A 122,500-nucleotide genomic window follows, 5' to 3' on the forward strand; every position below is an offset into this window, starting at 1 on the left:
ATTATGGGCTTTAAATGTCTTTTGCATTTATGACAAACCCTAATTATCTTGTTCCCTAGTAAGGCTGCAATAGTTCCAAATGAGCAAGAAGAATACAGAAGCTCCTCTGTAGTATCTCACGCGTGATCCTGATCTGATGGACAGGGTGTTTCTCTAAGTGGTCAGTTTGAGGTGGTGAGGGCACACATGAGGAACATAATAGGAAACATTGAAGAGACATACAGAAACTCAGCATCCATCTTGACTGCGTGAATAACTCTCTAACCTCAAGCACCTCAACTCCCCCAAAGCCTATCTTTTTACCTTCGGCACCACATTAATAAAGCACCTTGTTCACACACGTTTTGTAAAAGGGTTTCAAAGCATATAAATAAACCCTGGGGATTGAGGACAGAGGCAATCCATAACAGCAGGATGACAGATATAGGTGGTGGGGGTGGATGGACAGACAAGAGGAGACGGTGTGAAGGAAAACAGAGATGTTCATTTTAACCAGCCATCAATAAAAGGATCTGATAGACCACTACATCTGCCTCTACTACGGCTATTCTTTCTCCTTCCCCATGAAAGGTGGTAAGTCATTACTACAACTTACAATATATCTCAAAACCATGACTTCCCTCACAGTTATCAAACTTTCAGCTTGAGCATCTGCTCATGAGAGAGATATTTTGTAAAATATAGCCACAAGCTATGAAACAGGCTGACGAAAACTAGCTGGGAGACATGATGGATGCAGCCTTAAAAAATTCTAACGTGTTCTGATGATGAAAAATCTCAACAATCCCATTACTAGAACTGAGGGTGAGTTTATCCCTATCGTTGCTCGGTGCTAACAGCAAACACCATGCAAAATTTACCACTTTGCAAAAACAGCGTGTTTTACTCAAATCTAAAAGACACCAGAGTGCTGCCAGGTTTTTTTTTTTTTACTTGCAGGGAAAGCAGATACACCTCTTTGTTTAGTTTTGCTCCAGACCTGACCTCTGGTCAAAGCCAAACATGTTCTTTCTCAGACTGAACAACCATGCTAACCTGCTTGTACACATGGTGACATATATGTGTTTTACATACACATACTGTTAGTTCACAAGGCAGCAGGCGTAAGTGCAACACACACTGGCCTCTACTTCCACACTTTGGCACATTGCATCCTCTTAGCACCTGCAGGGCAGGCGTCATGTTCACTTTCAGCCATGTGGACAAGTTACAAATGCACAAAGTCCTTCTCTGCAGAGAATTAGAGAGAGTTACATTAAAACAAGAAAAAAAAGCACATCTTTCTCTCTTTGAACAGCATTTATCGGCAGAAAATAATGGGATAATCCCATTTTGGTGCACCTATGTGTATGTCCCTGTTTGTCTGTGAGTGTATCAGTTTGCTACTGTATCCTGCTATGACACTTTAATCACTTTTAATTTGGTGTGTTAATCTGTGTTCTTTCTCATCCATTGATCTATCATTTCCATATCAGCCTCTTTTTCAGTCTATCTAGATACCTGTGTGCCTGCTTGTCTTTCTGACAGACACCAGGGATACAACAATTGAGTTGCATGTCTGTCTGTGGCCTGCTGCGCTCCTCTTCCATTCAAATGTCTGTCTAAAGAGCAATGGCCAAAAAACAAGTTGATTTCAAGTGCAGATTGTTGTATGAACAAAATGTTTTTAGGAGAAGACAGAAAAAGAGTCCCTTCTCCGTCTCCACATATGACAAAAAACAATGGCTGCCGAAGGTCTGCCAGCTGCAACCTCAGCCCACTGCATCCACAGTTTGTTTCCCCATGAGTCATCATTAAACAGTGCTCAGATGCACCTCTGGCAAACAGAAATACACCCCGTTACCTTCCTCATGTCCTCCTGATTTTCTTGATGCTGCTCTTTATTTGCCTTTTCTTTCACATCGCCATTTAACTTGATGATATTTAAAAAAACAATTATTTTTGCCTTTCTTTTTCTATCTTGTCTTCATCTCCGGTACGCAGAATAGTACTGATCTTGCATGAACAGACCTTTCTGTTTGACAGGGAGGTCTGGTCATCATAGGTGATTTGGATAATGATACTTCTGAAAATCCTTAGACAGTTCTTTTTGGACAGGGTATGAGTTGAGAAATGCCTGTGCTCAGAAACAACACTACTTAATGTTTATTTTTAGATAGAAACAAGTTCTCTGCAATAAACAGTGTCATTATGGGCAAAAAACTGAGTTCTGTTTAACTGCGGTGGTCTAAATGTTCAGGTTGTTATATCTTGCTGTTGCACTTTGCAGGATCAAAAATGGTCTGGCGTGTTGCAAGAAGGCTCCTTTCTACACGTGGTTTGAACAAACATGACTAATGCTTGTTTAAATGGAAGGCAACCAAAAACATCTCTCATAGTCCCGCTGTAGGTGTAGCTCAGACCAGTGTGTTTTCCAAGTGCTGACAAAGCCGACATAGTGTAATACACTTATATACACCAGGGCCAGCATAGGGTCAACTCAAGCACTGCAGCGTTAAGGCCTAAGTTGTCTCCAGCAGTGTGACAGACAGCTGTACCGCCAGCTGAGTCGTCCAAAGATAGCACTTCTCTTAGAGATGAGAATATAACAGCTTGAATCAGAAGTGTAGCATCAGGCATCATTCCAGCAGATCATGAGTGACGGAGCCTGAGTTAAACGAGGGTGTACAGTCTGTGACCTCAGATGTAGTCTTCCTTTCAAGAAAACATACAAATCCTACTTTTTAGCTAAATTTCTTCAGCTCTGGAACATGTGTGCAAAACAAGAGGCTGTGTTTATGCATGTCTTTTCATCTAGATATACAGTTGATTAAATCCAATATGTACTCTTGCTGTCTTTCTGTCCTTTCCTCTCCCTTAAAAATAGTTTTTTAAACAAGTGGTTCTCTCACACGGCCAACATCAACATCTAATAAAGCCCAAAGATAAACATGGACCTTGGTCTATGGCAGAGTTGATTTCATCCCCAGAGAGCATCGGCCAACTCCCGTCCATCTGCCCAAACACAAACCTGCTGTTTTTCGCGGAGAAAAAAGAGAACATCAAAACAATGCTGTCAGATCAGCATTACTCGGGCTCCTTGAGAATATGATTATGTAGCAGTCTGTGAATATCAACTATCACTGCTTGTCCTCAGTATTATTACCCCCGTTCTGAATAGTCATCACGTCTGGCTTCTTGTCATGATATGTTTTACTGCAGGCCAAAAGAGGAGAAAGGAGAGAGCGTGGCATAGAAATATGAAAATAAAAAGATTTGCATTTGCTAAATGTCCTCACTGTCTTTTGGTACCCTTGACTTTGCAACGGTGAGAAAAAGAAAAATCGTTATGTTGGACTGGAGTTCAGCACAGAGCATAAACAGCAGGTGTTCCGTATCATCCTGAACAGTGGAAAATGGTTTCAGTCGTAGATATACAGCGTGCTTAGAAGAAAAGCAAGGTTTGAAAAGGAAAACATGAGGGGGAGAGGCTTAATAACATATTTAGTCCAGATAACTGCTGCCAACTGGAACAGTATCACAGCTAAAACAATCACATCTGTGTCCTGGAAATTAGGTGATAACCTTTTTTCTGCTTTCGTGGTCCTTCTAACCTAATTTTGCTTTCACATCTTGAGGTTCTAGTTTCAAGGACATAGTGGCTTTGTAACAGGATTTGTTGTACTTGGCTTTGTTGTTTTCTTTCTGCCTGGTGATCTGAAGGTGAGCCATGAGTAGATTTAAGGTGTGCATGACACTCCAGCTGTTAAACCTCTCTAGGGCCGTGTTGAAAGTTGACGTTTTGAGCACCTGCTAAATACATATCGGAGTGTTTCTGGGTGTGATTATGTGTCTGATGTATGCAAGTGTGCACCAGTTTGTACCCGTGAAAATGTGTGTGTGTTAAACATTTGTCTGTTTTCTGTGCACTTTCTCCAGCAGACCTGTCACTGCTCAGTGCCAGCGCACAGATGTTTGGCCACTATCCTTTTGGCAAGAGTTTGTCTGGAATCTGCAAAGATAAACAGAGAGAACAGTTCACACAGAACATCAAGTCTGTGATGTCTGATGGCAGAAAACTGACACTGTTCTATTGCAGGGACTCCAGGAACCACTAAAAACGTACCAAACAAAGGGAAATCATCCTCATGGTTATATATCCTATTTAAAATATGGAGCAGTTATACGATGTAACAAATCAAAGGTTATGTATTAAAAGCAGGTGGAGACGGTTTATGTCATCACCCCGCAATTACATGAGAGGAGATGCGTCTGATTCAGCTCAGCAGGTGATTGATTGATCTCTAAGTCTTCTTTTGAGCAATTAATGAGCATGTCACAATATTTAGAAAAATACATTTAAATGTTTCACAGGTTGGGAAGAGGAGAGGCAAACATCTCACTGTCAGAAGTGAGTTAATCTGTGGGTGGACATGTGTTTTACCTGTTTTACCATTAGAGTCTGCAGCATGTTGGAGATTGTTTAAGTTGAGAGTGACTGTTACAGTATACTGTATGTATTCATGTCTTTGTTCCTAATAGGTGCCATAAAGCTTTTAGAGCTTCATTTTTGAGGACATTTTTAGCTGTTACTTCAGGGTAGGTCTTTTCCCAGCACAAGAGGAATTATAGTGAGGTAAGTATAGAGTGATTGGTTCACTAGTTTACCTTGCCCTTAGGTAGCCCTTTCCCAGAGGGGGACTGAATCCATTTTATCACACTCTTCAAAGACTACCTTGATGAAACATGTCATGTTATCTGGCAACACACAGGAGTTTTGTTGGTCTTTGTTCAGATCTCAACGTGTTAAAACACTGCGAAAGTCACACAATAACACAAACTAACAAACTGATTGAGGCAGCGGTAGACGAGTAACCCCCCTGTTCTGAGGTCAAATTACTGGTTTTATCAAGGGAGTCTGGTGTCTTGGAAAAGTGCGATAAAATTGATTTGGTGGTTTTGAAGAGAGCGATGAAGAGAGCGGAAAGGGCTGTCTGACGGCTTGGTAACGGGGTGAAAATATTTTTAATTAGCATACATGATTGATTATTTTAGGTAGGCCTTTTTAATGTGGCTAAAATATGATTTCTGTGTTGGCACACTTCAAACAATCAAAATTATTAATTTACAGTTATCCTTAAAAATTCAGCAAAACATAGACAAATGGACCGTTGGATCAGTGAGGTTGATCGTTCAGCCTACATGCCTGAAACCACATGTGCTGCCTAATACTTTCAAGAAATAATTAATTGGAACAATGAGGAGTATCAAACATCTCACTTTATCTGCATCTCCTTCGTGTGACAATATATTGTATGTAGGACAACAATCATGAGTAAAACAGAAAGAACGATCATGTTTATCAAGAATCACCAACAAAGATATCAAAACATCATCCACCTGCCATTTGAAAAAACAATAATCTTAATGACTATCTGGGACAGCCGGTGCTCTAATCAAAGCCAGATGAATTGTGCTGTTGATAATAGGCTTAAAAATGCAGCAGCTGGAGCTACATGATGGCAGGACTCTTTTCGCTTAGTCACAAGAGCCACAAACACTTGTTATGCTCATTTTCTTGTGACTCTCATGCCTCATCAAAGGGAAACACTTTATTTTCTTTATTGAATACTTTTATTTGGATATTTTGACATGACTGCGGTGGTGCTAGTATGCTAGACAATAAGGAGGAAGTTTTGAACAACCAGTATTCATTCTTCAAAATACAATGAACTGATTTTAGGTTTTATTAAATCAATGGCCAAGAACCTACTATGTTGTAGACCCTGTATATTTTTAAGGTAAATAAATTGGTGAAGATGAAGGGATAGTCGTTTACTGCAGAGCTCATTGCTTTTGTTTGTTTGTTGGACTTTTGATCACAGGAGTGTTACAGCATGAGCAACAGATTGAACTTGTAGAATGGAGCTTTTGTTGACCCCTTCTGGCTGTAGGAATAATTACAAAAACATTTAACAGCTCATAGCCTACTCCAAACATTTTACAAATACCAACCTGTCCAAAAGCAGTTTCATACATCTGTGTCTACTCTTAGTAGTAAAGCTACACCAATGACTATTAGTGCTTGTACTGGCAATCGATCGCAATCTTTTATTTTTTACCTTTATCCTCTATCTCAACACAGTTTTTTTTAATTTATTTTTTTTATCCGAAGCGTCAACTACAAACACTTTTCTTTGATGGTTGTAAGATTTTTTGGCCCTTTAGTCTTAGCTGCCGGATTTGACTCCAAAACAACCTTTGCTAGGTGACATAAAACATAAAATGGTCGCTAAATGTCTCACTGGACACTCCAGATTTATAAACTTTGTATATGGGGACATAAAGAGAGATTAACCTGTTGGTGACAGGCTTATTCAGCCTTTTGTAAACTCATTTGGATGGCCTTGTATGTAGCGAATGTTCATAAAGTGTTGAAGTCCAGCTTTAAAAATGATTTAAATTCAGCCAGTGAATAATGAGGAAAAAGAGACAAATTTCATATCATTACTAGACATTTCTTGAACTACACTGTATTTTGAAGTAGGAAGCCAGAGCTGGCTCATGCCATTCAGTATGAACACAGCTTCCTACTTCCTACAACCTACAGGACACATAATAACACCAAATGTCCGACAGACATGTCAGTTTCCAATTTAGGCTTTCCAAAGCTGCCAAAGATCATCTATTGCTGGTTTTTACTTGGTTGCAGGAGAAGGACTGCTATATTCTTCTGTTTGCTAACATACACTATTAAGATATAAACATACAAAGTGAAAATATGGCAGGATCCCACAAAGCAGTAATTAAAACAAGGATAGTCACAAAGTTTTTTTTTTTAACACATTAATCATCAGTGAGCTGCAAATGTGCATTCAATGTGCATGTAAAACACAAAAAATCAGGGAAAACAACCTGAAACAATATTGGAAATGTATCTGAAAAATGAAAAGACAGCTTGAAGCCCTTTTAAAATGCTTTTAGACTTTGGAACTGTAACAGGACAATTCATTTCACACTAAAACGCACACACAATTGTCGCTGCACAATCTATCCTTTAATTATTATTTAATATACCAACAACAAAACAAATAGATCTCTACATAATCACTACAATAGGTTGGTTAAAACTGCTTTCTACATTATATTCAGTTATGTCATACTTTACTGTTTTGTGGACAAGCTACCAATAAATTGAGTGTCTACAGTTTCCTTCATTTTTTACAATCTGGATTAATTATTTCCCTTTCCTCTTCATTTTTATTTTGAACATTGAATTATCTTAAGGTATTTCATTCGTGACCAAACCTAAATAAAAATCATTGCCTAATTGCCATAAACCGAATAACTAACTCAACTTTGGAAATGACAAATGCACTGTTTTAAAAGCATAATGTTATCACCAAAAGCTTGTGAAACATTTTACACTGATTCCTGTAAATATGACCTGTGCAGTGTAGGAATGCATTGTTCACATTATTCATACACATCTAGTCTGCATTTTCTTTACATTTTTGAAAGTTTTTTGGGTCTCAGGCTCAGTGGCATGAGTAGGTGTGGCACCAGAATCATATAGACTGGGAGCACAATGGTCACACACACCCTTAGTGACTACCAGGGTAGAGTTAAGTATGTCATCTCCATTCTTCATTCTCATTCCCCCTTCTTTTCCAATTTCTCATTGCCCCTCTCAGTGTGAACTGCATTGTTGCACTGAGCACACGCAGTGCTGAGGACCAACCAGCCCTCCTTGTAAAACCCCCATGTCCAATTTCAATTCTCCAGCTCCTTCCACCATTCGCCTTATCTAATTAAATCTGCACTCAGTGGGTCCCGGGCACTGGAAACTACATTGTGGGGTCCCTGGACAAGCAAAACAAATGGAGACCCCAGCATGTGGAGATTAGAAGCAGACCCTCCATGTGGCTTTTGTATGTATGGGGAAAAAGGTAGTGGGAGGGTGAAACTGGGAGGAGTGGGGGATATAGGAGGTTGAAAAAAAGGTAGAACAGAGCATTTGAGGTGGATGTGGTGGGCATGGAGATGGGAGAGTGAGGGAGAAAGAATTATGCAATAGACCATAAAGAGAGGTGGGAAGTGAAATGCAGGAGAGAAAAAAAAAGATGAAAAGATTGGGAGGAAATTTAGAGCAGTGCATCTGGGGATAAAGGTGGTGGTGGTGTAAATTATGGGCAGATGCTATTCATAAGGGAGAGATAGAAATGATGATGAAGAGACAGGTTAAGAAGTCAAAAGCAAGCAAGCAAGATAGAAAGAAAGTCAAACCTCCTTTTTGCCTCCTTCAACATTAAACTGCATGAGGGAGCGTCTCCCTATCAGTTCATATCCAGCTGTGTAAATATGTGGATGTGTTAAATGACCCACAAGCTGAGTGCCCTGCAAAAGGGCATCTTCAAGACAAACAAATAAACACAGGCTCTCTAACCTCAGAAGTTGCACACGCACAAGCCTGCACACACACACACACACACACACACACACACACACACACACACACACACACACACACACACACACACACACACACACACACACACATACAAGCTGGGTTAACACTGTGACAAATACACAAAATAACATTGGTGCTCAAACATGCATTCACAGAGGCAGATGCAAACTCACACACACACTGGTGCTATGTGTGTCCAACCGGATCAGGTGTAACAGCGGTTTCTGTGGTCATGTTTCTCTCAGCCCATTACCTGTCTGAACAACAGCCCTCCATAGAGACGCAGAACAGTACATATGTCATTCAAGACATTTCAAGAGAGACTGCAAAGAAACGCAGGGGTTCATTCATGGAAAAAAAATGAAAGTTTTTATTCACCAATGAAACTTTTTGTGGTCTGAATTTAGGTGAAAACATTACACTTTTGTGTTCCTGTTCCTTAAACAGCTTTTAGAAATTAGCCCCCTTTGGATGGTACGGATTTCATATCTAGAAATTTGGTTATGTTTATTGGAAACCCTAAAACATGAAAATCCAGAGTTGAGACCAGGAAGCACAGATGCAGTTTTGTACTTATCACTGCAGTTTCTGAAGAGCACCCTGACCACCTTAATTAAATAAATCAAAATCCACACAAGTGTTAATACTTTACTAGTAAAATGAAATGTGGACTATTCAATATTAGATCTCTTAGATAGTAAATGATGTGATAACTGATCATCAAATTCATTTATTTTGTCTTGCAGAAACCTATTTGCTGCAGGAAGAATATGTCAGTCTAAATGAATCAACCCCCTCCAGTCATATTACTTAACACATTCCTCGAAGTACAGGCCGAGGAGGAGGAGGAGGATGAGGTGGAGGAAGAGGAGGGGTGGGGGTGGATGGGATGGGGCGAGGGGGAGGATGAGGACTGGCAGCAGTTACTGGCCCCACCAACCTGTCCAGTGTTTACTTTTTGTTGTCTCTCTATGCTGTTCTTTTCTGTCTACTCTCCCCTCACTGCAACCGATCGAGGGAGATGGTACTGTCAGAAGTTTCTTCATGTTAAAAGGGAGTTCTTAACTTAATGTATGGTATTAGATTGTCTGTAGTATTAACAACACCAAGTGAATGGTCTCCTTCTGAGGAAGCTAATGCACAAAGGAAAACAGAAGAGAGGGCTGTGGTCTAGCTGAAGAAGGCACGTTAAGTAATGTATCACAAATGTCAGTGAGTTTATGTGTGTTTATATGACAACCATTTTACTTACTGAGTATTTATCATCAGTTTTGTTTGGTTTTGTTGGATTGTTGAGCCACTGAGGAGAGAACATTTGTCACCCCACACTCTTAGACCATGCAAGATTAATTTTCATCATTTCCAAACTGTTGAGTATGCTACATCTTTCCTGGCCACCATGGTAACCTAAAAGGGTTTTCTAATTGCCAATCAAATTTAACCATGCTGTCATACCATGCCATACCATACCAAGGGCAAGATAGCCAGAAAAAAAATGATCAAACAAACTAACATGAAATGGGGGTATCCTGTTTTAGTGGGGAGCGCAGTGTTCCCGAAGTTTATTATGTGGCTAAAAGGTTTTGTCTTCTCGCCAAATTGTATAAAAAAATAAACCTCTCAAACGGCAAAAGAGGAGAAATAAAAGGAGCTTGCTATTTTTGATGGATGTCTTTGGTGAGTTGCAGAGTCAAGTCTGGTTAGTTTCACCCAGCTGATCACCTTTTTTTGCATCTTGCACTGTCTTGCTTAAAGCTGCTCACCTCTAGCTCTCTAAAAATGCATAATTCAGACTCAGACGCAGACACATCGTTCACAAAGTAAAGAGCAGATGAATGGCGGTCAATCGGGAGGGGATGGAAAGGATCTAAGTTGCAATTATGGCCTTGAATGCAGTGATGGTTCATGTGTGTCGTGATTTATGGCCACCTCCCCTGTCTCTCTCTCTCGCTCTGCTGTTACAAGACACATCACAGCTTAATTTGTTATAGTTTCCTTCTTTGTTCAATCAATATATGTCTTCTCTGAAAGCAACGCTTTGAGCCCTTCCTGAAATAACACAGATAATGCATGTATGTGATTTGTGTGTTTAAGAGGGAGTTGGACATTGGTCACTGTAGTTTTAACAGTATTGCCCTCTACTGGTGAAGTGCAATAGATTTTTGATGTAATGTGCTGTGATGGTGATAACCATCAGATGCACATCATGATGAGTGAGGCTGAGAATATGTTGCCTTTTAATACAAAATTATATGTAGATATAATGACTAATTGTCTTCCATGAGGATCATGTCTCTCTATCTGTCAAGGTGTTTCATTTCATTCATCTTTGCCATGTGTTGGACAGACTAAAAGATTTAAAGATTTAATTAATAATAAATTATAAAATGACTAAAAAAACGTCTTTCTCTTATTTTGTTGTTTCTGTCGAACTAGACGGTGAAGTCAGGAATCCGTCTGTAAATGAACTTCAGCTAAGAGGCCATCTAGGACACACACACACACACACACACACACACACACACACACACACACACACACACACACTGCGAGAGAGAGGGCACACCAGATCAATCCCCTACTGCCCAATTAGGGCTGACAGTAGGATTAAGGAAGGCTGACTCCCCAGGTCACATGACCTCTGTTGTCTGATACAGTTTCCCTCTGGACACAAACAGGACTGATAGCACCCAGAGGAGTGAATGTATGTGTGTGTGTGTGTGTGTGTGTGTGTGTGTGTGTGTGTGTGTGTGTGTGTGTGTGTGTGTGTGTGTGTGTGTGTGTGTTTGTGTATAAGGGGAGTACAGGGAGAATCATTTGTTTTCCTTATGACATGTGTGAGTGCTGGATGGGGTGCATGTGTGTGTGTGTGTGTGTGTGTGTGTGTGTGTGTGTGTGTGTGTGTGTGTGTGTGTGTGTGTGTGTGTGTGTGTGTGTGTGTGTGTGTGTGTGTAGGGGCATGCTTGTTCATACATGTGCACTGGTACTAGCAAGAAACATGCATATGTTTCCCTCTACTTAATCCTATGGACCCCTACAAGTGTATTAAATTACTATATAATCCATCATCATATCATTACAATCTATCATTATAACTTTCTACCATCTGGATTTGGGCCCAGAAATATGTTAACATTTGCAAGTCACATGCAAGTCATGTCAATTTTATTAAGTTACATAGATGTTCAACATATTTGCATTAAATGCCTACAAATGATCAGGATTTACACTAATCTATGCAATAGCTGAAAAGTCTGTTACAAATCTTCAAAACGTGGTGGTGATTGTGCCTGCAGCCTCACTGAACCACAGCCATATCCATGTTTCATTAGTAACACACCATTCATATTTCATTACCATGCTGGTCAGTTATTCAATACCTAATACATGGTCAGCGAGAGAGGCCTCGCCGAGCCTTCCCTGTTTCAAAGCTGCCTCAGCGAGCCTGCAGAAGATAATGGGCCTCAGTGTTGTCCGTGGCTGAGCGCCAACTATTTTGTTTTCCACAACTGTAAGAGGAGAGGGAGAAAAAGTCAAGGTGGTTACTCAACCGTACATCAGGATATAATGTATTACCCCAGTTAAGTGGTATAAATTGTTTATCAGCAGCTATTAAAAAATAGTAAAATCCTCAGACATGAGGGCAGAGATGGCTTCCTGGGGATACATAAATCAGATAATGTCCATCAGGATACATGAGAGTATAAACACACATATGGATGTACATGCACTAATACTTAGATGTTTAGACACATGAGGAAACAGCTCTTTGTGACTCTTTCATCTATATGTGGTATTTTAAAAAACGTGTGAAAGTATTCAACCAACTCCTGATGTCTATTTTTGTGTGTATTGCATAAGCTGCCATAAAGACTTATCATTATTGAGAGAGGACGGAATCCTGCTCTTGAAGGATATGTCAGGTCATCAGTCAGTGAATTAAGGCTCAAACACAACTGGGATATGCAGCAAGCCAAGATACCAACTCCACCTCTGTAGGGCTCAAAAGTAATACAATTAAAGGTACAGAGTGGTTCAGTCAAAGTCAGGACCTGAAGCCCTCTGAGATGCTGTGGCAGGACCTGAAAACAGCATCTCATGCTCACAACCCTCCACTGTAGCTGCACTAAAGCAGATCTGTAAACAAGAGTGGGACAAAATTCCACCACAGTGATGCTGCTTAAGGAGGCACAACTAGCTGGCAAATGAATGGGTGATAACATTATCACATTGGTAATTTAGGTATAAGATTTCTGCTTCAATAAATACAGTTGGAACCACTATTTTGTATTAACTCAGGTTTCCTTTATTTAATTTTATTGGAAGATGGGAATTTAGTATGAGGTACACACATAAATAGAAGAAATCCCCTTTTGACCGCTCTGTACAATGATCACAATGTGACTTCAAAGTTGTAACATCCACAGTAGGAAGCATCGGGCCAACTCTCACATCTGCTTCAGACAAAATCCAAACCAATGAGGCCGAGATTCACGCATTAGAAAACCAGGTGCACAAAATTCAAAAACTGAAAAGCCATTCAATCAAACAAGTTTTGACAGAGATGAAAGGATTTAGTAAATCAGTGATCAGATTCAAATGAGAAACAGAGGTACTGAGGGTTAGGTGTGGAGGCTTATAGGGTGATTGAATATGTGTTTTTATCAGCAAGATTTCTTGCACATCATAAATAAAACTACACATGAAAAGGGTACTCTCAAAAGTACAATAAAATGAATATTTCTTCACTCCGTATGAGTGTGTGCATAGGAGCATCATGTCTGTGAAAGTGTGTTTGGATGTGTTCTGTTATGTAAATTTACTCCACAGTCTGCTAGAGTCTGTGTCCATGTCGTGACATCTCCTATCTAACACTGTGTGCTGATGAAAGAATGTGCATACTGTATGTGTGTTCTGTACATGTGAGGGAACCTTGTGTATGTGTGAATGCATCTGTGTGGGACATTTGTTGACCCCAGGAATCACCAGAGACTCTATTACAATTAGCTACAGACTGGCCGTGGACATCGTCCATTTCTCAGACTCTCTCTCGTTTTGGCATGAAATCCCTCCTGTGAAACTCACAGAGCTCCGCCAGCAGCAAAGTAAGACAGCAGCTCAGCTCTCGCAGCCTAATCGAACATGAAAAAGGCCTTCTCTCGCAGCGTTCTCTTGGCCCTGACAGTTTGCTAATGAGAGTATTGATTGCAGTAACACATGCTGATGAAGGATCAATGGGCTAAGCACAGTATGGTGACATCTGTTAAAAATTATGTATGATTAAATGAACATGGGGCTTGGAAACTCAATCTTTCTCTCTGGCTATTCACACTGAAGGTAGCTCCTGCTGAAAAGAAGGTAATCCAGCCAGTCCCTGTCAAGACACAACAGATTCTTCTGCAGTGCTGCAGTAACAAGTGAAACAGAGACTGATAAAGGGCAGGAAATGGGCCATATAATCAGGTACACAGTAGTAGCCTCACATTTGGGAGGAAAAGTTTTGTGTTTCTTAAAGAGGAAAGTAACTACGTTCAAAGAAAGAATACACGTAGGATAGAGAACAAGCATGGTGGTTACAGAGCATGTTCAGTCAGACTAATAGTGCTTGACCAAAGCATTTAGCGTTGTGCCTGTACAATTGTTTCACCCATTCGGCGTTGTTGGCATGACGATGACTTAAACACAGTTATATGATTGTAAAAAAATAACAAAAAAGACAGTTTTGTTGTCTTTAAGCTTGTGCGTTGTGGGTTACACCTCTAAGTGTCTTGTGGAGTTTCTGACTTCTAGTAAAATGATTTCTTTCTATGAGTGAGTCCAGATTTTTGCACAAGCACCCACATGCATTAGCTGGCATATAAAGCGCTTAACGTTTACGACAGAGACCAGGATTCGTATTCACATAACATCAATCGTTATTACATGCATAAGAATAAAGTCACTGTTTTTTCAGGCTCTTTCTGCATCAATAATGTGAAAACTAACAACTATAAACCATGGCCTTGTATGTTACAGATTCAGACACTATGCAATTCGCTCTCTCTCTCTCACACACACACACACACACACACACACACACACACACACACACACACACACACACACACACACACACACACTGCTTTAGCTCCCATCTCACCATTGTTTGCCTCCACCTGGGATTAGACCAGGAAATTGTTTTGTTTTCAGGATATCATCCATTTTACTGCGGCTCATCATGAGAGGCCGAACTGGGGGTCCACACGGGAGCTGCACAAGGTCTAGACTAAAATACAGGTCCACTCATAGATGTATTTACAACAAAACATGAGTGATTTCTGCTCTCAAAATATCTTGATTAATTTGTTCTTTTTTGTCTTCTCACACATCAACCAAACAGTACTGAGTACCTTATTCTCTTGTGTACAGTAGGCTACATAAGGGACATGCATTGAGGGAATCATAAAAATGCATACTGCACATTTCAGTTTAATATAAAAAAATATTACTGTTTATGAGAAATATACTCTTTCATGATGCAGAGGGTATCTCTCAGACTGTTTTAAGAATGAAGAAACAAACTTGGACCTTAAGTTGGTCAAGCTGTATGTACCAAATATCTCAGGGAAATGCATTCTTGCCCAAAAAAAAAGAAGATGAAAAGGCATGTATGGTCTTTACAGTTATTCTGCTCCTCTACTGTATGCTCCCCTGCTTATTTAGTGGTTTTCAATGCTCCAACTCTCTTAAACTTCAAAGTTTCCATTCTTGAACTTCCCTTTGAAGCCTTGCAGGGCAAACTGGAACTGACGTGAAATACTGCAGAAATAAAACGAGGCATTTTTATTTTGTGACGGTTAAATAAGACATCAAGTTGTTTATTTTGAGGTTTTGGACAGAGATTTACAACAATGTGTCATCTTTGCTTTCAAAGTAGTTTTTTATTCATCTGGCAAATTCATAAATTGACTTTAACAAGCTGAATATACTTCTTCTCCTCCTGTAGCTTTCTTTGAAGCTTATTGAATGAAAGAATGGAGAAAATATGCACGTATGCAGATAAAGCTCCAGCATGAGTAAATGTGAATTAATATGCAGACCACCTCCTGTCCTGAGTGCACACACACACACACACACACACACACACACACACACACACACACACACACACACACAGATTGGCACTAACTTGGTAACAGCATATTTCACAGATATTTCACAGATTTAGCTTTGCGGTTGAGATGTTAGATATTGAAAAACTATGGACAGGTTTACATACACACACACACATTCCCCACTTTAGCACGCTGCAAATATCCAGAATACCTCTGAACCTCATCCAAGAAAATGTTCCAAACTCTGCTAATGATTTCAATGGAAAAAAAAAAACCCAGCATTTTCTTGTGTGCCTACATGATTGCCATTTGGATGCAATTTTAAGCTATTAATACAACATTTTCATAATTGTGGGGTCATCTCTGGGTTGAATAGATATTTCCCAAACAGCTGGCTGCAGAGCAGAGTTTAGTCTGGCGTGAGATAATCAAAGCTGGGAGTTCTGGTAAAATGAAAGGTGAATTTTTTTTGGTCACGTTTTGGTAAAGTGTACAATGAAGACTGACAGCCAAGACGAGAGTGACTTCTACTGAAATAAAAAAGTATGACTTTTTTTAAAAAGTGTGACGAAGAGTTAAATTTTAAAAGAGAATAGTGAGGTCACATATTTGTCCCTGAATCACTGACAATGAAAACATAATCAGGAAAACATCAAGAACCAACGTCAGACATAAGCTTTTAATGCTACTGAATCAGCCAGAATTTAACAGCACCATAACTGGACTGATGCAAGGGAAGTGTCACTTCCATCGTTTTTATTTTCAGTAAGCAAAAAAAGGGCATTTTCCCCTTTCTTACACCTTCCTTTAATAACCTGAAGTAATTTTCCAATTCCCACCAGATGGAGCAAAATTGCCTAATAAAAAATAAAATATTCACCCAGAATGTGTAGAACCACCTGAGCATACTCTGCTCAGTTATGCTTATGCATGCTCTGTTAGGAGAGAGTAAACAAACACACTGGCCTGAGTGAGTTCTCATTAACCTGGGTGTGACTGATGACCTACAGAGAGAGTGGGGTGGGAGCTGAATCTGAAGAACCCCGAGAAGCAGACCGACTCTAATTTCCCCAAACTCGTCCATTTTCCACTCAGCACATCTCTACTGGGACTGTAAAGTTTAGAGCGTTGAGGTCCCCAAGATCATCTGTCTGTCCACCACTGTCAGTAGTGACTTGAGTACACAGAGGAGGGAGGAAGGCTGACAGTTTCACGGCTTCCTCACAGAATGCAGTCAAGTGTTTTTGTGTTCAGTCAACCATCAAACGTGGCCGATGCCATGCCAGTGCAGAGGGAAAACAACAGAACAAGCCCAAAGCCGCTGCAACCACCCTGAAAGCTTGTCACGTATACCGACAGGACGGACCTCGGCAGCAGGACTCAAATCAAAGTGCTGTGTAGGAGACTACTTTTCACTTGACCAATGAGACCTGCAGCGTATTTTGTATTAGTAATCTAAAAGATTCTGACAATTTACTCTGTAGCTTCTTCAGGAAATCTGATAAACAAGGAATTGTAAATTTTAAAACATTAGCATTTTGTAAATGGGATGTGGTTTTAAAAGAATTCCTCTCAAATTTGCATTAAAATAATTTGTAACATTATTTAAAACCCACTATCTCTAAGATTTGTGCAAAGACAAAAGCAAATACTTTAATATTAATACTGAAAAAGAGTGGGGGGTAATCACTGCACGAGCTGAAAGTAGTAGGGGGTTTTGCAGAATTGTCCAAAGTCAATATTCTTGTCTTACAATAGGGCTGCATTTTCCATGTAAGGTATAACAACATATTTTATTCATGTAGTTTGTGTCTGGGAAAGACTTATGGCCAGAAAATGTAAGTCTCACCAGGTATGAACAGAAGCATGTATAAGGCAGAACAACTGCTAATTTTTACCACATTTATAACAAACCCCATGATCCCATGAGTGTAAAAACTAGAGGGATACAAACGCCAATTAAATCATGGAAAAATATACTCAACCTATGGCACTGCAGGCCAGATCAAACCAGTGTGAAGGAGTCGGAAAATGTAAACGCACACTCACTGTTTCTCTCTTTTCCGCTCTCTCTCTCCCCTCAGTGTCTTTATTGCTGGATTAGACCCTTGTAAAGCCCTGCACCTTGCAGACGGGGTCTCCATTTACCTGCAACAGGGGTCTCCACTTTAAGGCCTATAAAGCACAGACAGCTGGCCCTCGACAGATGAATTCCACTCATTACATTACAGAAAGAAAGAGGAAGTCAGAAAGTGAGCAGGGCAGACCTGTGCATAGAGACAAAGAGAGAAACAGGCAGGTAATTAAGTAAGGCTGTGTTAACAGACAGGCAACTTCAGTAGCCTTTTTAGCCAAGTCAGTGGTTGAGCTAAAAATGTTAGACTGAAATATCTCAGCTATCTATTTGATAAATTGCCATGGGATTTGGTACAGATGTCCACGGCACCAATGACTTTTCATCTGGCGCCTCAGCAGGTCTGAATTCGACACTTATTAAACATCTGCAACGAGGAGACATTTATTTAAGACATTGTTCCCAGTAGATGTGCTCCAATAACTTGTGAACCCCTAAACTATTATCAAAATGTGGCAGGACTAAATCTAAATTTGCTAAATACTTTGATATATAAGCTAATAGTGCTAAACTAATCAGCTGTATTTGTGTTTATTGCCTATTAAGAAATTATGACATGCTAATAATATCAATTATCTCAAAACAGCCCTCTACCTATTTGTGTGTTCAGGCAGCTGGGAATTATGAAGCCCAGAGAAAATGTGCTCTATTTCTGCTGTTATTATACAGAGAAGTGAAAAAAGAACCTCATCATGATTCAAATAAACCAGCCAGGGACGAAATGGAGCTCAGAAGGTCAACTTGTACACTACATTTCTACACATTTTGATTGACTGCCGTTTTTAACATTCAACACCAAGGTAGATTTAGCGATCTCAGGCTGTCTAATCTTGGAGCATTTTTGCAACCTACTTTTCAAAAGCCTCCCATATTTCTCGAGGGATCACAATTCGACAGGCATTCAGGTGTGCTTTCCCACTCTGAGGCTGGAACTTTCCCATTTCACACTTGATCATGAACAAACCATAAATACAACCCCTCAGAGATGCTAGCTGTAGACCGATTTAACCGACTCTCTTTCATGGTTGTCCAGTGACCGCTAACCACCGAGGCCACCGAGTTCCCGTAAGACAGAAGTGTCCACTGCCAGACAGGACATGCATCTACATATACATGTGGAACAAAACCCACATTTACCACTTTAGACATAAATATAATGCATCTCATAAGTTAAGATATTGCTTCCCTTCCCATCATACAGGCTATATGTACAAAGCACAAAAACACATCCACAGACCTCAATAAAGAGCGCACATGGCAACACAGCGGACCAATAGCTGGAGTAGCATGAGGGAACTAAATGTCAGACTCAAAAGAGGAAATATTTCACAGAGCACCTGTTTATTAGCCAGTTATCTGAGCAAGAGACTGTGGGTTAAGTGCATCTGGCATGGCTTAATTTATCACACAAACTACTGCAATGGCAAATAACCATAAAACCACACATGTAGTACTTAATATCCAGCTCACTGCGTACCATTAAAAACTAATTAAAGACTTCAAACAGCCTCTATTACAGAAGCGGTCTTCTGCTTTGGTGTCGGGGGAAAACAGTAAGATCTCTATAAACAGTTGTGGTTTGGACTATTGTGGTCTTATTGGTGCTCTACAGTGTGGTCAAAGCCTGTCATTATGATTGTCCTGCTCTCTGACTGTGAGCTCTGTATGTTTGTGGAGTCAGTATATGACTTTAATGTGTTTAAGTACATGGATGCACTACCGGATGGATTTAATGACTCCTTCCAACGTTTTCAGACGAAGGATGGTTTTCAGACCTAAAGAATGGAGCGGACACATTATGAAGTCACACAACACAATTATGTTTACCACATAGGCAGCCTTTTATAATCCTAAAAGCAGAGGGTTAAATACATCTCCATGAACCACACTGAATATAATGTAGGCTTACTTATAGCTACTTACTCACAAAGGCTTTGTAAATCTATGTCAACTCTCTTGTCGAAAACACAAAGAAGTGGATGAGGGAGAAAAGCCAGAATGATTCATGCTTCTAATAAATTCAATCTCACACAACTGCAGACGGTGCAGAAATTTCAGATAGACATGCACCTGAAAATAAACTAAAACAGACGACACTGCTGCAGCATTTTTCTCTGCTACAACTAAGCAATAGGGTAAGATAAAAAAAAAAAAAAAAAGGTTCAGCACATGTTAGGTCCCACTACTACTCTTTCACGTCGTCTCTCAAAAACACGTGGTATGTGAAACATCTGCAAAGCATTTGCAGAATTAAAAAATAAATTAATAAATAATAATGGATGTCTGGTGCTCTGCCAGGATTTTGAGTCCAGTTTAATGGCACATGGTTTCATGGTTTGTATTAATTTACCCAGGGCTTTGGCGTTTGGCAGCAGGCTGAAATGAAAGAGACTGGCCCTGGGCAAAATACACCATGTTTACTAATAAAAAAATACATATTGGAGCTGGAGCTTTTTTTCAACCTCCCTTTTTCCCTCCTAAATTACTGAGCTTGAAGTGCAAATGTGTCCGTGCCTGGTAAGAGGTTAATTTAAGTGTGACTATAATGTTCCAGCTGTGCATACCAACAGCAGATGATAAGAAGCCTGATAAGACATTAATGCTCTTACGGAAACTCAATTGAAGCATGAAAACTCTTTGAACACTGTTGTTAAGATTTGCTGATATAAACTCTTGATGTAATGTATTATTATTAATTAAAGTAATATCTGTACAATTCTCATACATAATGTAATTCAGTATTAATAAGAGCTTTTAGAAATAATACATTTTGCCGTTGAGATTTTGAGGTAATTGGACATATGCAGTGCCTTAGAATAGTTTGTGTAGTGGACAGATTTCATACTAACTTGACAGTTTCATTTATTTTCGTTGCTTTTGATGTGTATGCAACTTTCAAGCAGGCAAAATAAAGGCACCTCCTCTTAAAGGCGGTTTATACACTGCAGATGGGATCACAAAATGTATTCCTGCTGAAACGTTACGGAGATGTTCAAACATTGTTTCCCCATTAGACTGAGAAAAGAACAGCTTTGTAGCAGCTGCTGTTTGGGTTATATCTATAACGTAAATCAAATAGTGACTCAAAGCTCTAACGGTAAGTTGCGATGCTGAAAATAAAGAATTAAGAAAAAGATCAAAAACACTCAGACGGGATTGCATGATCTTAAGGGGCTGTTAGAGTTTAATCCTTTCACATTGTGCGTGTTTGGACAGACCACGGAAGCTATTTGAAACTCATTTTGTAGATAACCACAATACAAAAAAAGGGTGTTTTTGATGATTAGCAAGTCATTTGCCGGCCTCAACACATTTTTCTACCTCTGCTACTTAGCAGTGATGGTGGCTTAAGGCTCTGAAAGGCGATCAAAGGCTCTTCATACACCATTAACCAGGAAGTGCTGCCATAACGACTCGAGGCTGTTGCCAGTTCTGACACCCTGCCTGAATTCTCCTGAATTTTGTGCTCACCCAGACTAAATCATTTCAGTTCAGACACACCCAGTCTCCTCAGAGATGTCATAGCTTCCTTTTTAAAAAAAAAATATTCTAACTACCACTTCCAATTCATAAACAATATGGTGGCCTTTCATTCTAAAACATGCTTATACTGTTTTAATGGCACCACTTCTTAAATCGTTAAACTTTTTGTACTGAAGTTGATGCTATACTGTCTTATTTTTATGTTTCTCAAATTGTACACATACAAACTGTGTATACACTTGCACTGGCATTTTGATGAGTACTGAGTTTGTCGTAGTTCAGTCAGCCAATAGAAACCCTTTTCCAAAGCAGTTACAGTATAATTCAAATTTGTTTTTTCACCATTTTTAATAGAAAGACTACAAACTGTATCGCCACCCTCATGGAGAAATTGTGGAATGGAAACCTTAAATGACCAAATGTCTTTACTCCTGTTATGGCCCTTGTGTTGTGGCTTGATGTTGTTGTGAGCTTATACTTTTGTATTCAACATTTATAAGGCTTATAAACATTGAACACATTTTTCATAACACAATGTACAAAGTCGCTAGCATGTTTCACACAATAAATGAATGTCAATATATTGACATACAATTGAAGAATGTCACACAAAGTTTCACACATCCTGAATTTCTCAATCAAAATCATGATGTACAGTTCCAGTGAGTAGAATTTTTTTGGGATCTGTTAGCAGAAATAGGATATCATTTCCACAACTGTTTTCATGAGCAAATAATCACCTGAAACTAAGAATTGTTGTGTTTTTATTAGCTTACAAAGAGCCATTCATACCTGCACAGTGAGCAGGTCCTCTGAGGTCCCTCTGAGCGTGTTGCACCGCACTGTTTTTTACAGTAGCCCAGACTGAACAAACCAGGCTCTAGCTTTAAAAAGGTTTTCAGCTGTACAGCCACCATAAGTTTTCTACATGCTATGAAGGGGAAGGGGAGGTGTGCTCCCTTGGTTATAATCTGCAACCCCAGTGCTGGAGTCCACTAAATCCTACACACTGCCCCTTTAAATTTGGGTCAAAACACTACAAGCCTCTCTCTCTCCTGCTCTCTCAGTCTCAGGTGTTTAAACCCTCTTGCCCCTGACTTTGAACCTTTTCCATTAAAATGGTTTCCAGTCCTCAACGAGAGGCCTGATTGATTGTTTCTGGATGTCATTTGGGTCCAAAATAGGGCAACTTGAGGGCACACCACACACACACACACACACACACACACACACACACACACACACACACACACACACACACACACACACACACCATATATTTTGCCTTAGCTTCACAACTGGGTGGTTAAACATGTGACAAGTTCTGTACTTCAATTAGGGACCTGCAGCAGATAAATATAGTCACACTGACAACTAACTTTCACACACAATGACCTAAACACACACACCTTCGGATAAATGAAACATACGTATTTGTCTACATGTGGCTGTGTAATGAATATTGTGTTTAAAGTTTATTGTGTTTCATTACTCATCTTATCACCTAGACAGTAAAGCATCCTTCTGTTTTTCTTTCTCCTCTTCAGTCTTACACACAGCCTGCAGTCTAATCTGTGAGAAGGCATCTGTTGACGATTGAACTCTGCAACCTGCTTCGAACGACCTCCAGAGTTGATAGCTAAGAAACATAAAACAGGTGCATGCAAACACACACACACACACACACACACACACACACACACACACACACACACACACACACACACACACACACAGGAGAAGACAGGAAATTGTCCCCAGATTGTGACAGAATGTGTGAAGGGAGATTTTCTCTGGTCCTGCTGAACATCAATGCATCTTAATTTACACAGTCAGGAACACGTGTGGCGGTGTGTGGGCATCGTTTGAACCTCCGTTTGTATGTGGCACAGTCAACCAATGTTGATGTAAAAGGGTGAGTGTTGATCTTAGCTGGTGCTGCTTGTGGTATGAGACTAAGGGCATTTTCACACCTAAATGTCCGGACCAAGGTCTGAACCAAGAATCATCTTCCTCTTCCATTGTATACATTCAGTTTTGGTTCCATATTGACATTTTGCGAGCGCACTGAAGAGCTTTTCATGATATACTTATGTTGTGTTGTCATCACCTTTCCGGACTGCTTCTCTCTACACTTGACATTGATTGGTCTGTAGACGGCGTCTGACATCAGCATGTTGCCAATTCGGCTCGTAGCCTTTTCTGTTTGACTGGAGAGAAATTAATGAACAGATGAATTTATTTTCCACTATGTTACTATTACAACCCAGTATCATGGCGATACATGAAATAGTCTCTCCCTGTGTGCAACTGTGACTGTTTTCCACTTTTTTGTCCAGTTCTTTTTCTTCTTCTCTTGTTTCATGGATGACGATAACCTGCTTCACACTACAAACACAGTGAGACTTGGTTCAGTTTGATCCGAACCGAGACCACCTTTCACACCTGCTATTTTTGATTTGATCAAACTGAAAAAAAGCAGGATCTGCTTCATTATTGTAATTCTTTTCCCAGCAGGAGGCCAAAATGCTCGTTTCTGTTTAACTGCACTGCATATAATGTACACACTGTCTACATTTTGGGGGTTTCCTCGTCATGTACGATGTGGTAATGGTTCTATGAGGTGCACATATCAGTGTATGTTTGAATACTTGTTAAAGTGGGAGCTTGTCCATAAGTCTATTGTAATGCAATCAGAGCTTTAATTTGACTCGTCAATACTGAAATAAGATGTAACAAATTTATGAGTATGAATCAACAATTATCAAATCAAGAGCACAAAATATTTTCTTTTTAGTCTCAGTGACACCTCCTTCACTCTTCACAACTGAAATCAATTTTAGTAGTTATGAGATTCATGTACACATCAATGCCGCCAGCTAAATCTGGTTAGGATGGCTGCTCACAGCGGTGTCTTATTTTGCTATCTCCCTACACTTGGAGGTTCAGGGCCCAGTTTTATTCATCTGAATCATGGCAGGACTAAACCATTAATCCTTAGTATTTTCTTGTAACATGGGAGGGGGTCCAAGGATTTGCGCAAAGGACTGATAATATAATAGATAATGGGTGGATGGATGTTGAACTGTTGATAAGTTGAACTGTTGATAAGTTTAAACCACCATGAGACAGAAAAGGAAAAGTTAATTATTTCTCTGAGATTTTGATTTTGATTTTGCAATTTCCAGTGGTTTTGAATAGATTGGTCCAATTTGAGTGATATTTGTGATTTGGTACCAATTTATGCGTTCAGTTTACGGTCCGGAAATGTTTGTAGAGAAATAATCAAAGCCCTAGAATATATTTTGCATGTTTCCCAAAGTCAGCTGGGATATGTTCCAGCCCCTCATGCAACAGGATGATGGACGAACGGACGGACGGACGGACGGAAAAGTGTGTATACTACACACCCAGCTCATTTCACACTTGCATATGTTCAAGCCACGGTCTATTTTTGCAGACATGACGATTTTCATGTTGTCATACATTATTTGAACTATATATTCAATTAATCAGAAAAGTTTGCTTATTTGAGAGGAGTGTTGAATTGCCAAGAGGTTTTTGTTAGGTCTGGTAACTTTGAAACAGAACTGAGAAGGAAATGAGCTCCAAGAAAATGAGCTCCTGAGAAGAGGTTTGCTGAAAGACAAAGAACGAACGAGCGAGGGAGTTTGTTTGCATTCCCACGTAGTGTTTATATCAACGGTGTGCCACACGGTACGGCCCTGCTCTCTACAATTATATCTGCAGCAGAGCGTGTGTGCGTGCGTGCGTGTGTGTGTGTGTGTGTGTGTGTGTGTGTGTGTGTGTGTGTGTGTGTGTGTGTGTGTGTGTGTGTGTGTGTGTGTGTGTGTGTGTGTGTGTGTTTGAATCATGAATCATTTCCTCCAGGATTTGGGACGAGGATTTGACAGCAAAGTGAAACCATTAAACCCAACAAGATGTGGATCCAGAAATTTTCATTCACAAAGTCTGATACGATCTACTGTTCAGCACAACAAACTTCTGTTCCCCATCTTAACATGATCTGCTTCATTTGGTCTGAATTTACTTTTTGTCTTTATGTGTTGTTGTAATTAATTTTAACTGCAGTAAAAGACTACACAGAAAGATATAAAGCATGAATGTGGCTTTCTCTGAAACCTCTATGACTATTTTGATCTGTTTCAATCCAAATATTATCATTACTTTGCAGCGTTGTCGCTTTCAATACTAAAGTATGTTTTTTGCCAATAGAACCAATATGAGAAATCACATCTAGTACTTTAAAAAAAAAAATTATTCTGAGAAATACACTTATTAGCTTTCTTGCCACATAAAGCCAGAGCCAGCAGATGGTTAACTTAGCTTTGCATAAAGAAGAGAAACAAGCGTAAACAGCTTGGCTCTCTCAGAGGGTGACACAATATGCCTACTAACATCTTTAAAGTTCACTGTTCAAGGTGATGGTAGATGGTAGCTTTAGTTCAGGCTGGATTCCATCTGAACCAGCCACATCATTTTCTGGCTCTGACATGAGCCCTTGGAGCTGATCGCAACCCATCTAGACGATGCTTGTGATTCCACCAGACGCACCACAGTGCATTTCAGAAGCAACGCAGAGCGGTTCTCTACTCACTAAAAATATGCACCAAGCCACTGAAGCCATGTCTAGCTGCATAGAGCAGATCAGCTGGCAGGAAGTAGAGAGAAAAAAAAAATCACTACATCAACGTCTTTTAAGAAGGAGAAGAAATGTGTTCTTCTGCTAACAGGCACTGTATGTGAAATACATTGTATATTCTAAATAATTATGAGGGCGATTTTTTTTTTTCAACAACTGGAACACAGCAAACATTTTTTTGTAGGCTGCAGCACAACATAGTAAGATATAACAATAAGAAACACAAAACGGATTAAAAAAAAAAAAAAAAGAAACCATTTAAAAAGGTAGCCTACTTTTCCCACATTAGAAGCACAATAATTAAGTGAACATGTTCAAAATAGGAAATCAACTTAATCTGGCAGACAAAACACTTCTTAAACACTCCTAGTGCAGATTAAGATGTACAGAAGATTGAATAAAGAAACGTTGCAGACGCAACGTGATACACGCTGGAAGTCACCGGTTACATTTTGACAGAGCTCGGCCATTTTCCTATTTCCAGTTTCTGTGTTTAGATAAGTGTCTCCTGACTGCAGCTTTATGTTGAAGACAGTGAAGAGTGGTATGGATGTTGTCATCTCTCTCTCATGTGAATGAGCATATTTTCCACCAGTTTTCCAACTTAAAGTTAAAAAAGAAAAGTTTCAGCGTGCTTTCCAAATAAACTAAATATTGCAAAAAGCAATAGCAACCGTTCCTTTTCCTCAGGTGAACCACGTCCATGCAAGAATAAATCCCCCTTAACTACCAGGATACAACAACACAGCTGCAATAGCAAAAGCCAGCCAGTCCATTCCTGTGGTGTCAGGGTCCGAGGGTGTCAAGAGAGCTGACCCCCAACACACAGCAAATAAAACTGATTTATAGCTGCTTCGCTGGCTGCACTGCACTTTATAAAACTGTCCTGGGCAAAGTTATGACCCCAGGTAACACATACATAGACACACTCACAGGCACATATAAACACACACACACACACATAGATGAATACAGTACGTGAGCACACACACACTAAAAGATGGATGGAAATTTGTGCAGACGTAGACCAATTACTGTACATGTAAGCAGATACTTTTACACACATGTAGAGAATGACAAATAAACCTTTTAAGGGAAAGATTAGGACAGTCATAAAATGATAACATCATTAAGGACATTTTTAAGACCAGAAAAAAGACTTGAAGACATCAGCCCATGTTGTTCTTGCCGTTGATGTATAAAGGTTTGTACACGACGTTTCCATAAACCCTCCCTATTTATAAGATCATTTTTACAATGACAGATAAAAGATAGAAAGGGTTACATAAGAGGGAGCAAATGCAGTGAAATAAGAAGTGGAGAAAGAGAGGGAACGATGGAGAGAAAAAGCCCGTCAGTGAGTTCGTATGTTTACGTGTGAGTGTGTGAGTTTGGTCTGATCTTCAGTGCCATGCTCCAGAGATGTTGTGCAAGGCAGAGGTGCACTTTTTGGAAGGGGGAAAGAGAGAAGAGTAAGACAGAGAAACAAGGGGGAGATACTTTGTCAAGAGGTTCTGATTTCTGTGTTTCCCAGGATAAAACAAAAACGTTATGTGATTTAAAAAGCGGACTAACATCTGCGTATGAGTGCAACATGGCTCAGTTTTCAGAAACTGCCGAAATAATAATAGATAAGCTAATACCTAATAAATATTCAAATGTAAATGTGGTAATAATACTATAAATGTACCTGTGTGTGTGTGTGTGTGTGTGTGTGTGTGTGTGTGTGTGTGTGTGTGTGTGTGTGTGTGTGTGTGTGTGTGAGAGACTATGAGAACACAGACACAGTCAAATGCTATGCATCCCCGACCCCAAACAACCAAGGTGCCTAAAAACAAATTATCCATTTTTCATTGTTGCCTTATTCACTGTACTCGAAGAATCTGATGAATAACATAATACTATATTATGTCATGCCATTACACATCCATTACTACCCAACCCTTGCGTAACACACCCATGCAAACACACACATGCTCTAAACCTGATAATACATTATGGAAGTGTGGATTAAATCTTCCATGTTTTAGGCCTTCTCCCCCTTTTCTGAAAGAGGAAAAGCAGAGCCATCAGCTCATGAGTTTAACTCACCCACCAGTGCCACACATTCCCCTCAACCCGTTCATCCTTCCAATCCGCTGCCGCACTGGACTGCTGACATTAAGCAGGTGTGCAGCGCTTTATCTTGTCATGACACAGAGCTACTGAAGAAAACCCTTTGTACACAGAGGTTCAGCCTGAATGTGATTTTCAATACTACTTTATACCTCAGCATCGTCTGCACTGGAAATATAATAATCTGACGACAAAATGTCAGAGCTCTGACACTGAACAGATGCTTAATGCAGGTAGGTTTAACTACTCTGTTTCATCAGGGTATGACCTGCAGGAAATCAGATTGAGGACTGTCTTTTTTTTTTTTTTTGGTTAACGTGAAATGATAAAGTACATACTCATGCAGTAAAGTAACCCTGTTTTCCCCTTCAGTGATAGTTATTTAGGTGACTTAATTTACTAATATGTTGCTAAAAACTAAATGCAATTCTTTGACAACTGATGTGTGCACATTTCAATTATACTATTAGGACCTAAAACATTTCAGCATCTCCAAAGTAATGGTTGATCATGATAAAGTGAGAGTGCTGAGACTGAACAGATGTGCTTTGTGTTATCTTGTCATGCTACAGTGCTACCAAAGTCAACCTCTCAGTTTTAGAGGGCCCTGCCTGCTGCCCTCCTTTGTGGCCCATGACGGCTCTAACAGTTCCCTGATTAACAGCAGCTGTCAGTGCAATAGAGGGGGGACAGTCGGGCCCATTATTAACTGTTAACTCTTTCTTATGGAGCCACTTACAGACAACTGGAATACTTAATATTGGACTTTAAATAATCAAATTTGCACCAGAACTTTATCTGTGTGTGTGTGTGTGTGTGTGTGTGTGTGTGTGTGTGTGTGTGTGTGTGCGTGCGGGCGGGTAAGTGAACACACCACCACTTTAAATACCTCATACTCATGATTTTATTTTTGCTTTTTCTCACTGATAAAGAAGAGACACCATGGTCAGCACCTGTTTTAGGCTTTTAAGCCATTGTTTGTGTCTGACGTGATTCATCAACAACAGCCTCAGTCCGTTGTTGCAGGCTGATTTGCTGTATTAATGTGCATGTGTGAAGTATAGCTCAACATTACGAGGGAGATGACATAAACAGCATGTCAGCTATGAAAGAAATGTTGCCACAAGCTTTGTTCTCTTTGTACCTCCGATGTTCCAGACTGACCCACACACAATATATACAGGATCAGCTGAGTCAATAAATAGCAGTCACTACTTTCTTTCTAATTACACAGATATTTTATGACACGTGTCAGTGTCTATCTCTGTCGTTCTCCATGTCCTCCACACCCTCCCATCTTTACTTAATGTGGTCCACCCATGAGATCTGAACTACAGATTCCTGGAGGTGGGAAGAGGGATGATCCCACTCCCAGCGATGAGAGGTGATCCTGGGATTAAAGCTCTGTTGGTTCAGGCTGGGTCACTGGAGACAGACTTTGGCTGGCAAAGAGACAGCAGCAAGAGAAGGAGAAAGGGTGGGCGTGGTGGTGGTGATGGTGTGTGTGTGGGGAGGGGGGGTTCCTGGGGAGGGGGGCGGCAGGACAGGGGGATGTAAAAAAGTAGAGAAGTAGGAAGAGGAGGTGAACAGGCTGAAGGGGGGCTGAAAGGAGAGGAGGGAGGAGAAAGCAGAAGATATGCAAACCAATATATAGAATACAAGTGAAGCTGTCTTGCCAAGAATTAATGGGTAGATTTTCTTATATTTTGACATGACTTTGGTGCGAGACATTTATTTCCTAGTAGCTTTCTACATTACCTGGGTTGATCACCCAAAAGTGCTGTATGGTATTATATTTTTGTTTAAGTTCCTACTTTAACCTTAATCAAAAACATCAATTTAATTAGTTTAAAATCATTTTATCTAATGTAACATTGACGTTCTGCTGCAATCACCTATTTTTCCCACAGGAATTATTGTCATATTTATTAATTATGTCTCTCAAAAGAAGACAGAATCAGCAGTTAACATTACTGCCGTGCCTTTGAATTTTGCAACTACTAAGCTTAGAAGAAAGTGAACAAACTGCATGAGTATTAACCTTGGAAATGAATAAAGTGATTCAAATGAGCAAAGTGATTTATGATTTCCACCTCTGTGTACCAGCTGTATGACATTGATAAGGACAAAAGAGAAGAGTGAATCAGATGGACCCGTATGAGACCTTTTCTATCCACAGGTGCAGCACCTATTCTGTTTCAGACAGAGGTCATTGTCACCCCCTGTGAGGGGTGGAGGGATGAAGGGCGGTATGAAGCGACTGGAGGACAGGACCCTTCAGTGCCTGTTTGGTTTGACAATGGGCTGCTTCTGCCTGGCTGAACGGTGGGTTTGTGTATGAAAGGAAGGGTTAGGAGTGTGTGAGAAAGGAGGATAGAGGAGAAGAGAGAGGGAGAGTTGTTACCTCATGGAAGTACTATCCCGCTCCTGCACACACACACACACACACGCACACACACACACACACACACACACACACACACACACACACACACACACACACACACACACACACACACACACACACACACACATTCAATCTCACACACACCATCTCTCACTGTGCTCTGACCTTGCACTGACCTGAGCCAGTATCTGGTTCACCTGTCCACAGGGGATCTCCTCATCCTGCTGTCTACTCATCACTCTCTGTCCAACTATTATACCTCTGTGGGTGAACACTGGATTGAAAACAGGGACGATCAACTGTTAATCCCTGTTTGCAACAACTGTGGAGATATCGGGACCCTGAAAAATGCTACAATTATTTCTCAAGCGAAAGAGAGCAATAGTGCTATGAAGAGTTAAGTAATGTAAAGTGATGTACAGAAAAGGAGGAGTCGTCTGGAAGCAATAGTGTTATTCAGAGTTTTCAGTGTCTCCTGGAGTATTGGCTGAGTGATGGAGAGAGGAGAGTGCTGCCTTCACCTCTGCATGACACCCATCCATCCACCTTCGTAACAGGAGCGCATCACTTCAACGACCAACAAAGGCAGTTGGACTGGTTTGAGCTGTGCACTCACCACAATAAAAGGTCATGGAGACTATCTCTTCATGTGTGCATGATTGTGTGTGTACATCATGACAGAGAAATCCATGGTTTGGTCTACTTAGCCTCTGTCCTATCATCAAAGGACACAGGTGAGAGCAGCATTGTGAGTCCTGAGTTCTCATGTTACCCTTTCAGCTCAGATGGGCACATCAAAGAGGGGTGCTCAGAGAGTACAAAATGCATGCACACACATGCACACACCCAAGAGCATAAAAAAATGCAAGAATATATAAGTAAGTGCACACATACATTACATTACACACAGACATGCAGGGTGTGGGCAGACGACTGCATGCATGCACTCAAGTGTGTGTATGTGTGTGTGTGGTATAAGCATAAATTATGTAACTCATCCCCTTTTGTCCCAAGCACCACTTTGAACAAATTGCTCTTTCTCTATCACTCAAACCCCATTCTGTGTATATATATGCATATGCATATGTGCCACTGCACCCAATATTTATAATAATCTACAACTCAGCACAAACTTGTCCACTTAGGCAAAACATGAATATAAGACGGATATTCCTTCTGTATAAGCACCTTAAAAAGTTTGAGTTCTGGCTGATGTTCATAAAGTAAGACCTGTTTTACAGTATTTTCCTCTTCTGGACCTACATGAAGCAGACTTGTCAGGCCAACAAGGGTATGCCAGGTGCATCACTGCAGCAGCCAATGTATGTTCTACACTGAGACATGGTTATCTGAGGGAGACTGCAGTTCTCTTATAGAGGCAACCCCCCCTGATTTTACACACCTTAATCAAACCCCGGCTGTCAGGCAAGGGAGTGGGGGGGGGGGGGGGGGGGGGGGGTTGCTGTTATTCACAGAAAAGATTTTAAATGCACTCCCATCTTACATAGTAACTTTATATCTTTTGAACATCTTGGTTTTATGGTCAACTCAAAAGCACCTGTCATCATTTTAATAATCTGCAGACCGCCAAAGCCGAACAGTAATTTTATCCACGAGTTTGCCGAACTCTTAGCTTATTTTATGTCACGGTATGACAAAATTCTTATTCTAGGTGATTTTAACACACATGTCAGCTGCCCGTCTCAGACTCTTGTCAAAGATTTTATGGATACTTTGGAATCTTTTAACCTCACTCAGGCAATACAACAACCCATACATTCAAAGGGTCACATCCTTGACCTCGTCCTGTATAATGGTCTCAGCCCTTGTCCTGTATAATGGTCTCAGCCCTGAAAACTTTAAAATTAAGGATATCTGTGTGTCTGACCACAAAGCAGTTTTATTCAATGTGGTTTTATCCCAACCTCCCACAAATCTCAGTTCACCTGCCTGATGCCGGGTTTTTAACTTCATGTCTGGTAGCAAATTCTCAGAGCGTTTTACTGCTGCTTCTTCAACTGCTTTTAATCCACATTCTGATACAGAGGAGCTGGTCTCCCTTTTTAATCACACCTGTCAGACTGTCCTGGACTCTGTTGCCCCCCTACAAGGTCAAAAAGTCAAATAGAACACCACAGCCCTGGCTAAATGAATCCACCCAAGAACTCAAGAGAGACTGTAGGAGAAAGGAAAGAAAATGGACAAAAAAAAAAAAAACTGGCCTACATGTATTTTATGAGATCTGGAAAGATGCAACAAAGAATGATCAAAAGGCAGTTAAAGAAGCAAGAGCTTCCTTCTTCTCCAGTTTAATCTTAGATAATCACTCGAACCACAGAGTTTTATTCAAGGTCATAGACTCGGTCATAAACCCCTCCCTCTGTCATTTTACTGATGCCTCACAAAAGATGTGTGAGAAGTTTTTAAATTAATTTATTAATGAGGTTAAAGGAAGTAAGACAACAAATTACGCCCCCCTCCCCCAACCCGTGTTTTACACGCCAGTAGGGACATTCAAAGCTATTTTAGTCATTTTGAACCTGTATCGCTGTCCTTCTTATCCCAAATCATATCTCACATGAAATCAACCACATGCAGCCTTGATTTTATTCCTACTAAATTTCTCAAAGAGGTTATTGGCACTGTAGGGCCCAGTATTTTATTGATTATAAATAGCTCCTTAGCAAATGGCAGCTACCCATCGATTTTTAAACATGCAATGGTCCAACCTCTTTTAAAGAAACCCAAGCTTGATCCTTCTGTTTTTTTCCAATTTTAGGCCAATTTCTAAACTTCCATTTTTATCAAAGGTTTTAGAAAAAGTGGTTTCAACACAACTCTTAGCTTTTATGAATCATAATAGCATCTTTGAGAAATTTCGTTCTGGTTTTAGAGCACTACATAGCACAGAAACTGCCCTCCTCAAGGTAACTAATGACCTCCTTTTAGCAGCAGACAGGGGGTAGAGTGCAGTTTTAATTCTTTTAGACCTAAGAGCAGCTTTTGACACCGTAGATCACACCATTTGAATCGATCGCCTCAAAACCTGGGTTGGCATCAAGGACGCTGCACTTAGCTGGTTTTATTCTTACTTTTTAGAAAGAACCTACTCGGTCACCATAGGTAATTACTCGTCTTCCACGACACACGTTACCTGTGGTGTACCACAAGGTTCAATTTTAGGTCCAATTTTATTTTCTATCTACATGCTTCCACTCGGCCAAATCCTCCAACGACACGATGTATCTTTTCATTGTATCTGACACACAGATATACCTTCCGCTGAGACCTGGTGACCCAAAGAGCCTGGATGCTGTATTAGATGGTCTCTCTGACATTAACTGTTGGATGGCACAAAACTTTCTTCAGCTCAACAACTCAAAATCAGAAGTCATATTGTTCAATTCCCCAAACAATAACACCAGTCTCATTAAGAGTCAACTTGGTCCCCTGTCTGCTTATTTAAAACCTGTTGCCAGAAACCTGGGAGTAATGTTTGACTCTCAGTTAAGCTTTGAAAGACAGATCAAAAAAATTGTCCAGTCCTGCTTCCTTCAATTAAGAACCATCTCCAGAATCAAACCCATACTGTCACACTCTGACCTGGAAAAAGTAATTCATGCACTCATTTTCTCTCGACTCGACTACTGCAACTCCCTCCTTTCTAGCATAAACCAAAAATCGATCTCCCGCCTCCAACTAATCCAGAATGCAGCAGCTCTGCTTCTTACTGGTCTTAACAGACTACATCACATTACTCCAGTTCTGGCCTCTCTCTACTGGCTCCCGGTTGGTTTTTAGAATTGATTTTAAGATTTTGTTGATCACTTTTAAAGGCCCGCCTGGGTCTGGCCCCGAGCTACATTATTGAAATGTTAGCCCCATATGAGCCAACTCGCAGCCTTAGATCCTCTGGCGGGGCCCTTCTGGCCGTTCCAAAGTCGAGACTTAAATCAAAGGGTGACCGTGCTTTTGCCATTAGGGCCCCTCGACTTTGGAGCGACCTACCTGAGGAGATAAGGCTTGCAGAATCATTAACTTCTTTTAAATCACTTCCTAAAACACATTTTTATAGAATTGCTTTTAAGTGATGTCGTCCTTTTATGTCCTTTTATGCAGTTCTTTTGTTCCCCTGTTTTTGTTTGTTTATTTTATTAATGTATTTATTTTTTGTTTTCTATCCCATTTGCTCGTTTTGGTTATTTGTTTGATTTTGTTGTATTCATTACCTTAATGGTATGGTCTTTTTTTTGCCTCCTGTTTTCCTAAATGTTTACCGGTATTGACGTTATGTTTGACTATGCTTTGCTTCTCTGTAGAGCACTTTGTAAACTCTGTTTTTAAAGGTGCTATATAAATAAAGTTATTATTATTATTAATATTACACACCAGTTACAGAGAAGACACACACACAAATAGACATACCAAAGCTTGTTAACAACCCTGCATGCCTAACCCTCAGTCAATAGCAAATAAAATCCATTTTCCATTTCCAGACTCTCGGAATATATACAGCTACCACTGTGTCGTCTCGAAACACGAACACATTCGACTAACATGAAACGTAAAATACAAAACACAAGGAGCCTTGTATGCTGAATCTGCTCAGCTTCAGAGAATCCTCTATGTCAACCAGTCCACTCATTGCCAGACTATTTGCACAACTTCCAACTTCCAATATACACAGAGAAATTAATCAGACAACACTAAACACCTGTGTTAATTACCTCCCTCCCTGACACCCTTCCCAGAACCACTCCCACTATCTCTCAATCCTACAGCTGACACAAAGACCAAGCCCCCCCCCCCCTCCCCACACACACAGAGACTAAAATGGATGCTGCTGCAAAGAAGTTACAATTCTCAACAAAGGATGCCTCATTCACAACTTCAACCACAGAATATCTATACAATCAACAGGATAAGAGTCACCATAATTAATTCATGAATTCTCGAATTATGGCCAATTATGTCGCCATCTATGTCTGTTGTTGGCACAGGGGCCTAACAAATAAAGGTTTAATGACAAAAAATAAAATAAAAATAAAATATGTCCTGACTTCATTTTGACAGAGCAAAGTTGATGGAGTTTTTAAATGTGTTTTCTCCGGCCGAAAGATGAAGACAGAGGAACAGAATAATGCGTAATGGGCTTGAAAAGGCCAAAAGCCTTAACAAAGATCAGCTATGTCAGACATATTGAATGATGCAGGTCAGATGTGCTTATGTGCTCACTGTACCTCTGAGTGTACAAATGAAAACAAACCATGCCTCAACCCACTTTCCCAACAGCAGCGTCAGTGCAGTTGATCATTCTTGTTCTATTTTAGTATCATTATTGTAACATAAAGCTGAACCTGATGAACCTTCTGTTATCTGAAACCTGCTGTGAACACACACACTAACTGGCATTATCAAGATCAGTTTTCCTGTGGTGAGTTTCCACATTTTGCTCCAACCTCAAAAACTGTCCTCCATATTCATGATTAGAAGTGTGTTGTTCTTGTTTTTTTTAAACGGGTTTCTAAAGAACTTGTTGACCCCAAATTCTTTACCTTCTCATTCACATTCTTTGTAAAGTATATTGATTGAAGGAACACATTTATATCACGCAGCAGGTTAGCCAGTGCTACTTATACCTGCACAAATTCAGATGGAAAAAGTCTGCAATGTATAAAAAAAACAAAAACATACATTTGGGGAATTGCACTTATAGAAAACACCTGCATTATGGACACCGCTCAGCTTGGACCATTTTTAGGGAGGTTTTAAGCATATTTGGCTCAATTTCTTTTCAAATAGCTCTTCGAAAGAAACCTGTCTCATGTATTTGAAAAAGAAAAATGTTTAGGTAAACAGCCCTTTCCAGGTTGCAACATCAAAGATAATATTATGTTTTAAATGGACATTTGCATATGAAATACATGATAAATATGAAGGTCATGAATTCAATGATTTTGTTGAACATAGTGCTTCTTTGAAAATGTCAGGAGGATCCTTCCATCATTGGATAATTTTGTTTAGTTACAAATGTCAATAAGCATGACACCCTAAGTTCAAACAGTAAGTTCCAAAGGTTACAGTCTCTCTTCCTCACATATGGAAGATTTTAAAACTAACCTTTGATCAAATAAACATTTTAAAATAGATAAAATACCAAAGCTTAGTGTTCAATCACAAAAATAAAAATGACGCACATGCAAAAAACACCTTATTTGCTGTTTGAGGGTTAATTTTTTTTGTACTCTTGCAGGTGTGGCTAATATAAAATCAGTTTTCTTTTTAATCTGTGACTGAAGTGTAGCTAGGTCAGGTGAATATGAAGCTCAGTTTTTATTTATTGTTTGCCCCTTTTATGAAAGACACACCGATAAGCCTAGAAGGCATTTGTCTACTGTTAGAAACCAGAAGCATTGTCTCCTCATTTAGACTATTTCTGCTCATCCTGTGTGAGCACCTGTGGAGCTGCTCGAGAGCCTGATGTGCTCTTTGTGGTTTGTCTTTCTTTAATAGATACCTCTGCTTGCTTTGTTGTGAAAGTCTCAAAGTAACTGAGGTAATGTTTTCCACTTGGTCAGAGAGCAAAAGTTGGTCATGAGAGAGTTTGGCATGTTATACAACTTTTGAAGTCAGATCCTCATCTGCTCCAACGTCTGCTTTGGTTTCTGAGGCACTATCTGTGGCATCGTCAGCTCTCAAATATCCATTTGGAATGACATGAACCATTTCCAAACTGTAGATTAATCCCTGTCGCAGGAAATTTTATTAAAGCAAACAAGCAGCCATGTATTGTTTAAAGATACTAACCGTCCTCTCCTTTGAGGACTTCAGGGCCTATTTTATCCACTTACAATTGTGTGCATGTGTGTACACATATCTACTGTATGCATCTACGCATTGTATTGTACCCTGCTAACATTTACAAATGTATATGTTCTTTCAGTAATAACATCTAAGTGTATCATGCTGATACCATGTTGATGACAGGCACTCTGTCATGAGAAAAAGATTAACCCCGAGATCAAACAATGATACATATAATGAGAATATCAAATATCTATGAAAAACAGTTTGTTCCATCCATCAGAAGTATTTCCTGACAGTTATTGTATTTTTATTCATCTCTACAGACACGTCTCAACATGTCAAATGCAGTCTGACTTCAATATATCAGATATGTCAGATGTTGCATTAGATCGGTGCTGATCGTTATCATGTGTTTACTTCTGTGTTTGGTTCAAATGTGAAGTCATCTCAAAGATGTATTCAAGATATCGAAACACAAAATGAGAGACCTGAGATTCATTTTCTTTCAAGTAATTGAATCCCTTAATCTGAAGACATTATAATAATGTTTGCCATATGACTATTGCATCAATAGCATAGAGAAGAAAAAGATGCAGAGGAAGCCTACATTTTTTTCATTGTTTCTTTTCGCAGACACTTTCATCACAACTGCTTCTTCTAAGTCCAACAACTGATGTCATCTCAGATTGTGTAACCCTAAAGAGGTCCACTACACACTTGATATGGTGTGTTTGTTTCTACAAACATGATTGGGTAATGTGGCCGATGCCAATGTTGGTATGTTGGCACTGCTGCTGCTCTCAGCCTCGGCCTTGCACTGCACTGAGATGAGCTTACTTTACTCCCGAACATATTGTACACTAAACCCTTAGGGACAACTGCTTAAATGATAGACGATCTGCCGCTTGAAAAGAACTATAACCAGCTCTTAGTCGGCTGCACAGTAGCAGTAACTTTCTCTTAACTCCCTGGTTATCCATAGTGACAGCAGGAGTGACATTTGTGGTGAGAAAAGAAAGAAGAAGGAAATTATTGAGACATAAAATGTGACACTCTGGCAAGAGGCTGTGAGTAGAAAATAATGTGACTATCATCAGCAAGTAAGGACATACAATTCCACAACGGACGGTTAGAAGTTATGGATGGACTATAAACAAAGTAATACCTGTGCTTTTATCCAAAATATACAAGCTTATGTTCAAGATAGGCTCCATTAACAACCGAAAGAAAGAAAACCCATAAAAGATTGCTTAATGTATACCTTACACTTATGATGCATGTAGAAAAACAACCAAAAGATTGCTCTCTTTTCTTCTTTACTTGTAACTCTAAAACCTTTTCTTCGCACCTCACTTTAGATTGTTGCATACTGAACATACTGTACATTACACAATTGCATGCGTGTTTCAGACTAATAAGCATTGCCTCTCCTCATGCACACACAATAGGTGAGCAAACTTGGTGTGGCTGAATTTGCAAACTATAAATTTATTATGCTCAATAAATAATGTGACTGATCAATTACAAGCCATTACTGCCAGTTAACTGGACGCTAAATCACACAGCCTCCATTGTCAGCACATGTGCTGCATCTGATTCCCTGCTAAAGAGGGTGTCAAGAAATGCAGCACAGTAGTCCATTACCTCACAGCTTCAAAGCTTTAGCTGTATAATAATAGGTACAATGTGGATTTTAGAGGGTATTTTATGTCAATTAGTGCAGGTATTTCATAATGCCAACTTGGTTTAGCTGCCAGAGTGAATGGAAACAGGTGAAAATAAGAAATCACTATAGGAATGTATTGTACGTGCTAAGATTTGATTTAACAGGTTTTATGAAACTGTTTGATCTTAAAGTATACTTTTCTAAAAAGTATGCTGTAGTGTACCATGGGGGTCCCTGTATAAACAGGATCATGATCCCCTATGGCTGCTGATCAAACTCTGCAACACTTAAAGAGAACCCACTGCTCACCTGTTCAGGGTTGAGTTAAAAGTCCATGTAGGACAAAGACAGTTCCGCACATCTGTTTGCATCGACCTAACTAAGTGTAAGTCACTTTTATGAGAATGACCTGTACTTCACACTGCTGCATCTTATGTAATAAGATTCAGGGATGAACAAGGATTATATGCAATGTTTGCGATATTATGGATATTATGAGTGCAGAATGAAGAATGTATAGATTTTGCATGAAATTCCAGTGATGATTATTAACTGAGACAATTCTCTCTAAGACATCAGTGTGATTATGGCAGCAGTTTGGAGCTGTCTCAGGGTTGGTCCACTGTCTCAGTCCTGACTAAAATATCTCAACAACTATGGCTTGATTGCCATGAGATGTTATACAGACATTCATGGTCCCCAGAGCATGAAGTCATATCGACTTGGGTCAGCCCTCCACTTTTCCTCCGGCACCCATGACTAGACTAGTAGGCCCACTGGATTGCCATGACATTTGATACAGATGTTCATGTTCCTTGCAGCATGACTTGCAGTAACTTTTTTAAAACTGTTTTTAAACTCTTCATCTTTGTAGTTTATCAGTCAAAAAAGACCATGTATCTTAGCTGTACTTTGAGTTTAGTTCTAATTAATTTTATCATGCTAAAACGCTACACTAAAATAGTAAACACGGTGCAGTTGCATTAGCATTTGTAGCACTGCCATCGCAAGCATGTTGCTGATGTGCTTAAATAAGCCTACTCAGCAAGCTGCTAGCACACCTCTTGTTACGTGTCTTGAAAGTATCTGTTAAGTTTTCAGGTTTTCCTGCGACTCAAAGAGCAGAAAATGATTGCAAACTTTTGCAGAAGTGGGTTGTACCAGAAAAACATTATAAAAAAATGCAAAAATGTTTTATAACTATTAACTATAATCTTAGCACAAACATTTTTCTGCTTTCTGATGTTTCATCACCAACTTTTTTCTGCTTCTTAATGTTCTTTCCAGAGACATCTGCCTTAACCTGTGTATATATTCCCAACATTTGTTTGGTGACATCTTAACAGTGGAAAAATGTGCCTCAGTTCTGGGAACATGGCAGTTGGGTGGTGATGCCATTTTTGCAAGAGCATTCAACTATTAAGAGCCAACCTAACAATGGTTATGTTCTGTTTGCAGCCTCATAAAAGCAAAGAGCATCTAAAGCTCCCGCTTTGCATCCAAGCCTTAATTCATTCCTTATAATGTAACGTTTCCCCCACCACCACCTCTTCGGGGAGTGCTGGCAGCAAATGAGACGTCACCTTCTTGCCTCCTACATGGCATGTCTGCTTTTTATTACAGGTTGGATGTTTTTTTTTCCTCTTTCTTTTTTTTTTTTTTTTTTTTTCCTTCAAGCTTTCATAACACAAATGGATCTTTTTTTTTTTTTTAATAAGTACATGATGATAAATGACTGTTGGAAGCATAGTGTTACACTGCGGGCACATGTACCTATTGTTGAAGAATAGAGGGAGATAGATCTGAGCCTAGTAAGGTGGAAGAGGGACAAAGTCAGCTTTTTTTTCAGTTAAAAATAAAGGTTCCCTCGAGAGATCGAATGGTAAATTTGTCAGTTTATTTAACTGAATGAGAACAGCTTTAAAGAAAAATTACTTCAATGAAGTCAGAGCGGAATTTCTCACCCAACTCCCTCCTATTAATGCAACAGTGTGCTTTGCATATGTTGTTGGTCAAAATGTGTTGGCTCTCGCTATGGAGCAGACTTAGACTAATTTAGCTTTGCTGTGCAAGAAAACTTTGGATACAAAAATGGAGCAATGAAAATCCATTATGGCTCATGTAAGAAGAACCTTTCAGAAAGTCTTTGTGCTAACCCCTCATATAGTTTCTTTTAGAACAGATGCTGCCTCTTGCCAGTACAGTGTGGACAATGCTGGGAAATGCCACCTGTGGAAACACCCGCCAACACCTGCCAGGCGTGCTCACCATGGCTGCAGGTTGGCAAGTCTCCAGTCATCCTTTTGAACAACAACCCTATCTGGAAAATTCTGATGAGGTGTTAAGTGTCTAATAAAGGGTGAGATGAAACTCCTTAAATCAGGACATGACTCCTTCCATACTCCTTTAGCAAACTCTTCATCATTTTCCAAGGAACGTAACCAAGTGCCAGTGCAGATGGCCTATAGACCCACTTTAGTTTCTGGGTGTTAAACCAAACATCTAAAAGCCCATGACTATGGTCAACTGTGTTGCCAGAATGGTTGGCCAAGTAAAACCAAGACAAAGACATTCACCTCTGATAGTTGTTTGTGCTGTTGGATCACGTGTTTGTGCTACAATATGAGAAAATGGAGAACTCAGTGATGGCCCAATTCAAGACCTAAAGGGGAAATTTCCTAATTTGTTTGTAGATGTCCACTTAGTGTTGGTGTTAAACGTAGTCATTTGAAGCAATACATTCATCAGTGCTGTACTGGGCAAGCTAGCAAACGCAATGCTGACATTGCCTACATGCATCACAATGCATTGCGTGTGTGCGTCTGACACTTATTCCCCAAATTATTTGATTCCCTTTGCCAAGTCTCTCTCCTAGTAGCACCCATTCAACAAAAAAATAAGTTTGCAGAGAAGATAAGGCAGGAAAGAGAGTGGTTATTCATCAGGAAGCTACAGGTGCTGATCATAAGTTGTAATGTTAGTTGCTTTTGTAAACATTGTATTGCAGAACAGAAAGTGTTGAGTAAAACACTTATCCATTGTTGCCATGTATCATCACCCTGGCTGACCATGTCGGCCAAAACGTTGGGTGACAAAAATACTCAGTGGTCATTTGCTTTATCTGCCCTGCAGGCTTGTTTGTATCCTGAAGAAGGTATGCAGAATGGCGCTGTTCAAGTTAGGAGTAAAATTTTCATGCATTGCAGGACACACATGACTTTCTCGAGGTTGGCGACAGCTTACAACAAAAACTGTCCTCACTGAAATTCTTTGTGGCAAAAAGATTCTGTCTTTGTTGTCATTGGAGAACAATTTAGATAAAGCCACTGGCACCACTGCATTTGTCTGACCATATATTGAATTCAAATAATTATGGCTAAAATATACAGCTGTCAATCAAAACACTGTAAAACATCCTAGTTCATATCATCGTCTGCGCTCATATTCTGGGATAACGAGTATTGCTCGTTGTACAACAAGAGAAGAGAACAAGGTTGGTTTTGCACATCTAGAGCACCCCCAAGCTACCCAGACAGCTTTATTGGCATGAAGATGTTCCCGCCATTGTTCACATGAGATGATAGAGCTGGTGGAGGAAGAACAACAGATTTTGCAGCTGCTTCCCTGTGGCATAGATAAGTTATCGAGGAATGTATTGCTTCAAATTACACTGATTGGACATTCACATAAAATGTGGCAAATTTTTGTCAGCCAAAGAGACGTAATTTGTAACTCCACGGTTACTTGCAGTCTTAATTCACTCTTATAACCCACAAATGCACATAAATTACAGAAAAAAACATTTAACAAAAATGTCCCCTTGGGGATTAATAAAGTAACCATCTATCTATCTATCTATCTATCTATCTATCTATCTATCTATCTATCTATCTATCTATCTATCTATCTATCTATCTATCTATCTATCTATTTCCTCTCTTGATCATTTCAAGCTCATTTTGCAATGAAGTGCTGTCATCTGATGCAATTTCCACTTGTTTTAATGTACTCTGACTTGATGTCCTTAAATCTGCATCAGTGTGATGTTTTGTTTTTGGCTCTGAAACGCTGAATCTCTTGTCTGTACAATAAATTTACCCTTGGACACCAACAAAGAAACCTTAAACACAAATTGCTTACTTTGCAGAACTTCTAAAACTTCATGATGTCTCTCTCAATGTCCTGCTGTGTTGCTGGAATCCAGAGCCATCTGGCTCGGTTCAGAGGAACCACCACCAACAACAAGCGTCTGACGCCCGCCTTCAGACACTATGACTAAATAAATCAACTAAATAAATGTCAGTTTGTATCCAAGTTTACAGATCAAACAAAACTAAATTTTAAACTGATTTGGTTGGTACAAAAGGAGCAGCCTAAAAAGTTTTACATTTAGTCATATAGGAACATCAGACAGTGGTGCATTAGCTTGCAGAAAAAAAACTTTTTGATCAATATTCACAGCAGGTATAGGAGCAAGAGGTGAATGTGTAGGTCTTTTCTGTAGGGGTATCCATTCTTGCCATGCATGATGTATTGTGGAGAGATATTGTTTAAAAATCAGTTTGAAAAGATTTGAGCTTTGCATGTGGAAAAACCCAGGAACTCGAAGAATGACCATGTTACACCTTGATTCCAATCAAATAATAAAAAAAAAAAAGCAAAGTGATGGTTTGAGACTACTGGTGCTGGTTGCTGTTTTATGGCAGATGCTGAATCTGACGGGAGGTAAACAGGAGGACGGGAGTGCAGATTTCAATGGAGGCAAAGTGGAAGGAAAATTTGCAAGCAAACAGAAAGATGTTCTGGAAAGCCCCCATGAAACAAACTGTACAGACAGTCAAAATCACACACACACACACACACACACACACACACACACACACACACACACACACACACACACACACACACGCAAACACACACACACACGCAAACACTGCCATGGGTGTGCAGACACCTACACACACTAACATGCTCCCGCATGCATACGCAGAAGCTTACACAAACACACATTTTATTTATTTATATTCATAAAACCTCAAAATGTTCAACAAAAGCTACGCAAGAATGAAATAAAACAACAAACGTTTCATCGTGCAATATCCAAACACACAAAGTGAACAAATGGAACCAACTGCCCGCTACAATCAGATACACTATAGATTGTAATATGCAACCTATACATTCACATGAAAGGCCTTTTTTTTTTTTTTTTTTTCCACATGAACGTGTAAGTTCTGTAGTTCTCTGGCTCTTCGATGTCTCCCTCCACAGCGTGTAGTCAGAAAAAAACTAAACTGATGCATTTTACATGAACTGGATATCCCAGCAATCTGGCAGCTGAACAAGCCAGCCCTGAGCCACCAGCAGGGTCTTGTGCGGTCTTGTAAATTGTTTATGGTGTAATGGCAAGAGGAGGTAGCATAGCAACATTGTTTAAAAATCATAAGAAAGGAAGAAAAATAAACAGCATGTCTTGTTGTTTGTTTGAGAATGATGTGTTTTTGTGTTAATCTGCCCATAACACTTAATCCTATATTAACTATTCAAAACTACGGCACTGCGCCAGTTATTGCTGAGACAGGAAACTAACAAACCTAAGCGCATTTCAAAGATAGAAACTTTCACAGACAGCTGAAGCTCGAGGTGCCCTTTTCATTTATTTATCTCATTAGAATTCTACAAGTCAACATACAGACATTTTGAGATATTATAGTTTCTTGCTGCATTGCAATGTAAAACTAAGTTCTTACAGCTCTGGGCAGCTCTGAATGCTACATGGATGAGAGTCAGTGTTGGTCCTGGGTTTTGCCAAACCAAAAAGCTGTAACAACAAGAACAAGCACTAACTCAAATCTACAGGGTTTATTTGGTTTGAGTCCTACGCTGTCAGATACTGGCGAGGAAGATTTGGCCACTCAGCACAGCAGAGAGGAAAATTAAGTTACAAAAGTACTTCATCCAAGCACTTTTATATGTACTGATTTGTCAGATCAGGAAAGTTAAATGGAAAAATTATGATTAAGTTGTTGAAAATACTGAAGACAAGGTTTTATTTTAACCACATTTGAGGAGAGGTGATTACATAATATATTGGTTGTGACCATTACTAAATATTTGTTGTATTTTGAAAGCATTAAATTGATTGATTCCTGATGTAACTACTTTATTCTTTCTGAATGTTGTTTATTGACAGAATAGGGTGATATTTTATGATAGTACATTCTATTTTCTGCATATGAAATAGTGTAAAGCTACAGCCAGCAGCCATTTAGCTTAGCTTAGCATGAAGACTGGAAACAAAGGGGAGCCAGCCGACCTCTGTCCAATGGTAAAGAAATTCTCCTTTAACAGCTGACGAGGTTACCAGGAAGCCAGCAGAGACTAAGACATTTTTTATCTTCATTTTCAAGCACATAACTGTCTGTAATGCCACTAACTGGTGCTCTTGCATTTCCAAACCACAAGAAGAAATACAAACAACAGCAATACAGTATATAACATGATAATTAGTTACAATTGTTGAAGCTGGTCTAGGCTGTCCTTTATACAAAGCCAGCTTTGTGTTTCGCTCTCTTAACTTTAAACAAATATTAAAACAAATATGAGTGGTTTTGATCTTCTCATCTAGCTCTCTGCAAGAAAGCATGAAGTCAAATTTGACACAATGTCAATCTTTTAGCTTTAATGTCAAAATAGATCAAATTACATGCATTTTGTGTGACATTTCAAGTATCACTGCATATTTCAACGTAAATAAAGCTTAAGGTCGCTAAGGAGGTTCTGTTTCCTCATGTACGCCCTTCATTCCTTTGAATGAGGCTATTTCCTGCTGCTCTACTTCTCTGTCATTTCCGCATCCCCACCTTGCCAAATCCTAACATTTACAATTACAACATCACCATCCTCGACCACTGGTCTTTCTGTCTGTATTCCTGGAGCCAATCAGGCCCTGTTAGCTATTTTTTTTAAAGGCTACTGTAGTTCTGTCTTTCAGATCTGCTATTGCACAACCCACCTTACTTCCAGGATGTCCAGAGAGTTGCAGCCAAAGGTTCCCGTCAGCCATCTGCGGAGTCTGTTCCAACAGCACCCGTGTTTAGAGTCCAGGGGATCCTATCTACTATCTTCATCTGGGCCTGCAGTTAAAGGTACAATTTGTCAGATATTTTATTCAAAACAGTAAAAAAAAATTACTACAACATAACACTTTTGACATTTGGTCAAAGATGTCTATATATTGTGTTGCAGAGATATCTATAGAAGTTAGCATGCGAACACACCCCCTCTCGTAATACCACCCCACATCTCAAGAGGTGATAGTGAGTCACTGCAGCATCCAATCTGCCTACAGTTCAACATAAGACATAAAAGAAGAAATAAATCCTCACCTTTTGTTGAACTGAATGGAACAATAAACACAACGATGGACGAAACTCTTGGAAAAAGACAAACAAAACAAGAGTTAAAATTGGCACTGCTTTTTACCGCCGGAGACAGCTGTTAGCATCTGTTTGATGCTGAACTCGCAACAAATCTTTTTATAACATTACTAAAACGTTATAAGTTAGCTGTTTGTTTGTACACGGTTCAGACCAGTTCGATTAGCTGTTTATCAATTAGGTTAACATTATAACAATTTAAAACAGATCTTTAGTGCAGCTAATGATAACACAAACTACTGAAAAATATTACAAATTACGTTGATATATGGTTTTGCAGTGGCTGATTTCTTGTCGGTACTTCTTCCTAAAAACAGAAAAAAGCAAAACAACGACTAACTAACATCGGGAAACGAAAACGCAAAACTTGACCAAACTTCTGAGAATAAGAGCTGGACTGAGGGCGGGGTGCGACAGTGACTCACTACTCCCTCTTACTGTACAAAGTAGTATTAAAAGACGGGACTTAAATCTGACATAATGCATCTTTAATGAAAACGTTTCACATCTTTAGACTCCGATTGCTAACATCTTTTCTGTTTGTGCCTCAATGAAAATGGTCAGGGGTTAAAATAGAGCTCAAGACTCATACAGAACAATGCGGGAGGACAAATGCAAAGTGACAGAGAATGCAGCTACACAAAGTAACACAGGCACACAAACAGAGATTCATTGACTCAGAGAAAATGCAGGTAGACCAGCATGCATGCAGTTGAGCTCAGCAAGTCCTAAGCAGGCTCACCTGTGCAGAAAGGACAGGTGTGAGGGTGCTGGCAGCCAGAAGGCACCTCGCAAATTCACTCTGCAGTGATAGGGGTGTAATAGTTTTCGCAGGTCCCACAGGAGAAAACATTTGAGGGTCATGCGTGTATCCTGGCCCTGACTAACACACACCACCATGGATAACACATTCCACTCAGCTAAACAGCCATGGGAGCTGTTGGTGTGGTTGGAAAAGTACATAGGGATGCTCGCAGACACACAACTGCCTGCTTTAAACACGCACACAAACACACGCAGCACCCCTACACCTCAACCAGACCCTCCCGAGAGGCACTGAGGTGCATCGTTGAAATCCAAACCCTGCACAGACAGCACTCTTCACTGCTGAGAGGAAGAGCAGCTGAAAGATGTAATTTCACAGGGAGAGGGATGATGTAGGGGATGCAGAGACCATGCAAAGTGGGCTGGAGGTAGAGGAGATAAAGAAGGGACTTTAGGAAAAATAAATTGAGTTATGGACATCTGCTGGTACTTTTGCATCTTAGAGCATCAAGGATTTGGTCTTAAAATGCAGTAATACTGCCTTAAACACAGATAAAAAAAATAAAAATAAAAAAAAAAAGAGCCAGGAAGTGCATGAAAAAGTAAATTTAAAATTTATGTCCTGTAGAGCAGAGAATATTAATATTTCCTTTCTGTGGTGTTCTTCCCATGTTCACAGTTATTTCCTTTGGCAACTCCACTCTCCTCTCACTTTGTAAATGCAGGAAAGTCTGCTGAGACTGGAGACGCAAATTTGCTCATTAGTGTGAATGTCAGTGTGAGGGTGTGTGTCTGTGTTTGTTCTACGGCAGCTTCGTTTCCTGTCCAGGTTGTTTCCATGCTTTGAGCCCAGTGCATGCTGGGATTGGCTCTCAATATCCCTAGATATCAATGGAAAATTTATGAATGGATGAAAAATGCTCTCATAATACATCCTCACTGGTGTCTTATTTTAGGCTCACTTGGAGACATTAGTGCTTTATTATCCTTGAAAGAGTAGGAGAGGAAATGTGTCACAGCCACTGTGTTTGCCATCTTGGCTGTGAGTGTGTGTGCGTGTACCCACTTGGCAGTTAAGAGTCATTAAAAAAGGGCGTGAGGGAGCCATCGAGTGGTTTCTTGTCATTAATGAAGAACAGCATTGACAACCGCAAGAAGCCCCACATACACGCAAACAGTATAAACACAAAATGAAGGACATCCTAATACACTCGTTGACTGTTTGTCTTTGGCTCTTTGCTCCCTGCTGCTCTCTACCACAAACACTTTCTTCACTTCTTTCCGGTCATAATAAGTGGGATGACCCGAGTAAACACACACAGAAGTGTACAAGCACACAGACAAACATGTAACTTTACAAAAACAACAATGTATGTGTGAAGTGCTCTGAAGAATTTAGCAGGAAAACAAGGAAGTGCGCAAGCCACAAAGTGGAACTTGTTTTGGTTTATTGAAGGTAAAAGCATGAGCAGTTGTGGAAGGTTTACGTCAAAGAGCTTTACTATGCGACACAGCCTTGCATTATCATGATTTAATAAATGTTGACAAAGGGCTGTGGATAGGTGAAGGAAGGATGAGGAAGTTGTGTGACAAGACGTTCAGTCACCCCCTTTACTTCCTGGGCCAACAACCCTCACCACTTCCAGGCGAGTGTCTTAAAGAGGATGTTGTGTGCTCAGAGCTGCTCTGTGCTTTCTCAGCCACAGCTCTATCACTTCAAAAGCTTAGCCTCTGAACTGTTTGTTTACAAGCTGCGCAGCATTGATTGTATGGCAAACAGTCTGTATGCTGGAGCACAGTATGTACAGCACACACAGGGACTGTGGCTACCACTTTAGGGAACATTATAATGCTTTCTCTGCTCAAGGCTGTCATCTAGTGGCACTGAATTTGATGGTGCTAAAAATAAGAGGCACTGGATTTGCTGTATCACTGTAAAATAATTATAAAACCTATAATTACAAGGTATTTTGTACTCACCTCTACTCTCTGACTGCTCCCTCTTTGCTCCTTGCTTTCTTCTGCTTTCTTCTGAGCATGGTTTGAGTTTCACACAGCTGTGTGAGATGGGACTCCAGTGGTGATTTGTAGCACTATAATGGCTCTTCCTCTGCTGCACTTCTCCTCCCAGATATTGAGATAACAGTTCTCACCTTACCTCAATCATCAGCTGAAGGGGCTCAGTAGGGCTTCCCGGGGTGGATGAGGGCACAGAGTTGACCTGAGGGCGGGGGAGGCAAGGTGAGAAGGGGTGGAGGACTTGCAGATGTCCAAACTCCCCTGGCTATGGACAGGTGCACAGCACCTGTGCCACATATGTTCATACACGTGTGTGTATGTGAAACTTGGACACTCCTGAATACCAGCTGTGCGCTATGAAGTTTCTCCCTCGCGCCTTCACACACTTAACACCCCGGCCTCCAAAAGAACACACACCCACGCTGCCTTTACTTACAATCCCCCGGCAACACACACTTCCATACACATTCTACCAGGTGCTGCACACACCTCTGTGAAAATGGGCCACAATGTGATAGCTAGTGTTGGAGGTCAAAAGATGTCTGATCACTTGCTATTAGCAAACAAACGTGTGGTGCATCTTCCCATGAGATCCGACAAGGACATCACGATAAATACACTTGAACCTCAGATCGCAGGGATCATAAAGACTGGAGACGAGGGGAAACAGCTGGTCCAAACAGCTAAATCTGGCTACCAACACCTAAACATGTCCATAACTAACATGTTACAACTTGATGTTAAATCTGGGTTAAGAACACAGAGTAAAAACGTGTCTTGGTTTCATGGGGTTATGTGCAGGACTTTTCTGTGGTCATGGGCAGTAAGTCACTGCGATGACAGGGTGACACTTTTACACTGAGGTAATTGTAGAGTAAAAGATACCAAAGAAATGCGTTGATTAGCAACCTTTGGACGGAGCCAGGCCAGGCCAGCAAGCTAAACAAACTGACTGCTGACTATTGCGTCACACTAAGGCCTGTCACACACCGTCTGACCGGCGTGTGACGGCTACCTCCCTGCAGTACCCCCAGCATGTCTGCTGCAGCGTTGCTACTGCCAGCCCCATCTTTCTAAACCGAGTTTACCATGAATAACATACAAAAGTAATCACATGTTTGAGGTCTAACAAGTGCAGAGTTGTCAGCAAAAAAACATTTTTGTTTACTTTCGTTCAGCGCAAGACACATACAAACAGAGAGAGACGGCGAAAGAGACAGCACGCTGAAAAAAACACTACCTGTTAAATTATTGTCCTTATACAATGGGTTTCTGCTTTGACTATACAGGATGTGATCACAGACATTTTACCTGTCTATTTTTGCTGGGAAATGTGCGTGTAATGTAAAAGAAATAGGCAATACACCTATTCTCTAGATGACACGCCGCAGCAGCTCTAATCTGTCAACATGAGCACTGAAATGAAAAAGTAAAATGAAAATCAGTACGATCTGCACACACGTCACAGAAGCAGTGTGTCCAAGGAGTCGGTGTACAGATATTTTCATCTTTTACTGAATCCTCAGTAGCTTCTGCTATAGCACACGCTGATCTTCCAGGGGCCCACAGATTCCCCCCAAAAAAATCAAACACGTTTTTTCATTGTTGTTAGTTATATTCTTAAACTCCTTTGGCTTCTAACTGAACCAATCTTGTGCATGTTCTTGTGCTTTCTTGATCAGTGAGAAGATACTGACTTTTCTCCAGACACTTTAAGTTGCTTTTATCTAAAGCTTATAATTAGGTTCAACTTTTGTGTGCATGTGTGCTCAGTCTTTTGGTGTACCAGCTGATTCAGCAGGTTGAAGGTCACTTTCAGACTGAGGGGTGTTTAATCAGGAGTCACTGTTCCAAAACAGTGGTCCTTTCCTCCTACAGGGAGTTCCCCTTTGAGAAAAGGAGAGGAGGAAAGGCCAGAGGTGAAGCACATGGGGAGGTGAAGAGGAGAGCTGGTGGAGGTGAAGTGAGGGATAAAGGATTTAGGAGAAAGGGAAGAGTGGAAGAGGAAGAGAGCCACGATTACAAAATCCCACGGAATAAATTAGATATCATTACACGATGGGCCTGTTTTACTAAGATCTCAAATAAAGGGCACTAAATTGCGGGGGGTTTTCAAAAGTTTGCACATTTATTTTGCAACCGTTTTGCGGGTGATTTACTAAGAGTATTTGCGTCACTGATATCAGGTGCAAATCGCTGTATTTAAATGAGGGGTTTGCGTGTGTTAAAGTGATTTCTGCAATGGAAAACAGAGCAACTGCAAAAGGAAAAGGAAATCTGATCCCATTGAAGTCTCATGTCAACTATGTAGTTTGCATGAGAGATGACGTGTCCCCTCAGGGTTGCCGTAGAGGCAGATGAACTCCCGCCTCTAGTCTACAGCAGGAGAAAGAATAAAGAGAGAAGTCTTGTCTCCCGCCTCCGCTTATTACATTGTTATAAGTGCCCCGTTAAGCGAACCCAGGACGCTCGGTTACATTGGTGGCAGCGATGTTTCTTACGCACCGACTACGGACCGCTGTGAATATCTTACATTTCTTTGGCTATGAGTGTTCACTTTCTGAGCTTAGGTGTCTCACTTCAGCTAGCAGGCTAACTCTGCAGCACTTCAGAGAGGTAAGCACCACCAGTTCAAGTATGACGTGTTTTGGAGACATAGACCCGTTTAACCCCAGAGACAGGAAAATGCTGAGTCGCAATAAAAAAAAAAATTTAATTGCTGATATTTCGTTGCTCCTCCTTGTTGTTGGCTGTAAATCGCCATAACAATAATAAATGTCATCGCTGGACAAACGATATGTCTAAATATTTTTTTTGCCTCCGACATCTCAGAAATGTTTCCGCGGTTGTAAAACCACGTTCTCTACGTATTCTTTATTTTCCTGCGTCTCCTTCTCACCACAATAAGAACAGCCTTCTCTCCAGATTTGCGCATCCGATTAATACGTTCCTTTCAGTCGTACTCAAATACTCACGCAATCACTTCTCTTATTTCTACTTTCAGGTTTAGTAAATATCGTTGCGGGTGCTAAATTGTTCTATTTGCATGTCCTCTCACAGTATGTTGCACCTTCAGGTAGAAACGCCCAATATTACATATGCATGTAGGCAAACATGCAAAATGGACAACGTGTGTTAAATTGCACATTTGAAAGATGCAATCCTCACTGCACGTCATTAGTAAATCTCCTTGGACCTTTTTTTGCAGGTGATGTGAAGTTTGCACGTGATTTTACACACACAAACCTTTGGTAAATCAGGCCCATTGTGTATTAAAGTAAGTAAAGAAGAGCCATCTCTGTAATTATCAAGCTAACCGATGGCTGTTATGGGACTATTATTTACAAGTTAGGTCTCAAATCATTTGATTATCACTAAATGACATCAGGAAACTGCTGTGCTGCAGCTAGCATCCAACATAAAACAAAACCAGATCTCATAAGTACACGCATGTATAAACACACGCACAAACAGAGTTTCCTCAACGTCTGGACAGCATTACGTGGTGTGTCGAGAGGAACCCCTCCACCCCTCACCCCCACACACACCCCTTCCCCTCTCCCTAATTACAGTCTGCATCATTGGAGACTGAGCGCTCTTGAAAACACATTTTATCACTGTATTTTGGCAGCACAAACACAGTACTTCTCAAACAGTGTAACAGACAGCAGCTGCATTAAAGCTCCCATCTTCAGCGTATAGGGTTCTTCTGTTGTGGCACTCATTGCCATGAGCAAGAAAATACAGAGAACAAGAGGAGGGAAGTGATAAGTAGGGAAAGACGAGGTCTCTGTCTTGTGGAACCATTTGATTTTGCTTGATGATGATGGGCAACAAAAGGGCACTGTGGGAACTGTAAACAACGCACGCCGCAAACGATGGCGAGCCGGGTATCATGTGATGGTGCCTGGAACTCTCCCTGTGAAGCATGGCGAAGGGGAGGAGGGGGAAGTGTGGTGGAAGGGCAAAGGCCCAACTGATAAACAGAGCAAAGGGGTAATGTACATGAGGGCCCGCTAAGTTGCTCTCAGGAGATGAATAATGAGCCAGGCTGCATGTAAACTGTGGTCGGAAAACAACAAAAGCTGCTGACTAACTGTAGTGGTGTGTGGAGAGGTGGGGACGCCCTGTCATTTGGGCTCCTGCCTGCACAGGGAGGCCTCCCTCGCCTAAACATGCTCCCTTTATCATAGCCGGAGCAGAACTGTGGCTGTTATTAGAGTATAGACTACAGTAGCACCCTTAAAATAATTATATAAAAAAAAAAAGAAGAAAAAAAAAAAAGGAAGCAATATACAAGTCAGTTCATGAAAGTTGCAGTTCTGTATTTGAGGTACATTAAAGGCACTGATAATGAATGGTGGTTAAATTATAGTACATAGGAGGAAGTCGACTGTTTCCAATTTCACACAGAGATCAGTTTTAGTCATGGAAAGTGTAAAAAATAGTTTTGTAATGCCCTATATGGTTTTGGCAGAGCTGTGTGATGATGTCATCATCAGGGACAGTTATTGATCTTAAGTCATTTTTCCACACCCAGTACTGGCTCCAATCTACTCGACCCTACTCGCTTTTGGTACCAGCTACTTTTCTGGATTTTGTTTTTCACTGCAGATAGTGCCCCCTCAATGCGCCTGCTGTGACATCATCTTCAACGTGACACATATCTTGTCAAATCCTTTCGTTGGCAACCAACCAGAGGAACATCTGCACCTCCTCCATTGACAAGAGTGTGTTTTTTCAGGTTGCTGTTAATCAAGGAGTCCAATGAGTTCAAAACAAATTGCGGCCGCTATAGTAGCTTGGTTGGTGAACAATGGTCAGTTTGTGCGGCGTCACGCACACAATAACACAAAAATTGTCACAATTCTCTTTGCCCAATCTGTCTGCACTGATTTCATGTCACCTCAATAGTGATACCACAATTGTACCAGGTACTAATGACAACTTTTGCCCATTAAAAAACAAAAAAGCAAGAAGAGAAAGGCAGCGGAAAGCTGAGCTGGTAGTGGCAGTGGAAAAGTGGCTTGAATTGGGCTTGAAGTTTACCCAACATGTAGAACGCAAGAAGGGACATTATCGAACATACATTATGGGACATTTAGAATTCAGAGTTTTTGAAGCCTGATTTCTATTAGAGACTAGAAGTCTAAAAGTATCAATCTGACCATTGCTTCTTTTAAATGTCTTTCTTACATTTCCCAAACCAATCTTGTGAGTGTATGTCGCTAGAATACCGTTTTAATATTTTACACTATATAAAATGTATTCAATAAAATATTAACATAACCTGCATTTCTCATTCAGTCATTGTCTAATTTCAAACTGATGATTCAAATAGAGGCAATCCGGAAAGGACACTTGTAATTTATCCATTTATTTGCAAAGAAATAAAAATAATAGAAAGATTAAAAATTTGTTTGTTTTCCATCTGAGTGCACTGACAAAAATGTACTAACTAACATGTTTTCTCCTCTATTAAAACCCTCATTAATTGGCTATTTCTCCATTGACATCGGCTTTGTTGTCCTCCTTGCCACACCTTTTGTTTATTCCACTGAAATACTTCTCTCTGAAGGCGTTGTGTCCCTGATAGGGGCTGAAGTGAGTGTCTGCCAGATGAGACAGGCTGTCATGTTCCTGCAGAGAGACAAATATATAAAGGTTACTCGGCTGAACATGCTCTACCTGACTACCTTGAGGTGCTACCTGTTTTCCTGAAGTTAGACAACTCACAGCATTTAGCCACATTACATGTGAATTTATATTACAGCTTGGAACGAAATGTATTAGATAAATAAACAAAACTAAAATTAACCTGGAGAAAAGGCCTAATCCCCACTAAAGGTCAGTATTTAACGGGGTGTCACAAGGTCTGCATACTCTTCCCAAGTTTACATACTATGAACAGACCCGTCCTCGCGCATATTAATATCAACTGTTATGAATCCCTACAGCTAAACAGTTTGTCTTGGCTGTGAGGTAGTTGCTGGTCAACAGAGGCATGGAAGGAGAAAGAGAGATGCTGGGAAGAGGAATAATGAGGTGAGTTGAGCTGGAAGCGTTGACTCCAATGCCGGCCCTGTAATTTGTCAGCAACACCTCTCTTTTGCTTGACGATGCTGCCAAGCAACCTGGAAACAGTTTCCATGACCGTTCTGGGGGGAAACTTTGGGCAACAAGACGGACAACCTAACCATAACCCCAGATTAATGATGATAAAAGGATATGAAAAATAGTGGTAATTACCACTCAGTCTTTACCAACAACCATACAAGTGGAGGATTATATATACGCAGTGTTTATTTAGGCAAATAGCAAGTAATTACTTGCTATTTGCTATATTATGGACACTAAACACATATTGTTACACCCCATAAATAAGAAAATGAGAGGTTTCAAGTTTTTTCTTCACTAGTTCAAAAGTTTGCAGCAATTAGGCCAGTTCCTTCATCGTCAAGACACAGAATCGGTTCGGATACACAGCATAGAAACACATAAGTGGTGACACCCATCAAGCTGTGAACCCTGACGAACAAGCGCAGATAGGTGTTGACTGAGGCCTATTTGGAACATAAAAACTCTCCGACCTGAGACGGATACCAGTCAGATAAAATCAAACAAATGTGTGTTTGCGTGTGCGTGTCATACAGTGCCTATTATGGGAGCAATTTGGGGTTTTTGAATTGGAATGGATGTCAGATCCAAAGATGGATTGTTTTCCATTCGATGTGTGATTAAGCCATTTAGGGGTCCCTGTATAAAAGAAATGAGCCAATCATAGCCAGATGTTGAGGATTGAGGATTTAGCCCAGACAGACAGTGAGACACCATCACTTCCAGTGGGATGACATGTAAAAACATACACACATGCATACGTGCTCATGACACATACTTACGTGGCCACATTTACAAAACTGCTCTGTGAAAAAAACATTAGATGCATGAAGGAGCAGGCAGGCACACACATACTGTGGTTTTTCATAGTCACAGTCATATCTGTGTTGTTGCTCATGCTCACACACAAACACAGTAAACACAAACAAGTTGGTACTGCGCAAACATGTGGTCAATTATAACTGTGGAACCACAATGCATAAGCTGAAAGAATATTTAGGAAGTTGTGTTTCCAATCAAAGGATGAATACAAATTTAATTATATGGTCAACTCTACATACACACATCAGAGAAAGAAGTAAGCTTTAAAAGGCTTTGGTTTTATCTGTTCAGTAACCAGACGAATGACGATGGCCGTGGAAAATAAAGTTCAGTAGTAATACAACTTAAATCAAACATCTAGAGTCCATGAGTGTCCATACATACTCAAAGTCATGCAAGGTCAAATGTGATCATGCAAGCTGGGGCCAAGACTATTTTCCTTATTGATAAATCTGCAGATATTTTTCCCCAAGTTATTTGATTTACCAACAAAATGTCAATTCTATTTTATTATTTGTTTTAACAAACCACCACTCCAACACAGAGATGTTTAATGTTATTAACATATGACAAAAAAGCAGTAAGTCCTCACACTGGAACTGGAAAACCTTGAACTTCTGAGAAAAAGAATGACTGACGGTCCGGTGCTGATTGATTTTCTGTCATTTAACTAATTGATAAATGTTTGATGCAGCTCAAATACAAACACACACAAAATCCTATTCACACACCTCGGGCTCTTTGATCTTCTCCATGGTGATAAGGCGTCGTGAGGTGTGGCTGGAGAGTGTCTGCTCACAGTTGCTGATGATGTGGAGACATGGATGAAGAGGAACCATCTCCTCACAGTACCTGGAAAGAGGACACACGCACACAAACCCAGTTACCGAACAGTCCCTACAAAGAAAACAGCAGAGAAACAAAGGTAAACCAATTTACTTCATTAACACCTCATACATGATTTTGTACACATCTAAAAACCTCTAAGGGGAATCCGTCTGTCTCTTGTGAGACCAACGAACTACAGATTTAGTCTCGAAGCCATTAAAAGGCGGCCTTTTACACAGCATTCGGTAAAAATGAATACCTAACTTTTACCTACTCTATATTTCTTTTCTCAGAGAATGCCTCTTTCTGCCTCTCAAATGAACACGAAACACTCGAGCAGTGCAGTGTGACTTCTCCTGGCAGAGCCGAGGTGGCTCACTTTGTGCAGAGATGATGGTGGAAAAAGTGAATGTGACCCAACAGGTTGACTGCCGGCTCTGTCATCACTAGCCAGGCCAGGTTAAGGCCTATTAACAGCAGCTGATGTATGTGTATGCGTATTTGTGTCAGTAGCACTTTCTGCAAACCACCGCCGTCACAGTAGCAGCAGTCCCGACTCAAAGCTAGATTTGTGCATCACTGTTTTGCCTTGTTGTCATGGCTACATGTGGGCTTCTGCGGCGACGGGATGTTTGGTCGCCATGGTGACTAGTGGTGATGCAGACGGCGATCATTTTGTGCTGCCAATCAGGAGTGGTTAGAGGAGAACCGGGCCCGGGTGCAGGGGGTTGCCTTTCACCTTCTCCAGGAGACGCTGTGACTTTTTAAAAGGGCACTTTCACCAAAAAATGCTACCGCTCACAAGCTCTGTTTCACATTCATTTAAAAAGTGTTTTTGTTTTAGATTTGGAGGAAGACTGGTTTTTAAAATTTGAAAATCTTTTATTTTATTAGGCCTAACATTACCAACCTAATTTAACATTCACACATTCATCTTCTTTGCACCTAAATTATCCACAGAACAACTCTCCAAAAGTATCATTGACCATTCTGATGTGCTTTGCCAGCAATGGCTAATATAACCAGGAGTTGCTAGCCTCAAGTAGAGACAACGAGGGGGGACTCCACACCCTCAGAGTTATTATTTTTTTATTTTTTTCCAACTTGTTTCAACTCCAACTGATGCTGACTCAAGTGATCTCACTGTGTCAGTGGCAATTTATCATATGGCAACCACAAAAGCATCCTTTTAATTAAAAAGTCACATGTAAAGACAGCTGGCTGATTTACAGTTTGAAGTATTGACACAATGCAGTTTAAACAACTAATAAAGCAGTGCTGCAGTACGTCCCACCTTCATAAAGGTTATAGTGTTTATATTTTGTACAAATTATTTTAGAGATGTAATTTGTATTTTTGTTGAACTGTATAATGTTATACTGACAGGTGTTTCTATGGTATACCTCATGTTTAGATATGAGGTATTAGCACATAAAGATATGCTAAATAACAGAGAATCGCACTGTATAAGTTCAGCAGTGCCACAAACTTCAGTCTCCAAAATAATCACATAGTAGAATCAACACCTCTCTGACATTAATAATCGGAGGAATTATTTCAAGACTGTTGCATTAGTTTCAGCAGGAGGTACGAGTAACTGAGCGTATAAGCTCATTCTTAATGTCATGACAAGCTAAATCTTACACAGTGAAAATGGCCAGTGTCCCTGGTGATTTGTTGCCCAGTGATTTGTCAAAGTCCAGAAACATATACTCTAGTAAGAAATTATGACCTGAAAATGACATGAACACTCATTTACTCTAACAATATCACAAGTATTGCCTTCCTTCTGACAATACAGCCACTACATATCTTTGCTTCACTTGTTTATGTTGTAATTAGGTCACTTTATGGCTGCGATGACTGAAACTGCATCATCCGTCTTGATACTTTTTTTCCTTCATTTATTTTTCAAGGGGAGAAAGGGAAGAGAGTTTAAGCAGTCTGACCTGGTCTAGACGCTGTCTTCTGCTGACAGGACTTTGCGTCACCTGTTATCAAACACACACACACACACACACACGCACACACACGCACACACACGCACACACAGCCCCCCATTCTCATGAGGCAGGCTGACACACACAGTCCCCACTGTTTCTATCACAGCCATTGCTGCAGATACACACAAATACACACACACACACACACACACACACACACACACACACATGTGTGGGGGCAACAGAAACTTGATATCTCCCCTGTAGAGCCCCAGATTAGGCCCAGGAGACAGGCTACGTCTGGGCTTACACACACACACACACACACGGACACACATATCCAAAAAACACACACGCGGGTCAGCCTGCAGACCATAGAGACAGATACTTCATATATCAGACTTGCCTGGCCTCAAACGTTTATTTTGGCACGGCGCTCTGTCAAGCACGCAGTCAAGCACACCGACGAGATGAGTAGCAAAACCAAATGTGCGAACATGATGACACAAATGTATGCATGTGCTCATACACAAGACCACACACATTCATGCAAATGTACTAATGCATACAGAAATTGCCATGAAACCAAAGACAAAGCTTTGTGTTTGTCTCCCGTACACTCAAACTAAACACCAGAAGATGCAGGATTATCTCATCTCCTCCTCGGTCTTGTAATCAGTGACCAGAAAGAGTTCCAGCCCTGCAGGCTGTTTTTTCCCCCGACGCCCCGTTGCTGCACCGGCCTGTTGTGGTTCATACCTTTACAGACAAACACCTGCACTCATAGTCAGCACTTCACTTTCTGCTAATGCACAGAACATTTAACAATACACAACTTTGTCTTCAACAGAGCCATCATATTACAGCCACTTTATAAAAGAGCTCACCACTGTCAGTTGTGGTTTACCATGTCCCAGCTGTTTGGGAGGAAAAGCCTCAACACACCTGTGTACTGCTCTGACTGTCGTTCACACAGGTGATTAGACAAAGAGGAGGGTGTTTTATAGGAGTGGGAATGCTGCAGTGCTAAAGGGAAATGCCGCAAGATAGAAAACCAAAGTGGAAAAGTCCTTTGTGAGCCAGTCGACGGGAGTCCAACTGAAAGTGCTACAGACACACTGCAGGATTTTTAAAGCTTTTAGCAGCTCGTGAAACTGATTAATGAGCAGTCATCTAAAACTGTCAGCATCAGGTTTACATTTCCCCTCAATGAAGTCACAAAGTTTAATTATGTGCAGTTGTTAGATTTTATAAAATGTAATCAGGTAATGGTAATCTCTCTTTGCTTCACATTGTTTGGTTCCTAAGTAGCCCAACAGTAGATTTACGTGTTGTAATTTGTGCTCACAATAAACCTCGATTGTGCAGTTGTGTTTTATGGTACAAACCTGCCACCTAGTGGTACAAACAAAACAGAATTTAAGACAAAAACTGTGTATGAGGAGAAAGTTCTCTTTCAATCTCATTTTAAAGTATAAATATTGATGTGCAAAGGCATATTTTTAAACAGTTAAAACAATAATTCATCAAAGGACAGCATCACAAATCAGCCCACTTTACTGAGGCTGGATGTTACTTTGAGAGGCTACGACAGAACCTGACTGTAGCTGTGTTATCACTGAAAAACATTCATATTATAATTATTATCATATTATTCACATTAGCCGATGATACCAGATGTCAGTTTACTCACTCCGGCCTGTAGACAGGCAGCCAGTAGACGAGCCTCCCGCCCATGACCATGTGGTGAGCAGAGAAGTTCAACAGATCTGTGAAGATGTCGCTCAGGTGGTACGCCTGTGAGACGGGGACGTGAGAATCCACATAGCTGTGCAGGAGATTAAATGAAATACAAGGTTGATTTTTAGAAGTTTTATAGATATATATATATATATATATATATATAATTGTCTAACGGGATGAAACTGTTGATAATTTGTTCTTTTTTGATTTGAAACTAATGCCAAAGTTAAAAAGTTGCTGTTGGATTTAACAGGAACTTAATCTAGATTTTTCTTTAGTTACTTTTATGTTCATGTTTTAAGCCTTTAAAAACTGTGCCTAGTTAATTGATGTCAGAGATGCAGGCCAAGATAATAAGCCAATATACGTTGGTGGAATAACAGGGGAACTTACGTGCCGTCAGGAGGTTTGGTGATGTCCTTGTGGGAGCCAGTTCTCCTCGTAGACTCACGGATACCATATGGAGCTGACAACACAAAGATCACATAAAATCAAAAAGCAAGAGAAGGTCATCCCATCATAAGAAGACGTTAAAAATCCTGTCATGATAATGGGGGTAAACGCAGAGTGTCAAACCCCAAACATTTTTTGGGGGGAAATGTATGAATGAAAGCAATCAAAAAGTTGCAAGACTGGTTTTGTTCCATGGGAAAGAAGTACAGCACCGTGCAGCACACGTAGCAGGAGGAAGCTTAAACCTATGGAGTAGGTACTCACATTTCCATTGCTTTATCAACATCAGCACCTGAGTTACAGGTATTTTTGAGACCACTGATGTGCGCATTTGCAATTTCACCATCAACATGAGCTGAGAGTGCACAGACATTTTTTTTATCAAACTGAGGAAATCAGCAACATCGACCCTAGAAATGCTTCAGAAAGTCTACAGCAATAAAGCAATAAGCCCGGTGAGGTGTTTTGAGGGACATTAACATTTCAAGAGGGGCAGAATGTCACTGTCCAAGACACAAGAAGGCACATCAGGTCAGGATTGCAAATAGGTTGGTTTCTTTTACATTAGTTTGGTTGTACACTGTGAATTCTTCCCTCAAGGTCAGACTGTCAACACAGAGTTGTACTGTGATGGTTTGAAGTTTCTGAGGGAAAACATTGATGCACACAACCTGATCTGTGGCATGATGGCACTTTGGTTCTCCAACATGACAACTCTCTGGCTCACGGCAAATTGAAAACACGCAACTCTCTTGCCCTCAACAACACAATCGTTTCCCCCACCAACTCAAAATGCAGTCAAACCAATCTAAAAGAAAAACAGACGGAGTAACACAAAAGCTGTGAACCTGTGGTACACGTTTTGATACTCAGTGGTTTATGTTGGGAACATACGGTCAGTGATGATGGCATCAAACAGAGCAGCCTCCCTCCACACAGGCTTGGACGCATCAGACACCATCACGTCCAAATACATCTTTTCTTTCCCGTACTGTCGCAGGTTGGCTCTGATATTCTCATCTGGTCCTCGCCACTCCTGGTTTTTACGGCTCGACCGACCTACAGGACAATAGTAATCAACTCAGATCACTGGGTTTCTGTACACAGATGATCGGAAGTAGCATTTGGAAGCTTCAATTCAAATCTACATTCAAAAGTATAAAATAAAGGTGCAATCCTAAAATATAAGAGACTACAGTTGGTGTGACATGTAAGCTTTGATGGACAATACTTACCTTTGCCATGGATAGTGTTGTAATCGATATCTGTTCCACAAACATATGCTCCGAAATGAGAGCATGCTACCAACAAGCTCCCTGCAACAGATCAGGACAAAGAATGGAGATCACTGACTAATAAAGTGCGTGTGTGTGTGTGTGTGTGTGTGTGTGTGTGTGTGTGTGTGTGTGTGTGTGTGTGTGTGTGTGTGTGTGCGTGTGCGTGCGTGTGTGTGTGAGAGAGAGAGGGGGGCGGGGGGGCTGTGACACTATAAACCTACCTGTGCCCACAAATGGGTCAAAAATGAGGTCGTTCTCTTTGGCCTTGGCGTGGTTGGCCATGATGAACGAGAGGCCGGCGTCCATGCTGGTGTTTCCTATGAAGTGTCTGTTCTTGACACTGTGGGAGCGAATCAGTTCACGCTGACCGTCCGCTATCTGGTGTGGAAGGATAACAAGTGTTCAGCTCCAGATCACTTCTCATCAGTTTCCTGTGAGGAAAGAGTCACATGTTTCTCACCCATCTGCCGAAGTAGATGTAGTTGGGATGCTCGGGGATGTCGTTTGGGTCTGTGCCGTAATCCTCCAACAGACAGAAGATGTGATGAGGGCTCGTCAGGCTCACTGAGCCCTCTAAGGGAAGATACTCCAAGGCCTGGTGAAAAAATACAAAACATGACAGTCTGTACACATATTCAAAGATGATGACACACATGCATGTAAATACTCACGTCGATCCTTTTGATTCTCTCTGCAAACAGCAAAGTCTTGTTGAAAGTGTAGACGTTGATTCTGTATGTGGAGTCTTTGTGCATGAACGGTCTCTGTCGGGGAAAATTAGAGGAAGAGTACAAACAGAAATGAAGCATTTTAAAGTATACTAACACTATACGTGTCAGCATGTCTGCAGGGATTAATCTGTCCAGAACAACAGGACTTGAAGCTGTGGCGTCACAAACCATGTTCTCTGACGGGTACTTCATGAGGGATGTTCTGAGTTCACTGTGTGTTTGTCCGTGGCCCCACAGTTCAAAAGCAGACCTGGTGGGACAATGCAACATGAACCAGAGCGTTATCTCTGACACTGAAATACCAAGGTACTCAAATACTTTTGTACTAAAAACACAATGAGAATATGATACAATGTTCTAGTAATGTCATCAGCAGGATTTCTGTTTGTTCCCAGAACCTTTTAAAGAAAAGGATTTTCTAAAAAATATAAAACTATTTTGTGATAACATTCTTAAAATGTTTTTAGAGAACGTTGTTCTACTTTTAAAGATGAACACTCTGGGAACAAACAAAAAAAAACCTTCCAATTGAAAAAATGACTAGGACACAGGATCATTTCTAGCTGGGTAATGAAGTCACAGACCCAGCAGGATGGCAGCATGTGCAGCATGTTCTGTCCATCAAATAGGAATTATAAAGTCATTCCAGGACCACAGATGCTGAGCCATCACTTCCCCTCCTGCAGAGATAAAACACTTACTTTGCACAAACGGATCGGGCCATGATACTGCGGACATCCTCCTCAGACAAATCATTCAGACACCAGAAAGGAGTCTACAGAGAAGAGGGAAGATGTGCAGTGTGGTTGGAAATATGGGTCTACCGAACAGAAACATTCAGCTGCCAATCAATGAGTTAGAAACAGCATGGCAAACAAAACGGGAAAGACAGGAGTGAATAATTTGACTTTCAAACCTTTTCTTTGAAGTTTTCACAAGGGTGGAATGGTTTTGCTCTGAGAGCCAGCAGAGCCTTTATTTCCTACAAGAATCAGCACATAAACAATGAGTACGGCTTTACTTTCTATTGGACAACATCACATGTCAAAGGAAGATTAGTGGATGTATGATGCACTTTATAAGGACTGCAAATTCACAACAGGCAGATGGAAGGGGAAGCTTTGAAAATACTGGATCATAAAATGTACATCATGCAATGGGATCTTTCCCTGCCAGCAGATTCATGTTACCCAACATGCAGATTGGTTTTGATCCCATAGTAAGATTTACAAATAGAAAAATAGTGCAAACGTAAGCTACTTCACAGAGGGAGTTTAGGTAGAGACATGTGCTGACGTGGTATTATCGAGCTCCACATACAGATGAGTTCACAGTTTGAAGTAGCAGGTATCAAACACAGCAGCGTGAGAGGACGGATTCTGGTCTGACACAACCTGATCGTCTCAGGGAAAGTTAAACATGCACACTGAAAGCTAGAAACAGAGGGGATAAGAAGAAAGTTACCGGTAACCTGAAGTCCAGGTTATCTTGAGCCAGATGTAACAAATATTGGAGGCATGATCGACCGCCAGAGGTGGCCATTTTTATGTTGTGGGTTCAAAATACGTCCGGCTTGAAACAGGGCTCAGGCACATGGTACCGGTTAGGGACAACGTTACCATAAACGGAAGAAAAATGTGGTATCATATTATTTCAATGGTATACACTGCCTGAAATTAATTTTTGTAATGAGTTTGTTTTATATCCACATTGGTATGAATATCTTCAGGATCATAAAAGCTGTTATTTGAGACTTTTAGTATAATTTGGTGACTTTATCTAAATTAAAATGCCCACTGCCCAAATAACTTTCATAATGTTGGGTATTTTCTATGTTTAATTTAACCAAATCTATTTCATGTTATGTATGCAACTTTTTGTCATCAATGACTAGCTATAATTGGCATGCGTGCGTGGATAACCTCGCCCCTGTCCACGGTGTAATCTGCTTTACTTCAGACACTTTGTCACGCTCCCTCCAGGCAGCGATTGGCTGTCCGGGTTGTCCCTACCAGTCCACTGGCCGAGATACATGTCCATCACAGTGGTTTTGCCTGCTGACAGAAAGGCATCCGCACTCTTGCTACTGTCAGCATTGCTGCAGTGTTGTTAAATTGTGTCACATAGTTGCAGTGTAAACAGGATTTTGTGCACTTTGGCTGCGATGACGAGTTCCTGCAGGTGAAAGGAGGATCGAGTCAGTGTGTCACATGTAAGTTGGATCATGTTTGATTCACTGTTTACTCCAAATTTCTGAGATCTTACATGAACTTTGAGGCACTTTACAAAGCAGGATGTTCACTTCTTTTGGTTTCGATGATGAATTGATGTTTATTCTTTTAGATATGTTCTCATTTCTTTAGTTTTATGAATTTTCAGCTGAATTTGCTGATCAAACAGTGGTCAACACTGTCAATCGTCATTGGGCTCTTAGTCATCTGTTACTATTTACAGCTGGATCACAACAGTTGATTATTTTGATGATTCTTGGTAGCATTTTTTTTTTTTCATGAATAAACCTGTACAAACATTAAAACAATAAAAATGGTATTCCTGTGTGTACAAATGGTCAAAGCTATATAATCTCATCCTGAACAGAGCCAGCGATGGGGACAAACAGCCAGAACGCCACTATCATGGAAACAGAGGATGATGCCCAAACTTCTGCTCAGTTAAATGATGACGCCACAGCGTGCATTGTCTCTGTGAAAGGCCTGAAGGAGAACTGGCAGAAGTGGTCCAATGAGCACCAGGAGTACCAGAAGCACAACCCCTTCAGTCATGACACCAGAGCAAGCGTGGTGGTCCCTCAGAGAGGGCGGGATGACTATGGAAGACCCCTGCAGGGGTCCATGACAGAGCAACGTGGGAAGGACGCTCACTCACACATCAGCAGAGAGGTTCAGGAGCTGTGCGAGGTGATAAAAAACATTGGAGAGCCCAGAGACAAAGATGGAGACCGGAAAGTGATCACAGTAGAATTCGCGAAGCTGTTTGAGCATTATGTGACTATCTCCAATAAACTGGTGGGGACTCTCCTCCGAGCGAGGAAACAGAGACTGGTGGAGTTTGAGGGAGAGATGCTGTGGCAGGGGAAGGATGATCATGTCGTTATCACTCTGCTGCAGTGACCAGGAACTTGGGATTAGTGTTGATGCCATGACTCATGCCACATGCAGAACATGCAAGTACACAGCTGCTTCATGGAAGGGCTCACTGTGATAGACAGGTCGGGACTGAACTAAATGTATATGATTTGCTTGAAGGAAAAAAAAATGACAGATGATCAGTGATCGGTACTGAAAAAGCTTTGATGCTAAATACTCCTTTCTTTTACATTCAAGGCATACAAGTGCATTTTCTCTTATTGATAAAAACTTAATATATGCAATAATATATGTGAGTTTTCAAAGCAACAGCACTCAAGTAAAACCAAATTACTTGAACCTTCACTGGAGGTGCATCAGTCAAAACATAACAATATGTCAGACATACTGTAAACCTGTTTAGGAGAAGTTGACCCTGATATTTCACATCTTTGTAGCAGTGTTGGCCGGGGTAAATTTCTTGGTCGAGAAATGTACAATGGTACATGATGTCATCTAGATTTCACTCGTTGTTGCTCAGCTACACTCACTCTACATAACTTTGGTGAAAGAGAACCAGCCACACCTGAGTCCCTTTTGTTCCATTTCCTCCACCAGTATTGTAACCTGGTGAAAGTGGAGGAGCGAGCAGCTGAAACAAAGTCCGACTGGTGAATGAGACAAAACCAACGTAGAACACGAGGCTGCCTGTGACAGATAATATGGGTGTTATAGGATGACCTCGATCCGACTTGGCCCGGGAGCTTCAGGTCATGTATTTATTACAAGTGGGCTTTGTAATGAGGCAGTCTTGTTAAAGTTTGAAACTCAGTCGAGCTGAATCACACTGAGACAGATACAAAATAAATACATGCTGTTTTAATGAGAACTCCATAGTCCAGAACTGACTGATACATGCTATGATACCAGCTGCTATTAAACGTAATGGACATGTTTTTTAACATAAGATAATAGTGGATTAATCAACTAGCAAGGACTGCTTAGGTAATCATAATAAAGAAAAGAAACTGTATCCTGTCTGTTATTGTGTTACTGCAGGTGCTTTGAGGACTGTAAGCACTGACTGGTGGAGTTAAACTGGGAGAGAGAGTGTGTGTGTGTGTGTGTGTGTGTGTGTGTGTGTGTGTGTGTGTGTGTGTGTGTGTGTGTGTGTGTGTAAACCAACACTGAGGTATTACAAAGGCACTGAGAAGCAACAATATATTATTTATTCTGAATGAAAGTCATTCTTAAAGTGCATACCTGTTTGAACAGAACAAAGTGTTTTTGTTTTTACATTCTGTAAATATTGTCCAGCATATCACATATCTTATCTGACGTTTACACGACATCAACTCAAACATGAGGGTGCGCATGTATCAACGAATACATCATTGTACCTCAGTATTTGTTCAGATCATGAAGTGTATGTACTTTCAGAGAATTAGTTAGTGGCTTCCACTTTAAAGGAGTCATGTAAATACTTCATGAAGATGTTAGTCCATGCTTTGACACTTGTCAGCTATTCTGCAGAAACAACACAGCTGAAATGAGCAATGTATACACAGTTGACACACATTAGTATGTCCCAATATGAATTATACAAACTTTTCTTGCAGTTTTAAATATAGTTCAGAGTTTACATGCAGAAAATCTGACCTAAAAGATGCGAGAGTAGTCGTACATAATGGGAAATGAAACGGCTTGTTGGTGTTTCCGTGTCAAATACTGATGATGAAAATGACCATCTCAGGAAATTTGTTGTTTGACTGCACTCACTTTCCCATTTAGTAGAAATTAAATATGAGAAGGATCTGAATCACATTGTATATAATCTTTGGTCCCTAAAATAAGTAGTAATAGTAGTTTTTTTCACAGCAGATTCCCTTTTCTGTAAAAACATTAAAAACTAAAATGTTCCTACAAAATCTGTGTGGTGTGTTTCAAGCAGCAAAAAAATCAGGCTTTCACTTGGCTTCAAGTCCCAAACATGTTCATACTAAAATTAAAAATCAAGTTGTCTCCTGTTGCAGTTATGTCACCAGTTTAAATACTGTAATTAGCTGTGACCAAACAGACCGTAAAGTAACGTGTCACCCATCCAACATAACATGTGTAAGAAGGTGGAGTCTCCTCATCTCAGTCACCCGGTGACAGGAAGTGATCAGTTGGTCTCTCCTTTAGAGTTGAGAAGCTCAATCAGCTGGTCAGACTGTAACACATTAACAGAAGCGAACAGAATAGAAATCAGACTGATAGCAAGATGTCTTGACCTTTAAACTCCACCCGGATGAACGCAGTCAGTGTCACTAACAGCAACTGAATATAACATTCATGTGTTGACAGTGCAGACCTAAAAGAAACTGTTGTCTAGTCAGTTACTTCTATAGTACCAGTTTTTATTCTGCAAATTCTTTATGCAGCACAGCAGAGCAGGGACTGGCTTTTATGTTTAATGAAGAGCAAAAGGAAATTATCACCATGCTTTTCATAAACTCAGGAATCTGTCAAATGTTGAAACTCAACACTTACTGTGTACTTCTGAGTGGCTGAGGAGAGCTACAGTTTTCAGAACGACAAATACATTTGAATTATGTCAGTGGCCTCTAAAATCTTAAAACACTCTACCTGCAAGAAATAGTTTATAAGATTACTTTTCACGTTTGCCATTTTTACATTGCAAGTCAACAGTGAATTTAAGTATGATTCTGTTAACATGTCAGTCAAGTCTTACAAAATCGCATGTTTATTAAAGAAGCATGTGGCTTACTGTGATAAACCAATAGGAGTTGAGTCTGTAGAAGAGGCGGGCCATGAAGCCCATTTGACTGGCTGGTGCCAGGATATGCAGGTGTAGGTGTGTGACAGAACAGAATGGAGGCCAATGGAAACCAAACCTGCAGACAAAGGAGAGGACGTGAGCCAGTTTAAGTGCCAGATGCTCACAAGTTCTGTCAACAAAGAAAATGATGTTACCAAAGTAAATAATCAGTTTGTCAGTAACAGTTAAAGACTATTACAAGATTATCTATCACAAAGCAGCTCCATTAAATATTATTGTTCACTTGGTAACACAAAAACTGAACTGAAAGGGACAAAAGCTGTCTGTAGTCACTTTGCAGCTCGTACATTCATGAGCAAAAACTACAAAGTAGCATTAAGAGCTGTGCCGTATTAAATGTACCACTGAATGTTCTCACCTGACATCGCTGAGGTCTGTCACGTTGTTTTTGTGCAGGATCTCCTTCCCAGTCTCCACCATCCGCTTCACTAGACATGACAACAAGAACACGTCATCCTCTTAAAACATTTGCTGCTAAAATAAATAATCATTTTTATTGTTTATTGTTTTTTTTTTTACTTTGCAACTACTGTGTGCTTAATTCAGATGCAGGGTGTTTTACACGGTACAAGTCCCCGTCCACAGGGTTTAGATACTAATGCACGGTCAATCATATTGTCTGAATTGACTTTGACAATACACCTTTTCTCACGAGCATCAGTTAAAAGGACATTTAGTTTAAAGCGCACCCAAAGGCACATGCTCTTTGCTGAGAGATTTGCAGTTGCCAACATGTTTGGTTGGGACGACCAGGTAATGGTGCGGAGCTCCAGGTTTGATGTCTCTGAAACATGAGATCTCTTCATCCTGCAACAGCAACAAAACACACGTTTCGTTTAAAAGATCTGTTTGTTGGTGAACCAAGATTTTCTAGGTTTATCTTAACTGCACGGAGTTTACATTTATTAATCACACTAACACAGTACGTCCACATACATGTAAAACCCCTAATGTATGTTTGAATATGTATGAGACACACTTTATATCTTAGCAGACCAGCACCTTTACAACCACAGCATTACATGAAATGTAAGTTAAACGATACAGTTGACTTTAACGAAATTAAACGTCAGCTACGTCTTCATAAAACCAGTTTTTTTTTTTTATTATTTATTTCTACACGCTGCTGTCTCTGCTAGGTCACTATGCAACCCACTCGTCGCTTAATTATTACAATATTCTCACACAGTGAAGAAGCTCTGTGTCCAATTCATTGTTCACAATCCGGCAGAAAATACATTTCTTGTCGTATCCTTCGTTTGGTACGCTGCTTGTTTTGGAAATGTCAACCTGGGCAGCCTGGACTTCAGCCATTGTTGTCCTGTGACCTGTCAAAGAGCCAGACCTGTCACGTCGATCCAAGGCGCCATCGAGCTCACCAGGGGAAACTAAACGATTCTCGATCTGCAGAGCGAGTTAGGAAGACAATCGCCACCAGAGAGCGATGTGGTTTAACACAAATCCTTCCTGGTGACCAGCGTTTTCATTAGAGAGCACAAAGTCTGTTTTCATAGTTATGCAGATGACACACAACTGTACATCGCCGTGGAACCAAACGATGACGCAGCCATGCGATCCGTCACCGAATGTCTTTTAGTAATAAATAAATAAATGGATGAGCAATAATTTCCTAAAATTAAACGAGGATAAAACAGAAATCCTGCTCGTCGGCACCAAAAACAAAAGAGAAATCGTGGAAAAAGATCTGGGGCAACTAACTCCGTGGGTACGATCAGAGGTAACTAGTCTGGGTGTAATCTTAGACTCAGATCTAAGTTTTAAGGCCCACATTAACAGGGTGACCAAAACTTATTTTGTTCCACCTGAGAAACAAAGCCAAGGCTCAGCCTGAAGTTTATTCATGCCTTCATTTCTAGCCGACTGCACTACTGTTATGCACTTTTTATTGGCCGACCAAAGAAAACAACAGAGACTTCAGCTCATCCAAAACTCTGCAGCTCGAGTATCAACCAGAACCAAGAGGAGAGAACATCAGTCCAGTTCTGGCTGCCTGTAAGACAAGACACAGGGGTGACCTTAAGGTCCTCCTCCTCACATACAAAGCTCTTAATGGGCTCAGACCGAGTTACATCTCTGACTCTGTGGTTAACTATGTGCCTTCAAAAACAAAGTATTAGTAAAGAGTAAGAGTAAACTATTGTAAATAACATTTTATTGAATTGAGCTAATGCTCTGGGAAAATAATTTAGACACACCTTCTTTGGACTTTCCATGTTCCATGAGATCATGGATGGGGAAATACGGTTAGCCGTGGCCCACAGACTTAAAAAAAACAAAAAACAAAAAACAAAAAAAACGTCTGCAAATTAGCGCACCCACTGCACAGTGGGTTTTGCATCTCAACTTCAAAGCTCTCCAACGTCTTGTTGCTGCATGAAAGTATTTTGTGTTTCACTGGAAATGACACGGTATAAATCACAGAGAAACCATAGATTTGAAGTAACGATTGTCTCAAAATGAGTGAGACTCTTACCAAATGTTCTTATTACCTGGGAAACTGCGAGTTTACACAATTAAAACTGTTTCATTTACTTCTGCTTCTCCTCTGTAGTTCACACTGTTTCACATGAAGATTTAATAGGAATGTTTCAGTGTGTTTGTCTTTCTAAAATTTTGTCTTATTATAGCATTAATTCATTACGTAACTCCAGGCTTCAGTCAACCAAATATGATATTTGGTATTCATAGTCTACTTTTATTTTGTTACTTGTAAAAATCTACCTCAGTGGAGAAGGTGATATGCAGGTGTAGGTAGTGAGGGTTAATTTAAACAAAATGACTGATGCACTCAGTTTCAACAGGAAATATCAAGTTTTAATGTGGTTTCAGAGAAACAACAATGGCAGCGCCAGCACTGCTCAGCATACTCAAACATTTGTAGAAATACACACAAGAAAAACAAACAGACATGAATGGAATTTTGCTTTGTTTCCCTGTTTACATTTTCTTACAAATATATTTAAATATGTCGTAAAAAAGATAAGAAATATTTACTTAAAGTTGTGTCCATTCCAAATAGACAGGTGTCCCACTTACAAAAACAGAAGTGACAGTTAACAGTTGAGTTCTCTTCCTCCATAAACAGGACAGTTCACAGTTAATATGTTGTTTGTAGTGCAACTCAGTACTTTTATTTGTGAACCTGACTGGTTTGGTCTTCACATGCTGCTGTGGACAAAAGGATAACTTTAAAAATAAATGTCGTGTTTAGATAGGCTCTTATCACGTTACAGTGTTTTTACCATAAAATAATTAATTAAACTTGAAAACAATTCCCACTTGCAAATTGTAAACACACAGAAATCCTTTTTGTTTTAAAACTACGTCTGTCTCTTTATATAATATATATTTTTTTTTCTTAAGTTCTGAATGTGCTTACAGTGCCTGCAAACTTTTCATCCGTCGGCATATTTGTGAACTTTGTATCATAATGCTTTCCATAATCAAAGGCATGGAGGGCTTAAAGCTTCAGATGCCAGTTAGTTACTGAGCTGTTGGTGAACAGCCAGCAGTTTAAAACAGCAGGACCCTGAATCACAGGATTTAATCTGGACACTTGTCTTTAAGAGGCTCAGATCAACCACACCTCAAGTCCAGCCTGAAAGCCTCCACAGGCTTCTGTATGTGGAGTAACCTGAGCATGGCGCACATATGATAGCACCTGCTCTATCAGGATGCATACAGTAGTGGCTAAACCACACATACTCCCTTAAGTCTTGAACTTTTGTGACTCCAAACAGGACAGGTGGTTTAACTTTGTTTTCATCTTGTTTTTTGAAATGTTTCCAGGCAGTTCTGCACAGTCCAGACCTCTAGGTCTTGCACTATAAAGTCTTCTTGTGTGGAGAGAGGCGCATTGTGGAAGGTAGGACAGGAAAAGCTTGCACCACGGTACAGATCAGCATCCAGCCACAAGGCGAATCTACCCCTAAAGAACAAGAAAATTGCAGCACATTAATGTCGAATCCTTTAAAAGTTGTGTAATGTTTTATGATAAGTTGCCTACTGTAAACTCACATATCTCACAGGTAGCCATTTTAGCGATTTGTTCATGGTCCTATTTTTCATGACTTTATGATTATTTTTTTTTTGCCTTTGTTGAGCATGTCTTTATCTCACAGGGGAAGTCAATAACCACACAACTTACCCTCCTCCACCAATCTGAAGAGATTCGAAGTTCCCACTCATGAAGTAGGAGTTCTCCCCGGTCCACCTGTATGCCTAGATCAAATTCATATGCAAGACATTAGAAACTAATACTCAAGTCCAGAGCGAATATATGAAAATATATTAAATTCTTACATATGAAAACCATATTATTATCATTTTTAAAGGCATAATTTTCCCTAGATTGTGTCTAGATTATGTTTAGTTATTTCTCTTGAAAACCAGGGCACAGGTGTTTTCTTGTATTAAAAATACACCAGTTCTGAGACTTGCTAATAGATTTAAACCAAAAATATTTCTGCTCTTACCTTGAAGTCAGGGCTGAAGCTGAACAGGAAAGTTTCTCCTGTGCCGTAGCAGTATTTACTGACTCTAAATGGATCGGATGAAAAAGCTCCAAACACCTGAAAATACGAAGACAAGAGTCCATTAAAGGAGAAATAAAGTTGATCAAGCTAACTATGTTTTTGTACTGAAAATTATTGACGACTGAAAACCAAGATGCAAACCTTTTTGTGCATGTCTTTGATGACCAGCAGCACTGGGCTGTCCAGACCAGCCATATTCCTGTACAGTGTCTTCAGGCTGCTCCCATGGACGGCTGTGCTGTAGACTAGCTGCCATTGGTAGCCTTGGGTCCTTGCTGGCATGTGAGCAGCAAGCTGTTGAAGAAGGAGATGCTAATTAAACAATGTCCTGAGAGAAAAAAAATCATCACAATTCTTTTTGGGAAAACTTTAGTCGATGGCAGCAATCAATGCAAAATTGACCAATAATCTGATTAGGTAGGTAGGTAGGTATATACTTTATTAATCCCCGAGGGGAAATTTTTTGCTGATTAACTGCTGAGTATAACTTACTCGCTTGAGGTGGTGGTCTTCTAGCAGCTGGCTGTGGTCACTTAGGACAGGGACAACATATTCAGCTTCCCCATGGTACTCATGCTCCTCTGCCTCAGAGTTCTCAGAGTTACACAGACTCCGGCGGCGCTTAGAGTCCTTCACTGTGATAATCTGCAGGAAGGCAAAAGATGGTGAGAAAACACAAACATTCTCATGCTCTATTTTGATTTCCTTAAAATCTCCCCCACATTGCATACAGAATCGTATGGATAACTGACTCATTTATAGACAGCGCACAGTACAACATTTGTTTTTTATGATGCTAGTTCAACACAGTCGAATCACAAGCTGATTCATACCTGAACTATGACAACCTGGCCAGAAAGCATGAATGAATGGATCATGAAAACCAAAGCTTTGAATCCCCACAGTGTTGTATCTTTAACCTCATAAATGCAGCTTCTAACATTTCTACAATATTTTGTTCTTACCACAACGTACGGCTCCACATGGTCACTGGCAAAATAAAGCACCTTAGTATTTTCTGGAAGCAGCTTCATAGCTCTTGATTTCTCTGTCAAGCCCTGCACTCTGTTGCACCACATGTCTGATAACCATCCCTCTTGTGCCCCATAGACTACTTTCACTCAGAGAGCTGGAAATGTCATTGGTTGGAAACTTGAGTAGGTGTCTGCTCATTGGTTATCTCAGATACTGGATAGTTTCTTTTCTCTCTAAACAGGAAAGTGAAGCACGGTCTGGGATGCAGACAGAGAGGGAGAAAGGATGTCCATATTTGGACAGTGGGATTTCCCACAAACCTCAGGGATAACTGCCAACCTCTTGGGTTACTGTAAATGACTAAAGACAGCTTTGTATTTACACACCAGGAAGCACAGTGCTTTGGCCTAACAAAAAAAAAATGCAGTGTTTAAAAAAAAAAAAAAAAAAAATATATATATATATATATATATATATATATATATATATATATATATATATAATTAAATCTTTTGTAATATAAATGTGTTTGTGCAAACACTTACCTCCCAGTTTTTAGCAGCGGGGTCGGCAGGGTTGCTGAGGAGCTTGTTGATCACAGTCATGTTCTTCTCCACTACCAGATAATGCTTCTGATGTTTCTCCTTGATGAGGTAGTGAGGTTGGCAGTGCTTCTTGCTGCCTTTAGTGTAGATATCTGGTGTCCACTGCACAAAGAAGGTGTAGAGGTGGTCAACCCTGTGTAGGCAAAGGGACAAAGTGAATTTTATGATTCATGAATAAGTATCCCACTGAATATCGTACCTGCTGCACATATGGATTCATTCATTTGACTTTCTATGACTTAAAAATTGATTTTAATGTAAAATGCAAAAGACATAAATGTATCTGGAAATAAAATAAAATAATTAATTAAACTGTAGATCCATGTAAGCTGCATGTGTGAAGCATTAATGACAGCCTCAGCTCTATTTCCCACAACACTGAAATTAAAATGTTGAACAAATGCCTGATCTGGTAGGATGTGACTGGACATGAATAGGAGGAAACTGTGGCATACGTCACATATTTTAGGCATTAATCATGCTGGGCTGAAGTTATCTGAGGATGTAAGAGAGAATTAGGAGCCCTTTTTAACTGTCCATTTTGGAGTGCCCTGCTCTCTACAGTTTTCCATAAAAAAGCAGTTCTGGGTAATTAAGAGCTGAAATCAAGCTTCTCTTTTTCTCACTCTCTTCCTGTCACATGCACACAGGCTCAAACTCTTCGGCCGCCAGAGCTGCACTGCAACAACCTCACCATTAAACGACTAAAATAAGTACCACCTGCTTACTTTGCACATCTGTCATAATGACTTGACCCAACACATGAACACTAAGCATTTCCATATGACTTTACATGCATTTCATTTTGATTTGACCTCTAGAAGATTGGATTCAGAAACGTTGCCTATTCACTGCTGCATCGTCTTTGCAATTCTAAATGTACATTTCTTTTTTCCTTGAATTAGTTTGAACAAGCAAACCTGATTGAACACTAGATAAGACCACCATATTCAGGATCCAGCATGACATTCACTGCTGCCTTGAAAATTTGCTTCACTTACTCTCCAACGCTGTAGGCAATTCCCATGACTGGCTGAAGACGAAGGTGTTGATGGTAAACTGCAAGGAGAAGGAGAGAGTTGATAGTATGGAGAGTCAGTGCTGAAGAAGCATTTCCACTCTGAGTCTCTGCCATTCCCACATTTTATACAAGCAGATCAATTGCTGAGATAAGCCCTTTGACCATTAACCCTCCCTTTCTCCCTTGACAGCTCTACATGGCTTGCACATATTCGCACAGGGATTTCACAACGGGGCTTGAAAGCTAAAGCTGGTGACATATTAACTTGAACTGCTCTGGGTCGCTGTCCTTAAGTTTGGCAGGAGTGCAGGCAGTTACTGTGTCAAAGTAGTGTCTCAGTGACAGTATGAGGTGGCCTGGCAGAAAGACAAAGGCCTGTGCGAGTGTGTGTCTGATTGTCGTTTTATTGTGCCTTGCTGCCTTCCTGGATGTGTGATCTGTCTTCTCATCCCATCAGTAGTGAAGAGTAAATTAATTTCTTCTCTTGTAGCTACTCTGTTTGGGTATAATTTTCTGCAACCTCACTACATTTCAGGGCACGTTTCATGCCACTACATTCATCATTTGCTGACTACTTTCCATACAAATATTTTTTGTGGATCTATAATGAACATATAAAATATGATGCATTAATATAGTGTAGGCTGCAGGAAAGTAACCGTGTGTATAAAGTAAACATAGTTCCACTTCAACCAGACACAGCACTGGCATGCTGCTCTTATGTAAATACACCAGTAAAAATATTCAAAAAATGACAGTGAAAGAGGGCCTTATTAATCATGAGTGTGTTTAGTTTAGTTAGCCACATTTTCTTGATAATACATACATGCACACAGATCTTGGTTCTTTGTACACTTTTGCTATTCATGGTACAATTTCTAATGCAGCATGGTACCAGGTACAGATTATTTCATTATTGTGGTTGAAGTTGCTAAAACCACTGCATCCTATTACATTCATTTCACTCTTTTACTTTCTCTCTCACACTTGTTTTTTCTCTTACAGCCTGTGTTTTCTCTCAGGTTCCTCTTCAACAGTGTAAAAGGGAAGCTGATTAATGCATGTTTAAAGAAGGCCGTTTGTTGCATTTGGATGACGAGTGCATAAGGGCAGGATATGGTTTGTAGTAAACACATACACATTAGATGTGGGGGTCGGTCTAATGGAAAATCCCTAGTATTCATGCTAATGTATCAAGTCAAGTCAAGTGCTAATGGAACTTACTGATAGCACTTTGTAGTTTGGCTTTCTTGAAGAAATTGTATTTTCTTGATTCCTGTTGTTCTGGGTTTTGTACCCTCATGGTTGAAATGCACTTATTGTAAGTCGCTTTGGATAAACGTGTCAGCTAAATGAAATGTAATGTAATGTCATGTAGTTTGTTTCTCAGATTGGGGGTTTGTGTAGACACAGTGATGCATATACAAACTTTGTAATCTAATGCTATATCTGTCATTTGAGGCCTTTATCTCACCCAGTCAGGATTAGTTTCAGGCTCAAGCCTTAATATCAGAATTTAGTCAATACAGCAAACCTTGATTGCAGTGTTGACTATGTCAAAATGATCAGTGTTCAATATTAGCTATTCGGACTTGATCAGTTTTCAGTGCTGACTATTATCTCTACACTTATGCTCAAACAGACTCACATAGTTTTCAGTTTTTTGTGGTCATTGGGATGACTGAGTAAACACAAATAAGCAAACTTCTACTGAGCTACAGTGGCAGCACTGTATTCAGCTGAATTACAAAATGATAAGTTATGATAATGATCCCAGTGCTCAAACACAGGTTTGTTCATGTTTAGATATCAGACCAGGAGATTACAATAGGGAGATTCAAGGGTCAACAATCTGACTTGATTTTCTTACACAAGAGAAATAGGATGGAAGAGATCAATTGGAGACAGTGTCCGCTCTGACACACAGGCGAGATCAATAACACAAAAGACCTATATCCACACTTAAAAAGATATACAGATGTCTATGCAAACACAAGCAGACACGCATGTACTCATACACGCACACTTGGTGCATACATCCGTGTCTCTCCAGCATGTGCACACAAGTATGTCAAAAAAATCTCCACTCTTAAGGAAGGACCTTAGTTGGCTGAGAAAAGAAATAGTTCATATTTTTTTTCCCCTTGTTTATTGATGTTTTCAGTTCCTCTGTACTGCTGCTCTGTGAGTGTTTTATCAGTAGTTTTGAGTCTGTCCAATGCATCACATTTGGAAGGATGTGGGCCATGTTCTAATAGCAGTCATGCATGGGTAAATTAACTGCTCAAGTGAGACGGTATGAGCACCAAGAGAGCAAGTGTAGTGGTGAAATTTAAGATTTCTATCTTATCTCATCGATGATTTTTTTTTTTTTTTAATAACCGTGGCATTTGAGAGAAAACTAGCATGAAAATATCTTGGTCCTCAAACCTAAAACCTAACTAAAAAAGAAAAAGTGAGAAATTTTTGACAATTTAGGAAAAGCTCAACTCGTATATGAGTGAAATGTTTAACCCTCGTGTTGTCCTTGGGTCAAAATGACCCGCAACTGTGTTCAACCAAGTTCTATTTTATTTCTATATTTTTATATTTTTTGGGATCATTGGTCATCATTCTTTAAAGAAACCCTCACAGCCTCCTTGTCACCAATGATCCCCAAAAAATATGAAAATAAAATAGAACTTGGTTGAACACAGCTGCGGATCATTTTGACTCAAGGACAACACAAGGGTTAAGATATTATTGAGCAAAAGGCAGGTCTTAATATTTTACAGAGTGTCTCTCCTGTCCATTTAAAATGTCAGATAAATCATCCACTTTTCTTGTTTGTCATCACACGGTACAATATAAATCATGGTGGGCAATGTGTATTTGTATATACATTAACACGTGATGTTTGGGAAATTATCTTTTAAAGGCAGTTTAGTGAGACAAAGCAGACAGAATATACTGTATGGTTCACTTCATTGTAACTAAAAACAGCTGTGCTTCAGTACGAATGTGCACAGAAATTCACAACACCCAATCAGATACTGTTTGGGCCTTGTGGGTGAAGGATATGTGTAAATGGAGCATGTACACACACAAACACACACAGACACACACTTGCACATGTCTTCATCATTTTCTTGGCAGTAGGTTGTACAGCTGATGTTGCTTCACTCTCCTCCAATTTCCAATTCCTGTAAATACTCTCTGCCCCAGATGCACGCTTCCAACCAGACATGGGAAAGCATGCGTCTGTCACACACACACAGACTGGGACACAAACACTTGTGCAGGCATGCACACACGCACACAAACCAGCGTCACTCTGCAGGTTCACGTATGATTCCTTGCATGCATTTCATTTTTATTTGAGTCTGGAATGTAAATGCATTTAATGATTTGTCAACTATCTGATGGACGGAATCTAGAGTTGCCACTAAATATAACTTTGGAGCACAAGAGTTGGATATGTAGCATATCACATCGCCTACTGATAGATAAAACCAAGGTTTGACGTTTTCTGTGATAGGGATCTAAGATCAGCCACGATTGCGAACTAACAAGTTTTTGCTATAAATAGCTGCGCTGGCTGTGTTTTTCCACTTCACTGTACTAGGTAAAGCGCCTGAGCCGTTATGAAGCTCCTGTCTGCTCTGATGAACACACTGCATTTCTAATAAGTGTTTTTACAATGAAAGCATCCCACCGGTTTCCCAGTGGAATGCTTTTAGTGAGAAGCAGCTCTGATGCGGCTGATTGGTAGTAGGTACGTGGAGGCTGCAGTGAGTCAACAAACAGGGAGTGAAAATAACCATAAAGCCACAGAGGTTTTGGGAAGAGACAAAAAAAAAAAAAAAAAAGTACTGAAATATGATCATGTACAGACTTATTTGTCTTGTGTGAATTTAGGACCGGCATGGGTTGGCTGTGGTTGGCCCTGCTGGGAAGCTGTAATAGGAAGTATTCCATCACGACTTGGCACGTCTTGGCCCTGCTACCTGGGCTAGTGGGCTGTCAATATTTTACTGCGGTTCAAAATTTAAACTCATTCTTTGTAACCTATTTAAATATAAATTTGTCATACAGTGCAATTCACTCCTGTGTCTGAAAATGACATAATCGTCCCTAATATGGAGCAGTACACGTCAGTATCTTATTCTGAAATGTGTAGCCTATAGCTTTATTGCTGTACAATTTTTTTTTTTTTTTCAAATTTGGTACTTTTAATAAGTCTTTGATGTAGTTTGGCTTTGTTAAATGCATTTTTTTTTTTTTTGCTGTTTGTTGCTGCCATTGTTACTCACCTGAATATGAGCGATAAATAAGTAGTTTGACTGTGATACCTTGAAAGAAAATAACAAGCACAAGCAAATACAGTCAGGAAAAAAAAAAAAAAAAAACATCAGGTCGTATTTGCAACAGTGCTGGCAGATAACCGTGATAGACTTAAACCAACGACATTTAAAACTGATATTTTGTTGTCATCTTTGTAATATAAATAAATATTAAAAATACAGATCGGTCAAATGGAAAAAGTAGGTATTCACTCCTATTTCACACCTTCAAATCCACAAAAATATAATCTGTGGTTCCAGGTGTTAAAGATCAGAATCTCCTCAGAGAGCAACAGGTGGAACCTCTTATTCAAATTTATAGGATCCAGTTTCTGGGGCTCTCTTTGCTAATGAAGTGTTTGGTTTCATCATGATAAGATATAAAGAATTCTCTAAGGCATTCAGAAAAAAGGTTGTTGATGCCTGTGAGTCTGGCAAAACATGTAAAAAGATCTCCAAATTATCCGATTTAATCATTTCACTGAAGAAATATCATCTACAAATGGTGTAGAGTTCAAGCGACAGTCAGTTTGTTCAGGACTGGCTGCCCCAACAACTTCAAATAATCTACAGGTAACTCTTGCAACTGCTGGTGTTGTTGTATCTCAAATTGTTGTCCCCAATTGTTTTCCCCGAGTCCGTTGATAGAAGCAGTCTTTAGGCATTTACCGGTCTTAGTTGATTTTTATTAAGCGTAGTTTACAAGATATCTTGGAGAGCCCAACATCAACCTGAGGTCTCTTTGTTGGATTCTGACTTCCCCCTTTCCGGCACATACACTTATACTATAGGAAGAGGTGTTACCTACAGTGAGTCGGGAACATTTGCATAGTATGTTTGTCTCAGTACTTTTCCACTGTCCTCCGTTTGAACCACATCCCCCTTTTGATCTGATAGTGAGTTGCACCCCACTGTGACCCCAATGTGATAAGTTCCTGCATAAGCAATGTGTTCTACAATGCTTACAGTCAGTATATATTTTGAGCTTCTGTGCTAGGATATGTTTACAACAATACAACACATATATATATATATATATATATCATATCATATCACTTACATATAGGTCGTACCATCACTACCAATCTTAAGGTGTAGACAAAAGGCTGTGTATGTAAATGTGAGTGATACTGCTTGGCCAAACCAAAAGGTCACAGTAGGAGGTCTGCAACCTGTGGGGTCACATACAGTTGTTCTTTGAGGCATTATCAGATGGCTGTCTGGAGGACTCCAGGGGGTGAAGGAAGACAACCCCCACCTCCACCAACCAACAAAGAATACATCAATATACATGACTTTTAGGTGGAAGACAACCCAAATTATATTGTATTATCGTACAACATATGAGCCCTCATATGCACTAAGCAGATCTATATTCCACAGTGTCAAAGGGTATGCATCTGCTATCAGATAGAGATTAGCTACATACATTTGACATGTATGAGAAATGTGCCAGGAAAAAGCCTCTGCTATCCAACAAGAACTTCAGAAGAAAACGATAGTTTCCCAGTATCAGCAAGGACCAGTCTTTCTTGTTGGGACAGAGGGATTAAAGGAAAAGTTGTACACAGGAACAGTAACAATAACAGTAGGCAGGTTTGGCGCTAACCAGCTTTTCAAAAGAAGAACCCAATACAAACTGTGAAGTCACTGAGTCAACTATGAATCCTGCATCAAAGAGTGCTTGAAGATAATGTGATGTAATCTATCTAAAAGTTGAACTGAAAGTGGATCTTTAACCTAGATCCTAGGCACATGAGCAAATCCCCCAAGGAATTACTGAAAAAGTGGAAATGATGTGAATGGCCTATAGTCAGTAAACAAAAGCCCAGATTTGAATCCCATTAAAATGTGGCAGGATTTGAAACAGGCAGTACATCCGAGAAAGCCATCAAACATCTTGCATTTAACAGACTTTTTCCTGGAAGAGTCAAATGTCAGAGATTGGTGGACAATTATGGAAAGTGGTTGCTGGTAGTGATGAAGCTACACAGAATTACCACTTGAATATGCATCTCTCCTCAGATTTATAGCTCTTTACAGTACATTTTACCTCAATGTTGGAACTACTGGATGTGTACATTAGTCATATTTTGCACACACGTTTGCTGTATTAATTTGTGACCATAAAACAGGCTGAAAGGTTTTGGGTCTGTATATGGACAGGCAAAGACTATAACTTTTCTGTCATCCTGTTGTGACAAAGTGTACAACTCTTCTCAGTTCATCATCAAACATGTCATAGTAATTCACTTTTAAATGAGATCTATATTACACAAAAAAAACCAGTTATCTCAACTAGAAATGATGTTAACGTGAGTACAACTGGAAATTATGTTAATGTGATTAGAGAGCTACAGCTAGAACAACAGTACATAATGCTAAAATAAAACAATGTTCAGCCAAAGCTGTCAAGTGCAAAGAAAAGTATCTTTCACCTTTATTGAGAAAACAGGTGGATTTTATTCAAATTGTGTGTACATTTGTGTTTCCATAGTTTTGTTCCCTTCATTTAGTTCCAAGCACCTCTTCCTTCCCTAGCATAGTCAGAGAGTTTTTACCAATGGCTGTTTGCTGGAACGTTTTACTGCACAAAATCGGGTTAATGTAATTGTGCTTCTGTTCTTTTTTTGGCTGCCTGCTCCAGCAAATCTCAGAGTTCACAAAACCTGGTTTGTACTGGATCAGGGACCTGCTACTCTGTGTGTCCAGTGTGGGTTTCTGTCAGCTACGGTTTAGAACAAGAAAATGCAAAGGCAATATAAAGTCACAGCATTCAGGACATGCTGTACTTATAGGGATTGTAAACCTATATGACTATTTATGGCATCAAAATGCTGTCTCCCTCTTTACTCTCTATTCCTTGTCTCTCACTCATTTTCAACCCCCCTTCCCTCCTGTAAACTGCTTACTTAGCACTTTGAACTAACTGAGACACTTAACTTTAAATGCCATTTAATGACAGTCTGATGCAATGAGTGTAGCAGCAGGTGGTAAAGGGCAGTTTTAGGCCTGATGACAGTGTATAGCTCTGGCTCCACTATGTCATTCAGGGTTAATCAGTGATGTTTCTGAGAGAGTAAGCTTTTCATTGACCCACATATCGAACAGCATGCACTGTTCAGCGCAGAGGTTACAATGAGTTCGTGAGAACAGTGGAAAGAAGAAGAAAGCAAAATGTGGTTGGGGCCTTCGTTTCATGGAAATGTTTGGTGCGTGCATCTTAAAAGGACAGTTTAACTGAGGAAATGTGCATCATCTCTTACTTCAACCTACATACTAGGGGGGAAAAAAACATTTCTGTTTAAAATTAAACATAAGACCTGTTATAATATATCTTTTTACTTGTTTTTTTTTTAATGATCAATATTTTATATTAACAATCGATTAAAACAACCAGGAAGCCCCTTTTTAATCCTTTCAGTAATTATTTTAGCCAGTTTGTTGGTCAGTGCACCACTTTGATCCTGACTCAAATATCTCAATATCTCTAGACGGATTGCCATGAATTTCTTTGCTAATATTCATGGTCCCTAGAAGATAAATCATAACGGCCTCAGTGAACTTTCCATCTCGTTCCACAAGCAGTTTAAATCGTTAATACTTTGGTTTGTTATGACATGCCTGCGAAATTAATGGAATATCAGCCCCAGCTCATCTGACGTAGCCTCAATTACCAAGCATGTGAACACATAAGGATTTCTTCAAAGTTTTTACTATATTTATGTAATGAGCACGGATAGCTGTGAAACTCTAACATGACTGGTTGGCAAAGGCATACAGCTACTAGGCTGTAATTTGAGTTTAATGTTGTATCTTTGTCATCATGTTAGATCAACAGAGTCTGCTGGCCTGCCAAAATCAACCTGAGTCTCAGCCAACTGAACAACTTCTGAACTTTAGACCAGACTGGACTTTAAAAAAGCCAAGGCCAGCATTGTGCTCCCTGTCTTTTTTGCTGTCACTCCTGCCTTTTATGGACTGACATATAACTAGACGTGTGTTTCTAAAAGTAAATCTGCCATAAAAGTTGGTCTGTCTTCTATGAGTAAATTGCCAAGCGGTACAGTGCTGCATCATTTATATTTCTGAAGTTAATGTAAACTACTCTCTTTGTATAACTTGCTCTTTTGATGCAGCTGAAGCCTATAGGTACAAAAATCAGTAAAATAATGCAATTTAGAATTTTTTGGGGGTTTGTTTATACATAAATGATATAAATATAGACTAAAATATGCATCATATATATACTTCAGAAGATCTTATGGTCAATGATCTTGGCAGGACCAAGACCTTTTTAATGCTGACCCATAGCTAAAGAAACATTTGGAATGAATCTCCCAGCACTGCAAGTCTCTTTGTGTGGTTGTAAACTGTCATTGCTCATTTTACCCAGCCACACATATGAAATCATATTACTTACATTCCTAACTGTCTATCAGTTTATGTTCCAAACTGTCCTGTGGCTCTAGTGCTGTAAGGTGTCTAAATGTTGAGAAATTACTTGAAAAATTCTGAACTATGACTGCTGTTTTTCAGGTTGAGGGACTTTAAAACGGTCTCCAACCAACTGTATTGTCATGAGTAATCTAATGTGTTCAGTAAAATATAAACTATTTTGTGTAGGTGGTTTTCTTGGCAGTGCTGCACACACATTTACATCACAGTGAGAAGTTACAAAAGCTTGTTTGGTCTTGTTTTATCATGTGAAATGTCACTTGAAGATATCCGGTTTTTATGTTTAAGATATATCTTCAGGAAGTTACTCAATGTGTTTCCCCAGTTTGAAAAAAGATCATATGAGCAACAGCCATAATGATAAAAAAAAAAAAAAATAAAAAAAAAAAGTCTCAAAGCCAGTAAACTTGTCACTGAAAACATTGAAAACAGCACAAGTAATTAATCAAATGAAAGACGGCTGAATTACAGTAAGCTGCTTCCGTTTCAGGGTTCTGGTATTGTGCATGCTGGCTCACTGACACACTGGGACATACAGTATAAACAGAACAGAACCATTAATGTTCTCAGTAACACCTGTGATTTACCTGGTATTACAAGTCTGCTGTGAGACAAAGGACGTTATAATTAATGAGAGTATTACTGAATATTATTAAAAATAAAATATTGACTAGACTGAGGAAGAGAAATGTCTTTACTTGATGAATACGGTAAGATGTAACACAAATGTTAGATGTAGCAATGTAGATTTTACATGTGTCACTCATTAAAAGTGGATGTTATCAACATTAATCTTAACAGTCAAACACAAGTTTCCAAAGATACTAAATGACTCAAATATGAATTCAGTAAGGACGATGTGTTCTCTCACGTTTAATCTTCATTCATCTGTGAGCAAGTTTTTCCTGCTGCTTCTTTTGTCAAATCTGCACTCCCATGCTGTCAAATCACTCATTCATAATCTTGTCGTTACCATTCCCGTTACCATTGCCCATCGTTTCTGCCCATGCTTTTGGGCTAGTTTCTCATCTTTGTTCTTCAAATATCATTATAATTCTGTGATTTCAGACCTTCTGATGTGTAATCCTCCTCCTTCCCCTCCACACCTGACTGAAATTTTCAGATGAACCCTGACCTTTGAGCCTGGTTCCATCAGAGGTTTGTTCTTGTTAAAGGGGACTTTTTCTTTCCCAGTGTTGGATGTTTTGTTCCTGTTAAAAGGGAGTTTTTTTCCAGCCACCGCTCATGTGGGAATTGTTGGATTGTTGGGTTGTTGTGTTAAGTTCCCTGAGATATTTTAATAACTGATGTGACGGTCCTATCCTACATCCTTTTGGGACATCACTCAATGAAGCGGCCTTTCACCAAAGCGACAACCAGCAGTGACATCACCCATTGATTTGTGAATGGCCGTTATGAAGCCTCGAGTTCGGAATTTGGCCAGCGCCATTTTACTTGTCCCGAGCAGTTTGGAGCCCATAGTGACCATATTTGGGCGAAATTTGGAGGGAGCAAGCGGTGGATCTGACTTGATCTGATTGGAACTCTGGCGATACTACGTCCTGCCCACCAATAGCTGCAACCTGACTGCACCACAGCCCTGTCAATCAAACAGACACGCCCCCCCACCCCTTGATTATTTTATAATCAATGAAGGAATTGTTTTCAGATGGATGGCCAGAACACTAATCTGGAAGATTGAATTTAGCAAATGACATACAGGAAACATATTTATGAAAAATATAATTAATAATAATTATTATAATTATAATACAAATTTTATTGACTGAGAATTTCACGAGACACTTTTTGGAGTCAACCTCTAGCTGCACTTGGTGGTATTGCAATTTAAGACACTTCCGCATTGGCCTCATTTTTTGGAGCCGGGAGCTACGTCAACCTTTATATACGGTCATGCTTTCATCGTCAAACTGCCAAAATGTATAAATCTTTGGTTAAAGTTTTCATCTGAAAATATTATCATTTATAATGAAAAAGATGATGATTAAGATTGCTCTTTGCTTCATAATTTATGGGACTGGTAAATATAGTTTGCACAGTTTAAAGGCTGCACTAAACTATACTCTATTCTTCTTGTCTCTTTGTATTTTAAGTATTCTTAGTATTTTTCAGCTTTGCTCTCTGCTCTTCAGCTATAATTTAGGAGGTAAAATCATTTTCTAAATCCTGGAAATCTAATGAGCACAAAACATGAAAGACGTGAGCCACAAGGGTCACATTCAAAAAGTAAAACAGTTGTGATGGAAGGTGCAGAAAGAGCTCACTTCCTGTGACAGTTGTGACAGCCTAGATTCAGATCACGAAGCGCATAAAGAAAAAAGACATTTACTTTTATAATTTAAACCAGCTTAAAGCCTGTGCAATGCAATCAAGTGCAGCAAAACACCAGCAACAACAGCACAAAATACTGAGTTGTCTTCAATGATTTCACAAACTACAGATGGAAATGGCTCTGTCTTTACTAAAATATACCACATGGCTCACCAGTAGCTGAACAGCTTTGCACACAGATCTTTAGAAGCTCAATGAGGGCATCTGCTGGAGAAAGTGACACAGAGCACCAATTTTTTGTTCATTTCAAGTGAAACACCCCAACTGGTTGCAGCCATGTATTTAACACAAGGTCTCTAATAAAATCTGTAATAACAAAGATAATCATCAATAACAATGTGCAGGGGGATCAGTCCAAGTGCAAATTTGGTGTTATGCCGTGTTTCCAAAATGCTAAATTAACTGTCACACTTTAAATAAAGATTTCACAGAATGTAAGACATGAAAGCAGTAGATAGATAGATAGATAGATAGATAGATAGATAGATAGATAGATAGATAGATAGATAGATAGATAGATAGATAGATAGATAGATAGATAGATAGATAGATAGATAGATAGATAGATAGATAGATAGATACTTTATTAATCCCACAAGGGGAATTTTTTTTATTCCCCTTGTGGTAATGGGTGGATAAGTAATCATGAAGCTTTGGGGCTTTTTTTCTGTGTGCTGAAAAAAGATCTGTGGTCTATAAACTTCACAGCAAAGTGACATCTTGTGGTTTGAAAATAAATTGTATGAAAGACACATCAGTGATTTTTATTGTTTTCTTTGGAGTAAAGATGCCGGAAAACTCCAACAAAGGACAATGTCCTGTCACAACTTTGAACTCTATAGTGCCCTACAATACACAAATAGGCCTATCAACTGAGTCACACAAGACTTCAAAGTTTACTAAAACTAGTTTTGCTGCAACAATCATGTAAAAGCTGAGTACATTTCCAGCCATGTAAGATTGGTCTGACTTCCGACCTATTACATTTTCCGACACAATGTCACCAACGATCTGTCAGTAATGTTATGGAGTAAACACATTGCTCTGTATAATCTACTACACATAATCCACATTGCGAATATCTGAAATTCAATTGTTGATACCGTATGAGAGAGCCCCGTACACATGAATGGCCATGGTGACGTCATTTGCCTTTTTCACCAGGACGAATTGTATTACAGATGCTTGCGTCACGCCTTTTTGAATTGTCTAATCAGCAGTCAAGTTTCAGTTTCTGTCTTCCAGTTACGGGATTTACGCTTGAGGAAATCCACACATTTGGTGATATCAAACGTAGAGGTAAGCTCCTTTCTTCAAAGTGTGTTATGTTGCTCTTGTCATAGCTGGATTTATCATGTTTGGTGGCTGCAGTGCGGCGATTTGTCGTAAAGTAAAGCACACGACTATGGTTGTTCGTGGTGGTTGTCAGAGGCCCAGCAAACAGCGAGCTATTTACGGATTCGCTCCTGTTGAGCTGCATGTTACTAACATCTGCTCTGTGTCACGCACACACACAAACTTTTATTAATGTTCATTGCCAGATAATATTCCCTAACCCCTTATTCTAACTTGATCTATCCCAATTCGATGCTGTAACATTAACCCTTATTACTACTGTAGTATTTTGACATGTCCGCTACTTGCAGAATGTATATCCACCTTAATGAAGGTAAATGCGGTCTTTAACTTTATTTAAAGAGAATTTTGATTTGTAATTTTCTTTTCTTTTTGTGTAATGAGGTAATTATACAGGCAGATATTAAAGTCATAAAATAAAAATGATAACTGCTGTTTATCAAACTAAGATATTGTTTTTTGTTGTATTAAAGCCGGCATCATGTGGGCCCTGTATGTGATCTTAGATAGCATGTTAGCGTTGCAGAATCTGAGGGGTCACCATGAGAAAAAAAAAACATGTCTGTGTGTTGTACTTCCTTTTCTGCCATGATTCATGATTCCTGTGCTTTTTGATCATAGCCTGTGTAAAGATGAATGATTTGGAGGAGGTGAAGGACAGACCCCAGTCTCCAGGATCTACATGTGAGTCCCTGAAGAGTAACAGGTCCAGGGATGATCCTCCTTTCTTCAGTAATAAACCAGTAGCCAAGTTTCCAGGATCCACATGTGAGTCCCTGAAGAGTAACAGGTCCAGGGATGATCCTCCTTTCTTCAGTAATAAACCAGCAGCCAAGTCTCCAGGATCCACATGTGAGTCCCTGAAGAGTAACAGGTCCAGGGATGATCCTCCTTTCTTCAGTAATAAACCAGCAGCCAAGTCTCCAGGATCTACATGTGAGTCCCTGAAGAGTAACAGGTCCAAGGATGATCCTCCTTTCTTCAGTAATAAACCAGCAGCCAAGTCTCCAGGATCCACATGTGAGTCCCTGAAGAGTAACAGGTCCAGGGATGATCCTCCTTTCTTCAGTAATAAACCAGCAGCCAAGTCTCCAGGATCCACATGTGAGTCCCTGAAGAGTAACAGGTCCAAGGATGATCCTCCTTTCTTCAGTAATAAACCAGGAGCCTCAGAAACAAAGTAAGAAACTGTTTCTGCTGTAGATTGACCCGTGGGTGATTAATTTCGCAGGAAGAAAAAATGCTTTTCTGTCTGTTAATGCCAGTTCATGCTTTCCATGTCTGCGTGTCCGCAAGGCTTGACACGTCCATGTGATGTGAATTTTGTCACTTGGCCAAGTCTCTGAGGGCCTGTGGAGACTTTTCCACGGATGTCTGCATGTTGTCCACAATTTCTGAAACCAAATCTGAATCCAGTAGAATCCCTTTCAGATGTGGCAGAATGAGAAATTGAGTCATCATCAAAAGTATAATGATGCCTCTTGCACATTTCATTTTCACCTAATATCCTCCAAGTAGTCTTTGGTGCGACAAAATATTTCCAGAAAGTAAAATACAACAAAGTAAATGTACACACTGGTGCTCAAAGAAATTGAAAATGCAAGATACTGCAAAGTGCTCAAAACTACAAACATACAACAAAGCTGTTGTTTTCACACTATGACCTGTTAAGAAATGTTCTCAAAAACAGTGCTGGTATTAAACTTTTGAATGTATGATTTTTACTATGTTTTTTACTGGTCAAAATAATGTTTCCTTTTATGTTTATAGAGAGCAGCGGTCCCTCTGTGCTTTGTGTCAGGATGTCAGGAAGGATCTAGTGTCTACCAGCTGTGGACACTGGTTCTGTAAACAATGCATCACGTCATACTCGGACCAGTCTGCCTCATCGGGAGGCTACCCCTGTCCACATTGTGGGAAAAGGTCCAGAACAAGTCCTAGTAAGTTTAGCTGCATTAAACAAATCCATATTTTCATCCCTATATTTTTTGTTTGGGTATTGAAAACTAGTCAGTCTCTCTACCTTTTTTTTTTCTTGGTTCTAGCTGATGCTGATCTGCAGAAGGTTTTAGATCAGCACAAGCTCAGTCTCAGGGGGAGATGTGAATGTGTGACTGAAGGAACTGATGAACCAGGAAGCAGAACCCACCTCACCAGGATCTACACTGAGCTCTACATCACAGAGGGACAGAGTGACGAGGTTAATACCCAACATGAGGTGGGGCAGCTTGAAGCTGCTTTCAAGATGAAAACCCTCAACGACACTCCTATCAGGTGCCACGGCATCTTCAAAGCTTTACCCCACCAGCAGCAGCACATCAGAGTTGTTCTGACAAACGGCGTCGCTGGCATTGGAAAAACCTTCTCGGTGCAGAAGTTCACTCTGGACTGGGCAGCAGGCTTAGAAAACCAAGACGTCAGTGTGGTGATTCTGCTTTCGTTCAGGGAGCTGAACTTGATTAGGGCTGAGCAGTACAGTGTTCTCAAGCTGCTCCATGTTTTCCATCCAACATTACAGAAGGTCACAGCAGAGCAGCTCGCTCTCTGTAAACTTCTGTTCATCTTTGACGGCCTGGATGAAAGCAGACTCTCATTGGATTTCAACAACGGTGAGGTTGTGTCTGATGTCACACAGATGTGTCCAGTCAACGTGCTGCTGACAAATCTCATCAAGGGTAATCTGCTTCCCTCGGCTCTCGTCTGGATAACTTCCCGACCTGCAGCAGCCAATCAGATCCCTCCTACATGTGTCGACAGGGTAACGGAGGTACGAGGCTTCACTGACGCCCAGAAGAAAGAGTACTTCAGGAGAAGGTTCAGTGATGAGGAGCTGTATGGCAGAGTCATCTCACACATCAAGACATCAAAGAGCCTCCACATCATGTGTGGAATCCCCGTCTTCTGTTGGATCACTGCTACAGTTCTGGAGCACATGTTGACTGCACAGCAGGGAGGAGAGCTGCCCGTGACCCTGACCGACATGTACTCACACTTCCTGCTGGTTCAGACAAAGAGGAGGAAGCACAAGTATGACGAGGGACACCAGACGAGTCCGCTGGAGCTGATGGAGGCCGACAGGGACGTTCTCCTGAAGCTGGCGAGGCTGGCGTTCGAACATCTGGAGAAGGGAAACATCATGTTCTACCAAGAAGACCTGGAGCAGTGTGGTCTGGATGTCACAGAGGCCTCGGTCTACTCAGGAGTTTGTACAGAGATTTTCAAAAGAGAGTGTGTGATCTTCCAGAAAACAGTCTACTGCTTTGTTCATCTGAGCATACAGGAGTTTCTGGCTGCAGTCTACATGCTCCACTGTTACACCAGCACAAACAAAGAGGTGCTGCAGACTTTTTGGGGAAATTCCTTTGAAAACACAAGCTGTAAGATATTTCTGGATGACTTCCTGAAGAGAGCCACAGAGAAATGCCTGGAAAGTAAAAATGGCCACCTGGACCTGTTCCTGCGATTCCTTCATGGCCTCTCTCTTGAGTCCAACCAGAGGCTCATAGGAGGCCTGCTGGGTCAGATAGAGAACAGTCCAGAAATGATCCAGAGCGCCATAAACAACCTGCAGAACATGAATGTGTGTTACTTTTCTCCTGACAGAAGCATTAATATCCTCCACTGTCTGATGGAGATGAACTACCTCTCAGTACATCAGGAAATCCAAGAGTTCCTGAGGTCGAAGAGCAAATCCAAACTCTCTGAGATCCACTGCTCGGCTCTGGCCTACATCATGCAGATGTCAGAGGAAGTTCAGGATGAGTTGGACCTGGAGAAGTACAGCTCAACATCGGAGGGACGACAGAGACTGATCCCAGCTGTGAGGAACTGCAGAAAGGCTCGGTGAGTCCAGATCTGATTATACGACAGAAAGGTTGTTTTATTTTTTTAGATATTCACACTATAACTTTCTCATGAGTCTTTAAACAGTGTACCGCTGCAAACACTATTCTTGTTGCATATGTTCTTGAGGTGTTTCAAACGCTGTGAAAACATAGATGTATTTTAGTTAGCTATGTTTACAGCTGTAAAAAAAAAAAAAGAACAGTTATTCTGTTTTTTGTCTCCTTGTCTTCCTTTGGGTTATGAAGGCGACATTAATATTATACAAATTCAGTCAGATACGATTATCTGAACCACTCGTGAAGAAAAAAAATGTCAGACATCACCAGATGGTGCGACACATCATCAGTGATAAACCTGAGGTCAGGTGTTTCAGGTCGGAGATCATCAGACACCAGGTGACCCAGCCGGGCATAATCAGCACCTGGCTTGAGTCCTTGTGGCGTGCTGCATAATATTTTTCATCAAATGCATGAAGCGAATATAAAATGTCCTTTTTTTTTCATAACATTTTGTAATATGTGTGTCATGACAGACTCTCCAGCTCTGGACTCAGACCGACTCACTGTGAAATCGTGGCCTCAGCTCTGAAGTCCAAACCCTCCTTTCTGATAGAGCTGGACATGAGTTCCAACAACCTGAAGGACTCAGGAGTGGAGCAACTCTCTGCTGGACTGGAGAGTCCAAACTGCATACTGGAGACTCTGAGGTCAGGTCACTGATTGTAGCTGTCATTTGTTTGTTTCTTAAATAGCAAGGTTATGAAGAATGGAGATACAGTTTTATTTCTGTGCAGATAAGAAACGAGATCACAAACAGCTGGTGTTGGAGCAATGTCACTCTGACTATCATAATGTTCCTTGATATTTTTTATCTTGATATCAACAGATAAAAAAAACCCAATCATTCGTTGTTGAGTCTTTTTTTGTACTTGTGTATCTTAAACTAACCACAGATCAAGCAGTAGATCAAGTCAGTACAAAGTGCAGCAATTTTGTGTGGAAAAAAGAAATTCAATCACGTGCAAAAAAGGTTTTGTACATGCAAAAAATGCCCTACTGGAAAGTTTGTATGTAGCTGTCAGCACCAGAGGGGCTCTTGAAGCACATGTACAAACAGTATACTACATGTGTGCAGAGTAATGAGCAGGGAAAAGCCTGTCTAGCTAAAATAAATGGTGTCTCAAGATTTAGAAAAATAAACTTTTAAAGAACATAATAAATCTATCTTTAAAACAACTATTGACATTTATTGAACAAATACATATATACATATCAACAACCACCCATGGGGGGGTATTCCATAACTTAATTTCTTAGACAGTTTAGTGTCACAAAAATCCCTTCATTTATAAGTGTTCTCCTGTTGGTTACACTACATCGCTTACTTTGAAAAAATGAGCTGTTGCTTAATTCTGAGAAGTTTTTCGAAAAAATTTAGTTTGCCAGTTTCAGCCTGCGTTGTGTTGGGTTCAGCTTTTTGGAGCTTCCATTTTTTCAAACTTCTCTCTTCTTAACTTGCATGTTTTTTTTTTCTGTTTTCAGTTTGAAGGGCTGCAGGTTTATCTGCTGTGATTCTCTGGTCTCTGCTCTGAAGTCCAATCCTTCCTGTCTGAGAGATCTGGACCTGAGCTACAACAGCGTAAAGGACTCAGGAGTGGAAAAACTGTGTGGTTTTTTGGAGATTTCACAATGTAGACTGGAGACTCTGAGGTCAGTCCACTGTCTGTCTGTAACTATTGTAGATTTTATGTATTTGATTACCAACCGAGCTTCCATCTAAATTTGCTTTTCTTCGTATATTTGGTTTTCCCGTCCTAAATCGAGAGTTTTCTGTAGGTGCATCTGTCTGGTGGGAGTTTTGTGGGTCCTTCCTCAAGAAAAAATTAAGTTTCTCATCGAAGAATATGCAATTTCTCCAAATTTTTGACCATTATTATTTCCGTATCTGTGTAGACTTGTCCAAACATTTGGAAAAGCTAGACCAGCTAGACTTAAACAGAAGATCCTCGAAAACTCATTTCTAATAAAGTTTACTTATATATAAAATCTCTAATGTTTGATCTATAATGTCTGGTCACTAATATTTATCCTTCAGAGCACACACACAGAAACACTATCATATTTACACATGTAGGTGTCTCAAGTATCAATCCAGTATTGATCCTGTAATGACAGATTTGATGGATGTCGCCAGCACGTTCTTAATCTGTGTTCATCTTCATGTTGTGCTGACATTAGGATGACATTGGTATGATGATCCACGACAATAACATTAGAATGACTAAGAAAAACTCATGTGCCGAGCTGCACATTTAAAACTTGGAACACATTCGATTGGATCATAAATGATTTTATCTCGTGTTTTTATCATTCAGATTGTATCGCTGCGATCTGTCAAAGATCAGCTGTGCTCATCTGATCTCAGCTCTGAGGTCCAATCCGTCCCATCTGAGACATTTGGACCTGAGTGGAAACAAGCTGCAGGATTCAGGAGTGAAGCAGCTGTGTGATTTTCTTCGTAGTCCACCCTGTCGACTGGAGACTCTGAGGTCAGAATGATATGATGTAAAAGTTGTGGTGACACTAAACTGCAGACATAAGGCTGATATAATATTGATCCATACTGATAATCTTCCGCTGTTTTCTTCTTTCTTCAGTTACAGATTAAAACCTTAACAAAGAAGAACATGCTACACTGGAAAACTCGCTCTGAAACTCTGATAGACTAGAGTGTCATATTAGTTTCACCCTTTTTTCTTTTAAACAAATTACAATTTAACATTTAAATACGCTGAATAAGTAAACGCATTTCAAATATCAAACAATAACAAGTATTTTCAGTATTTGCTTGGCCAACACTTTTAAGGAGCTCTTTGAAGCTTAAACTGCTGAACTGTTAAAACTTGAAGATGTTTTTGCTTTAATGACTACTGTATTCTAGAGAAAGTATTGTTTATGTCTTTTGTTTACTTTTCCCCAAAATTCATCCCGATGAGTTTTTACAATCTTTGAGTAGAATGTGAAAAAAATGTCAGTTGGTTTTTGCTTGTGTTTGTAGAGATGGAGCCACTGGCAGCGTTAAAGAGCTGAAGTCACGACGTCTTCATTAAAGCTGCAGCTTGTTGTCATTAGTATTAATGAGAGCTTTTTGAACTTTTTCCTTTTTGACTGTTTTAACCTGCATCGTGTTGTGATCAGCTCTATGGAGTTCCCATTTTCTAAACTTCTAAAACTTCTTTCCAGATTATGAAACACTGAATGATTTGAAGGACGAATTTTGTCTTCTAAACTTCCACTTGTATTCTTCCTGCAGATTGAGTGGCTGCAGTTTGTCAAAGACCAGCTGTGCTTCTCTGGCCTCAGCTCTGAAGTCCAATCCGTCCCATCTGAGAGATCTGGACCTGAGCGACAACAACCTGCGGGATTCAGGAGTGAAGCTGCTGTGTGATTTTCTCAAGAGTCCACACTGTCGACTGGAGACTCTGAGGTCAGTAGAGGATTAGATTTAGCCCACGTTGCTCTCAGTGCCACACACAGTTAGTAAAGCAGTGTTTCTCGTAAACCCTCAGCCTTCCCAGTGTCTGCTTTCATCAGAGAAGGAGACAAGAGTCAGTCAATCAGATCAGCCAGAGGCCTGTTGTGATCTTGATTTGAAGTTGATGAGATGACTGATGCTGTAAATAAAGCTGGTTTACAGCTGACAGCCTTACAAGATGTACAGAGACAGTGGTTCTCATTTTTAAATGGCCATACTGTCACCACAGCTCTGAGATCAGTCTGACTGAAGCCTGCAAATCACTGTCTCTTATTTCAGAGAACCATGAACCATGTATTAAGTAACCATGTGGTCTTTATAGAGACCAAAATCTCTGACGAAGTCAAGTAATCACGTTTGTCTATCTGTTCTTCTGTCATTTGTTTCATCCAAATATCTTCAATGTCAGCCTCCATATTTATTTGTCAGGTAATATTTCAGAAAAATTTGTTAAAATGTAACAACAGTTGTTTAAATGTCAAAGCAGTAAATGCATCACAGAAGCGTTCATGACTCAGCAGTTTATTTCCACTGTGAATTTAAGTGAAATCTGCAGAGGTAACAAACTTGATGGTCTAAGTCTCTGCTGGTCTGTTAGCTTTAAGCTCAGTGGGTTCACTCCAACACATTATGTTCAGAGCCAAAAGGAAGCTGGCTACACTACAAAGCTGCTCCACTGATGGACTTTATACGGGATGTGTTGCATCACTGGCTGACGGCTGGTGAAGTGAGTCTGCAAACACTCATTAACACCTCTGTTGTTTCTTCTTCTCTCTGCAGCTGGAAGTGATGATCTTTGTAAAGGTGAGGGTGACAGTTTGTGTGCAGAGAGAGAATTAGCTTTGTCCTGATGATCCAGAGAGGTTGAAGCAGCAGCTTGCATATATCACATCTACAAACTTGCTGCCTTTCATCAGTCACCCTCCATCGCCCTGGACGAAGCTCCTGGGAAGGCTGTCTTTGGTTATCACATTGAGAAGAGAGCTGTTGTTTGCTCTGCATGCCTAACCATTAAGCTTGCCATTAAGTGTGGATCGAGTTGGACCATCTGCTCGGTGCTTTACCTGTTAGACACAGAGCTTTCACTGTAACACAGAGGTTGTATTGTTAGGACCAGGCGGCCAAAAATGTTTTTTATTTGCAGCCTCCACAAATTGATTTAAATTGGCCCTGTGACAATGAGATATCACAAGCCCTGCATTTGACTGTAAATACTTAATTTTTGTTGCATTTTGTATTGCTACTGGAGTTCAAATATATCCATGACAGTTCCCAGCAAGTAGATTTACTGCCATTATTGTGTCATCTGACCAGTTTTAACACGTTTCTAGGTTGCCAGTTTTTCAAACGCTAGTAATGAATTAGCTTGCAGTAAATTGACATCATCTGACTGAATGAAGAGAATATAAAATTTTGCAATTGTTTTTAAATATTTTCATATTTATCATAATACTTGTCTTGTTTGTCCAAACTGAGTGAGTTTGGATAATTTTCAGAGAATGCCGTCCATTTTAAGACTGAGTAATTAATTTTAATTTCAGTAATTTGATCAAAAAGTGAAGTGTGCAGGTAAACAACTATAATGTTTTTGATGAAATGTATTAAAACTGAAATGTTTCAGCTGGTGCAAAGACTGCCATTTATGTGTTATTATTACATTATAATTTTATTTTGAGATAGTGTTTTTTGAAAAACTGAATTTAAAGACGGTCGTACGATACAATATTAAGTGCAGACTTGTTCATATCAGTTCATCTTAATGAGCGTGAATTCAGTAAACCTAAAACAAAATGTACTTTGATATTGTTTTTTTTTAACTTTGTGTTTTTACAATGGGTTTTTTTACAACTTGTTTTTATAATATCTGAAAGCATTTTTTCGTTACTAAAATAATAAAAATTCAATAAAACGTATGTGTTTATCAAAACAAGATGCTGTGTTTTTGTTGTAGTCTAATCTCAAAGCACTCTAAAGGCTTCATTTGTGTATTAAAATCACCAATAGTTCCTCCTAAGGAGAATGACTGGATGCACACTACCTGGTTTTAGTTTCAGGTCTTGTTTCCTTGTCACTACTCAAGAGTTGTAGGTAGGTCTGGTGTTGACGGGCTCTGACTGGAACATGTTATAGGGATGTTGAGTTGGCAGAGAAAACAAAGTCTCATACCACAAGCATTAAACAAGTCTGACTGCATCATTGTGTCAATGAAATTTATGCCAGTTGAAGAGACATACTTAAACAAATGAACTGCTGACATGAAGCTCATCTGTCTTGATGTTTTTTCAGAGAAATGTTATTGTTCCGGCCTGACCCACTCTGAGACTCCTCTAATTCCCTGAGGCAGGTGCGGTAAAGGTCCCTGGACGGGCACCCCGACCTTATGAACTGACTGTACAAGATCTGCATTATTTACACTTAGATTGGAGACAGTCTGGCTCATTCTTAGTTTGGCAAAAACACTCCAAGGACACCTTAATCGTCCTTATCTGGAAGCATGTAGTCCTATATAACTGTGACTGTGACATCGCGGTAGAGAGGTGTAGCGACTGGGTACTGGCACATATTGTGATCTCTCTCCTGGATCGAGCTGCTGTCAATAAACATCACAGCGCTGTCACCCAGGAAGGTCTCCTTCGATTTCTCTCCTCCAAGTCCAGGATCTCCATCTCAGGATCCCAACACAACGAAGACTGGTGAGTGCAATCAATCTTCTATTCTATACTGCCATGTCGATGTTTGATGGGATACCAAAAATCTGAATTGGTTTGTAAAAGTTTGCATAAAAGAAAATCTAGAAATCAAAAATTGAATGGTAAACGCCTAAATTAAAAGAAATATATAAAAATGTATGGAGTGTTAAATCTGGTGTCAGTGAACAGGTGTGCAGTGGTTCACCTGTCAACAATGTGAGGGTGTGTGTGTGTTTTTATACATATCAGTGCCGTTGTCACAGTATCAGATCATCCTTTCTTCGAGACTCAAGCTGGTCTCGGGATCTGTCTGGTTATAAACATATAAAAATGGACCAACAACCCCCCAAAAAAGAAAAGAGAGTTAAACATTTTAGTGTACTACTTGACTATTATTTACATTTCCTTTAGATATAGATTGTTACCTGAATGGAAGTTGTTTCGATGTGTAAGAACATTTCTATGATGATGATGATGATGATGATGATGACGATGATGATGCTCTATATTGAATCTGTTTTCCCAGTTGTCTCTGGGCGTCTTCACTCTCCAGAATGTTTTCCCTCCTGGTCTTTGCTGCACTTTGTGCCAGCTGCCTGGCTAAACGTAAGGAGTTAACCCATATATTAAGTTGTTTGTGCATCAATTTATACTTTGAAAGATAACATCTAGTTTCTAATAAGGTCTTTGTATATAGATAGTTGATTTAAGTTGAGTCCAGATGCAGTAGCTTCTTTCTGTCCTTCACATAATCATTTGTTTGAATGTCTCCAGCTGGCTTGGTGCACTACTCCTACTCTTGTGCTGTTGGAGGTGGAAGTGGCACTTCCTTCTCCTCTGAAGGAGAGGGAAAAATCACGGCCATCAGGATGTGGGCGAATACCAAGTTACATCATAGGGTCAGTCTCCCTCTCTTTCTTGCCCACATGTGTTAGAGACAGAGGTATGACATTGTTGAACAAGATCATGAATGCTTTTCTCACCTCAGATTTATGATTACTTCAACTGCGTGCAGCCTTCCATTGAGCTGCCTTCTGTAGTGCCTTTAGGCACTGACAGTGGTGATAACTCTTTGGGTATAGTTGAGTGGCTGTTTGGTAATCAATAAAAATGTTTGGATTAGTCATCATATTTTCTAATAGTTCTGCAGTCTATCTATATGTGGGTGACTACACTGGCCATGTTTAATTTACAGTAATGTTTATTCATTTACTGTTGATATCATGAAGATGTGTTGTTTTTACAAAACTACTATATGTACATTTTTTCGACCATATAACATTTTTTTTAAGAAATATTTAATTGAACTGTGAGCGATTTCATATTTCTGGTGATTTACAAGCACTGTCGCAGTGAGTATGGGGAAAGGACAGTTTAAAAAGTATAGTAAGTTTAGAAAAAATAAATCATTTAAATTACTCAATTATTTGTACTCATTTGGGGCTGTTAAAATCTCTATCAAGATTATACAATCTTTTGAAATTAGTGCAGAAAGTGGTGCAGTTTTTCTTCTGAGGCATAGCGAAGATCTACTGAATGTTGGGGAGGGCTTTGCTTTGCTTTGCTTTCCCTGTGCCAATAATTTAAATGTATTGCTTTTATATTGATTATTGTTTATCATTGCTCTCAATGCATTTTCTGTAATGCCTATTCTTGCATGATTCATGACAAGATCAAGCCCCATTGTGACTTTACCTAATGTTTTTTTTTCTAATAATTATACTCCTTTCTTCATGTTTTGGTTTTATTTGGTGGACAACGCTGTGTTTAATTTATGTGTTCTCTGTCTATTCCAGCATTCAGGTGCGCTATGAAAGTATTTGATCTTCAAAGTGTGGTCGCTCACATGGAATAACACAGGAACTGAACCCACAAGACGGAGAGGTCATTATTCAGGTTGAAGAAAATATTACTATGATATTATCCCCGTCTGATAAGTGTTTGTGTTTTTAAAAAAAAATAATAATATGATTTATTTCACTTATAATATACCGTTGTTTTAATATACCAAGTGGTTATTGACATTTATTGATTTTTTTTTTTAACTGATTTTCTTTCATGATTAGTGGATTTCTTACTAGATCCAGTAAAATAAGAAGCATCATTAAAAAAAAAAAAAAAAAAATCCAAAAAATTATATACTGTAATTAATTATATAATGTATTCAGTACATCATCATATATATGATACATAATTTGTCAGTGATTTGTTTGCTCATGTTGCCATGCATGTTTCAGGTTTCTGGTAAATACCACAGCAACTGCATCGGTCAGATAATAATTGTGACCTCTAAAGGGCGGTCTCTCTTCGCCGGCCAGCCCATGCAGGTCTTTACCTTTTTTATTTTTTTTTATATTTTTTGTGGTTAAAAATTCTAGCATTGATGTTTATGTATTAACTTTTGCTTCTGTGTCATAGCGCTCCTTTAACTTCTACCTGAAGTACACGGACACAGAGCTCAGACTATTGAGCGGCCGCCACAATGGCAATGGGATTACTTCACTGGCAGCTCACTGGGGAATGGTCTACCAGGAGCAAAGCAACAGTACGGATGTTAGCGTGTAATCAATACTCTAGTTTATTCCAAATGAAAAGACTTTATAGTGATTGTCTAAGATAAATTCTGTTTGTAACTCGGTTAGTGTTATGTATCAAATTAAGAGGCCTCAATTAAAACCATTTTGTAACAGTGAAGGAGCAAAAGCAGTGATGTATTACTCTTTTTAAGAATTCACTTGTTTGCAGGAATGCTACCTGCAAGAATAACAACAGATTACACAAATGATCACATTTTTATTCATATGTTGTACATTACTTTATGGTCGAAGGAGAAATGTGTATAATGTTCAGTGTGAGCCATGTAAAGATTTTCAGCATGCAACATACTGCTGTGGTTTTTGACCTTTGGATCTTTTGGCAAATATGCGAGACTGATATAACGAAAAATAAAAGCAAATTGGTTGTAGGTAATGAAGAACTATAATTACCACCTTGCAGTTGTATGCCTCCACCAACAGGTCAAGTTGCAATTTACATCCATATCTGTCCTGACTCATATCATGTACTGTATGCAGTGAAGACTTTGAAGGAATCCTTGTATGTGTTGACATATTTGGTCAATGAAGCTAAATGACAGTAAACAATTATTTAAATATGGATATTACTGCAAGGAAGCTACAGTTTCTAAAACATGGATGCTTCACACACATCTTCGACCCAACAGCACAGAAAATGTATACAATCCCAACTTTTTTAAGGTGGACACCCAAGACTGGTGTCACTGATAACCAAATGTAAAATATGGTCAAATTCCCCTCCACATTTTTTGACTCATGGTGTTGAATAACGGACAGAAAGGTATTTTTGCTGAACATGTGGATGCCACATGAAGTTGACCTTTTACCTTTTGAAAGTCAAATGTCGACACTTCACGTTATTCTGCAACATTTTGTATGAAATGTTGTCATTAGTGCATCAATTCTTGAGTTATGGCTATAAACGTGTTTTGCTAGTTCACAGTGATCTCTGATGGTTGACCACCAAAATCCAATCAGTTCATTCTTTAGTCCACGTGAGCGTTTGTGACAAATTTGAAGAAATTCCCTTGAGGTATTTGTGAGATATCTTGCTTAACAGACTTGGATAACTTGAGGTGACAGTGACTTTTGACCCCTAAAATTTAATCAGTTTACACATTGGACCAATTGAACATTTATAGTAAGTCTGAAGAAATTCCTTCAAGGCGTTTTTGAGATATCGCATTCACAATAATGGGATGGGTGTGCATTCAGACAAACAACTCATAAACATAATCCCTCTGGCTGTCGCCGTTGCCAAACTATAAAAAGCACAAAGAAGACAAGAAGAAAAACTACACCATACAAAGATTATTTATACTTAATGTCCAATTCAGTGTTATTTTATTTTTCCACATTAGCAGAAAGATGCACTGAAACTTAGCACGAAGGAGTTGACCACTGGCTGCACTTCTTTTGACACATAAAGTCTGAACGATGTTGTAATAAAAGAGGAGGCAATGACACTACTGTTTTTCTTCTGTGGTTTCCCAGACCCAATACCTTGGGGAACTGATCGCTGCATAACACAGTGTGGTCAGAAATACAAAGAACTCAGAGAAGAGATGAGAAAAACATGAAAGCAATCATATGAAGTGTTGTTACATTTTAATAGCCTATCTTTAAATCATACTTTAACCTACACTGAAAAATGAACTCATGTACTCCAAGTCAAAGCAATTTAAAAAAAAAAGTACAAATACACAGCAGATGTATTTGCCGTACATAGACGTCTACTCTACAGCTGACACATCTGGAAATTGTCACCTATTTAAAACCTTTCTTCCAGGAATTATCCTGAGTCACAGTAATCTTCCCTATTAAAGAAACGTTTTGTTACAGTGAAAGAACAAGGGCAGTCAACTCACTGTCCAATAAAGGGCGCTAAGATGCCATCCTTATGCATTAAGTCTGTTTATATTGATTGAAATTACATTTAAATTGATTTAAATGTGTTCTGGACACGCTGTACACAATTTATGGCACAACAACTTTGATTTCTCAAGTTATTTATTCATTTAACTGTGCCATCATTTATATTTCATATTTAAGTTGTTATGATGAAGTTTCAAAAGGTTTTTGTGTGTCACGATAATTTTGCAGTTACACCTTGTTTCACCTTGAGCCTTCTTAGAACAAAAAAAGTAAAACTCATCCAAAAACGTGTCACTAACAGAACCTGCCCACAGTGAAGGTACACGTTTTTGGGAAACCTTGTCTCTGCTTCCTCTAAACTTTGCTTGCTCCAAATTATTCCATTTCTTTAGTCTTCTTTTATTTCACCACAGAAAGTCAGAACATGGTTGTGAAACAAAGTCAAAGGTGTTTTGATGGACAAATAAATAACTAGACAAGCATTTAAGTAGCCATTTCGCAACTTTGAAATATGCTGTTGTTCATCTAGATTACCAAACCTTGACTGGAAGGTGTAATGTTGATATATATTCGTCCTGTATCAACAGCAAACAAGATATAATCTTCCTGCCATCTATTTAGATCATCATTGCGACCATCAAATTGACCTGTTAGGGAAAATCTGAAATTCCACCTTTGTACCTCAGTGTTCACTTAAGAGCGAAACAACTGCATACTAAGTTGAAACTGTGAGAAAATTTTTTTTTAAAAAAAGCATTAGATGATTATCTAACATGATCAAAGGACACAACTCTACATATAAATTATGTTCTATTGTTATCCCATTAAAACCTGGTATTGCCAGCAAGCTACTTCCGTGTGTGACGGTGCTGCTTGTTTCTAAGCAATAACAACAATGTCAGTTGTTATTGTTAGTTTCTTCTGAAAAAGACCATGTTTGACTAAAGTGGCAGTAATATGAATCCCCCATTTCCCCTATGATCACTCCAACCCAATGTCCATATGCAGCTTATCAAACACTCACCCAGTTAGAAGACAATTCAAGAGCTACACAGAGTAAACATAATAAAAACATACAAAAATGTAATAATTTAATGAAAGCACAAATAAATAACAATAATTGTTATCACTAATGCCTTTGCACGTGCACATTGCACAAACCACATTGCCTGCCAAATCCACATGGCGTTTTAATAAATGTATAATTGAAACGGATGTTTTCAAGAAGGTATCCAAACGCATGTACAATTATAAAGCTTTTGCGTGTCTTAGTTTTGTCTCTGTTTTTTCCTCTTTCATTGTCAGTCGATCTCTGGGTGTGTTAAGCAACTTCTTCCCAGCAATGGGAACAGGTTTGGGCACCACCTGTTCCGAAAAATGAACTCAGTCACCACCAGGTTTGATGCTTATTTCTGTTTAAGATATACTTGCTGTACTTCATCGGGCCTCTTCATCCAGTGCTGTGCACGTCAGGAATGTGGTTTTCAGATTGTGTCAGGCTGCTCTGCAATTTCAAATATTTGTTTTGAAACAACAGGCCAGTTACAAGCACACCCATTTGCAAGCAGACAATAACTATGTTGAGAGATTTTGATGAGTTGGGGGAGGAGCGAGGGGTAAAAATGGCAACCTGACTTCATCTGTCAATCAAACAGGTACACACCTCTCTTTGAGGCCTGATATGGAATTAATTATGGAATTATTTTTAGAAGGACTATAATAACTTGTGGAAAAAATGCATTGACTTTGTATTAGAGAAGTTGATGCTTTTTGAATGCGAGTCTAAAGAGATGGGTTTTCCGGAGTCCCTAGTGGCCCTCAGTGGTATTGCACTTTAAGGCATTTCAGCAGTGACTTAAGTTTTCAGACCGGAAGACTTTGTCCATTTTAATATACAGTCTATAATTAGAAGCAGTTGTTCAGGTGTCCAGAAAGTTTTACTCTCTCAACATAAAAAACGGAAATAAGATCAAACATTTGAGTGTTGTTAGTTGTTAGTTTTTCTCTTTACAGATTTACTTTTTTCAGTTGGTTGGATAAGGTAATTTTAGAAAAAAATGAAAAATGAAAATGAAAAAAATCAACAACAATGAGGCCATCGTCCAGCCAGTTTGTCTGTGAAATTACATATCATACAGTGACATTTATTCATCTGTCCATGAATTCCTGTCATCTGTTTTTCTCTCTCCAGCTGTGTAATCTGTGACCATTAGCAAAAGAAAAGAACCAGAAGATAAAGACATTGTTTTGATTTTTTTGTTTTTTTGTTTGTTTGTTTCTTGCTAATGAAGCCATCTCAAACTTCTGCCTCCACTTTGGATCTTTTTGGAAATGACCTTTGAACTTTTTTTTCCATCTCCCCTGATGATTTGAACACCGGAGGGTGTTTCACAGAACGGCCACTGTGGGTCAACCCCTTAAACTTTGCAGCTTCTGGCAATAAGCTGCTATGTGATCAAAAGTAGGGCACAGACAGAGTCCGAATTGTCTTAACAAGCATGCACTGAAATGTAGCATTCTCTCTTGTCTGATGTCTGTGGTCAGGAATAATTTCCTTATCTTATTCCAGACGTCATTAACAGCCACGTATTAATAATATAATATATAAAACTTGTTTTATTTTTATGATAAAGAAGCCACAGGAAACTCAGATTTGGTAATGCTGACTTTTGTAGATTTAAAGACCTGTGCAGTAGAAAAGAAGCACTGATTTATCAAACAACAGCATTGCCACCTCTCGACAGTTTCTGATTTTACATATACAGTAACAATAACTAATTTCTGTGGAGTTTTTCAGTTGTAGTTTTGAACATTTAACTGTTTCACTTTGATTAATGACTACATTGTACTCTTCCATTTTCTTAATGCATTTAATGTTAGATTTTAAAATTATTTTTCAGTGTTTTTTTTTTATTTTTATGTGTGTTGCACATTTCTACTACTCCACCATACAATGTATATCTGCGTCTTGGTCATGTACATTATCATGGTGAAGTCCAAAAGCAGGAAGTTTTATTTATGAGAAATTTCCTCGGATAAGTAAGGAGTGTAAAGTTTCAAGAGGGTTTTTCACAGACCGGCCACGACTGGTTCCGGTCAAACCAGTTAAAAGAACAATGGACTTTATTTTCTCATTTTATTTCCTGGTTGTATGATGGTTATCACTCTGTTCAGATAAATAATTATTCTTTTGTTTGATTTTATCTCTCTAGGACATGTGTAGTATTCCTCAATAGAGGTAAGCAAAGAGTAAATATTAAAAATTCTATCAACAAAACAACCTTATCTCAGGCCTTTCTGAAGCTTTTAATTATCTCATGATCTTCATCAGCAGATTGTTTATTGAGCTCAAGAATGCCTCATCTAAACAATTTGTTAAGTTTAAGAATTAACTCCTGATAGTCTTTGTATGAACATTTGAACATCCACATTTCCATGACAACTGGACCAACTTCATCTGCTGATGAAGTTCATGTTATTATCAAAAGCCCCAGAACATCTACTACATGGGCTTTGAGGTGATCTAGCGTGGCCAACTATTTTTCCAAGGTCGAGCATGCGTTTTATTTAAGTGACCCAAACGAAGTCAAAACATTATCATTAATCATACAGCTGCAGTTAACTAACTTATGAGATACAAATTCATGTCAGATGGAGTTTATAAACTCAACTTGATAAACTTGAGTAAAGCTCAAATGTAATCAATAGGACTGCAAGTGAGGTGTGAAATATTTTTGCTGGACTTAATTATGAGCCTCTCTATTTTCTCTTCCTGGTTCAAATTCAGATTCCCAGAACCAGTACCTGTTTGTTGAAAAAGAATCCTTTTGTTCGACTGCCTGAGGCTGTTAGGTTGAGTGTGTGTGTGTGTGTGTGTGTGTGTGTGTGTGTGTGTGTGTGTGTGTGTGTGTGTGTGGTGTTGGAGGTTAGTATCGTTATATAAGAGGCCAGTGTGTCACAGTATCAGATCATCTTTTGCTGTTTTGCTCTGGACTGACGCTGGTCTCAGGAGATCACGACTGCTGGTAAGTCTCAACATCTGTATCAGCGGGTTTTAAGGATGTGAGGATGTGATAACTCCTTCAAAGGTGCAATATGTAAGAATCAAGTCCTGTCTTTTTATACCATTTTGTATATTAAGAGGCGATTGTGACTGCAGAGTCCAGGCAGTCTGCCACCTGACTGGCTCTCAGAGTTTTTGCAGTTCGGTTAAACTGTATTTCTTTTCTTCATTAATTAGAAGTTGGCTATTTTTTAATGACTGCTGATTGTAAAGTTAGATTTGTATGGACCCAGCAGTAGATTGACTGACATAATGGTAATTGGTTAAGTCAATAGTTTACATTATAGCTTCCTTATCTTTTTTTATTTATTTTTTTTTTTTTTAAAGAAAGGCCATAATAGCAATTAAACAGCCATTTCAAAATATCTATACCATCTAGACAGCTTTTCGATATAGTTTTTGTTGTCATTGGATACACTAAAGATCCACTTTGAAATGTCTAAACAAGGTCTGTTTTACTACATAAAACTGCTTCAGTTTGGTAAGATAGCTAGATGATGATCTGGCAGGGGTAGTCATGTCCAGCTATTCTAACTGCTAACTGTTGTGAACCGCAAATCAACAAACAGATGACTTACAATATTAACTTTATACAGATAGCCTACTTACCTTCATAAGTTATCGCTGTACAGCCAACATATACCATTAACAGCTGTCTACTCACCAGTCTAGAAGAAACATTGCAAGTCAGCATTAAACTGTTACCAAGAGCTGACTCTAGCAGTGGAAAGCAACACAAATGTAATTTTGCCAAAAGTTTCAGCCCTCGCTGTGTTTACTGTTCCAATCATTATAATATCTTACAGTGGCTGTAGTGGGCACTGATTTAAGGAACTCTTTGTTACTTTTGATTACATTGGCTACAGGTAATGTCAAGATTGTTGAGTTAAAAGGATATCAGATGGTTTCAATGTGTAAGAACATTTCTATGATGATGATGATGATGATGATAATGATGATGATGCTCTGTATTGAATCTGTTTCCCCAGTTGTCTCTGGGCGCCTTCACTTTCCAGAATGTTTTCCTTCCTGGTCTTTGCTGCACTTTGCGCCAGCTGCCTGGCTAGACGTAAGGAGTTGATTCATTTATTGAGTCCATTGTGCATCAGTTTTTACTTTGAAATATAATGTCTAGGTTCTAATAAGGTCTTGGATTCAAGTTGAGTCCAGATGCAGTCACTTTTCTTGTCCTTCACATAATAATTTGTTTGAACCTCTCCAGCTGGCTTGGCGAACTACTCCTACTCTCAGGCTGTTGGAGGTGGAAGTGGCACTTCTTTCTCCTCTGAAGGAGAGGGAAGGATCACGGCCATCAGGGCCTGGGAGACTAATAATGCTTACATCGTAGGGTCAGTCTCCCTCTCTTTCTTGTCCACATGCTGTTTTTGTGCTTGCTTTATTGTGTACTTATTTTTGCACGATTCATGACAAACTTTAAATCCATTAAAACTATGTGTAATTGTTTCTTTCTAATTATTCTACCCATTGCATATCACTGTGTTTCCTCTCTGCGCCCTCTATTTATTCCAGCATTCAACTACGCTACGATTACATTTGGTCGCACATACTTGGCCGCGCAGTTGGAAACAGTCAGGAGCTGGAACTGTTTGATGGAGAGGCCATTGTTCAGGTCAGAGATTTTATTGATTATTTCGATAGGTATTTAGATGATTTTTTTTTCAATATAATTTGTATGTATTTTTGACTACAGATCCAGCAAAATAATTAGTAAGTAAGTAAAATGTATTTAATATAGCAACTTTCACTGACAAAGTCACAAAGTGCTTCGCAACAAAAACAACAAAGGAAAAACTGTTGTATAGCAGCATTTTTTTTAAACAAGTAGTATTTGTAGTTTTGTAAACAGGCATACACTTACTGTGTTTCAAAAGGTGTACGTACGTCCTAACACTTACAATTTGGATTGCATAAGTACATTTACACTGTCAAGTACAGAAACATGCAGTGCACTACCCAGATAATGCACTCAAAACAGCTCAAAAATTTAGTACAAAACACTACACTTTTCACCATAATCGGTCACCAACTTGGCTACGGAGGAAAGTGAGGGATGACTCACGTAAAGAATTTTGAAATTGCTAAAACTGCTGTTGGATAGCAGCCATGAATATGCTTACTGAGTGTGTGAAAAGGAGGGCAGAAAACACGTTCATGGGTAAAATAAATAATGTCAGCAGATATGTTGGCAGGTGATTCATTCAAATACTGTGTTTTTTCCGGTCAGTGCAGAACGACAGTGTGTGATTTGAGACAATACTATCCTGTCGAAATTTGTAGGTACTACACAACTCAGTGTACTAACATGTAAGATGACTATTTGGGAGTGTACTAAGGCAAGTACACCATTTGGAACACAGCCACTGCATAAATAAACCATAATTTGTCAGTAATTTTTGCTCGTGTTCCCTCAGATCTCTGGTAAATACCATACCAACTACATCTATCAGCTGATATTTGTGACCTCTAGAGGGCGCTCTCTGATTGTCGGCCAGCCGTCTCAGGTTTCTACCTTTTCTGTTTTTATGGAGTTAGAAATGATAACACATATGGTCACATTTTAAACATTGCTTCTGTGTCACAGCGCTCCTTTAACTTCTACGCGGTGCACCCGGACGCAGAGCTCAAACTACTGAGCGGTCGCTTCAATGGCAATGGAATTACTTCACTGGGAGCTCACTGGGGAATGGTCCCCATGGATGAGCGCAACACCACAGATGTTGACATGTATGATTAATAATCAGAAATGAATGAATAATCAACCTATTTGCTTCCTTTGAAGAATTATTAGTGCAACATAAGCGCACATAATTTATACCTATACCTCTGAAAAATTGTGTTTGTGGAACAATGACTTATTACAAATGAAAAGAAAGAATTGCCAGTGCTTTTATATATCAACTTTGCACATCTGCAGGACTGAAGGAACCAAAGCAGTAATGTAATGTCCTTTTAATCTAAGTTACATTTGCATTTTTTTAGGAATGCTAACTGTAAGAAAAACAACAGGTTATACAAATAATCACATGATTTTTTTTTTGTTGGAGAAGAAACGTGTATCATCCAAATAAAAATGTGTTGCATGCTACAACAATTTTTTTTTTGTTTACTTAATCCTCTTGGGGTCTTATGGCAAGCCTGCAAAATTCAAAGTACAGACTGGTAAAAGCTATAATATTGCCAACAGTACTAAGATGTTCTACTTTGGTAAAAGTAGGCTACATATAACACTCTAAAAAAAAAAATTAAAAGTGCATGTTTTATTCAAATGGTCAGAAACCTGCTACATAGATATTCCTGTAGAGAAAAGAAAACACAAGGACAAATAGTTATACATGGATGAGACTAAAGCAGCTAACAGTGACGTCATGCATTGATTTGTGAGTTTGTGAAAGTTATGAGGCCTTCAGTTCGGATTTTGGCTGCTAGTTTAGAGCGATTTGGAGCCGGTAGTGACCATATTTGGAAGATCTGGGGAGGAGCGAGCTGTGAATCTGACTCGAGCTGATTGGAAACCCGAGGACACTACACCCTGCCCACCGGAGAGCAGAAACCTGAAGGCACCAAAGGCCTGTCAGTCAGAGAGACACGCCCCCCCTAAAACAAGGATTTTTAAGTCATCATTTCTAATCAATGATGGAATTATTTTCAGATGCCTGCCAGAAAACTAATAAGGAGTGTCTTTAGGTAAGAACAGGAAAGATAAGTTTTGCTCCTGTCTCTTTAAAGCCCCCCTCAGCCAATCAGAAGAAAGTATTCTTCTTGTTGGCCAACTTTCAGGAAGTCTGTGGAGTAAGCTTGTGGAGAAGAAAACTACAAACTGAAATAATTTAACGGAAATGGCAACTTCTCAAATCCACCCGAACTTGTTGGAATCTGATCTGCAAAGAGTGGAAAGTAGCCTTCAAACATCTGCAGCAACAAAGATCTCTGTTTGGTAAATATTATGTTCATTTCCTACTTATTGTGTAAATTTTGTCTTTAAAGGAGCTGTATATATAGATATAAAGATATAAATATCTCTCTCTATACATATATATATTCATTGAAACTATATGACCTTGTTAATAGGTGAATGTCATAGTAAAATCTCATTCTGCTGTTTTAGTGGCTGTCTCTATTGGCATAGGCCTACATACACTGTCTTGATTGTGGATGTAAAGTTGTACACTATTGGCTGCACTTGTTTTTTTTTAAGTGACGCCTTACATGCAGCATCTTACATCCCGAAAATCCCATTGTTTCTTTTCCAACTAATTTATTTCAACAGTAAACTCAACTTTTAGTTACAGTGTTGGCAAGTTTGGTGATACAAAGCGTCCCCCTCTGCAATTATATGTGCCTGCTCTCAATATGTCACACATGGGAGTCTGAAGGATGTTGCAATAAAAAGCAGGAGGTAACGAGACTACTGCTCCTCTTCTGTGGTTTTCCAGGCATGGTAGCTCAGGTAACTGCTGGCTGCATAGCACAGTGTGGTCAGAAATGCAAAGAACTGAGAGGAGAAGAGATGAGAAAATACAAAGGGAGGGAAAACAACAAGAAGACTTGAAGTTAGATTTAAATATCTTAAAAGTATAATTCAATCTATACTGAAAAATCTACTCAAGTCAAAGCAGTGCTGACATTTGTGTAAAACAGCAGCTTTTTGTTACAATGACAGAACAAGGATGTTCTGTAGGACACTCACCTCCACTGTAATCGATCTTTATAATATTTGAATTGATGTAAAAAAAGAATTTGAATGTTCACATATCATTTCATTATTAATTGTGTTTGTAGAATCACCATTCACGATTTGTGGCACACAAAATTTAGTTTAATTAATTGAACTGTGCCATTGTGCACCATAGATTGTATATCTAAGTTGTTATAAATGCTGTTTCAAAGGCCCTCCATTGTAGTTTTTCTTATCTGCCTGTGAGAGCAGAGACTAAATGTTTTCTGAAGGGAGCTTCCAAAGGTGACCAGATGATGTCATCATTAGTTAAATTATCAAGTTAAGATACCACCCAGCTCAGTTATGGGAAATGTGGGCTACCGTGTTGTTTGGAGATAAATTAGAGACTAAACGTTTATGTTGCTCAGCTTCTTTTATGAGTCTCTTAACTTTATGGAAGTGCAGGACTTAATCAGCTCTGAGACCCACTCTGTTTATTTGAAGAATGTAGACTATTTCCCAAAAATAATATACGGACCCTGATGTCCTCTACACTCTTATTTGCAGAAATCCTAGATGACATTGTGCGTGTGCTTGTTGTGCTATTCCTTCATGTTTTTCTTAACTCATCAAAACAGCTTGCACTTAAATTTTGAAATAAACATTCCCCTGAACAGATTACATTAACTGGAGTGCTCTTACTGCAGATGCTGCCCAGCAGTTGTAGTTGTGGCGCCCCCTAACGGCCTGGCTGACGGAGAGAGCATCTACTATTGAAGTCACCAGATACAGAGCAGTGGCACTGCAGTTCAAACACAGAGACTGGAGGAGACAAAGATGCAAACAGTAAAATACACACAAAAAACACAAAGCAGTCAGGACATGTGTTAAAACACACACTTGAAAAAAAAGTCAAGGTGACAGATATTAGAAAAAAGGAGTGAAACATACAGTTTGTACAGTGTGTGTGTGTGTGTGTGTGTGTGTGTGTGTGTGTGTGTGTGTGTGTGTGTGTGTGTGTGTGTGTGTGTGTGTGTGTGTGTGTGGTGTGTGTGTGTGAGTGTTACCAGTGTCGTCCAGGGGATCTGTGGTATCCTGTTGTGGACTCCAGTGAGGTAAATTATAAAGAGGCAAACTGTCACAATCCAGAACAAGATGGCAACAAACATCACCCAGCAGAGAGAAGATAGGTAAAAATATTCTGTACCCCCAACCAGAATCCACACGAACATCCCACACACCTGCAGAGGAGAGGAAGAGGAGAGGAGAGGAGAGGAGAGGAGAGGAGAGGAGAGGAGAGGAGAGGAGAGGAGAGGAGAGGAGAGGAGAGGAGAGGAGAGTCCCAATTAAGTCCCAATATGTCATTGTAAGGTATCATAAGAAGAAGATAGATTTGGGACATTAATTGTCCCATTTTGATGCAGCTGATGGGAAACTTTGCACCACAAAACTAAACTAAACAAACATAAAAATCACAACAAAACATATTGTTTTATGTCACTTTTCTTATTTATTTGTTATCCATACGTAATGTCCAACTTGCTCCATCTCGGCTGAATTAAGGTGTGGCGGCGGTGGTGGTGAGTAACTAAATCTCTTTCCTTCCAAACGCCACCCTTCCCTTTTCACAACAACAGATTCCTGCTGGATGTTTCATATCACAGGAAGAAAACATTTTCTAGTGTGAAACGTGACTGTGAGCTGCGTTGGCTTCTTATAGAATGAAATCACTTGTAGGGTATTTGACATTATAATATGCAGAGTTAAGAAATCATTTCTTTGCTCACGGTCACATTCATTAAACCTGAAGGCTAGACTTTGCAGTTAATTGGCCATTTTCAGGGTGTAATTTTCATCATTTAGTTATTCCAAAATGATCTCCCACTTTGAGAATTAATTTCTAAACATACAAATCCAAAAGCAATATCCTACTTTTTATAAAATTGCAATGGTTTAAAATCAGATTAACTTCCACTGCAGCCTGCCCAGCCTCTGCATGGCAGCCAGCCAGACTGTATTTAGAGAAAGGCTGTCCTGACTTTTTTCCTCCAGCTGATTTGGAACGGAAGAGAGACAATGAGGGAGAAAACAGAGGAAGAGTTGATTTGCTTGGTGTTTTTGGTTAACTTCCTATTTTCATGGAAACATAGTTCTTGTAGTTTTTATTTGACTCTGTTCAATGCAGTTAAAGGAATACTTTAAAAAAAAAATTACATTCTTTAAAAAATTGTAATAGAAATGTTATATAAATTTTATTGTAAAAGATTAAAGATTGTTCTTTTTTCTAACTCAAACTCTGTGTGTATATGCGTCTATGCTGTATTATACTGTAGACTCGAAGCAACTCAAACACTGATCAAGTCGTAGCTACGTTTGTGTTTCACATCACGTGCTCCGCACATGTACCCTTTAAACTGGAAAGGGCTTCACTTCTCTATTAACATGTCTTGTAAACCTCACAATTGCTGCCACAATAATCACTGAGCATATAATCTGTTGGCAACTTCTCATCATCGGCTAAAATTTCAGGACTGCCGAGCGTTTCTAATGATGTCGTCTTCCAACATCCCAAACTCATAAGGCCCACTTACTATCTCAGCCAGGAGGAGTAGTCCTTTGGCAGTCGTGGTGAAATGTTGGTCGAAGGCCAAGGTGGAGGTTGAGGTGTTGTAGTCCGGTACAGAAGGACTCCTGCGGGCCGACACCACAGCGGGTCTATCCATGATGCAGACAGCCTGTCTGTGTGTGTGTGTATGTGTGCTTTCAGTGAGGTTGTTGCTGCAGCAGAGGAAGTTGTGTTCGTGTCCCGGAATCCAACAAAGACAGCCATCTATGAAACGTTGGCTTAAACAAACATTTGAGTTGTCTTAGTCTCATTTGATCAGAAAGACAACTTTATTTTTTGTCTGTCAGGTTTTTAAAAAGTTTACTCTGGTACTGAATAAAGATAAATAGTTTTCTTTTATTGCGTGGTCAAGTAATAAATGCTGTTGGGAGCAACAATACCCACACAGGTGACATAAAACAGGAAGGAAATGAAGACGGCAGTTTCTTTAGAGGTAGTCGTAGCTTGAAATCAGCTTCAGGACACTGATTACAGAAGTTCTGATGATGATGATAAGTGATGCTGGTGGCAAGAGGAAGAGCTGATGTCTATGTTAAGGACCAACACCTATAATTGTGCATGTGTTTGCCCTTTACCTACAATAATTGATTATTTAGGCTGATATGCTACATGTCAGGATGTTACTGTTTTAAGCAGTACTGTGACTTATCTATTTGCAGAGATTTAGTCCTGCTTGAGTTCATCCACTACAATAACCTTTATTTTATGAATGCATTTATGGAGTTAGTCAAGTCAGTTTTCTTTGTATATCACATTTAAACAAAACATAAGTTAACCATAGTGCCTCATTAGAAAAGATTAAAAAAAAAAAAAAAAAAAAAAAAAAAAAAGATAAACAAATAAATGGCTGTGACTTAAAAGATTATTGGGAATATATTATTTAGCCCTTTAAAAAAATGCTGTTTTTTTCCATCAGAATAGGAAGTCAACCCTAAACATTTCATTGAAGTTTCTTTGAAAAAAGCAGTTTTAGTTTTATAGTGCAAATTGACTGCTTTCATTGAAATGACCTGAAACCAGTGGAGATGAGTTAGAATATCCCTCCATATCCTATATATCTTAAAAGTAAATTTTCAGTAAACAATGTGTACAGGAGGGTTTGAGTTTGTATGTCACACTTGTGTACGTTGCACATTGGGACATAATTGGCTCCAAACTAGTTGTGATGTCACAAAATCTTTACAGAAATATGTGCTCATGTTAAAATCTGATTTAAAGTGAGCACAAATAAACTTTCCACCTGCAGCAGATTAATGTGAAAACAGCCTCCTCGTGTCAAACTGCACAAAATGCAATGAGTGAACGGGCAAAAGGTAAAACCCATGTTTGAGTGGAGGGGAGGCTCTGACGAGAAAATCTTCCTAAGACCCTCAGTTGATCAAATTCTGATCCCTCTGAGAGAAGAAAGGTTCGTGGTCTCATTAAAACCTTGTATTTTATCCAAAATGTGCCCCTGCTGCAATGCAGTAGTAACAACTATGACCACACGGGGGCAGTAGTTACACATGGCCATAAAGCTTGCTTCAGAGGGAACAGCAGAGCAAAGGGACAAAAGACACAAGGTCGAGGCCCAACAAGACTCACCGGGCCGTTAATTTCCGGCATGGTGTGTGTGTTAATTGTTATTTTCACTCCTTTATTCTTTGTTGTTGTTGTTGTTGTTTATCGACAAAGCAACTATATCAATACCTGAATGCTTCTTCCCCACAAAAGTGTGCCTTCAGGGTTCCTGCAGTTCAGAAGAAAATCTGACCACTGACAGGAAATATAAGTGTGCAGAGCGAGGTCTTTTCCTTCAAACTAGAATAAAAAATTAAAGAAAATTAAAGAAACTGGAAGCCCTCTATAATAGGACTTTTGGCTCTGGTAGCAGTTTCCTCTGGAGTCAATTCCAGACTAACTGTGACAGGACAGAAGTGATTGGAATCACCAGGTGACTGTAAATCAAAATGAATATAAAGTCGATAAGAATCGTGATTAACATAATAAAAGAGAGATTCATTGGGTTGAATTCAAAGTTCTCCCTCTCCAACATCAGATGCAGACAAATAGACCAATAACCTTCACATTAAGATGCTTTGTGGTGTTCTGCTGCAGTCGATATCCTGCACCATGCATTATCTGACAGGATATTTTACATGCTTTGTCTTATGCTACTTGATAGACTAATTTTGGCCTGCTGAGCACATTCTGCTCTGCACAGCAATATATCCACTGCAGCAATCTATACCCTACATTACTCTCTCTCCATTCACTCGAAGCAGAGGGCTTCCAGCTTCTCTTGTCTTCAGTGCCCACATGTAGCCAATACATGAACAAAACTAATGGCCAGCCGAAGCATTTCTGCAGAAAGGATTGACAGCTGTCTGCACTCAGACATTTGTCTTTCTTTGAGAGCAATATTTTCTATATCAGCTGTCTGAAAGCTAATTATCACAGCGGGATGGGGGTCATTTCACTTTACAGTCTATTAATTCAAAATGGAAATACAATCTTAATGTCATGTACTAATGTCAGAGTGCATTCTTAATTACTTCGTGACAGATTGAAGGTGTGGAATATTGTGGTGTACATGATAACAAGCTTTTACAAGTATTTAGTTTTACTGTATTTCTATCACTGCTTTCATCATACAGCATATAGTAAAGTAGTGTTTTCATCTTAAATGAATAGTTAGATTCATTTTTGATTCTACTCTGCAGAATGAATAGGACGTCTAATAGAGTGCGCAAACAGACCTACATACAAGACACATAAAGCAAGCTTTATGGCTAACATGCTTTACAAAATCACATAAGAGTGGACTTTGTCCTCAGCTACAGTCATGGGAATACCATGATTGATGACATGCTCAGTAGTTGTTCTTAAGTTATTTAAGAGCTTTTCCATTCATTGAATACCCATCCACCACTCCTCTCTCTTCTCATTCTCTTCCTGCTCCACCCATGACTCCTCATCCGGTGCCCTTATTTGTCCCCACACTAGGATTCACAGTGTTTACCATAAACCACTTATGATGTGCTCAGATCCTTACTAAAATTATTCATAGATGGGATTTTTTTTTTTGTTTGTTTTTTTTTGTTAAGACTTAAGTTAACTTTGCAAAATGAAAAAAAAAAAAAAAAAAAAAAAAAAAAAATTCTAATGAAACAATTACATCACAGACAAATAATAATAATAAAAAAAAAACTTGTAATACCAGAAAATCCAGCCCATACAGGCATTAGGGATGGATCACATCAATTGATATCTGATTGCCAGCGTGATCTTGTATGGTTACAGTCATAATTAGTAGCAATGGAACAGGATTTTCTGCTCATCAATAACCTCCCGTAATAGGCTCTTTCTCTGTAGTAATTAAAACGAAGCTCAGTCAATTGTCTCAGTGGCTCAATTAAAATTTTGTTTCTCCTTTAATTCCCTGAAATACCACAAAGGCTTGGAAGTGCACAGGTGATTAATGGTTATTTCCCTGCTTTTGTAGTGTTTTACTGTGTATGATTTCGCATACATTATTATTGCTTTGGCCTTTTATGAGATTTTACATTATTTAATAAACGGTAATGATGAACAATTGAGATGGAAAAATCGTATCCACATTATTGTCAATCATAGATTTTATGTAAAGTCCATTTTAGCTCATTATGATCCTTCAGGGAAGCTAGAAAATAGCAGAAAAACATACATGTGATGATATACATAATTAGACAATTTAAAATAGAATAAAACAAGGAAACATTTTGATGGAATATTTGTGAGGCTACTTGTCAGAAACTTCCCCTATGCTGAAGAGTCATTTAATTCATTTGAATGAAATTAAAGTGAAGTAGGCCTACCAGTTGCTCACAATCATCCAGAACATCCTGCCAAGTAATCATCATCTCAGTGATTTAATTGAAAATGAAAAAATAAAATGAATAGAATTAGCTTTTGCACTGGCTCCAGCGGGAATTATGCAATAGGACTAAAAATGTACAGAGGTGTACCTTTTGTTGCTGGGGTTGTATTTTCACTCTGCACCAAGTGTGGAGAGAAAGCGAATATGCATCACATCTCTGCTGGAACTGATAGAGCTTTTATTTAGTTTTTTCTCCCCTACCCTAACATTGCTTGCAGTGTCTTTTTCCACTCTTACCATTGTCTTCGCTGCTTCTCTGTATTTACTCATCTCTCCTTCCCTCTAATTCTCCACTAGCTTGGTCGTCTTCCTCGTGGTGTGTGTTTAGAATATGCTGCTGTGACACAAAGCTTTGCCATTGTTGTACACCGGCTGCACCATTTACTGAAACTCTACATGCTAAGATGTGAATAACCTGAACTCCGCCTGAACCTCCCCATCCCCTCTACACACACACACACACACACACACACACACACACACACACACACACACACACACACACACACTAATAAATGTGTGTTTGCCCAGATGCTGCACTGTAATTGGCCACTGTGGCTTCCCGCTGTGGCAAAGATATTTTTAACGCACACACTTAAAGACACACACACTAATCCTTGCCTCTGCAACATCTGCCACATCCCCCCAACACATGTGCTGGTTAAATGCACCCTCACACACACACACACACACACACACACACACACACACACACACACACACACACACACAGATCATGCGTGTATCCAGTGTAACCATAAAGGCAGCCCCTCCCTGTTTGACCACCAGTCCTGACATCAGCTCTAAATAAAATGATGTGGTTACTCACTGAAAGGCACAACCTCGCCCTCCGAGCCTGAATCCGCTGCTTTTTTTTCCTCCTCAGCAGTGTTTCTTTTGGACTGGTGTCTTGGCTCTGTGGAAAGGCCTCTGGAACAGTGATTGGATCATGTGACGGTACAACATTTCTAACAGAACTTGATGTGAAAGAGTTCAATTCTTTAAAAAAAAATACGTCCTTCACGTAACACCAACATCTATCAGAGTTCATCTTGAGATTCCTATGTGTTGCTCATTTATCTGTCTTTATTTCACTTCTCTCCCATGTTCTTCTATCATGAACTTTTCCCTAATCTTTACAAAAAGCTCTCAAGTTTCTCTTTCACACCTGCATTACCAACATCACCGGCTTGTTTTTCACAAAAGACGTGATTTCCCCAATGGTCACACCCCGAGTTTTCATTTCCTGTTTTTCACGAGTGTCGCTGTCCGTATGTGTTTGGGTAAAGCGAGGTGTGCTTTGACAGTAATGCTTCAATAAATAATTGTGATGTGATGTTAAACTCGCCAGCAGCTATTTGAGGTTGGAGCTCGGTGCAAAATAATAAATGCGTGCCCCTAATTAGAAAATCCCTGAGAGGAAGCCATGGCTGCTTTTCACTTTTTCGACTCCGAGTTAATTACTTCTGAGAGAGTAACGGGGTGACGAAAGATTGTTTAAAATGGCTGAGATGTTCAGTTCTGTTCTTGGTAATATGTGTCTGAAATATCATGTTTTAAAAGACATTGTTTTAACCTTCTTATTCTGGCAACAGCTGTGGAAACAGGACCTGAAATGATGCAATAATATTAAACTGGCAGCAAGTAAGAGTGGGCGACAATATTTATTTTATAGCTCTGCCTTTAAAAATATATGTTATCGTAAAGATCAAAACTCAGACTACACCCAGAAATAATCAGAATGGCAAAATATACTGTCATACTCTCAGCATTTGCAAAGGACGGTCATTCAGTGATGCTTTTAACTCAGACTACAGTCAAGTCAGTTTTGTTTATATGACCTGGTGCCACTATTCATACATCTGCCAGAAGGGGCTTTACAGCCTGCCCGGCATATAAGCTTTTATTTTGATATAATTGAGTTTTCTCCCATGATTAAGGAAACATTAAGGACCATATGAATGCCTTGCTTTTAATGGTAGCAGTTGTTTTATCAGTGTCCGAGAGGCAGGGACGCTTGGGTCGGCGAATGGACAGAGACCTTCCATCTCTTGAAGAGCGTTTACCATCTCCTGGCCTTACTAGTTAAGAGAGACAGAGGGTGGGGCAGGGAGGGGACGGGGAGGGGGGCAAAGCGAGAGGGAGAAAGAGAGAGAGAGAGCGATGGATGTATCAAACAGCAGCCCCCTGCTGAGCGGGGAATGGAAAAGCTGCTGGCACCAACATGAATATTTCAGCAGAGAGCAGCTCTGTGTACACCCCCACCCCCCTTCCCTCTCTGTCTGTCAGTCTCTCCGCTCTGTCTCTCACCTTTTTCCTTCTCGCCACTTCCCTCCCTCTTAACCCTCCAAACCCCCCACCCACCCCTGCCTACCTCCTTTTACTCTCTCATGGAGTGGACTGTGATAATGAAGGGAGTAATAGAGAAGAGTGAGACAGATAGACCAGATAGACCAGATAGAGAGAGAGAGCGAGAGAGACCTCTTCGGACTGAATCCTGGGTAGAAAATGGCTCCTGTATGTAAATCTGGGAAGGCGGCAGCAGAGTGCTGCCTCAACTTGGCTGCTTCCCCAACCCCCCTCCCTCCCTCCTCCCCCCTCCCTCTCCTCCCGCCCTCCCCCCCGCTAGACACTTGTGATGGTTTGGCCCGGGGTAGAAAGACAATAAAAACTGAGCAAATGGAACAAAACAAATATCAGCAGGCAGGGAGTTTCTCTGGAGACCTAAATAGATTTTTAGCAGTCTTCTAGTGCTATTTTATTTTCAATAATTTAGCAACTTCTTTCCTCATCTGCTGTTTATTTTTTAGCAGTCTAGTTATCTTTTCAATTTAATGTGTGTGGATTTATATGTGAGTCTTTAAAGCTGGTCTGTGTTTTAGGGTGATGATAAACACTTCTGACTGATCACTTAAAACTTTTTGATCAGTAAAAACTAATGTTTATGATAATTGCATACAGCTACAGCACACAATTTGAATGCACAACTCACAATAAAGGTGAGCTGTTGCCTGGAGGTGCAGTCTATGTGATCTCAACTTGTTTTCCCTGCAAAAAATAAAAAATAAAGCGCTGTTGTAAATTTGTCTCGAAAGTGTACGCTTTAAGCCGGAGTAAAACAAGCCACTAGAGATTGGGAAATTTATTTGAATAATATTCAGACTTGATCTGTGTCGCTGCGTCTAGTTCGTATTTTTGGCATCATACCCAAAATAAACAAAACCCCTGGGTTGCTGGGAGTTTGCCATCAGAAACTTTTAGGGAATAAGGGATTCAGTGTGTCTCATTCATCCAATTTAAAAAGCTCCTGTCACCAATTCTTTCAGTCTTATGAGAAAAGTCATCAACTCCAAAAAACTGACTACACTGAGTTCTTAAGGATATTTGTCAATTTACTGTAATGATTGATGATTAATTGGTAGGAAAGCAAAAATTCACTTTTGAGGTTGATGAAGGAAAAGGAATTATTTCAATTTCAATTTTTCATCTATTATATTTTCAAGTCTGAAGTCTCAAGTCTGTGGACCTATAAACAATGTTGGAAAGTGTACGTTTGAAATGTAATGGGTTACACATGATGGGTCATGCTGTTAAAAATGTAATGAGTAATATAACTATTTGAATTACATTATTAAAATTAAGAAATTTATTACATTTGATTATTTTTTACCAAAAACTGTTTTTTACTGGACAATAAAAGCTGAAAAGTCCTTAAAAATAAATGTAAACTAGTCAATGTAAACCTAACAACAGAACTCAAAACTGATTACTGACAAACTTTTATTAAAAGTTCTTCAATATAACTTACATTAAGAATGGAGGGTTTTGATTATAAAGCACAACCACCAAAACAAATCTCAAGTATGTTAATTACAACTTGCTGCAGTAAAGGAAAATATTCCTACAACCTTAAACCAAGTCAACATTCAAGTCGACTCCATGCTGAGAGATAATATAACTATTAATAGGGCTGAGTACTGGTCTCAGGTTTTTATCACTGGTTCTTTCAAATGACACTTCAAATATCTCTTCGTCTTATCCGACCACATGACCGACCGCCTTGGTGTGGTTGCTTAAAGAGATGCACATTAATTTGATTATTTGATTGGCAGATTAGAGGAAAACAGTGCAAATTCAAACAAGAGAACCAATCGGAAACAAAGCTTCAAATTAGAGCTCATAC

The 122,500-nt window shown here is 39.6% G+C and overlaps 7 protein-coding genes across 11 annotated transcripts; 3 read left to right on the plus strand and 4 right to left on the minus strand.

Annotated features, from left to right (window-relative positions):
• Nucleotides 1–53,357: 53,357 nt before the first annotated feature.
• On the minus strand, nucleotides 53,358–64,516 carry trmt11 (tRNA methyltransferase 11 homolog). 2 transcript variants are annotated; one of them, XM_069143270.1, is made up of 13 exons: nucleotides 64,423–64,516; nucleotides 63,875–63,940; nucleotides 63,660–63,733; nucleotides 63,127–63,208; nucleotides 62,899–62,991; nucleotides 62,688–62,822; nucleotides 62,449–62,605; nucleotides 62,186–62,266; nucleotides 61,845–62,009; nucleotides 60,891–60,963; nucleotides 60,448–60,582; nucleotides 56,715–56,835; nucleotides 53,358–54,684 (listed from the first exon to the last, which is right to left on the minus strand). In XM_069143270.1, the coding sequence occupies exons 1-13, from the start codon at nucleotides 64,498–64,500 to the stop codon at nucleotides 54,535–54,537; spliced, it is 1,410 nt and encodes a 469-aa protein (XP_068999371.1). In that variant the 5' UTR covers nucleotides 64,501–64,516; the 3' UTR covers nucleotides 53,358–54,534. The 2 variants fall into 2 exon arrangements, with proteins under 2 accessions (XP_068999371.1, XP_068999372.1); XM_069143271.1 differs by having other exon boundaries at nucleotides 64,430–64,499.
• Nucleotides 64,517–65,080: 564 nt separating this feature from the next.
• On the plus strand, nucleotides 65,081–67,036 carry LOC138192595 (actin-binding Rho-activating protein). The gene is made up of 2 exons (XM_069140090.1): nucleotides 65,081–65,170; nucleotides 65,557–67,036. The coding sequence occupies exon 2, from the start codon at nucleotides 65,565–65,567 to the stop codon at nucleotides 66,087–66,089; it is 525 nt and encodes a 174-aa protein (XP_068996191.1). The 5' UTR covers nucleotides 65,081–65,170; nucleotides 65,557–65,564; the 3' UTR covers nucleotides 66,090–67,036.
• A 215-nt stretch (nucleotides 67,037–67,251) lies between these two features.
• hint3 (histidine triad nucleotide binding protein 3) lies at nucleotides 67,252–70,231 on the minus strand. Of its 2 annotated transcripts, XM_069143272.1 has the most exons (6): nucleotides 70,072–70,231; nucleotides 69,576–69,693; nucleotides 69,245–69,314; nucleotides 68,815–68,941; nucleotides 68,577–68,603; nucleotides 67,252–68,256 (listed from the first exon to the last, which is right to left on the minus strand). In XM_069143272.1, exons 1-6 carry the CDS (start codon nucleotides 70,198–70,200, stop codon nucleotides 68,209–68,211), a joined length of 519 nt encoding a protein of 172 aa, XP_068999373.1. In that variant the 5' UTR covers nucleotides 70,201–70,231; the 3' UTR covers nucleotides 67,252–68,208. The 2 variants fall into 2 exon arrangements, with proteins under 2 accessions (XP_068999373.1, XP_068999374.1); XM_069143273.1 differs by lacking the exon at nucleotides 68,577–68,603.
• Nucleotides 70,232–71,699: 1,468 nt separating this feature from the next.
• Nucleotides 71,700–76,118, minus strand: ncoa7a (nuclear receptor coactivator 7a). 2 transcript variants are annotated; one of them, XM_069140104.1, is made up of 7 exons: nucleotides 76,024–76,118; nucleotides 74,963–75,155; nucleotides 73,935–74,087; nucleotides 73,584–73,736; nucleotides 73,383–73,478; nucleotides 73,055–73,128; nucleotides 71,700–72,835 (listed from the first exon to the last, which is right to left on the minus strand). In XM_069140104.1, exons 1-7 carry the CDS (start codon nucleotides 76,047–76,049, stop codon nucleotides 72,670–72,672), a joined length of 861 nt encoding a protein of 286 aa, XP_068996205.1. In that variant the 5' UTR covers nucleotides 76,050–76,118; the 3' UTR covers nucleotides 71,700–72,669. The 2 variants fall into 2 exon arrangements, with proteins under 2 accessions (XP_068996205.1, XP_068996213.1); XM_069140112.1 differs by lacking the exons at nucleotides 74,963–75,155; nucleotides 76,024–76,118 and adding an exon at nucleotides 74,408–74,715.
• Nucleotides 76,119–88,410: 12,292 nt separating this feature from the next.
• LOC138194498 (NLR family CARD domain-containing protein 3-like) lies at nucleotides 88,411–97,833 on the plus strand. Of its 2 annotated transcripts, XM_069143275.1 has the most exons (9): nucleotides 88,411–88,474; nucleotides 89,153–89,711; nucleotides 90,302–90,471; nucleotides 90,577–92,374; nucleotides 92,910–93,083; nucleotides 93,919–94,086; nucleotides 94,752–94,925; nucleotides 95,690–95,863; nucleotides 96,692–97,833. In XM_069143275.1, the coding sequence occupies exons 2-9, from the start codon at nucleotides 89,164–89,166 to the stop codon at nucleotides 96,699–96,701; spliced, it is 3,216 nt and encodes a 1,071-aa protein (XP_068999376.1). In that variant the 5' UTR covers nucleotides 88,411–88,474; nucleotides 89,153–89,163; the 3' UTR covers nucleotides 96,702–97,833. The 2 variants fall into 2 exon arrangements, with proteins under 2 accessions (XP_068999376.1, XP_068999375.1); XM_069143274.1 differs by lacking the exon at nucleotides 96,692–97,833 and having other exon boundaries at nucleotides 95,690–95,879.
• Nucleotides 97,834–107,027: 9,194 nt separating this feature from the next.
• On the plus strand, nucleotides 107,028–110,223 carry LOC138192611 (zymogen granule membrane protein 16-like). Its single transcript, XM_069140124.1, has 6 exons — nucleotides 107,028–107,077; nucleotides 108,105–108,184; nucleotides 108,338–108,464; nucleotides 108,646–108,745; nucleotides 109,548–109,637; nucleotides 109,718–110,223. Exons 2-6 carry the CDS (start codon nucleotides 108,133–108,135, stop codon nucleotides 109,868–109,870), a joined length of 522 nt encoding a protein of 173 aa, XP_068996225.1. The 5' UTR covers nucleotides 107,028–107,077; nucleotides 108,105–108,132; the 3' UTR covers nucleotides 109,871–110,223.
• cmtm8b (CKLF-like MARVEL transmembrane domain containing 8b) lies at nucleotides 110,009–114,516 on the minus strand. Its single transcript, XM_069140139.1, has 4 exons — nucleotides 114,385–114,516; nucleotides 112,861–113,034; nucleotides 112,496–112,615; nucleotides 110,009–111,628 (listed from the first exon to the last, which is right to left on the minus strand). The coding sequence occupies exons 1-4, from the start codon at nucleotides 114,514–114,516 to the stop codon at nucleotides 111,542–111,544; spliced, it is 513 nt and encodes a 170-aa protein (XP_068996240.1). The 3' UTR covers nucleotides 110,009–111,541.
• Nucleotides 114,517–122,500: the final 7,984 nt, after the last annotated feature.

This window comes from Embiotoca jacksoni, unplaced genomic scaffold, assembly GCF_022577435.1.
Source record: "Embiotoca jacksoni isolate LCO1_2020_lvr unplaced genomic scaffold, fEmbJac1.0.p SCAF_11, whole genome shotgun sequence".
Lineage (NCBI taxonomy): Eukaryota > Metazoa > Chordata > Actinopteri > Embiotocidae > Embiotoca > Embiotoca jacksoni.

Excerpts from the sequence above, each read along its gene's own strand:
- trmt11 (XM_069143270.1), bottom strand. The coding sequence starts at position 64,500 with ATGGCCACCTCTGGCGGTCGATCATGCCTCCAATATTTGTTACATCTG. Across the intron at positions 63,209-63,659 it reads GCCCGATCCGTTTGTGCAAA|GTCTGCTTTTGAACTGTGGG; the intron begins GTAAGTGTTTTA and ends TTGTCCCACCAG. Across the intron at positions 54,685-56,714 it reads AGAAGATCAAAGAGCCCGAG|GAACATGACAGCCTGTCTCA; the intron begins GTGTGTGAATAG and ends GTCTCTCTGCAG.
- LOC138192595 (XM_069140090.1), top strand. The coding sequence starts at position 65,565 with ATGGGGACAAACAGCCAGAACGCCACTATCATGGAAACAGAGGATGAT.
- hint3 (XM_069143272.1), bottom strand. The coding sequence starts at position 70,200 with ATGGCTGAAGTCCAGGCTGCCCAGGTTGACATTTCCAAAACAAGCAGC. Across the intron at positions 68,942-69,244 it reads ACAGACCTCAGCGATGTCAG|GTTTGGTTTCCATTGGCCTC; the intron begins GTGAGAACATTC and ends CTTTGTCTGCAG. Across the intron at positions 68,257-68,576 it reads CAGCCACTCAGAAGTACACA|TCTGACCAGCTGATTGAGCT; the intron begins GTAAGTGTTGAG and ends AATGTGTTACAG.
- ncoa7a (XM_069140104.1), bottom strand. The coding sequence starts at position 76,049 with ATGGGAATTGCCTACAGCGTTGGAGA. Across the intron at positions 73,479-73,583 it reads TCAAAGACATGCACAAAAAG|GTGTTTGGAGCTTTTTCATC; the intron begins GTTTGCATCTTG and ends TCGTATTTTCAG. Across the intron at positions 72,836-73,054 it reads CTTCAGATTGGTGGAGGAGG|GGGTAGATTCGCCTTGTGGC; the intron begins GTAAGTTGTGTG and ends CTTGTTCTTTAG.
- LOC138194498 (XM_069143274.1), top strand. The coding sequence starts at position 89,164 with ATGAATGATTTGGAGGAGGTGAAGGACAGACCCCAGTCTCCAGGATCT. Across the intron at positions 90,472-90,576 it reads AAGGTCCAGAACAAGTCCTA|CTGATGCTGATCTGCAGAAG; the intron begins GTAAGTTTAGCT and ends TCTTGGTTCTAG. Across the intron at positions 92,375-92,909 it reads AGGAACTGCAGAAAGGCTCG|ACTCTCCAGCTCTGGACTCA; the intron begins GTGAGTCCAGAT and ends GTGTCATGACAG.
- LOC138192611 (XM_069140124.1), top strand. The coding sequence starts at position 108,133 with ATGTTTTCCTTCCTGGTCTTTGCTGCACTTTGCGCCAGCTGCCTGGCT. Across the intron at positions 108,185-108,337 it reads CGCCAGCTGCCTGGCTAGAC|CTGGCTTGGCGAACTACTCC; the intron begins GTAAGGAGTTGA and ends GAACCTCTCCAG. Across the intron at positions 109,638-109,717 it reads TTGTCGGCCAGCCGTCTCAG|CGCTCCTTTAACTTCTACGC; the intron begins GTTTCTACCTTT and ends TCTGTGTCACAG.
- cmtm8b (XM_069140139.1), bottom strand. The coding sequence starts at position 114,516 with ATGGATAGACCCGCTGTGGTGTCGGCCCGCAGGAGTCCTTCTGTACCG. Across the intron at positions 113,035-114,384 it reads TACTCCTCCTGGCTGAGATA|GTGTGTGGGATGTTCGTGTG; the intron begins GTAAGTGGGCCT and ends TCTCCTCTGCAG. Across the intron at positions 111,629-112,495 it reads ACTGCTGGGCAGCATCTGCA|TTCTTTGCATTTCTGACCAC; the intron begins GTAAGAGCACTC and ends TTCTCCTCTCAG.